Genomic DNA, 137203 nt, shown 5'->3' on the forward strand with positions numbered 1-137203 from the left:
TGCCTTTCTATGCTGCAAATGGTCATTGCCAGTTCATGTTGATCTTCTCATCAATCAACACGCCAAAGTCCTTCTTCTCAGGGCTACTCTCCATCCATTCTCCACCCAGCCTGTAGCTGTGCTTGGCATTACACTGACCCATGTGCAGGAACTTGCACTTGGCCCTGCTAAACTTCTTGCGGTCTGCATGGGCCCACCTCTCAAGCCTCTCAAGGTCCCTCTGGGTTACATCCCTTCCCTACAGCATGTCAACAGCACCACACAGCTTGGCGTCTTCATCAGACTTGCTGAGGGGGCACTCAATGGTTCCCACAATGGGAGATGAACCTGGGATGCATGGATGAAAACCAGGAATCCTGAGTGTCCTGTCTCCACCGAGGGATGCTCTAGTGAGAGATCCCCTCCCCAAAGGGGCTCCCTCTCTCCGTCCAACACTCACCTCTGATCCAGATATGGGTCTCGGCACTGCCCAGGAGCAGAAAGGCAGGGCTGGGGCTGCTGAGGGAGCCTGGGAACACATCTCCCCTCTACCTTTACAAGCTGACCTCAGGGAAACTGGGGAGATTCATATCAGCTGGCGGCTTCCTCAGGAGTCTGATGAAGTAAGGCATGAGCTGGAGGGTCTGCTCAGTGCCTGGGATGCTCCCAGAGCAAGACAGGGAGAGTCACAAGGTCTGCATTTCTCTGACAGGCAGCAGCCCCTCACCCAAGACACTGCTCCCACCCACAGGTGAGTGATTGCTTGTGAACCCTTCCCACCAAGTCCTTCCTCCTTAATGTGCCTTGTCCACATTGTGACCCTCCTCTCTTCCAGAGCAAGCCATGCCCCTCTGGGTATGGATCCTGACCTCTGCCTTCACCCTGCTCCTTCTGACATCCATTCCCATCATCACACCAAGATTTGAGAGATGGACTCATGGTGCTAGCAGGGCCAGACAGCCTTGAGACATTCCTGTCCCCATTGCCCTCTGAGGGCACTGCCTTAGAATCTCTGCTGTGCTCACGACTCTTCAACACAAGCAAAGCATCAGCCACACCACGCTCAGGCACCCAGTTGAGATCAGGCCAGTTATGCTAGCATGCTCAAAAGGATGTCCTCACATTGCTCTGATTTCTTTTGCTCAGCCTCTGCTCTCTCCGCAGACAAAAGCCGGCTGAATCTTGTACCCTCCCTGGTGCCTTTGTCCCCTGCAGGTGCCCCTCCTGCTCACACAAAGCACTGTCTCTATTGCCAGGTCAGTCCCTGTAGCTCAGGAACACAGCCATGCTCTCCAGGTCCTGAGTCATTCCAGTGCTTCCCATCACCCGGGGTGCTTCCAACAGCCAAAAGCAGTACCCTGGGCACCAGCCAGCTGGGTACACTGCCCCTTGTAGAGGGACCTTGCTCATCAGAGAGTCTCTGGGAGGTAACAGGATTTGTTTGTAGATCTGGCTCCAACCATGCAAAGCAGGGTGGGGGACAAGGAGCAGGAGGGCTTTGCAGAGAGGATGCTGCCCACAAGGGACAGGCAGACGAGGGTTTTGCTCCGCTGTCTGAGTGTACAGAAATGAAAACAGGAGCTCTGCAGGCACAGCATCCGCAGTGGGGGCTGAGGCAGGGCCCCCACTCGTCACAGCCTCTCGTGGTGGGAAAGGCACTGCTAGCCACAGAAATGCTACAGGAGCAGTCCCAGCTGCGCTGACAGCCACGGCACAGGCAGCTCTTGAACCGCTGCCCCCACCTCAGAGGACAGCAGACGCTTAGAGGAGACGGTGTTCCTGCAGCACCCCAAAAAATGCTGGGGCAGGTGGGATGTGCCAGGCTGTCTCCTTCTCGCCCTGCCTTCCTCCTGCTGCTGCTCGGTGAGTTGGGGGATTTCTTGGCCTTGGGGCTGAGTGCTGGAGGGCTGCCGAGCGCGGCAGGACAGGACACGTCCTGGGCACGGCGGAGGATGGGGAAAGGGTGTGTGGAGCAGCCGTGCAGCAACGAGGGGCAGAGTTGCTTTGATGAGGGGAGGAAGGCGATTGCTTCCTCCAGCTACGGCACAGCTCTGAGCAAAAGGTGTCTTTTTACAAAAACTCTAAATGGGTTGGTGTCACAGAATGAGATTGGGCAACTGCTAGAGTGCTTTATGGAGCCAGGGACATCCATCTGCAACAACAATCCCACCCAAACTGGACTTGGGTTGGCGTGAATTTTGGAGACCAAGGAGATGCAGGATGGAAAGATGGGTGGGAAAGTGAGACCAGCAAGGACTCAGCAGTGGGGACCCACCAAGGGGCATTTGGGTCAACCAGGTCACTGTCTCTCTAAACAAAACCCTCTCTGCCCCACGGTGCAGGTGCCAGTGTGACCGCCCAAGACATCTGCAGCTTCCCAGGTGATGGTGACTCCAGGGACGTGGGACAGAAAGGCAGGTGTGCAGGGCGTGGAAAAGACATAGAGGAGTTTTGCTCCCTGCTACTCTCCCATACCTGATCCAGAATATTGTGCACGCTTGCTTCTGGCATCACTACATCACTATCTTCCTTCCAGGTCACCTCCCAGCTCCTTATCTGAACCTCAACATACGTTCTGCTCAACCTGGCGACACAGTTCAGGCCTGGTGCTCCATACAGAAGGGATCACCTGCTACCAGAATCGTCTTCTGCAAGGATGGGGTGGAAGAGTACAGCCTGGAAGCCCAACAGGGTCAGCTGAACTACTTTGTGCTGCTGAATGTCACCCTGGGCAGCGCAGGGATCTACAGGTGTGGATACCAGCACAGGACTGAGAGCAACTGGGTGAGGAGCTCTGCCCTCAGTGCTCCCCGGCGCCTGGCTGTCAGAGGTGAGACGTGGGTGTGGGGTACACGCAGGCAAAGCTCTGAGCCCAGTTGGAGCTGCGGATCCTTCTGTGCTCCATGGAGTGTCCCCAGACGATGAGGATGCTCGGGGTCAGGGTGCAGTTCCACCCAGCCTTTGACACGGGGGCAACACCTCCCAGTCACGGCAGAGCATCCTGCTCCTCTCCTGCCCCCAACATCACAGAAAGGCAGAGTGGTGGTGCCAGATGTAATCCAGAGCCACAGCTCTGACATGCATTGATTTAGTTATCATGATGGTTGATAGGTGGTGGATCAGGGGGACCCAGAGTTCTTTACTCTGTGCAGTACCTGGGAGAGATGGCGATTCTCAATCTGACCCTTTCTCCTCCCAGGCAAAGAGTCCAGATCCCAGGCAGCACCATTGACCACAGGTGAGTGATTCCCTCCCTGCACACCCAGTGTCCCCCAGGAGCAAGTCAAGCCCTCCAAAAGGGACCCCACAAATCCCAGTTGAGGATGAGGACACATCCCTGTGCCCCAGTTCACTGGGGAACTCCTCCCAGTCACGGCAGAGCATCCTGCTCCTCTCCTGACACCAACATCAAAGAAAGGCAGAGTGGTGGTGCCAGATCTCGTCCAGAGCCACAGCTCTGCACTGCATTATTTATCACACTAGTTCATAGATGGTGAATCAGAGAGTCCCCACAGTTTCTTAGTCTCTGCAGTACCCAGGAGAGCTGGACACTCTCACCCTGTCCCTTTCTCCTCCCAGCCACAGAGTCCAGACACCAGGCAGCACCATCGACCACAGGTGAGTGATTCCCTCCCTGCACTCCCCATGTCCCCCTTAACCTCAGGCTGAAGCATGCCGGGATGCTGGCACCAGGACATGGGGAGGTTCATCACCTGGCGTCTGGCCTGGCCCTAAGGTCCTGCTCTCTGCTTCTCCCCATAACTCCTCCTCTTTCCCAACAACTTCTCTCCCCACTAGGTCCCCATCACCAGATCAACAACTTCCACATAGGCATCATGCTGGGAGTGGCAGCTGTCTCCATCCTCCTCCTTGCTGCCACCAGCTACTGTGCTGTGAAGAAAGGTGAGTGATTTGGGGAAACTGAGGGTAAAACAGACCTGAAACCCAGAGGCAAGTTCAAATGACCCATGCCTGTTTATGATGGTCGGCTCCTTACCCCCTGTTTCAGGGGAAGCTGAGCCTCGCAGGCCTTTCCTTTATCAGCTGGGGGAAGCAAAGGTGCTGTGATGGGGAACACTGCGATGGCCAAATGCACCCCTGCCCCAGGCAGACATTTGCTCCCAGCCCTCTGCACTCCCAGCCCTCCCTCCCCGAGCTGGCCTGAGTGGAGCAAGAACTGCTCCTCCACACTTGGGCTCTCCACAGATGCTGAGAGCTTGGGAGAAACCACTCTGGGCAACGGGATTCACGCTTGCATAGGCTGGGCTCTAAAACAAGTCCTCTGAGTGAGGTGTGGGGGTTCAGGCCATCATCTTCATTGTGCAGCCCAGAGCATGGAAAGCCAGGGCTGTGCAGTACCTCTGCCTCCCCACCTCTCCCTTTCTTTGCCTTGCAGGGGCCTGCAGAGACCGATGCCAAAGGTGAGCAGCAATCCCTCCTGGCTGCGGGGCTGGCGGGTGATGGAGACAGGGGCATCCTGGGCTCCCTGAGGTGGTCCTTGGCCAGGGGCAGCATGGTCTGTGTCCGTGGGTGGCTTTGCCCAGGGTGGAGGCAGGGAGAATCAGAACTTACCCTGGGCTTGCTCCACCCATTGACACCATGCAAGAAAGCATCATCCATGGGAATGACGCAAATGGCTCCATCACAGCCTGGACACAGATCCCAAAACTCTTTCCCCCCTTCTCTCCAGGCAGCAGCATGTTCCCAGCCATGAGGAGACCGTCTACAACGAAATACAGTGTGAGTACCACCTCCTCCCTTCACGTGAGCCATGGACCCCTCTGTCTCTGGGGAGACCCTTCGTGTGGGCTGGCTGCCCTCCAGCACCACCAGCAACCCTGTGCTCATAGACTGGTCATGCCGCAGTCTCAGTAGCTGCACAGAGATGCTGGGACATGCCCCAAACCCACTTTCCACCCTCTCAAAGTCACAAATCTCCCTACCACCCGTGTGCCTCGCACTATTTGCGGGGTGACTTTAGTTTCACACGTTCGCACAGAGCAGATGATAGAGGTTTGCTGGTTGCGCAAAGAGAGAAAATGCTATGGGGTGGGGAAAAAAAACAACCAAACCTCAGCATGCCTGCTGAGGGCTAACAGTGTGGGTTTTGCCCCCCCAACAGACTCCACCATCGCCCACGTTGGACGCAACAGGGTGAGTTGTGGCACAGCTTTGATGCCAAACCAGGGAGCAGGGCCCCCGGGGACGCAATGTGCTGGTTGGGGTCTGCACCAGTGGCTTGGGATGGGGAGTCCCACGGGGTTGTTCCCAACAAGAACCCATCCCGTACTCTTAGAGAAAATCATATTTCTTTCTGTGTCCCACTGCCCATTTCTGCTTCAAACCATGACACTGCAACAACAACAACAAGCTATTGTCTCCACCCTGAAATTAGCTTTTTTCTCTCTGTCTTCTCCAATCACTCTTCCTCATCATGAGAATTCCAGTCCTTTGCTGCTGCTGTCAAAATGTAAGGTTTACTCTCACAAGCTAGAAAAATGGTTCACGCCTAAATCCCTTAGGTAACATTTTTGGTCTCTCCTAGGGGGAAAATAAAAAGCCTTGGAGAACAACAACACAGGGGAAATAAGGGGCCACCTAGAAATACAATACTGTCCCAAAACTGCTATTATTTTTGCTAATTTGTTCTCAGCCTGCTTATCCAGAGCGCACAGCTCCTTTCTGCGCTCCTGTAGCCCAGGGACAGCTGCTTATGCAGGGCTCAAAGCCCACAGGTGAAATAACATGGTTTAATTCTCCCTCTAAAGCCTCGCGTGCAAGAGATGAACACCACCACAACGTATGCCACGCTGAGCCACTCACGCAGCCAGCCCAGATAGCGCTCCAGCATGGCAAGTGCACAGGGAGGCTTGCCCACCTTGGCCTCTTCTCTCTGGCAGAGAGCTCCCGTGCTGGTAAAATGGGGCTGGGGTCTCCAGGTTGGGCTTCCTTGGGCTTTGCTGTCACGGGCAGGGCGCCGTGTGGGGAGCCTTGGTGATGCTGCCCCAGCTCCTCAGCTGACCATCTTCTCCACCTTTCCCTTCCCAACCCCATTTCCACTCACCACGCAGATCGGGTTTGACAGGCAGCCTTGCAGGCTGACAGCAAGTTTCTCCCCATCAACATGAACCTGCCATGTGCCATCTCTATTGCTTCTCTTCCCCAGTTCTTGCTGGGGAATTGCCAGCACTCAGCTTGGGACAGCAACACCTACCCACAAGCCCTTTCCATGACAACATCTCCACACCAAACCCATCCACCGTGCCCAGCTCTTTCCACACACATCATCAATGTCTTCTGCATGACTTTCACCAAAACTACATCTTTGACTTGCACATATCTTTACAATCTATGATGTATAAATATATTCCATAGATTGTAAAGCTCTACGGGAGTACCGGAATTGAAGACATCTCCATCCCACTATGTCAAGTGTCACATGTGTATACATAAACTGTGTTATACAACCACAAGTGTGCTCTTCTATCTCCATGCACATATCTCGATACGGTTAGATAGATATGCGCTGATGTGCTCACACGTCTCTGTTAAGAGCTATGTGCAACGACGATGTGGGTTTTGCACCAATGAAGAATAAACTTCTAAGAATTTGTATCACCCATTGTACCTCTGTCTTATACGGTCCCTTAAGAAATGAGATTGAGCCATAGAAATACAAACGGATGACTAGAAAGCTGTGAAGGCATACTAGAGATACACAGGGATAGAAAGGGCAGCTGTCTCTTCTCTGAGCTCAGCTGAGATGGCTGCCACACCCCAACGATCACCAGCTGCTAGCTACAGGTTTGCATTAATGCTGAAACTTTAGCTGGGAAGAACTTTGCAGCTTTCCAAGCCAAATGGGATTTGACGTCCCCATGGGAGTCGTGTGTTTCTCTTACAACCCCTGCAGACAGACAGACAGACAGACAGATGGGAGAAGGCAACAGCAGCTCTTTTCGCTTTGGGGTACCACGTCATGCTTTTAGATACACCTCATAGATCTTCCATGCTTTCCACATTTGTCACTCTTCCTCTCTCTCAGAGAACTTGTGTGGACACCGCCCCTGCCCACACAACATGATCTTCACAGTGAAGGGAGCCAAGTGTTGTAGTGGAGAGAGGTCTTGGGGTCTTTTGTGGTCTTTTGACAGCCATATCATGGTCATGGGAAAATCCTAGCTTCATAGAGTTTTAGGATCCAGGATCCTGCCCCAAAACACAATCATCATGCAGGGGAGGGAAAGCCAGCAAGCATCCATGTGAATTCCCTGTCTTGTGTTGGGTGACTCAGAAGCTGCCTGCATCACTTCTCGCTTTCTCCTAAGTTGGCGTACAGGGAAGCTTTGGAGCAGTTTGATCTGGAGACCTTCAAAAGACAAAAGACAACAGCCTCACCCTCCTGCTACCCACCACAGCCACAGACCCTTGGAATGAGCTGGCACCATGGAAGGAGGACAATGACAACCACAGCAGAGCCATTCAAAATCCCAGCCTCATGGGGGTTGGCCTTTGTGCTCCTGCAAAAAAACAGGACGTCTTGGACCCAAGAAGAGTTTGCACAGCCTGAAAGCCTCTGCAGGAGCTGAACTCGCCTCAACTCTGCCCAGTCGGTCAGTGGGTACATCTACAGGGAGAACCTGAGTTAGTGTCAACCATCAGTAGGATGACATCCAAAAAAGCTTTGGAAGGGAAGAGCGCCACGATTCGAGAGTAGATATCAGGATGGCATTGGGACTATTTATTGAGAATAAAATTTATTGAAATTTAATGTATTGGGAACACAAATCTGGAAATAGCCATTTCAGCACTGTTCCTTAAAAAGCAAGCCAGAGGCGGACAAGAGCAAGCAGAGACCTCTTCCACAGCACCAAGGAACATCAGGCCAAGCAGAGCTATTGAATGCAAGGCTCCAGCAAACAGCCCGGGCTGCTTCTGCAGGACACGGAGCACTGCAGGCACAACAAATCCTGCTGAGGCATCCCTCACCAACAGAGAAGCCCAAGGGGGTGGTACGGGTGACAGATGCAGCGTTCTGCCTTCCCAAACCTGTGCTTGGCCCCTGCCTTGGAAATTTGCAGCTGCTGCTGCACTTTTCTATTCTACTTCAAGCCCAGCTCAACCCCAGCAAAGCATCATGGGGACAGACGTCTGTCTGCAGGAGCAGTTGGGTTGATATTGGTCACCAGGGAGGAAATCTCATTGCTAAATATAAGAGCCACAGCCGCGTGCACTAAGGAGTGGTCTGGTCAAGTGGTTGCATGGTTGACTTCTGAGCATGCAGAGCGAGCAGGAGGTGAATACCTTGCTGCTGAGACAGCAGACGCAGGAAAGGGAGGGCTTTTTTTAGAGCAAGGTTGCTCGAGACCCAGCACAGCGGCACAGAGGAGCAGTGGCTGGGCTGAGCTGAGATGGTGCTGAGCCTGGCTGAGTGTGTCCTTCACAAGGGGATGCACCATCCTCTAAGGGAAGGTCCCGAGAGACTGGGCTCAAGACCCCTTCGAAAGCCAGGAGCGTCCTCTGCACTCGCCTTTCTGCCTCTCGTTTCCTTCCTGACCCCTCTCATTTGGACAAGGGCTAATAAATTTTTATGTGTCTTCTCCTAGGCAGACACACATGCCAATGTGCAATGCGCAGATAAGAATCTGACATAGGAAGGGCACGTTGCGGTCTCTACACGTCCAGCATTGCTGCTGCTCATCTCCATGAGCTCAGAAAGTCTATCCCTCTGCCTAAAGCCTTCCCTCCTCCATGCAGACACTCAGGCTGCCACCATGGTCCTCCTCCATCACCTTGACTTGTGCTTCATTCCATCCCATAATCATGCCCCATCATGCCATCCCATATTCATGCTGCCTACATTGCAACAGAAGCAACGGGATGTAAGGCTCCTTTTTTCCCATTTTATTTTTACTGAATTACTGCTCATGTTGTCTACTGAACACCCAGAGACATGCTCTTGTGGGACACGTTAGCGAGGAGGGAGAATGGACACTATAAGGCTGCTATAAGGTCTCTCCGGAAACTTCTCTTCTCCAGGCTGAACAATCCCAACTCTCTCAGCCTGTCTTCACAGGAGAGCTGCTCCAGACCCCTGCTCATGTTTGTGGCCCTCCCCTGGACTTGCTCCAACAACTCCAAGTCTCTCTTGTACTGTGGACCCCAGAGCTGGATGCAGTACTCCAGGTGGGGTCCAACAGGTCAGAGTAGAGGGGCAGAATCCCCTCCCTCGACCTGCTGGTCACGCTGCTTTTCATGCAGCCCAGGACACAGTTGCCTTTCTATGCTGCAAATGGTCATTGCCAGTTCATGTTGATCTTCTCATCAATCAACACCCCCAAGGCCTTCTCCTCAGGGCTACTCTCCATCCATTCTCCACCCAGCCTGTAGCTGTGCTTGGCATTGCGCTGACCCATGTACAGGAACATGCACTTGGCCTTGCTGAACTTCACGCGGTCTGCATCGGCCCATCTCTCAAGCTTCTCAAGGTCCCCCTCGATGCCATCCCTTCCCTACAGCGTGTCAACTGCCCCACACAGCTTGGTGTCTTCATCAGACTTGCTGAGGGTGCTCTCAACGGTTCCCACAATGGGAGATGAACCTGGGACCCTGTGAGAAACTGGACTGAAAGAACTTTTGTCTCAAAGATCGCTTTGCTCAAGCGGGAAACCCCTTCAGCTACTGAGTGCGATAAGGGCAATTGCCGGGTCGTAAGGACGATTGCCGGGTCATAAGGACGATTGCCGGGTCGTCGAGACTTTCAACCTTCGAAAAACGCCTTGCGGGATCACACGCCACGGCGTCAGATAACAGTCGTGTGAAGAATGGGGCTGGAACTGTGTGTGCGCATGTGCAGGAATGTGGAAACCGTGTCGTACGTGCCATCGTGAAGACCACCACAAGTATAAAAGGGGACCGCCAAGATGAGGATGGCGCGCCTTCGCCCACTGCCACAGAGCAAGGGATTTGGACTCTCTCGAGACGGACCTCATAGACGCTGTGGACCCGCCTCTTCATCCACCGTCGCAGAACAAGAGATTTGGACCCCTTTCTCCCCCACCGAGGCACTGTGGACTCGTGGCGGTGACTATTCTTGCGATTCTATCCCGGAGCCTTGCTTGGTATTCTGCCTTTCTTTTCTGCCCTGTCCTATCGCTCTTATCGGTTACCTTTACCTTATCTTTTTTTCCTCTTTTCATAATAAAAACTGTTTCTGGTATATGGCATTTGACCTCGTTTGTGTCTTAATCTCACTCGTGGGACCGTATTGAAACCTCCCCGATATTGGATTGGGACAGACCCGTGGGTGAAAACCAGGAACCCTGAGTGTCTTGTCTCCACCAAGGGATGCTCGAGTGAGAGATCCCCTCCCCAAAGGGGTCCCCTTCTCCCTCCAACACCCACCTCTCATCCAGATATGGGTGTCGGCACTGCCCAGGAGCAGAAGGGCAGGGCTGGGGCTGCTGAGGGAGCCTGGGAACACATCTCCCCTCTACCTTTACAAGCTGACCTCAGGGAAACTGGGGAGATTCATATCAGCTGGGGGCTTCCTCAGGAGTCTGAAGAAGACAGGCATGAGCTGGAGGGTCTGCTCAGTGTCTGGGATGGTCCCAGGCAAGACAGGGAGAGTCACAAGGTCTGCATTACTCTGAAAAGCAGCAGCCTCTCACCCAAGAGCCTGTTCCCCCCCAGAGGTGAATGATGCCTTGTGACCCCTTCCCACCAAATTCTTCCTCCTTAATGTCCCTTCTCCACGTTGGGGTCAGGCCAGTTATGCTAGCATGCCCAAAAGCAAGTCCTCACATTGCTCTGATTTCTTTTGCTCAGCCCCTGCTCTCTCCTCAGACAAAAGCCAGCTGAATCTTGTACCTTCCCTGGTGCCTTTGTCCCCTGCAGGTGCCCCTCCTGCTCACACAAAGCACTATCTCTGTTGCCAGGTCAGTCCCTGTAGCTCAGGAACACAGCCATGCTCTCCAGGTCCTGAGTCATTCCAGTGCTTCCCATCACCCGGGGTGCTTCCAACAGCCAAAGGCAGTACCCTGGGCACCAGCCAGCTGGGTACACTGCCCCTTGTAGAGGGACCTTGCTCATCAGAGAGTCTCTGGGAGGTAACAGGATTTGTTTGTAGATCTGGCTCCAACCATGCAAAGCAGGGTGGGGGACAAGGAGCAGGAGGGCTTTGCAGAGAGGATGCTGCCCACAAGGGACAGGCAGACGTGGGTTTTGCTCCGCTGTCTGAGTGTACAGAAATGAAAACAGGAGCTCTGCAGGCACAGCATCCGCAGTGGGGGCTGAGGCAGGGCCCCCACTCGTCACAGCCTCTCGTGGTGGGAAAGGCACTGCTAGCCACAGAAATGCTACAGGAGCAGTCCCAGCTGCGCTGACAGCCACGGCACAGGCAGCTCTTGAACCGCTGCCCCCACCTCAGAGGACAGCAGACGCTTAGAGGAGACGGTGTTCCTGCAGCACCCCAAAAAATGCTGGGGCAGGTGGGATGTGCCAGGCTGTCTCCTTCTCGCCCTGCCTTCCTCCTGCTGCTGCTCGGTGAGTTGGGGGATTTCTTGGCCTTGGGGCTGAGTGCTGGAGGGCTGCCGAGCGCGGCAGGACAGGACACGTCCTGGGCACGGCGGAGGATGGGGAAAGGGTGTGTGGAGCAGCCGTGCAGCAACGAGGGGCAGAGTTGCTTTGATGAAGGGAGGAAGGCGATTGCTTCCTCCAGCTACGGCACAGCTCTGAGCAAAAGGTGTCTTTTTACAAAAACTCTAAATGGGTTGGTGTCACAGAATGAGATTGGGCAACTGCTAGAGTGCTTTATGGAGCCAGGGACATCCATCTGCAACAACAATCCCACCCAAACTGGACTTGGGTTGGCGTGAATTTTGGAGACCAAGGAGATGCAGGATGGAAAGATGGGTGGGAAAGTGAGACCAGCAAGGACTCAGCAGTGGGGACCCACCAAGGGGCATTTGGGTCAACCAGGTCACTGTCTCTCTAAACAAAACCCTCTCTGCCCCACGGTGCAGGTGCCAGTGTGACCGCCCAAGACATCTGCAGCTTCCCAGGTGATGGTGACTCCAGGGACGTGGGACAGAAAGGCAGGTGTGCAGGGCGTGGTAAAGACATAGAGGAGTTTTGCTCCCTGCTACTCTCCCATACCTGATCCAGAATATTGTGCACGCTTGCTTCTGGCATCACTACATCACTATCTTCCTTCCAGGTCACCTCCCAGCTCCTCATCTGAACCTCAACATACGTTCTGCTCAACCTGGCGACACAGTTCAGGCCTGGTGCTCCATACAGAAGGGATCTCCTGCTACCAGAATTGTCTTCTGCAAGGACGGGGTGGAAGAGTACAGCCTGGAAGCCCAACAGGGTCAGCTGAACTACTTTGTGCTGCTGAATGTCACCCTGGGCAGCGCAGGGATATACAGGTGTGGATACCAGCACAGGACTGAGAGCAACTGGGTGAGGAGCTCTGCCCTCAGTGCTCCCCGGCGCCTGGCTGTCAGAGGTGAGACGTGGGTGTGGGGTACACGCAGGCAAAGCTCTGAGCCCAGTTGGAGCTGGGGACCCTTCTGTGCTCCATGGAGTGTCCCCAGACGGTGAGGATGCTCGGGGTCAGGGTGCCGTTCCACCCAGCCTTTGACACGGGGGCAACACCTCCCAGTCACGGCAGAGCATCCTGCTCCTCTCCTGCCCCCAACATCACAGAAAGGGAGGGTGGTGGTGCCAGATGTAATCCAGAGCCACAGCTCTGACATGCATTGATTTAGTTATCATGATGGTTGATAGGTGGTGGATCAGGGGGACCCAGAATTCTTTACTCTGTGCAGTACCTGGGAGAGATGGCGATTCTCAATCTGACCCTTTCTCCTCCCAGGCAAAGAGTCCAGATCCCAGGCAGCACCATTGACCACAGGTGAGTGATTCCCTCCCTGCACACCCAGTGTCCCCCAGGAGCAAGTCAAGCCCTCCAAAAGGGACCCCACAAATCCCAGTTGAGGATGAGGACACATCCCTGTGCCCCAGTTCACTGGGGAACTCCTCCCAGTCACGGCAGAGCATCCTGCTCCTCTCCTGACACCAACATCACAGAAAGGCAGAGTGGTGGTGCCAGATCTCGTCCAGAGCCACAGCTCTGCACTGCATTATTTATCACACTAGTTCATAGATGGTGAATCAGAGAGTCCCCACAGTTTCTTAGTCTCTGCAGTACCCAGGAGAGCTGGACACTCTCACCCTGTCCCTTTCTCCTCCCAGCCACAGAGTCCAGACACCAGGCAGCACCATCGACCACAGGTGAGTGATTCCCTCCCTGCACTCCCAGTGTCCCCCTTAACCTCAGGCTGAAGCATGCCGGGATGCTGGCACCAGGACATGGGGAGGTTCATCACCTGGCGTCTGGCCTGGCCCTAAGGTCCTGCTCTCTGCTTCTCCCCATGACTCCTCCTCTTTCCCAACAACTTCTCTCCCCAATAGGTCCCCATCACCAGATCAACAACTTCCACATAGGCATCATGCTGGGAGTGGCAGCTGTCTCCATCCTCCTCCTTGCTGCAGCCAGCTACTGTGCTGTGAAGAAAGGTGAGCGATTTAGGGAAACTGAGGGTAAAACAGACCTGAAACCCAGAGGCAAGTTCAAATGACCCATGCCTGTTTATGATGGTCGGCTCCTTACCCCCTGTTTCAGGGGAAGCTGAGCCTCGCAGGCCTTTCCTTTATCAGCTGGGGGAAGAAAAGGTGCTGTGATGGGGAAGACTGTGATGGCCAAATGCACCCCTGCCCCAGGCAGACATTTGCTCCCAGCCCTCTGCACTCCCAGCCCTCCCTACCCGAGCTGGCCTGAGTGGAGCAAGACCTGCTCCTCCACACTTGGGCTGTCCACAGATGCTGAGAGCTTGGGAGAAACCACTCTGGGCAACGGGATTCACGCTTGCATAGGCTGGGCTCTAAAACAAGTCCTCTGAGTGAGGTGTGGAGGTTCAGGCCATCATCTTCATTGTGCAGCCCAGAGCATGGAAAGCCAGGGCTGTGCAGTACCTCTGCCTCCCCACCTCTCCCTTTCTTTGCCTTGCAGGGGCCTGCAGAGGCCGATGCCAAAGGTGAGCAGCAATCCCTCCTGGCTGCGGGGCTGGCGGGTGATGGAGACAGGGGCATCCTGGGCTCCCTGAGGTGGTCCTTGGCCAGGGGCAGCATGGTCTGTGTCCGTGGGTGGCTTTGCCCAGGGTGGAGGCAGGGAGAATCAGAACTTACCCTGGGCTTGCTCCACCCATTGACACCATGCAAGAAAGCATCATCCATGGGAATGACGCAAATGGCTCCATCACAGCCTGGACACAGATCCCAAAACTCTTTCCCCCCTTCTCTCCAGGCAGCAGCATGTTCCCAGCCATGAGGAGACCGTCTACAACGAAATACAGTGTGAGTACCACCTCCTCCCTTCACGTGAGCCATGGACCCCTCTGTCTCTGGGGAGACCCTTCGTGTGGGCTGGCTGCCCTCCAGCACCACCAGCAACCCTGTGCTCATAGACTGGTCATGCCGCAGTCTCAGTAGCTGCACAGAGATGCTGGGACATGCCCCAAACCCACTTTCCACCCTCTCAAAGTCACAAATCTCCCTACCACCCGTGTGCCTCGCACTATTTGCAGGGTGACTTTAGTTTCACACGTTCGCACAGAGCAGATGATAGAGGTTTGCTGGTTGCGCAAAGAGAGAAAATGCTATGGGGTGGGGAAAAAAAACAACCAAACCTCAGCATGCCTGCTGAGGGCTAACAGTGTGGGTTTTGCCCCCCCAACAGACTCCACCATCGCCCACGTTGGACGCAACAGGGTGAGTTGTGGCACAGCTTTGATGCCAAACCAGGGAGCAGGGCCCCCGGGGACGCAATGTGCTGGTTGGGGTCTGCACCAGTGGCTTGGGATGGGGAGTCCCACGGGGTTGTTCCCAACAAGAACCCATCCCGTACTCTTAGAGAAAATCATATTTCTTTCTGTGTCCCACTGCCCATTTCTGCTTCAAACCATGACACTGCAACAACAACAACAAGCTATTGTCTCCACCCTGAAATTAGCTTTTTTCTCTCTGTCTTCTCCAATCACTCTTCCTCATCATGAGAATTCCAGTCCTTTGCTGCTGCTGTCAAAATGTAAGGTTTACTCTCACAAGCTAGAAAAATCGTTCACGCCTAAATCCCTTAGGTAACATTTTTGGTCTCTCCTAGGGGGAAAATAAAAAGCCTTGGAGAACAACAACACAGGGGAAATAAGGGGCCACCTAGAAATACAATACTGTCCCAAAACTGCTATTATTTTTGCTAATTTGTTCTCAGCCTGCTTATCCAGAGCGCACAGCTCCTTTCTGCGCTCCTGTAGCCCAGGGACAGCTGCTTATGCAGGGCTCAAAGCCCACAGGTGAAATAACATGGTTTAATTCTCCCTCTAAAGCCTCGCGTGCAAGAGATGAACACCACCACAACGTATGCCACGCTGAGCCACTCGCAGCCAGCCCAGATAGCGCTCCAGCATGGCAAGTGCACAGGGAGGCTTGCCCACCTTGGTCTCTTCTCTCTGGCAGAGAGCTCCCGTGCTGGTAAAATGGGGCTGGGGTCTCCAGGTTGGGCTTCCTTGGGCTTTGCTGTCACGGGCAGGGCGCTGTGTGGGGAGCCTTGGTGATGCTGCCCCAGCTCCTCAGCTGACCATCTTCTCCACCTTTCCCTTCCCAACCCCATTTCCACTCACCACGCAGATCGGGTTTGACAGGCAGCCTTGCAGGCTGACAGCAAGTTTCTCCCCATCAACATGAACCTGCCATGTGCCATCTCTATTGCTTCTCTTCCCCAGTTCTTGCTGGGGAATTGCCAGCACTCAGCTTGGGACAGCAACACCTACCCACAAGCCCTTTCCATGACAACATCTCCACACCAAACCCATCCACCGTGCCCAGCTCTTTCCACACACATCATCAATGTCTTCTGCATGACTTTCACCAAAACTACATCTTTGACTTGCACATATCTTTACAATCTATGATGTATAAATATATTCCATAGATTGTAAAGCTCTACGGGAGTACCGGAATTGAAGACATCTCCATCCCACTATGTCAAGTGTCACATGTGTATACATAAACTGTGTTATACAACCACAAGTGTGCTCTTCTATCTCCATGCACATATCTCGATACGGTTAGATAGATATGCGCTGATGTGCTCACACGTCTCTGTTAAGAGCTATGTGCAACGACGATGTGGGTTTTGCACCAATGAAGAATAAACTTCTAAGAATTTGTATCACCCATTGTACCTCTGTCTTATACGGTCCCTTAAGAAATGAGATTGAGCCATAGAAATACAAACGGATGACTAGAAAGCTGTGAAGGCATACTAGAGATACACAGGGATAGAATGGGCAGCTGTCTCTTCCCTGAGCTCAGCTGAGATGGCTGCCACACCCCAACGATCACCAGCTGCTAGCTACAGGTTTGCATTAATGCTGAAACTTTAGCTGGGAAGAACTTTGCAGCTTTCCAAGCCAAATGGGATTTGACGTCCCCATGGGAGTCGTGTGTTTCTCTTACAACCCCTGCAGACAGACAGACAGACAGACAGATGGGAGAAGGCAACAGCAGCTCTTTTCGCTTTGGGGTACCACGTCATGCTTTTAGATACACCTCATAGATCTTCCATGCTTTCCACATTTGTCACTCTTCCTCTCTCTCAGAGAACTTGTGTGGACACCGCCCCTGCCCACACAACATGATCTTCACAGTGAAGGGAGCCAAGTGTTGTAGTGGAGAGAGGTCTTGGGGTCTTTTGTGGTCTTTTGACAGCCATATCATGGTCATGGGAAAATCCTAGCTTCATAGAGTTTTAGGATCCAGGATCCTGCCCCAAAACACAATCATCATGCAGGGGAGGGAAAGCCAGCAAGCATCCATGTGAATTCCCTGTCTTGTGTTGGGTGACTCAGAAGCTGCCTGCATCACTTCTCGCTTTCTCCTAAGTTGCGGTACAGGGAAGCTTTGGAGCAGTTTGATCTGGAGACCTTCAAAGACAAAAGACAACAGCCTCACCCTCCTGCTACCCACCACAGCCACAGACCCTTGGAATGAGCTGGCACCATGGAAGGAGGACAATGACAACCACAGCAGAGCCATTCAAAATCCCAGCCTCATGGGGGTTGGCCTTTGTGCTCCTGCAAAAAACAGGACGTCTTGGACTCAAGACTCACCTCAGCTCTGCCCAGTCTGCAGCGTGTACATCTGCAGGGAGAACCTGACTTAGTGTCAACCATCAGCGGGATGACATCCAAAAAAAGCTTTCGAAGGGAAGAGCGCCAGGATTCAAGAGCAGATATCAGGATGGGATTGGGACCATTTATTGAGAATAAAATTGATTGAGATTTAATTTATTGGAGTTTATCGGAAATAGCAATTTCAGCACTGTTAAACAAAAAGAGGCAAGAGGTGGAGAAGAGCAAGCGGAGACCTCTTCCACAGATCCAAAGCCCCAAGGAACATCAGGCCAAGCAGAGCTATTGCACGCAAGGCTCCAGCAAACAGCCCAGGCTGCCTCTATAGGGCAGGAAGTTCTGCAGATACAAGAAATCCTGCTGAGGCATCCCTCACCAGCAGAGAAGCCCAAGGGAATGGTACAGGTGAGAGATCCAGCCACCTTCACCTGCATCTCATCCACACAGGGTGTCCACAGTAACATGGTTATTGACATGCATTGATTTGGGTGCTGGAATTCCAAATCTTCCTAGGCTGTGCTGAAAATGCCTTCCTAAATGGGTTGGAAAGGTTCAGCCTGTTGTCCTTATCAGCCACTCCACAACACAGCCAACTAAGGCGCCATAGCTATGCAAAGAGATGATCCGTTTTCCAACACACCAGCCCTCTTTCCTCACATACCTGTTCTTGACCCCTGGTTGGAAATTTGCAGCTGCTGCTGCTGCTCTTTTCAATTCTGCTTCAAGCCCAGCTCAGCCCCAGCAAAGCATCATGGGGACAGACGTCTGTCTGGAGGAGCAGTTGGGTTGATACTGGGGACCGGGAAGGAAATCTCATTTGGAAATATAAGAGCCACAGCTGCAAGCGCCAAGGAGTGCTCTGGCCAAGCAGTCGCATGGTTGACTTCTGAGCATGCAGAGCGAGCAGGAGACGAATACATCACTGCTGACAGAGTAGACACGGGAAAGGGAGGGCAAGGTCACTCAAGGCCCAGCAGCTGCTCTGACGGTCAGTGACAGGGCTGGCTGAGATGGTGCTGGGCCTGGCTGAGTGTGTCCTTCACGGTAGGATCCAATGTCCTTTAAGGGGAAGTCCCGAGACTCCAGGCTCCTGAAGACCCCTTGAAAAGCCAGGATCATCCCCCTGCAATCACCTTTCTGCTTCTCATTTCCTTCTCTACCCCTCTCATTTGGAAGAGGGCTCCCAAATTTCCAGGTGTCTTCTCCTAGGTAGACACACGTGCCCGTGTGCAATGCACAGCTAAAAGCCTGGTATATCAAAGGCCCATTGAGACTGAACAGATTGTCTCTGCACACATAGAATCCTAGAATCTTTAAGACTGGGAAAGACCTCTAAGATCATCAAGTCCAACTGTCGACCCAACACCACCATGTCTACTAAACCATGTCCCAAAGTGCCACGTCTACACGTTTTTTGAACACTTCCAGGGATGGTGACTCCACCACCTCTCTGGGCAGCCTGGTCCAATGTCTGACCACTCTTTCGGTGCAGAAATTTTTCCTAATATCTAATCTAAACCTCCCCTGATGCAACTGGAGACCATTTCCTCTTGTCCTTTTGCTAGTTACTTGGGACAAGAGACCAACACCCACCTCACCGCAACCTCCTTTGAGGTAATTGTAGAGAGTGATCAGGTCTCCCCTCAGCCTCCTCTTCTCCAGGCTAAACAACCCCCGTTCCCACGGCCCCTCCTCATCAGACCTGTTTTTTTGGACCCTTCACCAGCTTCGTTGCCCTTCTCTGGACACGCTCCAGCACCTCAATGTCCTTCTTGTACTGAGGGGCCCAAAACTGAACACAGTATCATAATAATATCTAATATTATACATCTATAATATATAAGATAACAACAACAGTTCTTAGAATATGCAAAAGGGCTGATACACAATGCAGTTTCTCACCCAACAACCATGTAACTCAGACCGCATATTCAGACCCATCCTGAAACCACACCGTCCTCATGCCACACATCCTGGAGCCGCGCTGCCCCTCCCCTACTAGCGCCCTTTTATGCCGAGCATGACGTCATATGGTATGGAATACCCCTTTGGCTAGTTTGGGTCGCTTGTCCTGGCTGTGTACCCTCCCAGCTTCTGGTAAACATTAACTCTATCCTAGCCAAACCCAGGACACATGTCTCAGTCTGGCAGTTCTGGCTTCAGCATCCTCAGCAGCACACCGTCTAAGCAAAGTAGTAATGCCCCCCATCTCACCTTGTCCTCCAACAGCAGGTAGCTAAACAGTGCAGAAACCCTGTCTGCTCTTCTTTTGACTTTTTGGCAGATTTCTGTCCCAAGAGAGTGCTTATGTGCTCTGCATGCTCAAGAGACCTCAACTACAGAAGTGGGGATGGGGCCCAGCCAGAGACGTGCAAGCATCAGCACTTCCCTCAAAGGAAACATCTGTGTGTCCAACAAAGAGCCCCTCTTTCCATTTGGGCTTTAGGTAAAAAGCATGCCCTGTTCAATCAGTGGTCCTCGGTTTTGTGCCAGGTTCCCAATTTTGGTCATTCTGGCAAATAACATGGGAGTAGAAGTGCTGGGGAAATGCAGCTAAAGCATGAGCTTGGGCTATGCTGGCTCTCTCTCAAATGTTTTCACTGGAAAGTCTGTGGTCTCTGATCCTGCAGGAACGAGGTTGACAACTGAGCAGTGAGCAACTTCCAAAGGTTGATGCCTCCATCCACATATCTTGGAACTCCACTTAAGCTTCAGGAGCTCCATTTAGGCTCCAGGACCTCCATTTAAGGTCAAGCTGGGGCCTTGTATCCCTGTCTGACCTATGTTATAGGTGTGTTGGTCTCAAGCTCCTTTACAGCCATGTCCGGGCTAGGCCATGGGTCCCATTCATCGTCGCCCATGGACTGTCCCTGTAAAAAACAGGTGGGGAAGCTCACCATCCCTCCACCATCCCGTAGGACTTCAGGAACATGAATAATTTTGAAAGAACAGCAGCAGCCTCCAAATTCCTGGCACGCAACAAAGGGAGCAGAGCTCCACTGGGGTGGAAAAACCACAGTGGGACTGAGTTTCAAATTCGGAACCCAGAGGCCAAGCGTGCATGGTGCTGCTTACTGCTCATTCCCTATTCCCCTCTTTTGAGCAACAGGTCAGACTTGCTTTTTTGCTTCAAGAAAGCTGGCTACCACACCTCCCAGAAAGCTGATTCACTTGACGATAAACAGAGCATCCTAATTTATGCGATCACCCTTTGACGGTCATGTAGACACTGACACTTGACTTGTGCTCATTCAGTTTTATTGCAATTAGGCACTCGCTACTTTCTTGCAAGCAGGAATGGCACAAACCAGCACAATGTTGAGGAAGCACCAGCTCACTTTTCTTCAGCCCTTTAAGACCTGAAGATGTTTCTTCCATCTTTGCTTACTTCTTCCCTGCTTTATGCAAAGGTAAAGCCTGGGTAGTCGAGACTGTCTAGCTAACAGGATAGAACTACCAGTTTTGAGTACAGATATAGCAAAATTGGGACCAGAAACTCAACGCCGGGGTGAAGAGAGAGAGGTAGAAGAGCAAAAAAATTAGGGCCAAGATAATAAGGTGACTGATGGTACCCATCAGCTTGATGACCCTAGCTGGAGTGGGACAATAAACCCAACTTCCTCTTCTGACTACACCAAAAAAGCCAGACCTGCTTCAGCGGTCTGGAGGACTGAGGTGGGAGCAGGGTGAGTGCTTTCCCTCACCAAGCCCAGGATGGACAGATTGAGCATCCTGGTGTTACCACGTCGGCAACTGTTCTGGCTCAACAGTAGCTGCCCACCTCTTCAGCACAAAGTGTTACTTGGTAGAGTCAGTTCTGCAGTGGTCATGTCAATGCGAGAGGCGAGAGGCACACTTTGTTCATCTGTGTGTTGTCTCGCTGCCCATGTATCTCTAACAGCAGACTCTATAACTTGCTGTATTTTTTTCGCTATTTTTCTTAAATCTACATTTTTCCAGAAATTTGTATCAACACGTTGGAGAGAAGGTTTCACTTTCTGCTCCATTATCTGCTCTGCACCCTCTTTCTTCATTTCCTCAATATGTTTCCTTGCTTCTTCCTGTAACAGGCTCTCCAGCTCCTCTCTCTGATGTTCTTCATAGTTACAGCAGAACCAGAACGGGTACACATGGTACAGGCCATAAAGAGTGACGACAAAAACAAGAATGAACAACCCTGCAATCTGGAAGAAAAGAAAAGATTAAAACTAATGAAGTCGCTGGACTCTACGTGCCTAAAAATTTTGCACCTGAGTGACAGGAGTACTTTACCATATTAGTAACCTTGCTTTAGCCACATAGTTCCTCCTATAAAGCACGTTCCTTGCTCCTGCCATGGCTAGATGACAACTGATGGTAAGAGATATACTCACTGAAACAGGGAATATCAGTCTCTCTCTCTCAAACAATACCTTATCTTATTTCCTATTTTCACAAATCTTGCTTTAAGAACCAGATGCAAAACACCTATGTAAACTTCCAGAATAACCATGGAGTAAGATGTTCAAAGTTCAGGTTTCAGCCTCACATAGAACACGCTAACTATACGCTTGTATTGATACACGTTAATTAAAAACAGAAACAGGGAGGGCAAAAAAAGAAAAGGAATGCAAACATAGTAAACGTATCAAATAGAAATCACACTTGCAACTTAACACTTCATTCTCCAGATGAAATGGTTTCCATATTGCTCTATGTTCCAGATTCTTCTCACACACAAAATAGGTGATATTAAAATACCTAAACTCCTAGATTCCTAGCAATCTTACCTGAGAGATTATGTAGAATTCACTGGGTAATTCTGCTGCTCTGCTTTGGTTTGCCTTTTCATTGTCGTTTCCTTCATTTGTTGAAAACACACAGTCAATATATCTGCCATCGCACAGTAGGATCACACACCAAATCAGAGGAGGTAGAAGTGCCTTAAAAATTATCTCACTCTTCTGGCAGCACGAGCATTTCCCAATGCAGCGAGCCCAGGGAATGCAGGCAGGGTGGGAGGTCAAGCTCAGGAAAAATGTAATGAATGCTGGACAGAAAAAGTAGGACGCAACATACAGTTTCTGTAATGCCTTCTTCTGAGGACATTTAAATTCAATCTCCATTATTTCTTCGACCACAATCAGAATTATGGAATAAAGTGTTACAGACAACACATTATAATGATTTCTCCATAAAGTCAAGAATTGCTTTCTAACTTGCATTTTGTTCCGTCGTCAATACTTCACCAACTCAGCAGACTAAGGAAGTCTTCTGTGCCTCTATATCCGTAAGGCCCAGACAGAGGAGAAAATACTCCGCCCCCAAGACAGAAGCTTTGTGGGGGGAGCCTCACAAAATCACAAACAAAAAGGAGATGCAACAAATCCTAGGCTTGCTGGTATTCTGGAGGAAACATATTCCGGATTTTTCTATCACAGCTCGTCCCCTGTACGATTTAACGTGCAAAAAAAGCTACCTGGGATTGGACTCCTATTCATGAGGAAGCCCTGAAATAACTAGTGTTTGAAGCAGGAACATACCAAGCTTTGAGTCCAATACACCCGGCAGATGCGCTCCAAATTGAATGGGGCTTTGCAATTCATGGGGCGTCTATACACATGCGGCAGCGTGCACCGGAGGGTCTGACCCGCCCCATTGCATTTTATTCACGCAGCTTTAAAGATGCAGAAAAGTGATACTCGGTCTGGGAAAAGGGTCTTTTTGTGGTCAGTCTAGCCTTGCAGGAGGCTGAAAGACTTATACGGGAACAATCCATAATCCTGCAAGCGCCCTTTAAGGTCCTAAAACCCATACTGGCAGGCATCCCACCCCCTGTGGGAGTTGCCCAACGGGAAATGGGAAACGGTCAGGAAGTGGTACGCCCAGCTGGAGCGTTACAGTCAGGCTTAGCCAGTGGAGGAGGGAGCAGCCAAGATGCTTCAAATACAGGAAAAATCATCCACTCTCTCAGATGAGGAAACCCCTTCTTCCTACATAAAGGAAGCCCCCTCATTTAAATCCCACCTGAAAATGTGGGGTTTACTGATGCCTCTTCAAGGAGGGAGGGGAAAGTATGGAAATACTGAGCAGTTGCTGTACACATTGATTCTGGGGAGCAAGTTGTAAGAGAAGGAGAAGGGAACACTCAGGTGGGAGAACTGATAGCAATTTGGAGTGTGGTAATGAGAGAGACAGGCAGGATGGAACCCGTACCCCTCTACACTGATTCTTGTGCCGTATTCAAGGGATGCACCGAGTGGCTCTCCTTTTGGGAACAAAAGCAGTGGGAAGTAAACCGGGTGCCCGTATGGCAAAGGAAAAAAATGGGAGGAGGTATTAAATGTGGCCAAGCAAAAGCCCATATTGGTGAGGTGGGTAGCCGCCCACCAAGGGGGAGATCACCCAGCCATGTTCTGAGCAATCAGGTGGACTCACCCACCTGGCTGTGCTGGCAGAAGAGTTAGAAGAGGAGAAATGAGAACACTTACTGGAGTGGCTACATGTGAAACGTGGTCACTCGGGAGTCAAAGATCTTCTTAAGGAGGCTGGGAGCAGAGGATGGCCTGTTACCCGAAAACTCTGTAGCACAGTAATTTCTGTCTGCGGCCTATGCCGTACTAGGCTAGAAAAACACCCTTTACAAGATCCTCCACTCCATCTGAGGGATGGGAAAGGACTATGGGAAACCCGGCAGATTGATTACATTGGGCCTTTCAAGAAATCAGAAGGGAAACAATATGTGCTTGTTGGGGTGGAAATAATATCAGGACTTGGTCATGACAAAGTAGTAGCATGGGCGACTGGAGAAAATACAGTAAAAAAGTTAAAGTTGTGGTTTAGCTTTTTACCTAAACCTAAATCGATTCAATCGGACAACGGCAGCCACTTTACTGCCGGGGTGGTCCAGGAGTGGGCAAAAACTGAGGGAACCCAGTGGACGTTCCATACCCCCTACTATCCCCAAGCTAACGGGATAGATAGTAGAAAGGACCAATGGACTGCTAAAACGCATCCTGAGGTCTCACGACCCTGCGTGGTCCGCAAGACTCCCAGATGCCATTGCCAGAGTAAATGGTCAGTGGGGGATAAATGGATGCCCTAAACTTACTGCTTCCTGTCCAACACCCCCCTCCTTGCTCCCTGGAAAGAGGGAGAGAAAGGACCCTGTAAAACCCTTACGCTATCCAGGACAACCCGTTCTGGTGGACCTCCCAACAGCGAGGGAGGTGCCTCTGACCCTTAAAACTCCACTGAACACCTATTCATGGGTGGCTGCTGATGCCCATGGAAAGGAACACAAGATTAATACCAGATGGATTGTCCCATCCTTTTAACCACCGATTTGAAAGAATCAGGATCTTTTCCTTTGTTCTTTCTTACAGGTATAAGGATCGGAAACATCCTCTACCTCAGAAAGTTGAAGCTGATGCTGTTTTTGGGAATTTCTACTTGTAATCTGTGTTATAGAGAGATACATAGCCAAACCATGATTGTCAATTCTGCTCAATACCGACAATTGTGGGTCTGGTCCTATGTTCTTTGTCTCTCCCTATGTGTTATAGGGATCACAAGCCAAAATACCCCAAATCTAGCTTGGAAATTAGTTCAAGGTTTTGTCAGAATGGAGGGTTACCAAAATAAAGGTCTGTGTCTTACTTTACCTAGATCAGCTGAAGAAGGCTTAAGGGTTTTTATGTCACCTGTAAATCAGTCGTTTATCTTTAATGTGACTAATGCCATGTCTGTAACATTCCTGTCACCCACCTGGACCATCAAGAATAACATCACAGAAAGGGAGGGTGGTGGCGCCAGATGTAATCCAGAGCCACAGCTCTGACATGCATTGATTTAGTTATCACGACGGTTGATAGGTGGTGGATCGGGGGGCCCCTCAGTTCCTTAGTCTGTGCAGTACCTGGGAGAGATGGCGATTCTCACCCTGTCCCGTTCTCCTCCCAGCCACAGAGTCCAGCTCCCAGGCAGCACCATCGACCACAGGTGAGTGATTCCCTCCCTGCACACCCCGTGTCCCCCTTAACATCAGGCTGAAGCATGCCGGGATGCTGGCACCAGGACATGGGGAGGTTCATCACCTGGTGTCTGGCCTGGCCCTAAGGTCCTGCTCTCTGCTTCTCCCATATGACTCCTCCTCTTTCCCAACAACTTCTCTCCCCAATAGGTCCACAACACCATATCCCCACTTACACACAGGCATCGGGCTGGGAGTGGCAGCTGTCTCCATCCTCCTCCTTGCTGCAGCCAGCTACTGTGCTGTGAAGAAAGGTGAGCGATTTAGGGAAACAGAGGGTAAAACAGACCTGAAACCCAGAGGCAAGTTCAAATGACCCATGCCTGTTTATGATGGTCAGCTCCTTACCCCCTGTTTCAGGGGAAGCTGAGCCTCGCAGGCCTTTCCTTTATCAGCTGGGGGGAGCAAAGGTGCTGTGATGGGGAACACTGTGATGGCCAAATGCACCCCTGCCCCAGGCAGACATTTGCTCCCAGCCCTCTGCACTCCCAGCCCTCCCTACCCGAGCTGGCCTGAGTGGAGCAAGAACTGCTCCTCCACACTTGGGCTGTCCACAGATGCTGAGAGCTTGAGAGAAACCACTCTGGGCAACGGGATTCACGCTTGCATAGGCTGGGCTCTAAAACAACTCCTCTGAGTGAGGTGTGGGGGTTCAGCCCAGCATCTTCATTGTGCAGCCCAGAGCATGGAAAGCCAGGGCTGTGCAGTACCTCTGCCTCCCCACCCCTCCCTTTCTTAGCCTTACAGGGGCCTGCAGAGACCGATGCCAAAGGTGAGCAGCAATCCCTCCTGGCTGCGGGGCTGGCGGGTGATGGAGACAGGGGCATCCTGGGCTCCCTGAGGTGGTCCTTGGCCAGGGGCAGCATGGTCTGTGTCCGTGGGTGGCTTTGCCCAGGGTGGAGGCAGGGAGAATCAGAACTTACCCTGGGCTTGCTCCATCCATTGACACGATGCAAGAAAGCATCATCCATGGGAATGACGCAAATGCTTCCATCACAGCCTGGACACAGATCCCAAAACTCCTTCCCCCCTTCTCTCCAGGCAGCAGCATGTTCCCAGCCATGAGGCGACCGTCTACAATGAAATACAGTGTGAGTACCACCTCCTCCCTTCACGTGAGCCATGGACCCCTCTGTCTCTGGGGAGACCCTTCGTGTGGGCTGGCTGCCCTCCAGCACAACCAGCAACCCTGTGCTCATAGACAGGCCATGCCGCAGTCTCAGTAGCTGCACAGAGATGCTGGGACTTGCCACAAACCTACTTTCCACCCTCTCAAAGTCACAAATCTCCCTACCACCCGTGTGCCTCGCACTATTTGCGGGGTGACTTTAGTTTCACACTTTCGCACAGAGCAGATGATAGAGGTTTGCTGGATGCGCAAAGAGAGAAAATGCTATGGGGTGGGGGAAAAAAGCAACCAAACCTCAGCATGCCTGCTGAGGGCTAACAGTGTGGGTTTTGCCCCCCAACAGACTCCACCATCGCCCACGTTGGACGCAACAGGGTGAGTTGTGGCACAGCTTTGATGCCAAACCAGGGAGCAGGGCCCACAGGGACGCAATGTGCTGGTTGGGGTCTGCACCAGTGGCTTGGGATGGGGAGTCCCACGGGGTTGTTCCCAACAAGAACCCATCCCGTACTCTTAGAGAAAATCATATTTCTTTCTGTGTCCCACTGCCCATTTCTGCTTCAAACCATGACACTGCAACAACAACAAGCTATTGTCTCCACCCTGAAATTAGCTTTTTTCTCTCTGTCTTCTCCAAACACTTTTCCTCATCATGAGAATTGCAGTTCTTTGCTGCTGCTGTCAAAATGTAAGGTTTACTCTCACAAGCTAGAAAAATGGTTCACGCCTAAATCCCTTAGGTAACATTTTACATCTTTTCAAGGCAAAAAATAAAAACCTTTGGGACAACAACAAAGAGGAAATAAGGGCCACCTAGAAAGACAGTACTGCCCCAAATCTGCCAGTATTTTTTCTAATTTGTTCTCAACCTGCTTATCCAAAGTGCACAGCTCCCTTCTGCTCTCCTGTAGCCAGGGACAGATGCATATGCAGGGCTCAAAGACCACAGATGAAATAACATGAAATAACACGCATATGCTCGTCTATCTTCACGCACATATCTAGATGCAAGTACACAGATACATATGCACTGATGTGCTCACACGTCTCTGTTAAGAGCTATGTGCAATGGTGACGTGGGTTTTCTCCAATGAAGAATAAACATCTAAGAATTTGTATCACCCATTGCACCTTTCTCTTATACAATCCCTTCAGGAATGGGACTGAGCTATAGAAATTAAAAGGGATGGTTGTACAGATATGAAGGGAGGGTAATGATACACACAGATAGAAAGGGGAGCTGTCTCTTGATGCCTCAACTCTGCCCAGTCTGTCAGTGCGGAGAGAACCTGAGTTAGTGTTAACCAGCAGCAGGATGACATCCAAAACAGGTTTGGAAAGGAGGAGCACCAGGTTTCAAGAGCAGATATTGGATGGTATTGGCACCTTTTATCAAGAATAAAATTTACTGAGATTTAATGTATTGGGAATATAAATTTGGAAACAGCCATTTCAGCACTGTTCCTCAAAAGCAAGACAGAGGTGGAGAAGAGCAAGGGGAGACCTCTTCCACAGGTCCAAAGTCCCAAGGAACATCAGGCCAAATCATCTTAGGCTCTGAGAATATGCCTTCCTAAATCGGGTGGAAAGATTCATCATCCAGTCCAGAACACAGCCAACTAAAGCCATAGCTATGCAAAGAGGTGGTCCAGTTTCCAGCCTGCCAGCCCTCTGCCCTTTCACACCTGTGCTTGGCCCCTACCTTGGAAATTTGCAGCTGCTGCTGCTCTTTTCAATTCTGCTTCAAGCCCAGCTCAACCCCAGCAAAGCATCATGGGGACAGACGTCTGTCTGGAGGAGCAGTTGGGTTGATACTGGGGACCGGGAAGGAAATCTCATTTGGAAATATAAGAGCCACAGCTGCAAGCGCCAAGGAGTGCTCTGGCCAAGCAGTCGCATGGTTGACTTCTGAGCATGCAGAGCGAGCAGGAGACGAATACATCACTGCTGACAGAGTAGACACGGGAAAGGGAGGGCAAGGTCGCTCAAGGCCCAGCAGCTGCTCTGATGGTCAGTGACAGGGCTGGCTGAGACGGTGCTGGGCCTGGCTGAGTGTGTCCTTCACGGTAGGATCCAATGTCCTTTAAGGGGAAGTCCCGAGACGCCAGGCTCCTGAAGACCCCTTGAAAAGCCAGGATCATCCCCCTGCAATCACCTTTCTGCTTCTCATTTCCTTCTCTACCCCTCTCATTTGGAAGAGGGCTCCCAAATTTCCAGGTGTCTTCTCCTAGGTAGACACACGTGCCCGTGTGCAATGCACAGCTAAAAGCCTGGTATATCAAAGGCCCATTGAGACTGAACAGATTGTCTCTGCACATATAGAATCCTAGAATCTTTAAGACTGGGAAAGACCTCTAAGATCATCAAGTCCAACTGTCGACCCAACACCACCATGTCTACTAAACCATGTCCCAAAGTGCCACGTCTACACGTTTTTTGAACACCTCCAGGGATGGTGACTCCACCGCCTCTCTGGGCAGCCTGGTCCAATGTCTGACCACTCTTTCGGTGAAGAAATTTTTCCTAATATCTAATCTAAACCTCCCCTGACGCAACTGGAGACCATTTCCTCTTGTCCTTTTGCTAGTTACTTGGGACAAGAGACCAACACCCACCTCACCGCAACCTCCTTTGAGGTAATTGTAGAGAGTGATCAGGTCTCCCCTCAGCCTCCTCTTCTCCAGGCTAAACAACCCCCGTTCCCACGGCCCCTCCTCATCAGACCTGTTTTTTGGACCCTTCACCAGCTTCGTTGCCCTTCTCTGGACACGCTCCAGCACCTCAATGTCCTTCTTGTACTGAGGGGCCCAGAACTGAACACAGTATCATAATAATATCTAATATTATACATCTATAATATATAAGATAACAACAACAGTTCTTAGAATATGCAAAAGGGCTGATACACAATGCAGTTTCTCACCCAACAACCATGTAACTCAGACCGCATATTCAGACCCATCCTGAAACCACACCGTCCTCATGCCACACATCCTGGAGCCGCTGCCCCTCCCTACTAGCGCCCTTTTATGCCGAGCATGACGTCATATGGTATGGAATACCCCTTTGGCTAGTTTGGGTCGCTTGTCCTGGCTGTGTACCCTCCCAGCTTCTGGTAAACATTAACTCTATCCTAGCCAAACCCAGGACACATGTCTCAGTCTGGCAGTTCTGGCTTCAGCATCCTCAGCAGCACACCGTCTAAGCAAAGTAGTAATGCCCCCCATCTCACCTTGTCCTCCAACAGCAGGTAGCTAAACAGTGCAGAAACCCTGTCTGCTCTTCTTTTGACTTTTTGGCAGATTTCTGTCCCAAGAGAGTGCTTATGTGCTCTGCATGCTCAAGAGACCTCAACTACAGAAGTGGGGATGGGGCCCAGCCAGACGTGCAAGCATCAGCACTTCCCTCAAAGGAAACATCTGTGTGTCCAACAAAGAGCCCTCTTTCCATTTGGGCTTTAGGTAAAAAGCATGCCCTGTTCAATCAGTGGTCCTCGGTTTTGTGCCAGGTTCCCAATTTTGGTCATTCTGGCAAATAACATGGGAGTAGAAGTGCTGGGGAAATGCAGCTAAAGCATGAGCTTGGGCTATGCTGGCTCTCTCTCAAATGTTTTCACTGGAAAGTCTGTGGTCTCTGATCCTGCAGGAACGAGGTTGACAACTGAGCAGTGAGCAACTTCCAAAGGTTGATGCCTCCATCCACATATCTTGGAACTCCACTTAAGCTTCAGGAGCTCCATTTAGGCTCCAGGACCTCCATTTAAGGTCAAGCTGGGGCCTTGTATCCCTGTCTGACCTATGTTATAGGTGTGTTGGTCTCAAGCTCCTTTACAGCCATGTCCGGGCTAGGCCATGTGGTCCCATTCATCGTCGCCCATGGACTGTCCCTGTAAAAAACAGGTGGGGAAGCTCACCATCCCTCCACCGTCCCGTAGGACTTCAGGAACATGAATAAATTTTGAAAGAACAGCAGCAGCCTCCAAATTCCTGGCACGCAACAAAGGGAGCAGAGCTCCGCTGGGGTGGAAAAAACCACAGTGGGACTGAGTTTCAAATTCAGAACCCAGAGGCCAAGCGTGCATGGTGCTGCTTACTGCTCATTCCCTATTCCCCCTCTTTTGAGCAACAGGTCAGACTTGCTTTTTTGCTTCAAGAAAGCTGGATACCAACACCTCCCAGAAAGCTGATTCACTTGATGATAAACAGAGCATCCTAATTTAAGCGATCACCCTTTGACGGTCATGGTAGACACTGACACTTGACTTGTGCTCATTCAGTTTTATTGCAATTAGGCACTCGCTACTTTCTTGCAAGCAGGAATGGCACAAACCAGCACAATGTTGAGGAAGCACCAGCTGACTTTTCTTCAGCCCTTTAAGACCTGAAGATGTTTCTTCCATCTTTGCTTACCTCTTCCCTGCTTTATGCAAAGGTAAAGCCTGGGTAGTCGAGACTGTCTAGCTAACAGGATAGAACTACCAGTTTTGAGTACAGATATAGCAAAATTGGGACCAGAAACTCAACGCCGGGGTGAAGAGAGAGAGGTAGAAGAGCAAAAAATTAGGGCCAAGATAATAAGGTGACTGATGGTAGCCATCAGCTTGATGACCCTAGCTGGAGTGGGACAATAAACCCCAACTTCCTCTTCTGACTACACCAAAAAAGCCAGACCCTGCTTCAGCGGTCTGGAGGACTGAGGTGGGAGCAGGGTGAGTGCTTTCCCTCACCAAGCCCAGGATGGACTGATTGAGCATCCTGGTGTTACCACGTCGGCAACTGTTCTGGCCCAACAGTAGCTGCCCACCTCTTCAGCACAAAGTGTTACTTGATAGAGTCAGTTCTGCGGTGGTCATGTCAAATGCGAGAGGCGAGAGGCACACTTTGTTCATCTGTTTGTGTCTCGCTGCCCATGTATCTCTAACAGCAGACTCTATAACTTGCTGTATTTTTTTTGCTGTTTTTCTTAAATCTACATTTTTTCCAGGAATTTGTATCAACACGCTGGAGAGAAGGTTTCACTTTTCTGTTCCATTATCTGCTCTACACCCTCTTTCTTCATTTCCTCAATATGTTTCCTTGCTTCTTCCTGTAACAGGCTCTCCAGCTCCTCTCTCTGATGTCCTTCATAGTTACAGCAGAACCAGAACGGGTACACATGGTATAGGCCATAAAGAGTGACGACAAAAACAAGAATGAACAACCCTGCAATCTGGAAGAAAAGAAAAGATTAAACTAATGAAGTCACTGGACTCTACGTGCCTAAAAATATTTTGCACCTGAGTGACAGGAGTACTTTACCATATTAGTAACCTTGCTTTAGCCACATAGTTCTTCCTATAAAACACGTTCCTTGCTCCTGCCATGGCTAGATGACAACTGATGGTAAGAGATATACTCACGGAAACAGGGAATATCAGTCTCTCTCTCTCTCAAACAATACCTTATCTTATTTCTTATTTTCACAAATCTTGCTTTAAGAACCAGATGCAAAACACCTATGTAAACTTCCAGAATAACCATGGAGTAAGATGTTCAAAGTTCAGGTTTCAGCCTCACATAGAACACGCTAATTATATGCTTGTATTGATACACGTTAATTAAAAACAGAAACAGGGAGGGCAAAAAAAGAAAAAGGAATGCAAACATAGTAAACGTATCAAATAGAAATCACACTTGCAACTTAACACTTCATTCTCCAGATGAAATGGTTTCCATATTGCTCTATGTTCCAGATTCTTCTCACACACAAAATAGGTGATATTAAAATACCTAAACTCCTAGATTCCTAGCAATCTTACCTGAGAGATTATGTAGAATTCACTGGGTAATTCTGCTGCTCTGCTTTGGTTTGCCTTTTCATTGTCGTTTCCTTCATTTGTTGAAAACACACAGTCAATATATCTGCATCGCACAGTAGGATCACACACCAAATCAGAGGAGGTAGAAGTGCCTTAAAAATTATCTCACTCTTCCGGCAGCACGAGCATTTCCCAATGCAGCGAGCCAGGGAATGCAGGCAGGGTGGGAGGTCAAGCTCAGGAAAAATGTAATGAATGCTGGACAGAAAAAGTAGGACGCAACATACAGTTTCTGTAATGCCTTCTTCTGAGGACATTTAAATTCAATCTCCATTATTTCTTCGACCACAATCAGAATTATGGAATAAAGTGTTACAGACAACACATTATAATGATTTCTCCATAAAGTCAAGAATTGCTTTCTAACTTGCATTTTGTTCTGTCGTCAATACTTCACCAACTCAGCAGACTAAGGAAGTCTTCTGTGCCTCTATATCACACCACTTGTCATCTACACTTTCTATCACCATGTCTGCAAATGATTAAACAGCAGAGAGGAAGTGAAAATTAAAGCACACACAGTAATTGGGTACACATACAGATACAATCTGACTTTGCAGATTTTGAAACTTGTGGTTTCAGATGTCACGTAGTCTGTACAGAATGTAAGGAAAATTTTTGGTAGCTTTTTACCATGAGGGTGATCAAATATTACAACACGCTGAGTAAATTCCATCCTTGGAAGAGTTCAAAGCTCAAGCATCCCCATCTAACTAGACCTGCTTTGATCTGGACATTGGGCTAGAGGACATCCAGCAATGAGAGATGCCTAGAGAAAGAAAAATAAAGCCATGGTGTGTTGATATAGATTGAGGTGGTTAACCCAGGATGTAAAACAGAGGGTGGGAGCAAGGACAGGTAGGCTGGGAGGAATAGACACAAATTGTCCGAGCAACCAGGGATCAGGTTAGGAAAGCCAGAGACCTCACAGAATTAAATCTGGCCAGGGATGTCAAGGACAACAAGAAAAGTTTCTATAGGTACGTCAGTTATGAAAGGAAGACGAGGAACATGTGAGTCCCCTCCAGACTGAAATGGGAGACCTGATTACCCAGGATATGGAGGAGGCTGAGCTACTAAATAAATTTTTTGCCTCAGTCTTCACTGGCAAGTGCTCAAACCACACTGCCCAGGTTACAGAAGGCAAAGGGACTGGGAGAATGAAGAACCACCCACTGCAGGAGAAGATCTGGTTCTGGAATATTTATGGAACTTGAAGGTGCACAAGTCCGTAGGACCTAATGAGATACATCCACGGGTCTTGAGGGAACTGGCGAATGAAGTGGCCAGGCCACTCTCCATCATATTTGAGAAGTCCTGGCAGTCCAGCAAAGTTCCCACTGACTGGAAAAGGGGAAATATAACCCCCATTTTTAAGAAGGGTAAAAAGAAAGATCCAGGGAACTACAGGCCGGTCAGTCTCACCTCTGTGCCCAGCAAGATCATGGAGCAGACCCTCCTGGAGACTATGCTCAGGCACATGGAAAATAAGGAGGTGCTTGGTGGCAGCCAATACAGCTTCGCTAGGGGCAAATCGTGCCTGACAAATTTGGTGGCCTTCTATGATGGGGTCACAGCATTGGTGGACAAGGGAAGAGCAACTTATGTCATCTACCTGGACTCGTGCAAGGCATTTGACACTGTCCCGCACGACATCCTTGTCTCTAAATTGGAGAGACATGGATTCAATGGACGGACCACTCAGTGGATAAGGAATTTGCTGGACAGTCACACTCAAAGAGTTGTCAACGGCTCAATGTCCAAGTGGAAACCAGCATTCCTCAGGGGTCGGTACTGGGACCAGCATGGTTTAACATCTTTGTCAGCAACATGGACAGTGGGATCGAGTGCACCCTCAGCAAGTTTGTTGATGACACCAAGCTGTGTGGTGTGGTTGACACACTGGAGGGAAGGGATGCCATCCAGAGGGACCTTGAGAGGCTTGAGAGGTGGGCCTGTACGAACCACATGAAGTTCAACAAGGCCAAGTGCAAGGTCCTGCACATGGATTGGCACAATCCCAAGCACAACTACAGGCTGGGTGGAAAATGGATGGAGAGTAGCCCTGAGGAGAAGGACTTGGGGGTGTTGATTGATGAGAAAATCAACATGAGCCGGCAATGTGCATTTACAGCATAGAAAACCAACCATGTCCTGGGCTGCATCAAAAGCAGTGTGAGCAGCAGGTCAAGGGAGGGGATTCTGCCCCTCTACTCCGCTCTGGTGAGACCCCACCTGGAGTACTGCATCCAGCTCTGGGGTCCCCAGTACAAGAAGGACATGGAGCAGTTGGAGTGAGTCCAAAGGAGGGCCATGAAGTTGATGAGAGGGCTGGAGCACCTCTGCTATGAGGACAGGCTGAGAGAGTGGGGATTGTTCAGCCTGGAGAAGAAAAGACTCCAGGGAAACCTAATTGCAGCCTTCCAGTACCTAGAAGGGGCCTACAAGAAATCTGGAGAGGGCCTGTTTATCAGGGAGTGTAGTGATAGGACAATGGGTAATGAGTTTAAACTAAAAGAGGGTAGATTTAGATGAGATATTAGAAAGAAACTCTTCACTGTGAGGGAAGTGAGGCAGTGGAACAGGTTGCCCAGAGGGGTTATGGAGGCCCCATCCCTGGCAGTGTTCAAGACCAGGTTGGATGGGGCTGTGGGCAACTTGGTCTAGTGGATGGTGTCCCTGCCCATGGCAGGGGGGTTGGAACTAGAAGATCTTTGAGGTCCCTTCCAATCCAAACCATTCTATGATTCTATGATAACAAAGCAGCACCACCCTCACCAAAACCTTCCCACGTAAACCCTATACAGACATACTGTATGACAGCCTGTACAGTCAAAGCAGAAGGGCATCTGCGGGTGGACATTCAGAGCAGCAAGCTAAAGAGGTGCTCTGAAGAATGTGTTGACCAACTCAGCCTTTCTCCCTTTGCAGACATCAGGGACTGTTCTCCAAAGGCTATGATGAGCCTTTGTGAAAGCCAGCTCAGAGCTCTGCAGGGATGTGTTTCCATGCTATAAAAGCCCTCTTTCCAAGCAAAAGATGTGAGCTGGCTGCGGAAGACTTTGCTTCACCAGCCCTTTCCACACAGCCACCTGGCACTTCTGATCCATCAGGGAAGCAATGATGAGCTGAAGTCAGAAGGCAGAAACAGGGACTGATCTGCTTGTTACAGAGGAGGAGGTCTGCTCAGTCTGCTCATGGCACATCTCATTACTGTGCTCTGCTCTTCATCTCTTTCTCTCTCTCTCCCTCTCCCGCTCATTTTCCCTGTGCTGTCTGCTTGTTGTCTCTTCTTGCTTTCTTTGCCAAGGGCCATGTTCAGAAGAAGCAGAAGGATGTGGTTGAATGGGTGGTGAATTAGAGGAACTCCTTGCCAAAGTGTGTGGCCATGTCCAGAAAGCTTTCCTCGTATTCAAGGGGAGCTTAGACCCGGGTTAGTAAGAAAGCTCCACCAAGGGTTATAAACAGAGAAATCACATCAGGGGCCCCATCAGAAGTCACAGACACTCAGCCCATGGCTAAACCATGGGTCTAACCCAAGTGGGTAGATATAAAAATGCCAGGCATGCTTTCGCATGATTAAATCAAGCTGTACTTCTTCAAACTACTGTTTCCTATTTTCCCATAGTCAGAAAGAAAAGAAAGAATATAGCCAACCCAAAGCACCCAACATTTTCAGGTGGGTATTTTTTCCCCTGAAAGCAGAGCAATAGTAACGGATTCCTAATGAGTAACAGTGAGTACATACAAAAAAGCAATAACATACCTTGAGAGAAATCCCTTCTCAATGCTATCTCTCCTGAGCTGAACTGGCTTTCACTGGTAGGGCAATGGTGCACTTAGATGCAGCCTTCAGTGTCATTGGACTTTACACAGTTCCAGGAAACAGGGCTCATAAAAAACGGTTGGGACTTTGACACTCGGCCTGGCAGTGACTGGCAGAAGAATCCTTTGCAGCCTGGGAAAGTCCTGTTCCAAGTACCGATCGTATCTGGGGATGAGATTTAGTGTTGTGTCCCTCTTTAAGGAATGCCTGCAGGTAACCTGAGGAAGAAAGGTTGCAGAACATACGTGATGTGTGCATGGAGGTATCATGAATTTGCTTCTGCTATTGATAACATACAAATGGCTCATAAACTGCGTAGCTTAGATCACTATGCACAATACAGTTGTACTTCCAGGAATGGATCACCCCACTTTTTCAAAGTTGGAGAGAAATTACTTTCTTGTCATGCTCTCTCATGCACTCTCTCTCTCTCTCTCATGTATTTAAAAGGAGCCCTGATAATGGGTTTAGACAAAATAGTTAATTTATGCAGGGCTATATATGCAACCCTAAACCAAAACCATTTTGAAGCATCGAGGGAAAAACAAAAAGTGCAGGGCAGGGCAAGGCAGAGCAGAGCAGAGGTCAGAAGAGAAAAGCAATGGACACGAAGACGAAGACGAAGACGGAGAGGAGAGGAGAGGAGACGAGACGAGACGAGACGAGAGGAACAGAGAGGAATCCATGTTGACTGTGCCTGATGATTGCATTGTCCTTTAAATGCCTTTCAATAGAACCCAGCATGATCTTCTCCCTAATTTTTCCAGGTCCTGAGTTTAGACTAACAGGCCCTAGTTCCTAGGTCTTCCCTTATGCCTTTCCTGTAAATTGGAATAATGTTGGCTACCTTCCAGTCAGCAGGAAGCTCCCCAGACTCCCAAGACCTTTGGCAGACAATCGAGAGGGGTTCTGCCATAGCATCCACTAGCTCATTCAGTCCTCTGAGGTGGATACTATCAAGCCCCATGGACTTATGAACATTCAGCTGATACAACTGGTCCCTTACAATTTCAGTGTCCACAAATGCAAGGTCACTGCTCCTGCAGTCGTTGTCCTCCAATTCAGAGGACTGGGCAGCCCAAGGTCTATCAGTATTATTAAAGACAGAGGCAAAAAAAGCATCGAATGCACCTGCTTTTTCCTCACCCCTATTTGTCAGGTGACCATCTTCAGCAAGTGTCAGTCCAATGTTTTCTTTAGACATCCTCTTGCTCTTAATGTACTTATAAAACCCTCTTCTGTTGTCTGGCACAACACTGGCCAGTTTCGACTCTAGTTCAGTTTTGCCTTTCATGTCTTCTCCCTGCATATACAAACTGCAACTCTGTAATCTTCATGGGAAGCCTGACCTTGCTTCCAGAGATCGTGCAATATATTTAATCGTCCACATATATAGCTTTCTAATACTACTTAGTGATGTAATAATTCAGGTGGCTTTGAATGGATTGATAAATCTGAAGAAAACATATTTTCAGCCATACCAGTGTCTTGTTTACTGAGAGTGAGATAGCATGGAAGCAGCTTTGAAAGGGAGTAGCCGTGATAAACCAAATTGTCTTGTTATTTTCACTTTTATTTTTGATTGTTAGTAAGGTTGTCAGTATGTTAGTTATCTCTCAGGGGGTTCACCACTCCAAAATATGTAATCCCATAGTAGGTGCACCAGTCACCCTGATTTCTTTTACAAGCACTCCTGGGCTGCAGTGCATCTCACTGTCAAGCAGATGTGGAATTTACTGACTAGAAACTCCCTTTGAGATTTTCCCCACAGGGCTTCCAGATATGATGCAGAGCTTGCAAGACACATGCTCCATTTCAGAGTGACACTAGTGGCACTAGATGCTTCTCCTCAGTTGAATGAATTTACCCCTAGGTCTATAGCCAGAGGCCAAGAAAAGTCTCCACTGCATCCAAAATGTCTCTAACCTGCACAACTGCACTTGCAACGGCAGTATGCACATCTTCTTGCCCTGCAACGGGAGCTTGGTGACCAGTTGAGTGTAAACTGAACTGCAGACATAGACATTCAGACAGATGAATCTGCAGGGAAGAATCACCTCCCTTGACATGCTGGCAACACTCTTACTAATGCATTGTAGAAAATATAGAAGCTTAGCTATAAGAAAACTTATGCTAACTAGAAAGCTGGCCTAGAACTGGTTCAAAGCCTATAATCATGGGAAAGGAGTTTGTAACCAAGGTAACAGGTAATGAAGCTAACTGACCATGGCAATGTACAATGCTGCTACATTCCATGTACAGTCCCTACCCAACCGGACAATGGGCCCAGGAATATTAATCTAATGAAGTAAGTTGTTACGGACAAGTGTATCCACAGCGAGGATACTGCGCATGCCTGCAAGAAGAGGGTCATCCAGCGGACACAGGTGCGAGACCACTGACGACCACCACAGACCCCTGAGGACCACCGACTCAAATCACTGAGCATGCGTGACAGGGAGGAGAATACGGAAATGGATTCCAAGAAATGATTATTATAGGACTGCCTTTTCTTGGAAAAATGATGAATATGTATGTTTTGATTCTATATAACCTGTGTGTTGGTGATCACCTGGCATGCATGTTTGGTGGAGCTGTTTTCCCCATGCATCCAGCGCTGCAATAAAGCAAACCTAGGGGAACTCATGTCTGGTAGATTTCTTTTACAGCAGCCCAGGATAACGGTAGCCTTCTTTGTCCCAGGGGCAAACTTCTGGCTCAATTCGGTGGGTCAACTTGGTGACAGCCAGGACCCCCAGGACCTTTTCTGCCAAGCTGTGGTCCAGCATGGGGTTGTTCCTCCCCATTGGCAGGTCTTTGCACTTCCCCTTGTTGAATTGCATGAGGTTCCTGTCAGCCCATTTCTCCAGCCTGTCAAGGTCCCTCTGGATGGAAGCATAACTCATGTCATGTACCAGTCAAACCTTCCAGTTTTGTATCTGTGGTGGGCTGAACTTGGCCAGCTGCCTGATGCCCACCCAGGTGCTCTCACTCCCCCTCCTCAACAAGGCAGGGAGAAGATAAGTTGAAAAGGTCAAGATAAAGACAAGTAGATCACTTACCAGTTATCATCATGGGCAAAACAGACTCAACTTTGGGAAAATTTATTTAATTTATTGCCAATTAAGATATATATTTGGATGTCAAGAAACAAAGACAAAATTAAAGCAATGCCTGCCCTCCACCACTGCCTTTCCCAGGCTCAACATCACCCTGTCATCCCCAAATCCTACCCCAGTCTCCCTGCTTCAGTGGCACAGGTGTTGTCAGGGGTCGTTAGCAGGTGTGCGGTACGCCAGTATACACACAGAGCAGGGGTATTTTATTTATTTCATGTCTCCGCAGAGATAGGAGCTAGGTGGTAATTCCACAGAGCTAGCATACTACACAGAATCTACAACATATAGAATCATAGAATGGTTTGGGTTGGAAGGGACCTCAAAGATCATCTAGTTCCAATGCCCCTGCTGCGGGCAGGGACACCCTCCACTAGACCATGTTGCCCAAAGCCTCATCCAACCTGGCCTTAAACACTTCCAGGAATGGGGCATCCACAACCTCTCTGGGCAACCTGTTCCACTCTAAAGAATTTCTTTCTAACATCTAATCTAAATCGACTCTCCTTCAGCTTAAACCCGTTCCCCCTTGTCATGTCACTACACTCCCTGATAAACAGCCCCTCACCATCTTTCCTGTAGGCCCCTTCAGAAACTGGTAAGCGGCAATTAGATCTCCCTGGAGTCTTCTCCTCTCCAGGCTGAACAACTCCAACTCTCTCAACCTGTCCTCACAGGAGAGGCTATATCTATCTTGTTACAGCATTTGAAAAACCCGCCTAAATTTATCCTAATTGTTTAGTAATTATCACATCATCTGCTATTGGTTAAACGTATTTAAATTAGCATGCTCCTTGAGGGTGTGTGGGGGGTAATTTGCACAGTCCTTTAATTGAGTCAGTGGTTGTGATTCCTCCCCCCGCCTCCCCCCACCACCTTTACCTTTCCCCCAGTTACAGCAGATTTTTGTTGACTTCTGGCTGCTTTGGCAATCACCCAGCTCTCCATTCCTTCTGGGGCAGGATGTTTCCTTTTTATCAGTCTTTTAGTTCCTCTTCAACGGTATAGTTGTTAGTAAAGCAATACAATATATTTAACCCTAAATTAGTCAGTGTCTAAGCATTAACCCAAACATATTTCTGTCCCTGTGAAGTGGTAAATACTACTTTATAGATATCAATGTTCTGCGGGCAGGGATGGTGTCTGCACAAGTTCTCTGAGATGGACAGAGACAAATGGGAAAGCATGGAAGATCTGTGAGCTGTAACAAAAATCATGAAGAGGCACCCAAAAAGAAAGGAGATGCTGTTGCCTTATCCCAGAAGAGGTGTTGTGTGAAATGCCCCCTCCAAACGGTTTTCTGTCTACAGGGGCTGTAACAGAAAGCTGGTGGATGGGGCTCGAATGGGGACATCAAAACCCAGCTGGCTTGGAAAGCTGCAAAGCTCATCCCAGCTAAAGCTTCAGCATTAATGCAAATCCACAGTCACCAACTGGTGATAATTTTGATGCAAGACCATGATCTTCACAAACACTGGTGGCCCCATGACTTTGCCTGGTATTGTAACACTCCAATGGCATGGGCCATTTTGGGTAAGATGAGGGCAACAAATGAGTTTTGGCTGGGATTTTGGCTTGGGAAGGAAAGCAGGGCCAAGATGAGCAAGGAGAGGCAGTAGCGGAGTGTGAACATGAATCTTTTAGGGTCTGGTAGACATCTCAGCTGAGCTCAGAGAAGAGACTGCTCCCCTTTCTATCCCTACGTATCTCTACCATCCCTTCATATCTCTACAGCCATCCCTTTGTATCTCTACGGCTGTCTTTGGGCAGCTCAGTCCCATTCCTGAAGGGACTGCATAAGAGAGAGGTGCAATGGGTGGTACAAATTCATAGATGTTTATTCTTCATTGGAGCAAAACCACATCATCATTGCACACAGCTATATTAACAGAGACGTGCGAGCACATCAGTGCATGTGTATCTGTGTAGCCATATCTAGATATGTGCATTGGTGCGTGTACATAGAAGAGCACACCCATAGTTGTATCACGCAGTTTATATATACACATGGGATACTTTACATAGTGGGATGGAGATGTCTTCACGTGAGATACTCACAGAGAGATTTACAGATGCACAGATTCACAGATTGGTAGGGTTTGGAAAAGACTACTGGAGATCATCTAGTCCAACCCCCCTGCTAAAGCAGGATCACCTAGAGCATGTTGCACAGGATTGCATCCAGGCAGGTTTTGAGTATCTCCAGAGAAGAAGACTCCACAACCGCTCTGGGCAGCCTGTTCCAGTGCTCAGTCACCATCAGAGTAAAAAGGGTTTTTCTCATGTTCAAATGGAACTTCCTGTGTTCCACTTTCTGCCCCTTGTCCTGTCACTGGGCACCACTGAGAAAATTCTAGATCCTTCCTCTAGACATCCACCCTTTAGATATTTATAAGTGTTGATCAGATCCCCTTTCAGTCTTCTCCAGGCTAAACAGACCCAGCTCTCTTGCAGCCCTTTGCTGGACTCTCTCCAGTAGTTCCTTGTCTTTCTTGAACTGAGGAGCCCAGATCCGGCACTTGGATCTGAATATGGAAAGATGGGCTCAGCCATTCTCAGATCAGCATTTTTCCAGGCTACATCTGCAGGGGCAGATGTCATCTTTGCAGCCCTCCGCTGGACTCTTTCCAGTAGTTCCTTGTCTTTCTGGAACTGGGGAGCCCAGAACTGGACACAGAACTCCAGATGTGGCCTCACCAGGGCAGAAGAGGGAGGGAGGAGAACCTCCCTCGACCTGCTGGCCACGCTCCTCTTAATACACCCCAGGACACCATTGGCCTTCTTGGCCACGAGGACACACTGCTGGTCATGGAGAGCTTCTTGTCCACCAGGACTCCCAGGTCCTTCTCTGCAGAGCTGCTTCCCAGCAGGTCAACCCCTAACCTGTACTGGTGCTTGGGGTTATTCCTCCCTAGGTGCAGGACCCTACACTTGCCCTTACTGAATTTCATATGGTTCCTCTCCATCCAACTCTCCAGCCTGTCCAGGTCTCGCTGAATGGCCGCGCAGCCTTCCCGTGTGTCATCCACTCCTCCCAGCAAAGTCAGGGACATGAATACAGGATTTAGGTCTGCTGAAAGGGAATGTGGAGCTGGTGGTCTGATCAAGCTGGTTATCTACTCCAAAAGTTGGTTTATGCACACCTTCTGGTGATAAAAGTGAACATTAGATAGGCCTGTGCACAGATCTTCCCGGAACGGGATGCAATACATGTCATTTGAAACAAGTCTTATCAATTAACCCAGCTCTCCACAAAAAAAAGTCCCCATGGACATGCCTCAAAGCCTGGCAGCCCCATCCCTGTCCCACAGACATGCCATACTCCGACTCACCCAACAGCAGCAAGGTGACAGTGGGTAGCTCTGGCATGAGCCCCCAACATGCCGTACCTTATGACACCTTCCCCATCCCTGGCCAGCTCAGGTTGGCAGGCTCTGCTTTCTGAGCAGCTGAGGAAATGGCAGAAGAAGTGTCCGTGCTGGGTTTTGCTGGACCTGGGAACAACCCACATGTGGCCAGAGGTGCCTTGCCACAAAGAGGACCCTGGAAGTCTCTTGGTGGTCCTCTGCTGACCCCTGATCACTGTATCGGGCCTTTCTCAGTGCCTCTCCCTGATCCTTCCCCTGGCTGGGGGTTGCTGAGCACCCCCAGGTCATCTTTAGCCATGGCAGCTGGGTGACTCACAGCAAGCAGCCTCTCCTGCTCTCTGAGTCTTGGCAAGACCCACGTCAGGGACCACCCATGGACCCAGTTTCCCCATGGGTCCTCTGTCACCCAGCACTTTACATCTCAGCCCAGAAATAGAGTGGACTCCTGGGTCTGGGAAGACCTAAATTGCTATGTTAAGAGGCTGGGAACTAAGAGGGCCGCAGACAAAAAGCATCTCCAAAAAGGTTTATTGGAAGTGGAGCCATTGGAGAGGAGGCATGATGGCCAAGTCAGGTTGGTGGAGTACGAGTATGATAGCAGCCTATGTGTCTGCGTCAAGGACGGATCGAGTTAGCCAGAGGGAAGTGATCTCTGGATCACATCTTCCTGTGGAGAAGAGGAGCAGTAGTGCTGGATGTGCAGAGACAATCTGTTAAGTCACAATGGGCCTGTGATATACCACGCTCTTAGCTGTGCACTGCACACGGGCATGTGTGTCCACCTAGGAGAAGACAGATGGAAATTTGGGAGCTTTTCTCCAAACAAGAGGGGTCAGGAAGGAAATGAGAGGCAGAATTGTGAGTGCAGGGGGACAGTCCTGGCTTTTCAAGGGATCTTCAGGAGCCTGGCCTCTTGGGACTTCCCTTAGAGAATAGTGGATGACATCATGGAGGATGGGCTCACTTGGGCTCAGCACCATCTCAGCCCAGCCCAGTCACTGCACCTTGGTGCAGCTACTGGACCACGAGTGACCTTGCTTGAAAAAGACCTCCATTTCCCACATCTACTCTCACAGCAGCAAGGTATTCACCTTGTGCTCACTCTGCACGCTCAGAAGTTGACCATGCGACCTCTAGACCAGACCACTCCTCTGTGAATGTGACAGTGGCTCTTATATTTAGAAATGAGATTTCCTTCCTGGTCCCCAAAATCAACCCAACCACTCCTCCAGAAAGATGTGTGTATCCATGATGCTTTGTTGGGTTTGATTTGGGCTTGAAGCAGAATTGAAAACAACAGCAAGAGCTCCCTGACCTGCAGCAGTACCCCAGGATGTTTTCTGGAGCCTTGCATGCCATTGCTCTGCTTGGACGCATGTTCCTTGTTGCTGTGGCTGTGTGGAAGAGGTCTCCCCTTGGTCTTCTCCATGTCTGGCTTGTTTTTGCGATGCAGGGTGCTGAAATGGCATCTGGCCACCCAAACTGACAGTGGCTTTTCTCACAGGCAAGGTTTTACTCCTCTGAGTCCACCCACTACCTGCATGCAGCTCCAAGATGAAGGCAGGAGGCATCACCTGCCACCCTGCCTCCAAGCCTCTCTTCATGAGGTTGGCTCCCACCCTCCTTCCCCCATTCCGACCTTCAAGCCATGCTGCCTTGTGCTTCCCAGCCCAGGTGTTCCGCTCCTGGCTGCACCCCACCCCTGGCCCTGAGCTCCCTGGTGCTCACCAAGGGCCCAGAGTTCAGCATCTGGAGTGTCACACTGGGGAGCAAATTTGTGCTCCCGAGCCAGTGACAGGAGATGTTGGTGTTGGAGGCTTGAGGCGCTGTGGGGGGAAGATAGAGCCTGTGGTGCATGCTGGGGGCTGCTGATGCCAAGACCCCATCCCCATCTGTCCCACAGTCGGACACCTCCAGTCCTGTCTCCGGGGTGAGGTTTTCAGCCCAGCATGCCTCTGCCCAGAATGGTAGGAGTTGGAAGGGACCTCTAGAGGACATCTAGTCCAACCCAGTGCTCCTTCACCCTCAAAGTAATCAAGTTTTGTGCCACATTCAGATGGAACTTGCTGTGTTCTAGTTTGTTCCCATTGCATCTGATCCGTCTGCGGACACTGCTGAAAATAGTCTGGCCCCATCCTCTAGACGCTTACCCTTTAGATATTTATCAGCGTTGATCAGATCCCCTCTCAGTCTTCTCCAGGCTAAACAGCCCCAGCTCTCTCAGCCTTTCCTCAGAAGAGAGATGCTCCAGTCCCCTCATCATCCTCGTAGCCCTTTGCTGGACTCTCTCCAGTAGTTTCCTGTCTGTCTGGAAGTGGGGAGCCCAGATCCAGCGCTTGGACCTGAGTGTGGAATGATGGGCTCAGCCATCCTCAGATCAGCACTTTTCCAGGCTATATGTGTGGGGGCAATGCCAGCAGGGAGGGAAACCCTCCGATCCCTTGGATCAGGGGATGGCAGCCCCCTCCTCAGCCAGGAGGAAGAAAGCCTTTCTGACTCTCCTGCCACAGGTCCTCTGCCCATATACGTGCCTCTGCACTGGTCATCTGTTGTGGTTTAACTCCAGCCGGCAACTAACCACCACACAGTCGCTCGCTCACTTCCCCCCTGGTGGGATGGTGGTGGAGAGAATTGGAAGAGTGAAAGTGAGAAAACTCCTGCGTTGAGATAAAGACAGTTTATTAGGAAAAGCAAAAGCCACGCACGCAAGCAAAGCAAACCAAGGAATTCATTCACTGCTTTCCATTGACAGGCAGGTGTTCAGCCGTCCCCAGGAAAGCAGGGCTCCAACGAGGAATGGTTCCTGGGGAAGACAAACGCCATCACTCCGAATGTCCCCTCCTTCCTTCCTCTTCCCCCAGCATTATATGCTGAGCATGATGTCATCTGGAATGGGATATCCCTTTGGTCAGTTGGGGTCAGCTGTCCTGACTGCATCCCCTCCCAACTTCCTGTGCACCCCTGGTGCGCTGGTGGGGTGGCATGAGAAGCAGAAAAGGCCTTGATGCTGTGTAAGCACTGCTCAGCAATGACAAAAGCATCCCTGAATTATCAGCACTGTTTCCATCACAGATCCAAACCACAGCCCCATGATAGTTACTGTGAAGAAAATTAACTCTCTCCCAGCCAAAACTAGCACATCGCATTAACAAGACGGCCGGTGCCCATGGAACTGCCCTTGGATGTTGACACCACCCCGGGTGATGGGAAGCAAAGGAGGGACGCAGGATGTGGAGGGCATGGCTGTCAGAGGCTGAAACTGTCCCCCTGTGCCCTCTGAGATGGTAGGGTTGGACCTAGGAATGGGGTCCCAGTCAGAATGGGTTTATGAAGGGCAGGTCCTGCTTCGTTAACCTGATCTCCTTCTATGACAAGGTGACACATTCAGTGGATGACAGAAAGAGTCTGGATGTTGCCTACCTGGACTTTAGTAAAGACTTGGACGTGATTTCTGACAGCATTCTCCTGGAGAAACTGGCTGCTCATGGCTTGGATGGGTGTACGCTTCACTGGGTAAAAAGTGGCTGGATGGCCAGGCCCAAAGAGTTGTGGTGAATGGAGATAAATCCAGTTGGTGGCCGGTCACTAGTGGTGTTCCCCAGGGATCAGTACTGGGGCCGGTTCTCTTTAATACCTTTGTCAATGATCTGGACAAGGGGATCGAGTGCGCCCTCAGTAACTTTGCAGATGACACCAAGTTGTGTGGGAGTGTTGATCTGCTTGAGGGTAGGAAGGCTCTGCAGAGGGATCTGGAGAGGCTGGATCAATGGGCCAAGGCCAGCTGTATGAGGTTGAAGAAGAATCAGTGATGGGTCCTGCACTTGGGTCACAACCACCCCAGGCAACGCTACAGGCTTGGGGATGAGTTGCTGGATAGCTGCCTGGCAGAAAAGGACCTGCGTGTGCTGGTCAACAGCCAACTGAATATGAGCTGGCAGTGTGCTCAGGTGGCCAAGAAGGTCAACAGCATCCTGGCTTGTATCAGGAACGGTGTGGCCAGCAGGAGTAGGGAAGTGATCGTTCCCCTGTACTCGGCACTGGTGAGGTTGCAACTCAGTACTGTGTTCAGTTTTGGGCCCCTCACTCCAAGAAAGACATTGAGGTGCTGGAGCATGTCCAAAGAAGGGCAATGAAGCTGGTGAAGGGTCTAGAGAACAGGTCTGATGAGAAGCAGCTGAGGGAACTGGGGTTGTTTATTGTGGAGAAAAGGAGGCTGAAGGGAGACCTGATCACTATCAGGTGAAAGGAGGTTGTAGCCAGGGGCTGTCAGTCTCTTGTCCCAAGTAACAAGCAATATGACAAGAGGAAATGGCTTCAAGTTCTGCCAGAGGAGGTTTAAACTGGATGTTCAGAAAAATTTCATCACCAAAAGAGTTATCAATCATTGCAACAGACTGCCCAGGGAAGTGGTTGAGTCACCACCCCGGAGGTATTTAAAATACATGTGGATGTGGTGCTTTGGGACATTGTTTAGTGCTTGGACTTGCCAGTGCTAGGTTAAAGGTTAGACTTGATGATCTTAAAGGTCTTTTCCAACCACAACAATTCTATGATGCTATGATGTTAAGAGGGCAGGAGCCAGGAGGTTCACCTGGAGAGATGGCATGTGTGCTAACCCCTTCGCTTCTCTTCACCAGTTCTTGTGGGGGGAATTGCCAAGACTCAGCTTGGGAGGGCAACACCTACCCACAAGCCCTCTCCATGACAACATCTCCACACCCAATCCGTCCACCATGCCCAGCTCTTTCCACACACATCATCAATGTCTTCTGCATGACTTTCACCAAAAGTACATCTATGACTTGCACATATCTTTACAATCTATGATGTATAAATACATTATATATATTGTAAATCTCTACAGGAGTACCTGAAGTGAAGACATCTCCATCCCACTATGTAAAGTGTCACATGTGTATACATAAACTACGTGATACAACTACGGGTGTGCTCTTTTCTCTACACGCACCAATGCACATATCTAGATATGGCTACACAGATACACATGCACTGATGTGCTCACATGTCTCTGTTAACAGCTGTGTGCAATGATGATGTGGTTTTGCTCCAATGAAGAATAAACATCTATGAATTTGTACCACCCATTGCACCTCTCTCTTATGCAGTCCCTTCAGGAATGGGACTGAGCTGCCCAAAGACAGCCGTAGAGATACAAAGGGATGGCTGTAGAGATATGAAGGGATGGTAGAGATACGTAGGGATAGAAAGGGGAGCAGTCTCTTCTCTGAGCTCAGCTGAGATGTCTACCAGACCCTAAAAGATTCATGTTCACACTCCGCTACTGCCTCTCCTTGCTCATCTTGGCCCTGCTTTCCTTCCCAAGCCAAAATCCCAGCCAAAACTCATTTGTTGCCCTCATCTTACCCAAAATGGCCCATGCCATTGGAGTGTTACAATACCAGGCAAAGTCATGGGGCCACCAGTGTTTGTGAAGATCATGGTCTTGCATCAAAATTATCACCAGTTGGTGACTGTGGATTTGCATTAATGCTGAAGCTTTAGCTGGGATGAGCTTTGCAGCTTTCCAAGCCAGCTGGGTTTTGATGTCCCCATTCGAGCCCCATCCACCAGCTTTCTGTTACAGCTCCTGGAGACAGTAACTGTTTGCGGGGGCATTTCACACAACACCTCTTCTGGGATAAGGCAACAGCATCTTCTTTCTCTTTGGTGTGCCTCTTCATGATTTTTGTTACAGCTCACAGATCTTCCATGCTTTCCCATTTGTCCTTGCTTGTCTCAGAGAACTTGTGTGGACACCATCCCTTCCCACACAACATGATCTTCACAACGAAGGGAGCACAGTGTTTCCAGTGGAGAGGGATCTTGGGGTCTTTTGCTGTCTTTTCACAGCTATATCATGGTCATGAGAAAATCCTAGCTTCACAGAGTTTGCATCCCAAGATCCTGCCCCAAAACACAAATCATTGTAGAGGGGAGGGAAAGCCAGCAAGCATCCATGTGAATTCCCTGTCTTGTGTTGGGTAACTCAGAAGCTGCTTGCATCACCTCTCGCTTTCTCCTAAGTTGGCGTAGAGTGAAGCTTCAGAATAGTTTGGTCTGGAGACCTTCAAAAGAGAAAAGACAGCAACCTCACCCTCCTGGTGCCCACCACAGCCACAGACCCTTGGACTGAGCTGGCACCATAGAAGGAGGACAATGACAGCCCCAGCAGAGCCATGGGAAAATCCCAGCCTCATGGGGGTTGGCCTTTGTCCTCCCCTAAAAATGGGATGTCTTGGAGCCAATCAGAGCTTACAGAGCCTGAAGGCCTCTGCAGGAGCTGAACTCTCCTCAGCTCTGCCCAATCCTTTAGTGTTGGCAGCTGTGGGGAGAAGGGAAGAGCCCCAGGTTTCAAGAGTAGATATCAGGATGGGATTCGGACTATTTATTAAGGAGATAATTTCTTTAGATGTAATTTTTGGGGAATAAAAAGAATATTTATTAACAACACTGAGAATGGTGCCAGCTCTGCATTACAAGGGAGGAGTGGAAGGGTGCAGGGGACTTTGCACTTACAGTAATTCCGGTTGTCAGCAGAAGAGTCCTCAGCACTACCAGCATCACAGAGCAGGCCAGAGAAAGCAGGTACAAAATATGCTTAGGTTCTACGGCCTCACTGTCATCCCACAGCGATGGAACCATTGGGGTCATTCCCATGGATGATGCTTTCTTGCATCGTGTCAATGGATGGAGCAAGCCCAGGGTAAGTTCTGATTCTCCCTGCCTCCACCCTGGGCAAAGCCACCCACGGACACAGACCATGCTGCCCCTGGCCAAGGACCACTTCAGGGAGCCCAGGATGCCCCCGTCTCCATCACCCGCCAGCCCCGCAGCCAGGAGGGATTGCTGCTCACCTTTGGCATCGGTCTCTGCAGGCCCCTGCAAGGCAAAGAAAGGGAGAGGTGGGGAGGCAGAGGTACTGCACAGCCCTGGCTTTCCATGCTCTGGGCTGCACAATGAAGATGCTGGCCTGAACCCCCACACCTCACTCAGAGGAGTTGTTTTAGAGCCCAGCCTATGCAAGCGTGAATCCCGTTGCCCAGAGTGGTTTCTCCCAAGCTCTCAGCATCTGTGGACAGCCCAAGTGTGGAGGAGCAGGTCTTGCTCCACTCAGGCCAGCTCGGGTAGGGAGGGCTGGGAGTGCAGAGGGCTGGGAGCAAATGTCTGCCTGGGACAGGGATGCATTTGGTCTCTCCCTCCCTACATTGGCATCCAAGTGCAATCAACCCGGAGGAAAAGTCTTCCCCATCACAGCATCTTTGCTCCCTCCGGGTGATAAAGGAAAGGCCCGAGAGACTCAGCTTCCCTTGAAACAGGGGTAAGGAGCCAGCAATGCTAAACCAGCATGGGTCAGACAGCAGCAGCCTCGCATCAGGCTGCAATTTTACCTCTAAGGTTTGCCCTCATTTTTCCCAAATTGCTCACCTTTCTTCACAGCGTAGTAGCTGGCTACAGACAGGAGGAGGAGGGGACAGCCACCACTCCCAGCATGATGCCTGTGGGGAAGGTGTGGAGGAGCCAGGGGTTGGTAGCTGTGGGGACAAAAGATGTTGGGGAAGAGGGAGAGTCATGGGGAGAGGAAGCAGAAAGCAGGAGATGCCCTTAGGAACAGGTCAGATGCCAGGTGATGAACCTCCCCATGTCCTGGTGCCAGCATCCCGGCATGCCTCAGCCTGATGTTAAGGGGGACATGGGGAGTGCAGGGAGGGAATCACTCACCTGTGGTCGATGGCGCTGCCTGGGATCTGGACTCTGTGGCTGGGAGGAGAAAGGGACAGGGTGAGAGTGTCCAGCTCTCCTGGGTACTGCAGAGACTAAGAAACTGTGGGGACCCCCTGTTTTCACCATCTAACAAGCAATGCAATAAATGCACGCATGGAAACACTGTCACTCTGGATTAGATGTGGCACCACCATTGTCCCATTTGCCTGTTGCTGGGGCAGGAGAGGAGCAGGATGCTCTGCCGTGACTGGGAGGAGTTGCCCTGGTGTCAAAGGCTGGGCTGAACTGCACCCTGACCCCGAGCATCCCAACCCTCTGGGGACACTCCATGGAGCACAGTGGGGTCCCCACTCTCAAATGAGTCTGTGAAGTCCCAGAACAGTACCTGCCTGTGCCCCACACCTACATCTCACCTGTGACAGTCAGGTGCCAGGCAGCACTGAAGGCTCTGCTCCTCACCCAGTTAATCTCATTCCTATGCTGGTATCCACACACGTACATCGCTGCGCTCCCCAGGGTGACATGACCTCATTGGGCTTTCAGGCTGAAGTCCTCCACCCCATCCTTGCAGAAGATGACAATTCGGGTATCAGGAGGCGGATGGTCAATGGAGCAGTGAAACAAAACCTGTTCCCCCTCCTGAGCACTGGAGATTTTCAAGAAGAGTTCAGGAACCCAGAAGTCATCTGGAGAGATGGCACAGGGATTCCCCAGGACACTATTACTGTTGTCAGGGATGCAAAACACCCTAAATCCCACCCCACCTCCACTCTCACACACCTCCCTTGTCCAGGCCATTCTGTACTCACCATCATGTGGGGAGCTGCAGATGTCCTGGGTGGTCATGATGGTGCCTGTGCAAGGAGGAAAGAGGGTTTTGGTTAGAGTGGCAGCAAGACGGCTCGCCCATGTGCCCCTGGCCAGGTCCCCACTGCTGAGTCCTTGCTGGGCAAACCACCTTTCCACCCATGCATCTCCATCCTGCATATCATCTGTCTTCAGGCTTGACACCACCCCAAGCCCAGTTTAGGTGGGATTGTTGCTCCAGATGGATGCCCCTGGCTCCCTAAAGCCCCATTTGCCACCTCCACTAAGTTTCATGCTTGACCTGACCCCCATTATAGGTATTCTGAAAATACGCCCTTTTCTCAGAGGTGTGCCGTAGCTGGAGGAAGCAATCATCTCCCTCCCCTCATCAAAGCAACTCTGCCCCTCATTGCTGCATGGCTGCTCCACACACCCTTTCCCCATCCTCCCCTGTGCCCAGGACGTGTCCTGTCCTGCCGCACTCGGCAGCCCTCCAGCACTGTCGCGTGAAAGGGTACAAGTCTGATGTGTGGCTGAGGGAGGTCCTCCCGTTGAGTCACAAGATTCAGAAAGGACCCCCTTGCTTTCTATACTCCTTCTCAGAGAGGAGTCTTGGTGCATCCAGTCTTAGTCCCAGACTTGGTCAATGGTTTATGTCTAAAGGGTTATGTGTGTAGCCACTTATCAGAGTCAACGTTTGCCTGTCAGAGCCCCACTAAGGACTTTCACTGAAACAGTTTCGCAAAGTTGAAAAGAAAAATATGTAATTTATTGAGGCGACAGATATAAAAGTTCAGAATTGCCGTTGATAAATGCACTTACTGCAACAATTTTGAGCTCAAGTTAATAGTTCAGCGCTTTTGTTAATGATAGTTTTCCCAGGATAACATCCGACATAATCAGAGGCGCAAGTCTTACCAAAGAAGCGTCCGTGCTTGGGGAGGAGAGCGGTCCAGGCCCGTGGACCCATCCAGATAGTTGGGAGTTCTTGTCCTCAGAAAAGAGGATTCTAAATGCCAGATTTATACTTTTGGTGAGGTGGGACTAAGTCAGGTATTGTGTGCTGATTGGCCCTTAACAAGGCTTGTCGTGCAGTTGATCGGGGCTGGGGGGGAAAGTGGCAGAGAACAAAGGCGTTCAGTACAGAGGAGCAGTGGTCTGTTTAGTTTTACCAAAGTAACCTTGAGCTGTGAAGGCTCCCCCTCACCCCAGGCGTCACTTAGTTGATTAAGGAGCAGACCCGTCAGGCGCCGCATCTTGTTAAGATGAACAAATTGCTCATCTCCTGCCCCTGTTCAGGTCCAGTGCTTATCAGTGCAAGATAAGCAAGTTGCTCAATCCCTGCTCTCGCCCAAGCTGGACTCCCCCAGGGCCCCTTCTGCTGGGTCATAAAGGCCCTGTATTTGGCACCAACAAGCCTGGACAAGTCCGGCATCCCACAAGCACTCAGCCCCAAGGCCAAGAAATCCCCCAACTCACCGAGTAGCAGCAGGAGGAAGGCAAGGCGAGAAGGAGACAGCCTGGCACATCCCACCTGCCCCAGCATTTTTTGGGGTGCTGCGGGAACACCGTCTCCTCTAAGCATCTGCTGTCCTCTGAGCTGGGGACAGCGGTTCGAGAGCTGCCTGTGCCGTGGCTGTCAGCGCAGCTGGGACTGCTCCTGTAGCATTTCTGTGGCTAGCAGTGCCTTTCCCACCACGAGAGGCTGTGACGAGTGGGGGCCCTGCCTCAGCCCCCACTGCGGATGCTGAGTCTGCAGTGACTCTGTTTTCATTTCCATACACTCAGACAGCAGAGCACGATGTCTCTTTGCCTTCGTGGGCAACATCCTCCCTGCAAAGTCCTCCTTCTCCCCCATCCTGTTTTGCATCGTTGGAGCCAGATCTACCCCATCTGCTCATGTGTGGGGCTCTGCACCATAGCTGGACGTCCCCAGGTCCCCATGAGGCCAGCAAAATCATCAGCCCCTCCTAAACCCTTTGTGCTCCTGGACCTGGAGTGACAGGAGGCGTTGGTGTGGGAGGCTTGAGACTCTGTGGTGGGAAGATTGAGCCTGTGGTGCATGCTGGGGGCTGCTGAAGCCAAGACCCCATCCCCATCCGTCCTGCAGCTGCTGGACACTGACAGTCCTGTCTCCTGGCTGAGGTTTTCAGGCCACACATGGGTGGGTGTGGGGTGCAGAGGGACCCTCAGTGGAGACAGAACACTCAACCAGGGGAAGGACACCAGCGCCATGCCATGCCTGCCTGCACACAACTCCATCCTCAGCAAAGCCACATGTTGCCAAGTGTCCTGTCCCTTCTGCCCACACCACCGTGCCATGTCTCACCTGTGGCAGCCAGGTACCAGGGAGCACTGAGGGCACAGCTCATCACCCACTTGCTCTTGTCCCTGTGTTGGTACCCACATGTGTACGTCCCCGCACTGCCCAGGGTGATGTTCAGAAACACCAAGTAGCTCAGCTGCCCCTGTTGGGCTTTCAGGATGTGTTCCTCCATCCCATCCTTGCCGAAGATGATACGGGTAGCTGTTGGCCCCGTCGCATTGAAACACCTGGCCAGAACTGTGTCACCAGTCTGAGCAGAAGGTAAAGTCGAGACTCTGATGAGGAGCCAGGAGGTCACCTGGTGAAGGCAGTGATGCAGGGATGTTACAGGCCAGCATTAGCGATGGCAGAATGGGTTTTTATTAGAGGAACAGCAATCTGGCTCATCCTGATACCCCTGCCCAGGTCCCCACTGCTGAGTCCTTGCTGGGTGAGAACCTTCATACTCGTGCACCTCCATCCCATATCTCGTTGGCCCCACATCCTCACCATGTCAGGCAAGGCATCTGTTCTGGACTCTCCCCAAATTCACCACATCTCTTTGGCCCTTTGTCTCCACCCTCTGCCCCACCTTAACCATTTCAGAGCTCTGCATCCTGGCAGTGAAGGGCCCTTAATGAATCACAGAATGGCCTGGGTTGGAAGGGGCATTAAAGAACATCTAGTTCACATCCCCCTGCCATGGGCAGGGACACCCTCCACTAGACCAGGTTGCCCAAAGCCCCATCTAATCTGGCCTTAAACCTTTCCATGAAGAGCCACCCAATGTCCCAAGTGCCACCTCTCTGCTCCGCTCGCAGAACACCGCAGGCAGAGAGCTTCTTTGCATCCAACATGACAGTTGCCCTCACCACAAGGAAAGGTAATTTTCATTTCAATTCAGGATGATAAAAATGACAAAGCTTTGTCCATCCTCTCACCCCATGAATATGTCCCTCAAGACTGTTTCTCTAATCCTCAACACAGAACATAGGATCATTTAAGTTGGAAAAGAGACTTAAGATCGAGTACAACTGTAAACCTAACACTGCCAAGTCCAACCACTAAACAATGCCCCAAAGCACCAAATCCACGTGTGTTTTAAATACCTCCAGGGGTGGTGACTCAACCACTTCCCTGGGCAGCCTCTTCCAATGAATGATAACTCTTTCAGTGAAGAAATTTTTCCTAATATCCAATCTAAACCTCCCTGGGCACAACTTGAGGCCATTTCCTCTTGTCCTATCGCTAGTTACTTGGGACAAGAGACCAACTTACACTTGGCTACAACCTGCTTTCTGGTAGTTGTAGAGGCCAATCAGGTCCCCCCTCAGCCTCCTTTTCTCCACAATAAACAACCCCAGTTCCCTCTGCCGCTCCTCATTAGACCTATTCTAGACCCTTCACCAGCTTCATTGCCCTTCTTTGGACATGCTCCAGCACCTCAATGTCTTTCTTGGAGTGAGGGGCCCAAAACTGAACACAGTACTCGAGGTACGGCCTCACCAGTGCCGAGTACAGGGGAACGATCACTTCCCTACTCCTGCTGGCCACACCGTTCCTGATACAAGCCAGGATGCTGTTGACCTTCTTGGCCACCTGAGCACACTGCCAGCTCATATTCAGTTGGCTGTTGACCAGCACACGCAGGTCCTTTTCTGCCAGGCAGCTATCCAGCAACTCATCCCCAAGCCTGTAGCGTTGCCTGGGGTGGTTGTGACCCAAGTGCAGGACCCATCACTGATTCTTCTTCAACCTCATACAGCTGGCCTTGGCCCATTGATCCAGCCTCTCCAGATCCCTCTGCAGAGCCTTCCTACCCTCAAGCAGATCAACACTCCCACACAACTTGGTGTCATCTGCAAAGTTACTGAGGGCGCACTCGATCCCCTTGTCCAGATCATTGACAAAGGTATTAAAGAGAACCGGCCCCAGTACTGATCCCTGGGGAACACCACTAGTGACCGGCCACCAACTGGATTTATCTCCATTCACCACAACTCTTTGGGCCTGGCCATCCAGCCACTTTTTACCCAGTGAAGCGTACACCCATCCAAGCCATGAGCAGCCAGTTTCTCCAGGAGAATGCTGTCGGAAATGTGTCAAAGGCTTTACTAGAGTCTAGGCAGACAACATGTACAGCCTCATCCACTAAATGTGTCACCTTGTCATAGAAGGAGATCAGGTTAACGAAGCAGGACCTGCCCTTCATAAACCCATGCTGACTGGGCGTGATCACCTGGTTGTCCTGTACGTGCCATGTGATTTCACTCAAAGTTATCTGCTCTGTAACCTTCCCTGGCACCAAGGTCAGACTCATAGACCTTTAGTTCCCCACATCCTCCTTCCAGCTCATCTTGTAGATGGGCATCACATTGGCTAACATCTAGTCAACTGGGACTTCCCGGTTAGCCAGGACTGCTGATAAATGATTAAAACTGGCTTGGTGAGCGGTAACTCAGTAAAAAGAAAACAGAAAAAAAGCAGCTGTACATCCCCCTTCTTCTCTTGCAATGTAGGAGACATGAATATGGGGTTTGGATGTGCTAAAAGGGAATGCGTTGTCAGTGGTCTTTTCAAGCTGCTTATCATAGAATCATAGAATGGTTTGGGTTGGAAGGGACCTTAAAGCCCATTTAGTTCCAACCCCCCTCTCCACTAGACCAGGTTGCCCACAGCCCCATCCAACCTGTCCTTAAACACCTCCAGGGATGGGATCTCCACAACCTCTATGGGCAACCTGCTCCAGTGCCTCACTTCCCTCACAGTAAAGAATTTCTTTCTAATATCTCATCTAAATCTACCCTCTTTTAGTTTAAACTCATTACCCATTGTCCTATCACTACACTCCCTGATAAACAGGCCCTCACCATCTTTCTTGTAGGCCCCTTTAGGTACTGGAAGGCTACAATTAGATGTCCCCGCAGCCTTCTCTTCTCCAGGCTGAACAATCCCCACTCTCTCAGCCTGTCCTCATAGCAGAGGTGCTCCAGCCCTCTCATCAACTTTGTGGCCCTCCTTTGGACTCGCTCCAACTGCTCCATGTCTTTCTTGCACTGCAGACCCCAGAGCTGGATGCAGTACTCCAGGTGGGGTCTCACCAGAGCGGAATAGAGGGGCAGAATCCCCTCCCTTGACCTGATGCTCACGCTGCTTTTGGCGCAGCCCAGGACACAGATGCCTTTCTATGCTGCAAACGCGCATTGCCAGCTCATGTTGAGCTTTTCGTCAATCAGCACCCCCAAGTCCTCCTCCTCAGGGCTACTCTCCACCCATTCTCCGCCCAGCCTGTAGTTGTGCTTGGGATTGCGCCGACCATATAAGGTGTTTTTTGCAGACTTTCTGGCCATAAAAACGAAAGTTTGATAGGCCTGTGCATGGATTTTCCTGGAATTGGATGCAATACACATGTTTTAAAACCTCTCTTATTTAACCCAACTCGCTGCGAAACCAAGTCCCCATGCCCCAAAGCCTGGAAGCCCCAGGGAGGGGTCAGGAAGGAAACGAGAGGCAGAAAGGTGAGTGCAGGGGATGCTCCTGGATTTTCAAGGGGTCTTCAGGAGCCCGGCTTCTTGGGACTTCCCCTTAGAGGACAGTGGATCCCACCGTGAAGGACAGGCAAAGCTGGGCCCAGCACCATCTTAGCTCAGCTCACAGCTCCTCACAGCAGCTGCTGGGCCTCGAGCTACCTTGCTCTAAAAGAAGCCCTCCCTTTCCTGCGTCTGCAGGACCAACCATGGGTCTTATATGTAGAAATGAGATTTCCTCCCAATATCAACCCAACCGCTCCTCCAGAAAGACGTCTGTCCCCATGATGCTTTGCTGGGGTTGAGCTGGGCTTGAAGCAGAACTGAAAAGTGCAGCAGCAGCTGTAAATTTCCAGCCAGGGGCCAAGAACAGGTGTGGGAAGGCAGAGGGCTGGCAGGCTGGAAACTGGACCATTTCTTTGCATAGCTATGGCCTTAGTTGGCTGTGTTCTGGACGGGATGATGAAGACAACAGGCTGAACCTTTTCATCACACTTAAGAAGGCATTTTCAGCACAGTCTAGGAGGGTTTGGAGTGCCAGCACCCAAATTAGCACATCTCAATCACCAAGCCCCTGTGGACACCATATATAGATGAGATGCATGTGAAGGTGGCTGTATCTTTCACCCGTACCATCTCCTTGGGCTTCCCTGCTGGTGAGGGATGCCTCAGCAGGATTTGTTGTGCCTGCAGAGCTCCGTGCCCTACAGAAGCAGCCCGGGCTGTTTGCTGGAGCCTTGCATTCAATAGCTCTGCTTGGCCTGATGTTCCTTGGGGCTTCGGATCTGTGGAAGAGGGCTCTGCTTGCTCCTCTCCACCTCTTGCCTGTTTTTTGATTGACAGTGCTGAAATCATGTCTAGCCAGCCAAACCAACAGTACCTTTTCTCACAAGCAAGGTTTTGCTCCTCTGAGTCTTCCCACTGCCCACATGCACCTCCAAGATGAAGGCAGGAGGCATTAGCTCAAGTCCTGCCTCCAAGCCTCTCTTCATGAGGTTGGGTCCCACCTTCCTTTCCCCTTTCCTGACCATGGAGTTTTTCTGCCTTGTGCCTTCTCACTTGACACCACCCCAAGCCTGTTTTGGGTGGCTCTGTGGTTCCAGGTGGGTGACCCTGGAAGCGCTGAACTTCTCCTAAATCTTGCATATTGATACAAAGCCAATTACGAGAGCACTGTGGGCCAAGGAAACCTGCTCCTCTTTGAAGATCAATCATTACCCCATTCTCTTCTTTTCTTCTCTCCACTATTTAGCCCCCTCAATCCAGGAGCCCTACTCCATCTTTTCCACCAATGCCCTAAGTGTCTGCACATCTCTGCTGCTAGCAAGGTGACAATTTACCCCACCCTTCCCACCTTCCTCCTGGATCTCTGTGTCCAACCTCCCACCCTGCTCCAGACTCACAGAGCATCCACAACAGGATGGTGGGGAAGTCAGGACAGGAGCTTTGACCCGCCCCCCAAAAATTGTCTCAAAGCAGCTTCATTCTTGTGCAAAAATCCTGCATCGCTAGTGGCAGGGCTGTCCTGTTAACCAAGTGTCCCCTTGCAAGGTAGGGCAGGGATTGATGGGGTCAACAGCATCCTCTGGAGAGAAAGATGGAGCCAGAGAGCAAACTGGACTTCAGGTGCCTGCACCGCACCAGGTTCCACCTTCCCAGCTCAGCCCCAAGCTGCAACCATCCCCAAACCCTTCCCTGAAAGAGGGATACTCCCCGCCCCTCAAAGCACTACAAGAGCACAGGGGCTTTCAGGTTGCATTGCTAAACCCTCCTCAAGCCCTGAGATGTTGGAGGTGCGTGACTCCTCAGCAAACCCCAGCCCATGGTGACGCTATTTCTAGAAGACAGACAAGCCCTGGCCTTTCTCCATTGGTTTTACTGGGTTTAAAAAAAAAAAAAGTTGTGGTAGGAAACAAGCCGTCCCTTCATAATGCAGCATTTGAGAGGGCTGTTCTGCACCCCCTCAAGCTCTCTCTCAAAATGGTTTGGGTGCACCTAGGGAAAATTAGCTTTAAAATGGTACTGGCTTATTGTTGTTTGCATTTTTCTTTCAAGCTGCCATGTTTTCCAAACACTCCAGAAATTTCTGACATGGTCTGTGCTCTGGGATGTACAACAGCTGTTTTCTGTTGTTTAAAGCCTCTTATTTTCATTTTCTCCCCACCTTTCCAAAGCTTACTCAAGGCTCTAAAAGATGCAGACCACCGGAAACCTTGCAGGAGCTCTGGGACCTCACTCCATGTTCTCCCCAATATCAAGCCTCAGCCCTCCCCAGATCATGTTTCACCCTTGGGTTACCAGAGAAGAGAAACATCAAAGACCAGGAAATACAAATATATATTTGAAAAGGAAACCGAAAGTGTGCACTGTGCAAAAGAAACGTGCAGGAGAGGAGAGAAAAGGGAGGAACGGGCTTATTTCTGTTGATTTTCCAGTGAGTGTGTTCCTTTGGCTCAGAGCTAAAGATGCTTCTCCTTGGTGGACATCATCTCTGTTCCTGCCCCACAGAGATGGTTTGACCCAACAAGGAACAACGGATCCCCACAAGGTGAATCCAGAATCCCTTGGAATGGAGCGCAGGGACTAAACCCAGTGATTGTGCAGAAATGGGGAGGATATACGGGGCTGGAAGGGTTTGGACTGAGAGAGGATGCGCACAGGACCATGTAGACCCATTTCCACCCATGCAAGCTCAGAGGAGATTGGACTGAAGACCTCTCTCCCATTGCACGTTGTGCAGATGGGGGCATTACAAGCCTCCTGCTAGCCAAGTCTCTGAGCTGCTGTCAGTGGAGCTTCAAGGTTGATTTAATCAGGCAAAGGTAGTGGAGCTCCACAGTTGTTTTTTTAGCAGGCAAAGGTATCTGGTAACTCTGGAGATTCCCTGGGCTTCTGTCACAAGCCCAGGGCATTTGAAACAGCTGCATCAGCAGCTGGGTTGTCTGTTAGTCCAGTGTCTGAGACACACATAAAAAAAGGAGAAATTAGGAAATGCTGTTCTTCCCAGTGATGTTGAAAGGATATTGCATATTTGTATTGCAATCTGTGAATGTTACAGGAACCTCGGGGCTGAGGCTGCAGAGAAAACTGGGGGGGGGGGGGGGGGGCAGTTTCACCCCAGGGATGCTGGAAACCTATTGGGGACAGCTGTGACCCACCCCGAGCTACCCAAAACAGGCACCCGCAAATGTGATGCAAAACACCATGATGAAGCAGCCTCTTGTGGGGTCCTTTTCAGGGTGGGGGAGGAAGGCACCAGGTGCTGCTGCATGGTTTGCAAGCCCATGTGCACGCACCCAATGCATCCATACCCATCCCGCCCATCTCATCCTCCTGCTCTCTCTTCCCCAAGAACATGCTGGGTCATTCCCCAGGGGATGCATCACGGGCAGGAAACCAGTCTCAGCTTCCTCTTCCCCTTCAGCTTGGTCCTGGGGAGCTCAGCGCTGCCTGCAGATGAGCATGATGACAAGGAGTTGGCTGGCTGAGGCTGCGGGGAGCCTGCTTTTGCTGGGCTGGCTGGCAGGTAGGTGGCTGGACAGGGTGTTTGGGGGCACTTTGGAGAGTCACACTGGGGGGCGCAGCACCATGGGATGACATGGGGTGGATTTTAAGAGGTCCCCTTGGGAAATCTCATAGAATCATAGAATAGTCTGGGTTGGAAAGGACCTCAAAGGTCATCTAGTTCCAACCACCCTTTTTTGGGGTTTTGTTTTTTTGGTTTTTTTTAACGTGGTGACAGAGGTTGCACAGTCCGCATAGTTCAGAGCATTCCCCCGTACCTCAGCCCATGCCAGGCAAACAACCCAAGTTTTAAACTCACTGGAAAATGCTTCCCTGTCAAAGTCACCAACCAGGTTTTCCTGCTCTGTTGTTGTGAATGCAGGAAGGCATGGCAGCTCCTGCTGACAGCAGGAATAAGTCTTGGCCTTAGGAGGAACTGCTTTTCTCAGAGCTGTCAGGAAGTCCTAGCGAAGGCATCAGCAGCATGGTGCCCTGGAAATGCCTAAGCCGAAAGGACACGCTGCTGCTCATGTGTTCAGACACTGCCAGTCCCTCACGGTGCAGGAGGTGCTGGGGGCTGAGTGTCTCAGGGACATCCGTAGGAGGGCAGGAAGGCTCTCACCAGCTGGAGCACAGCCTGTGGTGTCCTGCTGCACCCACACGCTGCTTTGTCACCTGGCTGAGTCTGGTTAGCAGCTATGGCATTAGCGTTAAAGGCATCTGTCTGGTTCATCTGGCACCCTCGTTGACAGCCTCCTCAGGGGGAATAAGGAATTAAGACACCTTGAAGCTTTGCTACGTTTCACTCAAAGGTGAAGCCCTACAAGATGCAAGTATCTGCTGGCAGGGCAGCCTGGGGAAGCTTCTCTCCGAGCTATGCTTGCTATATATGCCCTGGGGATGCCCAAAGGATTTCAGTCTCCCTCTGGCTCCTTTAATAAACATTATTTCCCATGGAAACAATTTAAAAGAAAAAATTGTGCAGTGCAGGCCTCAGTTTACTGGGGAGGAACACCACACTCAAAGGGAAAGAGAGCCCTGGGATGCACTCAACGTGCAGTGGATCCGGCTGGCTTGGTTGATCTCACTCTAGCCATAATCTACAAGAGATTTTTGCTCAGCTTGGAGGAAACTCTCCTCCCTGAAGCTCTGTTCGAGCTCCTTTCAGGACCAGCACTGGAAGAGCCTCTCTCCAGAGAGAATAAGTCGAAGGAGCAAGACAAGAGCCAAAATTAGGAGCTTCTGGAGTGATTTCTAAGTTGTCCAACAGTCTGAAACCACAGGATGGGCTTTATGGAGGGTTCTGAACATCCATTCTGCTGTGGCAGGTTGTGGACAACCCCTGGCCAGTGACTTACATTGACAACAGAGGACATAAGGAAGGTTGGCAGCTCCCACAGAGGGAATCGCATCCTTGCGTTAATCCATGAGCACAGGGTTGGTCCCTCTTGGGGTCCAAGGCATGGTGTGGATGTCCCTAGCTGGTAGAAAGGGACAAGGCATCGCCAAAATGCCCCTTTCACTCCCCACTGGTGACTTCTGACCTCCTTCATGCTGAGGTCCACAGGAAACTTTCCCCATCTTCTGCAAGCTTTCCCAAGGTTGCACATCCCGCCCCAAAGAGATGTCCCCTGCAAGATGTCCTCTTCTAGACTAGCAGATCATCTCAGACCAAGCCCTTCTGCTGCTCCACACAGGTGCTGGTGGGATGGAGCCAGAGACCTGCAGCTCCCCAGGTGAGTGCAGAAAAAAGGGATCATTGGAAAAACCCTCCTGGTTCACATTGTAACGTTGCTTAGGTCCATTGGATGGCGTCTCCTCATCCTGGGCTGTCCAAAAAGGCAGCCATGATCCTGGGGATGGTGTTTCCTTTCAAGGTAGAAGGCAAAGCAAAAGGAAAAAAAAAAAAAAAAGAAAGAAATCCACCATATATATGGGGAGGGGGTTGTAAGGTACGGCATCAAAGACATCAGTTTTGCTAGGGAGGATTTTGGTAGAGGAAGCTGCAATTTTTTTAATTTTATGATGGAGTGTGAATTAGCTTGAAATTAAAGAAAACAGAAACACTCCCTTTTGGAAATACCACAATGAAGTGCTTTCGTTGCCCCAGCTTTTACATATTTTGTCTGAGTCTTTTCTGAAATGCCCAGCTTGGATGGAAAAAATGGTTTTGGTCACTAGAAACAATATGCTTCACTATATCTACCCTCCTGTTTTTCTCCCACTGTGTTTACCTGTATCAGTGCTGACTCCTGAAATGAGCAGAGCTTTTCCTTTCCTATAGTCAAAGGATTTTCAGCCATCAGATCACTGAAAAAGAGGCTCTTCCAAGCTCTTCCTCCTTCTCCCCCCCTCTAATTTACTATTTCCACCAAAAAGCAGCTACAAGGTCAACACTGAGGTCAGAGCAATGAAAACCCATCGCTCATCAGTCCTCATCTCCACACCATCACACCACGACCACGTCTCTTTGCTCTTGCAGGTGACTTTCCCCCGCCAGCACTCTTCCCAAACATCTCCTCAGCTCATGAAGGCGACTTGATTCTTGCCCGGTGCCTTGTTTTTTCCCATATGCCCATCACTCACATCTTCTTCTGCAAGAATGGGGTGGAACTGGCCAACCACCCAGTGGGAAAGGCCAGTTCACATCCACGCTCGCCATCCAGCTCTCCGCAGAGAGCAGTGGCACATACTCCTGCAGATATCAACGGCAAAGCAGCCTTGGACAGGTCATGTTTTCAAGGCTGAGTGTCCCATGGCTCCTGACCATCGGAGGTGAGTGGACAAAGGCAAGGGGAGGTTATCCCTCACCCATACCAGGGACAGCCCTTGAGAAACCCCAGAAGTGGTTGCCCCTGCTTGCATGGATTCAAGGTCCCTGCAAGTGCCAACACAGCTGGGTCTTGACCAGCAAGACTAGTCCAGTGCAGGGATGCTCCTGGTTTACTCCAGGTCCTTACAGGGTCTACTCAGTTGGGTCTTGACCAGCATGACCAGTCCAGTGCACAGATGGTCCTGGTTAACCCCAGGTCCCTGCAGTACCAACACGGCTGGGTCTTGACCAGTAATACCAGTTCAGTAAAGGAATGCTCCCAGTTACCACCACCAGAGTATCCTAGGAGTAGCCACACACCACCCCAAAGCACCACTGCTTGGCCATGCTTTGGCAACCCCCACAACACGGGGAGGAGGGGACAGTTTTGAGGTTATCCTTTCTCCATGTTTGTTGTCCAGGTGGGAAGGATGACCCAAGGAACACCACCATTGCTGTCAGCCCAGAACTACCAGCTGAAGGTAAGCGTCCCTGGTTTTCTGGATAGAGTTTGGCCAAGTATCCTGGTTTCCAAGCTCTAAGCTGCCACCAGTGATGCTACCAGCTTCAGCTTGTCCAGACCCCACAAATGGAAATTCTCATTTTTCCTTCCCAGGGAGTACAGATAGACCTTTGTCACAAAACAGCTGAGATGATACATTCTGCAGTTCACTTCACCTTTCCATCACTCCCTGATGGGTGCTTGAGGCAAACCAGCTGAGGAAGGGACCAATATTCCCAAGCCCCTCCCACAGCCTGGAGGTCCCTGGGTTGAACATCTCCCAAGACCTGGAGATCCCTGGGTTGAGTACAAGCTGTCATGAGCTCTTATTGGGGGGGAAAGAAAAGTAAATATGGGGCTTCATGACGAGAAACATGGGGAACTTCTACCTCAGTGCTCTGGAGCTTCCTTCCCACCAACACAGAGGTAGCTCTGCAGGTTTTCTAGCATGACCAAAAATGAACCACACAGCCCAGGACATGGTGGGGATGGTCCAGGGCTTGGCTTTACCCACTTTGGCCCTGTGGAACCCGGTGCTCCTACTCACCACCATCTGCTTTCTTTCTCCCAGGGCTGGGAATCTCCATCAGACTGGCGTTTGTAGTCCTCTCCCTCCTGGGTCTGGCTTCGGGCATCCATCTCCTCCTGCAGATCGGTAAGGAAACCACCAGCCCTGTTGCATGGTGCCCATTTAACCGTGCTGTCAACTGAGGATTCACGGGTGTGCACACTAAAATCAAGCAAGTCTGCAAGATCAGGAGGCACTAAATGGACTTTGGGTCATCTGAGGAGGCTTTGGAAGCCCCCACCAAGGCACGGAGCTGTGTGCACCTCGTGGAGGCTCCTCTCTGCAGGGATGGTCCAACAAGACGTATTGACCCATCACTATGTCTTGCTTGCAGGAAAGCGAGTCCAGCTGGCCAGGTTGAAGATCTTCATGCCCCAGTAGAAGACCACAGCATTTCACAGATGCTGTGAAGGAAGAGACGTCCAGCAGCCCTTGCAGTTGGAGGACCTCTTGGCAGAGCAGAGAGATGCTCCAAGGTACTGGGGAGTCCATGGCAAGGACCACAATGAATTGTCAGTTCCCCATGGCTGTGGCAGGGAGGAACTGACCCAAGATGGTGTCCCTTGACCCAATGCCACCTGCACTGCATCTCCAACCACCAAAAGCAGCTCTCAGACAAAACATGCTGCCCGAGCCAGTGGCAGGTGAAGAGTTTGGCCAGCTGTGAACATCGTGGTGGCTCTTGGGCAGGAATTAATTAAAAAGGTCTTTCAATTAAAAAGGTATTTTGCCTCTGATTGTTGGCCATTTGTGTTGGTCTCTGAAGGTCTCATAGATGCTTAATTCTTCACCAAATGGAGGTAGGAGCCTGAGTCCCACTCGAGTCTTGGCTGTAAACGTCGCCTCGCATGGTTGGAGCCCATCAACGCATTGCTCAAAGGCACCTGTTGCCAGCAGTACCCAAGCATGGAAGAGGGTAAACGTGGTGAGTCTTCCCATCAGGAAGGCCCACCAAAGGCCCCATGTGATCCATCAGACATTCAAGAAGGACTAAGGGGTGAAGGGAAAGGGGAAAGGTTGTGTTTGGGCTTGTGTCACCCACCTCCTGTCTGGAGGGAGGGAGGCAGAGGGGGTGTCAGGTCGTTGGAGAGGGAGATGGAGACATGTCCACATGGCTTTGCCCGATCCCACCTCTCAGCTGCATCTAACCCTTCAGTCAGCAACAAAAAAGGCTTTGATTTGCACTTCAGAGCTCCCTCGCACCCTTCTTCCCCACAAAACCCAACAAATCTCATCCTGCCCTCACCACTAACCCACAGCCGCTGTGACCCCCATCCACCCCTGCTGCCCCAGGCCACCACATCACGGGGTTTTGGGTTTTTTTTTTCACTAGGTTTGGCTGCTGCTGCCACTTCCAACCACAAAGTAGAACAAATGAAAAAAAAAAAAAAAAAAAGCCCCAAGAAAAATCTGTTCACTCACAGGAAACCCCCAGAGGGCTGTACCTCACAGTGAAATGTGACACAGCTCATGGTAACCACCAACCTCTCATCAGATAACGTGGCACATGAAGAAGCCCAGAGCTGTTTTCTCCTCCTTCGCCGCACAGGAAGGAAAGCAGAACAAAAGAAAAGATATTAATTTTTTGCCCCAGAAGAGATCTGCCCCATTATTTGCAGTGCTTGGCTGGAGGTGGTCCAGCTACACAAGATTTTATCTCCAAAATGTACCCCTCTAGATGGAGGCATGGGCGGGCAGATGGATGGAGGGTGCAGAGATTGGTTGAGGTAGAAGAGAGATGACTCAGACTGGCATGATCACCATAGGAACAGAGGGAATGGAAATGGAGGGGTGGTCTAATAGATGGAGAGCTAGGTTAGATGTTTTGAACCCAACCTCCAGGTAGAAAATGTGGTCCAAGGCGCCGGAGAAGAGGATCGCCAATGGGAAGGTGTCTGTCCCCTGCACCAGGACCCCCAGGTGGATATCAGCTGGACGAACATCAAAAGTAAACCCAAGCTACAATTCATAGAATCATAGAATCACGGAATGGTTTGGGTTGAAAGGGACCTGAAAGATCATCTAGTTCCACCCTCCTGCCATGGGCAGGGACACCCTCCACTAGACCATGTTGCCCAAAGCCCCATCCAACCTGGCCTTGAACACTTCCAGGAATGGGGCATCCACAGCTTTTCTGGGCAGCCTGTTCCAGTGCCTCACCACCTTACAGTGAAGATTTTTTTTTCCTTACATCTAATCTAAATCTACCCTTTTTTAATTTAAAGCCATTCTCCCTTGTCCTGTCACTCCATACCCATGTAACCAGTCCCTCTCCAGCTCTCCTGTAGCCCCTTTAGGTACTGGAAGGTGCTCTAAAGTTTCTCTGGTGCCTTCTCCTCTCTAGGCTGAACAACCCCAATTGTCTCAGCCTGTCTCCATAGCAGAGGTGCTCCAGCCCTCTGATCCTTCATCCGCCAGTTCCTTCAGGACCTGTGGATGCATCTCATCAGGTCCCATGCATTTGTGCACCTTCAGGTTCCTTAGATATTCTTCGACCTCATCTTCTCCTACAGTGGGTGGTTCTTCATTCTCCCAGTCCCTGCCTTTGCCTTCTGTCACCTGGGCAGTGTGGGTAGGGCCCTTGCTGGTGAAGACTGAGGCAAAAAAAGTCATTGAGTACCTCAGCCTTCTCCATATCCTGGGTAACCAGGTCTGCTATTTCATTCCGGAGAGGGCCCACATTTTCCCTTTTATCGCTGACATACCTATAGAAGCTTTTCTTGTTGCCCTTGATGTCCCTGGCCAGATTTATTTCTATCAGGGCTTTGGCCTTCCTAACCTGATCCCTGGATTGCTCGGAAATTTTCTCTGTATTCCTCCCAGGCTACCCTGCCCTTGCTCCCACCCTCTGTAGGCTTCCTTTTTTGCATTTCAAATCAAAAGGAAGTACTTTCAGGAAAACAGGTTTCCATCAGGCATTGCATCCAAGCAAGCTCCCAAGCCCCAGGAGCAGCAAAGCCCACCCACAGGACCTTCAAACCACGCTCCCCTTCCTTACCACTCAACAGGGAGTCCTCTGAGCTGATAAAAAGGGGGATTAGGAGATAAAAGAAGCATCTTCCATCCTACCTGGGCTTCTTCCTCTCATATCTTAGGGCAACACAGAAGGAGTTTGGGTGCACAATTGCTTTGCTCAACCACTTATTGAGGGCAGCAGGTTCTCCATGACATTTACAGCAAAACAGGCAAGGTATGTCCATCCTTTCAGCTGATGCTGCCCAAGGCTAGTGGGTGGTGCCACCTTTGGATTCAGAGGAGGAACTATCTTGATTCTCCATGATTACTTTGATGACCAACTGTGCAGCATTGGACGTGGTGGCTGTGACCCGCATGTTGCCAGCAGAGACCACAGCAGCCTTCTGGCACACACTGAGCTTGACTCGGTGGAACGTGATACCCTCATCAGCGCTGGCAGGTTGACTAGTCGAGGAGGATCAGGTTAGAGAACATCTAAGCATACTCGACATCCACAAATCCATGGGCCCTGATGGGATGCACCCATGAGTGCTCAGGGAGCTGGCAGATGTTATTGCTAAGACGCTCTCAATCATCTTTGAGAGGTCCTGGAGAACAGGAGAGGTGCCTGAGGAATGGAGAAAAGCCAGTGTCACGCCAGTCTTCAAAAAGGGCAGGAAGGAGGACCCAGGAAACTACAGGACAGTCAGCCTCACCTCCATCCCTGGAAAGGTGATGGAACAGCTTATTCTGGGGGTTATCAATAAGCATGTGGAGGAAAAGAAGGTTATCAGGACTGGTCAACATGGATTCACCAAGGGGAAATCATGCCTGACCAACCTGATAGCCTTCTATGATGGCATGACTGGCTGGGTAGATGATGAGAGAGCAGTCTACCTTGACTTCAGCAAGGCTTTTGACACCATCTCTCATAACATCATCATAGGCAAGCTTAGGAAGTGTGGGTTGGATGAGTGGACAGTGAGGTGGGTAGAGAACTGGCTGAATGGCAGAGCCCAGAGGGTTGTGATAAGTGGTGCAGAGTCTAGTTGGAGGCCTGTAGCGAGTGGTGTGCCCCAAGGGTCAGTGCTTGGTCTGGTCCTATTCAACGTATTCATCAATGACCCGGACAGGGGACAGAGTGTACCCTCAGCAAATTTGCTGATGATACTAAACTGGGAGGAGTGACCGACACACGGGAAGGCTGCGCGGCCATTCAGCGAGACCTGGACAGGCTGGAGAGTTGGACAGAGAGGAACCATATGAAATTCAATAAGGGCAAGTGTAGGGTCCTGCACCTAGGGAGGAATAACCCCAAGCACCAGTACAGGTTAGGGGTTGACCTGCTGGGAAGCAGCTCTGCAGAGAAGGACCTGGGAGTCCTGGTGGACAAGAAGCTCTCCATGACCAGCAGTGTGTCCTCGTGGCCAAGAAGGCCAATTGGTGTCCTGGGGTGTATTAAGAGAAGCGTGGCCAGCAGGTCGAGGGAGGTTCTCCTCCCTCCCTCTTCTGCCCTGGTGAGGCCACATCTGGAGTTCTGTGTCCAGTTCTGGGCTCCCCAGTTCCAGAAAGACAAGGAACTACTGGAGAGAGTCCAGTGGAGGGCTACAAAGATGATGAGGGGACTGGAGCATCTCTCTTCTGAGGAAAGGCTGAGAGAGCTGGGGCTGTTTAGCCTGGAGAAGAGAAGACTGAGAGGGGATCTGATCAACACTTATAAATATCTAAAGGGTGGATGTCTAGAGGATGGGGCCAGACTCTTCTCTATGGCGCCCAGTGACAGGACAAGGGGCAATGGGCACAAACTGGAACACAGGAATTTCCATCTCAATATGAGGAAAAACTTGTTTACTTTGACAGTGATCGAGCACTGGGACAGACTGCCCAGAGAGCTTGTCTCATAGAATCATAAAATCATAGAATCATAGTCTCATAGAATCACAGAATATCCTGAGTTGGAAGGGACCCATAAGGATCATCAGTCCAACTCCTGGCTCCACACAGGACCAGCCAAATCAGAGCATATGACTGAGCGCGTTGTCCAGACACTTCTTGAACTCAGTCAAGCTCGGTGCTGTGACCACTTCCCTGGGGAGCCTGTTCCAGTGCCCGACCACCCTCTCAGTGAAGAACGTTTTCCTCATATCCAACCTAAACCTCCCCTGTCGCAGCTTCATGCCGTTCCCTCGGGTTCTACCACTGGTCACCAGAGGGAGGAGATCAGCGCCTGCCCCTTCACTTCCCCTCGTGAGGAAGTTGAGGTCTCCCCTGTCTCCTCTTCTCTAGGCTGAACAAACCAAGGGACTTCAGCCTCCCCTCATACGTCTTCCCCTCTAGACCCTTCACCATCTTTGCTGCCCTCCTTTGGACACTCTCCAATAGTTTTATGTCTTTTTTGTACTGTGGCACCCAAAACTGCATGCAGTACTCAAGGTGACGCCGCACCAGTGCAGCATAGAGGGAGACAATCACTTCCCTAGATTGTCTCCTTCTCTGGAGAGATTCAAAACCTGCCCGGACGCAATCCTGTGCAACCTGCTCTAGGTGATCCTGCTCTAGCAGGGGGGGGTTGGACTAGATGATCTCCAGAGGTCCCTTGCAACCCCTACCAACCTGTGAATTTGTGATTCTGTGATATTAAAGAGAACCCACCCTAGTACCGATCCCTGGGGAACACCACTTGTGACCAGCTGCCAACTGGATTTAACTCCATTGACCACAACTCTTTGGGCCCAGCCAGCCAGCCAGATTTTCACCCAGCAAAGAGTACACCTGATCAAGCCATGAGCAGCCATTTTCTCCAGGAGAATTCTGTGGGAAACGGTGTCAAAGGCTTTGTTGTATTGGGTCTGGCTGAGATGGAGTTAATTTTCCCCACAGCAGCCCTCACAGTGCTATGCTGTGTGTTGGTAGCGAGCAAGGTGTTGGTAACACACCAGTGGTTTGGCCATTCCTGAGCAGTGCCGGCACACATCAAGACTGTCTCTCCAACATTTCTCACCCCTTCACCAGTAGGCAAAATCTTGGGAGGGGACACAGCCAGGACAGCTGACCCAAACTGACCGAAGGGATATTCCATACCATACGACGTCTGCTCAGCAATAAAAGCTAAGAGAAAGGAGGAGGAAAGGGGGCATTTGCTATTTATGACATTCGTCTTCCAGAGCAACCACTACGCATACTGAAGCCCTGCTTCCCGGGAAGTGGCCAGACATCGCCTGCTGATGGGAAGTACAGAATAAATCTTTTGTTTTCCTTGGCTTCTGTGCATGACGTTATTAAACTGCCTTTATTGTGACATATGACTTTTTTTTCCATCTTATTTTCTTCCCCCGCCCCCCATCCTTCTGAGGAGTGGCTTGGTAGGCACCTGGTGTCCAGCCAAGGTCAACCCACCACATTTGTGCAAGGAGATCTCCATGGCTACCTTCATGTAGAAAATGTTGTAATTCAAGGGGTTGGAGAAGAGGATGGCCAGCGTGAAGGTATCCGCCTCGTACACCAGGACCCCTGTGCACACTGCCCCCCCCGAAAATGGATCACAGAGTTGGCAAATTAGGATCACGGGGCTGGGCAGTGTGGAGCTGAAGCTGCTGAAGCAGTAGCTCCTGGAAGGAGAGCACAGGTGAGGAGGAAACGGGATGGGGAGACCACTCAGGCTTATGAGGGAGGTGGTTCAACCACTGGGAGATGGTCCAACCACTGGGAGATGGTCCAACCTGGACCTTTCTGTCTGAATCCTGGGAGGGGGTCCCTCATGCAAAGGGTCTTCCACCCCCTGACCCCTCCTTGTGGTGTTACCTGGGGTTGTAGAAGGTAACATCTGGGTTTTGTTGGTGATCTGGCCCTCCGCACTCCACAAAAAAGATTTCCACATGAACTTCCCACTCACCTCCAGTGTCTTCTCCACAGCTCTGGGCAGCTCTCCGGTGGAAAGAAGGTGGTTTTTGGAGCAGAAAAATCAAGCTCCTGTTGAGAAAACAACTCTCTGAGAATGCCTGTATAAAGTCCTCCTTGGACTTGATGGTCCTTATGAGTCCATATCTCGAGATACTCAAAGTCCTTGCCCAGGCAGGGTGCACTTGTGTCAATATTACAACGTGACAGTGCTGGATCCAAGAGAAAGGAGCTATTTTGGGGCACCCGGTGCTACTCTTGCAATCGCAGGAGGAAAACTGCAAGAAAGGAGGACTCGTGTGTGTGGACATTAACAAATACTTGGGCAGGAGGTGAATATTAATGCAAATATTTATTTCCTGCCAGCCGGGCACCTTATCGCTGCTGCATCTCCTGGCATGGGCAATAAATGCCTCAAGATGTGCCAAGGTAAGTCCTCTTGCAGATGATGGGATGGTGGGGAGCAGGATCCTCTTCACGGTGGTTCTTCCTGGTGTTCAGCCTTGGCAAGGCCCTTTATGCATCACAAAGGAGATATTATAGGCCCATCGATCTTACTTCAGTCCCTGGGAAAGTTATGGAATGAATCCTCCTGGGGGCTATCACAAGCCAAACGAAGCACATGATTGGGAAAAGCCAGCACAGATTCACCAAGGGCAAATCGTGCTCGACAAACCCAACTGTCTTCTATGACCAAGCAACCTGTTTGGTTGACGTGGGGTGAGAGGTGGACATTGTCTACCCGGATTTCTTCAAGGCCTGTGAGACAGTTCCCCACAGCCTCCTCCTACAGAAACTGATGCGTTATGGTCTAGACAAGTGGTCCGCGCGGTGGGTGGGGAACTGGCGGACAGGCCGCACCCAGAGGGTGCTGGTAAATAGCTCTCCTTCGAACTGGTGACCTACAGGGCTGCCAGTTGATACTGGGCCCAATGCTGTTTAATATCCTCATAAGTGATCTGGATGATGGGATCAAGTGCACCCTGATGAAGTTTGCAGATGGCACCAAACTGAATGGGGAAGTAGACACTTCAGAAGGGAGAGCCACCCTGGATAGGCTGGAAGAGTAGGCTAACTAGAACCTTATGAAGTTCAACAGACAAATGGAAGGTCTTACACCTGGGAAAACATAATCCAGGAGTGCAGCACAGACTGGAATCTACCCGGCTGGAGAGCAGCTCTGTGGAAAAGGATCTGGGGGTCCTGGTGGACAACAAGCTCAATACGAGTGAACAGTGTGCTGCGGCAGCAAAGTAAGCCACAAGGATGCTGGGTTGCATCAATAAGGGCATCACCAGCGGAGATAAAGAAGTCATTATCCCGCTCTACTCAGCGCTTGTCAGGCCACACCTGGAATAGTGTGTTCAGTTTTGGACTCCGCTATACAAAGATGTGGACAGGCTGGAGAGAGTCCGGGAGGGCTACCAGGATGATCAAAGGGCTGGGAAGCCTGCCATATGAGGAAAGGCTGAGAGAACTGGGTTTGCTCAGCCTTGCCAAAAGAAGGCTTAGGGGAGACCTCATCACCATGGTCCAGTACTTAAAGGGTGGCTACAAAGAAGATTTTACAAGGAATCACATGGAAAAGACGAGGGGTAATGGGTGCAAGTTATTCCTGGGGAGATTCCAATTGGACGCAAGAGGAAAAATTTTCACAATGAGAACAATCGGTCATTGGAATAATCTCCCCAGGGAAGTGGTGGATTCCCCAACACTGGACACTTTTAAGATTTGGCTGGACTTGGTGCTGGGCCATCTTGTCTAGACCATGCTTTTGCCAAGAAAGGTTGGACAGATGATCCTTGAGGTCCCTTCCAGCCTGTATTCGATGATTCTATGATCCCCCGGAAAATTTGAGGGAGCAGGCTGGTGATAAAATCTCCCCCAGCTGGAAAAGCTCGGGTATCTCCAGGTACCTCCATGATGCTGCAAGAGTCTTCTCCACCCCTTAGGTAGAGCAAGGGCAGGCGGGTGCACAAGCTTGAGATCTGGTTGTGAGGTCCAAGCTTGGAGACCCCAAGCACATGGACAAAACCTCACCTTTCCCTCTCCAACCCAAGAAATAAGTTGAGTCCTGGGTGACTTTGCCCCAAAAGCCATCCGACCCCCAACCATCCATCCAGTACCCCCAGAGCCCAGTGGTGTGTTTCTTCACACAAGAGCAAAGTCACCACTCCTGCAGACGCGCACCAGGCTTTAAAACTCCATTAACAAATCCTCCCCGGTGGGCTGATGTACAAAACCAGGAATCAATAGGTCCATCGTTGCAAAAAAGAAGTCCTGACATGCCACACGCATCGCAGTAGCCCGGCCACAGCAGCACCGATAGATCCACGCCTGGTCCCACCGGCTTCACATACGGAAAAGCTCCCTGGGAAAATCGGCCCCGCAGGAGGGGATGGCAAAGAAAACTTGAGCAATTCTGAGGAGCTCCGAGTGGCTGCCCAGGCTGTGAGAGCTGCTGAAGAAACGCACCCATTTCTGGTGTGTCTGCAGGGTGCTGAAGTCGATGCCGCTCCCATAGTCCTTCAAGAAGGTGGTCAGGTGGCAGAACTGGTCAAAGCATTTGCCGTCATCCACCATGACCCCGTGGTCCGCCAGGTACTTGATGCACGCCTCCACCTCCGCCCACGTCGGTGGTGCCCGTAGCTGCATCCACTGGAAATGGGAAAGCTCCCCAAACGGCCCCATCCGAGCATCCAGGTAGTCGAGAAATGCCACGTAGAGGGTCTGGACATGGCGGCAGAAGGTGTCACACTCTCCAACCCTCCCGGCCACTTGCTGCTCCGCCAGCAGCTCCTTCACCTGCAGCGACATGAAGCCATGGGCTTTGCACTCCAGGAGGGTGCGGCGGATGGAGGAGAGGACGTCCAGCACCTCGCAGGGCGAGTTGTCCTCCCTCGCCAAGGTCCTGAGGTGCATGTCAAAGATGGCCACCTGCGAAGCCATGTGCTGCAGGTAGATCTCACTGAAGGCATCCTCAAAAAAGGTCCGGATAGCAAAGGGAGGGTGGCTGAGGGAGAGGAAGAAGGACTTCAAAGCTGGGAAGACTTGCAGCAAGCGGGTGATGGCCGGCAGCAGGAGCAACCAAGGCATCCTGGCATGGTGGAGCAGCCGCCGGTACTCCCTCTTGGCAAACTCCAAGAAGTCCTTGAGCGGTTCGGTGCAGACGGCGTAGACAGAGACATAGGTATAAATCTTCCAGATAAGGGACTGCAGGTCCACCTCCAGGCTGTCCGCCCCGTGCTGGATGCAGTTGCTGAGGAGGTGCACGGGGCAGTCGGTGGTGATGAAGACCCCTTCCAGCAGCTCCTGCAAGCCGGATGCCTCAGCCGGACCCTGGGTGCAGCACCCCAGCCCCCCCAGCATGGCGTTGGGGCTCTCGCCCACAACGGCCACGCACCGCTGCTGCAGCCCGTGACTCTCCAAGGCCTCCCACGCCAACATGGCGGCACTGGAGGCCAGTTCACCCTGCGGCGACTCCACACCGATCACCCTGCTCTGCATGCCGCCCTGCTTCCAGTCAAAATAGTGGATCCGGATGGTGAAGGGGGTCCCCGCCTCGCCGGCACCCAGGGCCACCCCGAAATAGGGAACGCCGTCCAGTGGGTCCACCCCACGGTCCAACGCGAAGGGAGCCAGCGTCTCGTCCGGCCTCGCTTCCATCTTGATTTGCAAGCCCACAACATCTAAGGCAGGGTCAGGTGTTTTGGGCAAGGTAGGTGAGCCAGCCAGGGGCTCACTGAACTCCTGGAGCACGTCGGCAGTGAAGCTCGACGAGGTTTCAGCGTCGGTTGCGGCGGCGGCATCAAAGGGCTGGCAGTCGGCTGGGACGAAGCAACCTGGCAGCTTGGCCGCCGAGGCATCCCCCATCAGGTTCTTCTGGTGTTTCATGGACTGGACGTGGGCCTCCAGGTCAAGAGAGCCCTTGTTGGCCACAGAGACGTAGGTGCCCTCCTGGCACACCAAGCACTCAGCCTCCCATCTCTCCCGACCTACGCGGAAGCAGGGGTACTTCGCCTGGAGCTCATCGGTGAATTTGCATTTCCGTTTTGGCATGGTACGGGGTAGACGGGGCTTTGCCTGGTGGCGGGGGCGGGAAACAGGGAAGAGGGAAAATTCGAACAATTTTTACGCCGTGCCAAGGATGCAAATCTGCTGCGGGAGCTTCTACCTGTCGCCCAGGTGAGGATGCTCGGATGCCCAGCAGCACCGCAAACGCACCCCGGATTCTGAAAAAGCCTGAAGATAAAGAGTCTGTCCTGCAAGAGCCATCCCCGAGCAGACACAGGGTGCGGGAAGCTGGGGGGAAATGGGGAGCGCAGCTCAGCACTCGTAATATTGCCCCCTAAATGGGGAGCGTGGCTGAGTGCTCACAATATTCCCCCCAAAAGGGGGAACGTGGCTCAGCACTTGTAATATTCCCCCCCAAAATGGGGAGCGTGGCTCAGCACTCACGATAGATCCCCAAAAATGGGGAGCACAGCAATATTCTCCCCGGAAAGAGGGAGCATGGCTCAGCGCATACGATAAAAGAAAAGAGAGGGAGAAAAAGAATGAAAATAGTGGAAAAAGAAGGAAAGAATGGGGGGGAAAGGTGGAAGGAAGGAGGAACAGAAGAAAAATAGGGGGAAAGAAGGAAGAAAGTGGGGAAAGAATGAATGAAGGGGGAAAAGAGGGAAAATAGGGGGAAATAAAGAAAATAGAGGGAAATGAAGAAAGGAAGGAAAAGGGGAAAGAATGAAAGAAGGGGAAAAGAACGAAAGATGGGGGAAATAAAGAAAACAGAGGGGAAGGAAGGAAGGAAGGAGGGAAGGAAGGGAGGGAGGAGGGAAGGAAGGAAGGAAGGGAGGAAGGGAGGAGGGAGGGCAGGAGGAGGGAGGAAGGGAGGAGGGAGGAAGGAGGAGGGAGGAAGGAAGGAAGGAAGGAGGGAGGGAGGGAGGAAGGGAGGGAGGAAGGGAGGGAGGGAGGGAGGAGGAAGGGAGGAAGGAGGAAGGGAGGAAGGAAGGAAGGGAGGAAGGAAGGGAGGAAGGAAGGGAGGAAGGAAGGAAGGGAGGGAGGAAGGGAGGGAGGGAAGGGGAGAGCACAGGGAAGGAGAGAGGGAGCGAGGGGGGAGGAAGCTGCCCCACGCACCTCTCCGGGCTCCCGGCGGTGGCGGGTGGGGCCCGATCCCGGTCCCTGTCCCCGTCCCGGTCCCGTCCCGGTCCCACGGGCCGCCCAAGCCCCCCCGGCTGCTGGCAGAGGCGCTGGGCCCTGCGGAACCCGGTTCCGGAGCCGCCAGCCCTGACCCAGGAAGCTCAACCCGCCGCGGGCACAGGGATGGGCGGGAGGGGGGGGAGCGATGGAACAGGCTGGCCTGGGCACCCAGGGGTGGGGGGGAGACACCCCGTGCAGCACCCAGGGGTGGGGGGGACACCCCCGTGCAGCACCCAGGGCATAACCATCCCTAAGTGCATCACCCAGCACCCGGGGGGGGGGGGGGGGGGGCACCCCCTCGTGTAGTACCGTGCACCCATGGTTTAACGCCCCCCCCCAAGTGCATCACCCAGCACCCAGGGGTGGGGGGGCACCCACCGTGCAACACCCAAGGGTGGGGGACACCCCAGTGCAGCACCCCAGTGCAGCACCCAGGGGTTGGGGGGCACCCACCGTGCAACACCCAGGGCATAAGCACCCCTAAGCGCATCACCCAGCAGCCGGGGGTGGGAGGTGGGGGGCACCCACCGTGCAGCACCCAGGGGTGGGGGGCACCCACTGTGCAGCGCTGTGCACCCAGGGCATAACCCCCCCCCCCCCGTGCAGCTCCCAGGGGTGGGGGGACACACACCCCTTATGCGGCACCCAGGGGTGGGGGGCACCCCCCGTGCAGCGCCGAGCACCCACGGCACAACCCCCCCCCCCCCCAGCACCCTGCGCTCCCCCTCCCCACGCGAGTGCTCGGAGGGGGCGTGCCCTGCTCCCCGGTCCCGCCCATTCGCCCTCTTTCGCCCATTGGCCCGCCGCGCTGTCACTCCCGCCCCCTGCCGCAGGGGAGGTGTTCCCACAGCTCCGGCTCGGGGGGAAGGCGGGGCTTCAGTGTGATTGACAGCATGTTAGCCCAATGGAGCCCTAGGCGGGGGTTTCCATCGTTGCCCCCCCCCCCCCCCCGTACGGCGGCCGAGAGGGGCCGGGGGGGGCAGAGGGCGAAGGGGGGGTGCGGGGGGGGGCATCAAGGTGGGTGCAGGGTGGGGGTGCCGAGGAGGCGTGCATGGAAATGGGGGGGTGCAACGGAAAGGGGGGGTGCAATGGGGAGGGTGTTCATGGGGTGCATAGGGCGGGGGTGCACTGGGGGGTGCACATTTTGGGGGTGCAATGGGGTGCACGGGGGGGGTGCACGGTTTGGGGTGCAATGGGGTGCACGGGGGGGGCACATTTTGGGGGTGCAGTGGGGTGCACGATGGGGGGGCACAGTTTCAGGGTGCCATGGGGTGCACGGGGCGGGGGGGGTGTGACATTTTGGGGGTGCAGTGGGGTGGGGGGGTGGGGGGGGTGACATTTTGGGGGTGCAGTGGGGTGCCCGGGAGGGGGTGGTGCACGGGTTGGGTGACACCTTGGGGGTGCAATGGGGTGCACAGGGCGGGGAGGGGGTGTGTGTGCATAGTTTGGGGGTGCAGTGGGGTGCAGGGGTGGGGTGCACATGGGGGGGTGTCAGCCTGCACAGGGCTGCCCAGCCCCCCTCCCCCCCATGGCCGACACCCCCAGGAGGTTGGTTTTTTTGGGGGGAGGGGGGTAACCCCACCCACCCCCCCCCCCGGGCTGCAGAGGGTTAAGGCCGGTCCCGGCGGTGACGGCACCGTGGGGGGGGGGGGGGGGGGGCACAGACACGGGGGGGGGTGGGAAAGGGGGGGGGGCCGGGGAGGGAGGGGGGGGGCGGCGGGGCCGGGCCCGGCCGCTCCGGCCCTTTGTGTCGGCGAGCGGGGAGCGGCGGGGCTGCGGCGCCGGGACTCCAGGTCTGGGGGGGGGTTGCAAGGGCGGGGGGGGGGGGCACGGGGCCGGTGGGGGGGCACGGTGCAATGGTCTGGGGGGGGGTTGCATTGGGGGGGGGGGGCTTTGCGGAGCTCCCGGAGCGTTTGCAAAGATTTTTGGGGGGGGGGGGGTGTATTGCATGGGCCTGGGGGGGGAGGTTGCGGTGGGGGGGGGGGGAGACGCGGGGGGGGGGTATTGGATGGTCCGGGGGGGCCGTAGGAGCTTCTGCAAAGGGAAGGGGGGTGCGGGGGGGGGTTTGGGGGAACACTGCAAGGCAGGGGAGGAGCTTTGCCGGGGGGGGGGGGGGGGCAAATGTGCCCGGAGCTTTTGCAAGGCTGGAGGAAGGGGGGGGGGGCACATTGCATGGTCCGGGGGGGCTTTGAAAGGCCGGGAGATGGGGGGGGGGGGGGGGGACGACATGTTGCAAGACCTGGGGGGGCTTTGTGAGGGCCTTGGGGGAATTTACAAGGCGGGGGGGGGGGGCCATATTACCTGCTGCTGGGGGCAGTTTGCAAAGCTGGGGGGGTCCGGGGGGGGGGGGGATATTGCAAGGAACCGGGGGCTTTGGGAGCTGGGGGATGGGGAGGGGATATTGGGGGGGGAGGGGGTAAGCTGGGGGGGGGGGGCACGTGGCATTGCAAGATTTGTGGGACTTTTGTAAGGCCGGGAGTCAGTTGGGGGGGGCACAACATGCGTTGCGGGGGGGGGGCTTTGCAAGAACCTGGGGGCTTTGGGGGGGGGGAGGGAGAGGTGGGGGAAGGGATATTGCGTGGTCCTGCATGGGGGGGGGGGTGTGGATTTGCAAAGCTGGGGGGGGCTGGGGAAGGATCTTTGCAAGGGGAGGGATTGGAGGGGGCACATCGCATGGGCTTGGGGGGCTCTGCAGGTTTGGGGGGGGGGGGCACATTGCATAGTCATCTGGGGGGGTTACAAAGCTGGGGGGAACCAGAGTGGGGGGGTCTTTGCAAAACCATTCCCTGCTCCCCCCCCCCCAGGCAAAGCCCACCTCACCAGCTGCTTTCCAAAGCCCCCCCCCGCATCGCACCCCCCCCCCAGGGAGAGGGGTTTTTTTTGCGGGGGGGGACGGGACACCCAGCAGCAACGGAGCCCGGCAGCATGGAGACCCCGACAGCGCGACCCCGCTGGCGGCTGCAACCGGAGGGGGGTCGCCGGTGTCCCCCGGCCCCTCGCCCCCCCTCGCCGTGCCCGGAGGAGGACACAGAGGGGTCCCCGACGTCCTCGGAGCGGGCGGCCGAGAGACGTCGCTGGCCGCGGGGGGAGTGGGCACGGCGGTTGGTGCCGGCGTTACACGGCGGCGGTGCCGGCACGGAGATGCGGCGGTTACGCTTCCGGCAATTCCGGTACCAGGAGGCATCGGGACCGCGAGACGTTTGCCGGCGGTTACGGGAGCTGTCGCAGGGTTGGTTACGGCCGGAGGTGAGGAGCAAGGAGCAGATCATGGAGCTGCTGGTGCTGGAGCAGTTCCTCAGCATCCTTCCCGAGGAAATCCAGAGCTGGGTCTGGGTGCGACACCCCGAATCCTGCGCCCAAGCCGTCGCCTTGGCCGAGAGCTTCCAGTTGGGACGGGGAGATCCCGATGGGATTTGGGAGCAGCAGGTGAGAGCGGCGGACGGATCCTGCGCCGGGTTGGGGTTTGCAAGGAGCTCCCACCCTCCTGTTCCCCAAAACTGGGCGCGACCCCTTCCTTTCCTGCATTGCTTCCCACGGGACACCCCAAAACTGACCGTGGGAGGATGGGAGGGATGGGGGTCCCGGGCACCCAACTCCCCGCTGCAGCCCCCGGGTGCCCCCTTTTTCCTTGGGTCCCACAGGTGACGGTGCGCGTGAAGGTGGAGGAGGTGGCCCCAGGGGACGCGGAGGACCCCGAAATGGTGGGGGACCCACCGAGCCCCCCGTCAGAGTCACCCCAGCTCCCCTCTGGGGAGGAGGTGGCCCAGGGCAAGGTCAAGTTTGTCCCCGAGGAAGAGGAGCAGTGCCTGCAGGAAACAGGTAATGGGGATGAAGGAAAGAGATCCTTCACACACACCCCCCAAAAAAAAGGGGGTGAAGAAGCTGCTGTGGGAGCCAGGGAGGCTTGGAGGTGGTGGGGTGTCTCCTGCGATGGGCTTGGCCCTGTGTGGTCATCCCCATGGATGCTCCCATGGTGTCATTGCTCTTTTTTTGGGGGCGGTTTTGTCACTCTGGGTGGAGGAGGAGTGAGAGCAAAGGTGGGGGGAAGGGCCAAAAATGAGGTCCTGGTGCTGGGAAACCTCCTGGGGTATTGAGAAAGAAGACAGACGTGACCCCAAGAAGGATCCAGATGGAGAGTCCCACAGTGGTGCCACCACGTGTCATCTTGAGCCCTGTTGCAGTGTGAGAAGAAAGGTCTCCTTGGGCTCCAAAGCCAAGCTGAAGTGAGAAGAAGGGCTGGAACGTGTATCTGATGTCCATGCCAGCATGGAAAGCTGGAAGACGGCCGTCTCTTTGAGTTCTGGAGAAGCTGGAGTAGATTGGAGGTCTTGGACTGAAGATCACGAGTGTCCATAGAGAGCTCTTGTCCTCTGGAAACCATGAGCCCCAAAATCTTGTTCCTCCAGCATCAGCTGCTGCTTCATGGCAATGCTTTCCAGGACTTCTGGTGTTTCGGGGATGATGGTTGGAGCATGGTGGGCTCCTAGTTCTCCCGCAGCCATCCTTGCCTGCCTGACCCAGCCGGGCTCCTCTGCTGAGGATGTGGCCTCATCTTCATCCCTGCCCCAGCATGGCCTGATGGCCATCCGTGGATTTGGGAGTTCACTCAATGGTGGGGGCTGGACCCTCCCCCGTTGATGGAGGAGATCGAGGGCGGTGGGGTCAGATGAGAAGGGTGGTGTCCTCCACTGACAACCAACTCATGAACCGTCTTCTTCCCCCCTCCAGCAGGTCCCACCACGGCGAGCAGAGACCCAGAGGCATCCGCTTTGCAACGGCAAGACCCCCCACACCCACCCAGCACTCTCCAGGGCATCCCGGTGGTTGGGACCCCCACCCGGAGAGGGACCCACCGGCGACAGATCCCACGGGATCCCACCACGTTCCCACAGCCCCTCACCCAAGGTCCACCCGGACCGGCAGAGGACACCAGGAGCCTGGAGAAGCCATGGGTGAAGCAGGAGCCGTCGGCGCAGGGAAAGGACCGTCCGTACCCCTGTGGCGAGTGCGGCAAGAGCTTCGGCCGGTTGACCCACCTGAAGACCCACCAGCGAACCCACACGGGGGTGAAGCCCTACGCCTGCGGGGCTTGCGGCAAGAGCTTCGGCCACCTCTCCACCCTCACCACTCACCAACGGCTTCACACGGGCGAGCGTCCCTACGCCTGCGGCTCCTGCGGCAAGACCTTCACCAACCCATCGGACCTCAACAAGCACCAACGGTCGCACACGGGTGAGCGACCCTACCCCTGCGCCGCCTGCGGCAAACGCTTCAGCCAACAGTCCAACCTCACCATGCACCAACGGAGCCACACCGAGGAGCGACCCTACCCCTGCGGCGCCTGCGGCAAGAGCTTCAAGTACTTGGCGGACCTGACGGTGCACGAGCGCTCGCACACGGGCGAGAGACCCTTCCCCTGTCCCCACTGCGGGAAGAGCTTCAGCAACAAGTCCTCCCTCGCCCGGCACACGCGTATCCACGCCCGGGCAGCCGCCAGGGACAAGTGATGGGGTTTGGTGGTGGGGAGGAGGAGGAGGGCTCATCCTGGTGGAGGAGGAGGTGATGATGGGGAACCACCACGGGGGACAGTTGAGGTTGGGTGGGTGAGGTGGACCTGGCGGACGCCCCAGATGGCCGGTGCTGGGTTCCTTGCCGGCCGGTGCCGCGCGGCTGCTGCAGATGGACTGGTTTGCCCGGAGGAGATGCAACGTGGATGGAGGAGGGGGACGATGAGCTGATGCCTGATGTCCCCTACAAGCCCAGTGGCTCCAGGACTCGGCTCCTTGGTCCCAGAGTTGTGACACAGATAGGGGTGAAGATGAGCTGGTGACTGATACCCACCATGAGCCTGGTGGCTCCAGGACATGTCTCCCTGGTCCCAGAGGAGATGTAACAGGGATGGTGGGATGATGATTGACGTCCCTCATGAGCCTGGCGGCTCCAGGACAGCGTCCCAAAAGAGATGTAACACGAGTGCGGATGAAGACGAACCGATGGTTGATGTCCCTCAAGAGCTTGGAGGCTCCCGGGTCCCTCACCCATCTCCTCTGGACACGTCCATCTTCCCTCCACCCTAACCCCACCCCGGGACGCCCCGTTTTCCCCTCCCGTTGCCTTTTTCCCCCCATTTTTGGTATTTATTCATGGCAGCCAGCGCTGTCCCCTCCCGCCATCGCGCGCATGTCCCCCACCCACCGGGCCTTACGTTTTCAGAGACCGACCTACCTCACCGGCTGCTCGCCCGCGTGCCCAGGGCTCGACACGGGTGCCGGGGTCACCCCCTCCTGCTGGGTTTGCCCCCCAATTTTTGCCTCCCCCCCCCCCCTTTTGCTGTAACGACAGATGTAGCCCCCTCTCCGCGCTGCTTCGTGGTGGTTTATTTTCTTCCTCGCGTTCCGATACGGGAGGTCGCAGGCAAAACGCGTCGCGGGGGCCGTTGGCGGCGACTGACTCGGCCGTCCAGCGACTGATTCACGCTGCAGCGCAGCGCGGCACGGAGAACGCAGTGCACCGTTTGCACGGCAGCCCTGCGCTTGCGGCGCGGCGGGACGTTTGCAACCCAGCGCGTCACGCCGCGGTGCAGCGCAGCGGTTGCAGCGAGCGCGTCACAGCAGTTGCAGCGCACCGCAGCGCTTCCTTCCAGTGCGTCGCAGCGGTTGCAGCAAGCGGGTTGCAGCGCAGCACAGCAGTCGCAGCAAGCGCACTGAGGCGCGCGCAGTGGTTGCAGCAAGCCATTGCAGCGCGTCGCAGCAGTTGCAGCGCGCGCAGTGGTTGCAGCAAGCCCATTGCAGCGCGGTCACAGCGCGTCGCAGCGGTTGCAGCGCGTCGCAGCGGTCGCAGCGCGTGGCAGCGCTTCCTTCCCGTGCGCTGCAGCGGCTGCAGCGCATCGCACGGCGCTTGCGGCGCATCGCACGCGTACACCCCCCACACACACACGCACACCACCACCCCCCACCCCCAGCCAATTTGGCGTCTTCCCCAAATCTCTGCCCCTCGGATCCCCCTGCAGCGTTCTGGGACCCCCCCACAACCTTCCAGCACCCCCAACCCCTCTGTGGCCCCCCAGGACCCCCCAAACTCCTCCGGACACCCCCTCCCCATCAGCGCCCGGTAGGCGGGGCGACAGCCCTACGCCTGCACCGATTGGTCGGTTCTGCTGTCACTCCCCGGGAAAGGGGGGGGGGTGGCGGCGATGTGAGGGGGGTGGTGACAACTTTGGTCCGTGTCACCCCGAGATGACACCACCACCATCAACCCCAGACGAGCGGTTGCCTTTCCAGCCCTTATTTGGTGGGTTGTTTTTTTTTTCCCTCCATTTTTCTTTTTTTTTTCCCCTTCCTCCTTGCCTTTTTTTCTTACTAAATCCCATTTTGGGAGCGTTCGAACAAAGGACGCAGCCAAATTTCTTTGCATCATCAGCATTTTTCCACAAAACGCGAGAAGGAAAGACGACGACGCAGGCGTCGCGGCTGGGAAATTGCGTCCGTCCAGCTGCAAGCTTTGGGGGGAAAAAAGGAAAAATAAGAGAAAACGCGGTTTTTCTGCATCCCGCACTGCTGCCATCCCGTTACGGGGAGAGAGGGAGGTTATTGGGGGGGGAAAAAATACAAAAGGCAGACTGCGAAAATTGCGTTTTTCTGTATTGCCTGGTGTTGCTGTGTCTTTTTGGGGAGAGACGGAGGTTATTTTGGAGAAAATAAAAAACGCAGGCTGAAGAAAAAAAAAATATCTACGTTTTTCTGCGTTCCACGTTGTGGCCATGTCATTTCAGGGAGGGGTGATGGTTACACCACGCAAACGGGAAACGCGGACGCTAAAATAAAGGCGTTTTTTGGCGTTCCAGGTTGCTGCCATCGCGTTTCAGGGTGAGATGGGGGTTATTTAGGGGAAAAAAAGCCAAAAAAAGCCCCCAAAAAGCCAAAAAAAAGCAGATTGCAAGAAGCAGATACACCGATTTTCCTCACCATCCCCTACACCCAGCATGGTGGGATGTCATCGATGGGTTGGCACTCCTTGACGCCAGCTCGGACGCCCACCACCACCCGGCTATGAGCCCACCCCGTCACGGCCACGCGGTGCGGTTGACCGTCGCCAAAATCGCGGGTCAGCTGCGCGGTGAAGGGGACGCGGATGTCCAGCCGGCGTCCCTCCAGGGCCACCGCGCACGTCGTCCAGGGCTGCAGCTCCTCTTCTACCACGCGGATGTGGACGACGTACTCGCTGGTGCTGGCTCCCCCCACCCAGGGGATGTTGGTGACGTTGGTGACGTCCCAGCCCGTCCCACTGAAGGTCAAGTGGGCGGCTTGCAACACCCCGTGGACGGTGGCGAAGACCCTCCGGTCCGTCCCCCAGTTGTGCTCCGTCTCGGTGACCTCCTCCAAGGTGACAGCTTTCCGCACCCGTTGACAACCCTCGTTCCTCACCGTGGTCTTCATCAGGGTGACGTCCTCCCCGCCTTCCACTGCCCTGCTCATGTTGTAGCGGACGTGGGAGATGGTGACGTCTGCCAGGCCCTTCTTGACCACCAAGACTTGGTACCACTTGTACCAAACCTCCTCACCATCCACCACCACAAAGGCAGCCCTCTGCTCTTTGGAGATCTTCCCCAAGCCGTAGCGGTTCCTCCCAACAAAGGTATCAAAGAACGGGCAGCCCGCCACGGCGTTTTCGGGCACGCTGCCGAAGGAGTCGTCCACCCAATCCAGCATCTCGAAGTTTCCCACGTTGACCAACACCTTGAAGTGGCGGGTGCTCCGCTCCCGTTCTCCATACGGGAAGAAGCAGAAGGGACCTCGGTCGGGGACGTAGGCACCGGTGTCGCAACCGAGCACCGAAGTGGAGCAGACGTACTCCATCCTCTTGGCGTAGTCGTTCCAGTTGGAGACGGCATCGTCGGGCAGCTTGCCTTCAAAAGTCACCCACTTCAGGTAGGAAGGTGTCTCCTCATCTCGCTTCCTCCGGGAAAAGCTCCGGCTGGCGGCTACGGGGAGGAAACGGGGGATTTTGGTGAAGTGAGACGCCTCCATCCTGTCCCACCATCTCAAAGCTGCCGGAGCAACGTCTTGCAGAGACGCTCCTCCTTGGGGAAGCTGCGCAACGCCCCACGCCTGTCCCAGCACAGATGGCCAAGAAAATGGTAAGTAAGGCATCTTGACCAATCCTTCTTAAATTTTGGGGGGACAAAATGGAGGGCAATCCTGCTAAAAATCAGAAGAGCGGAGACCTTCATGCGTTGGAGGACAGAGGGATGGATAAGACAAAGGTACTGGGTTTACGTGGCAAGGTTGTGGGTAGGGAGGGGGCTGCAGCGGTGACCTCTGTGACAAGTCATGTGGGGCAACCCTGCAGACACCAAGGTCGGTGAAGGAGAGCGAGAAGGTGCTCCAGGGACTGGAGAAGAGGTTTTCCCTACAGCCCGTGAAGAGCCCATGCTGGAGCAAGTTGAACTTGAAGGACTGCAGCCCATGGGATGGATCCACATTGGAGCAGGTTCATCCTGAAGGACTGCAGCCCATGGAGAACCCATGCTGGAGCAGGTTCACCCTGGTGGACTGCAGCAAGTGGTGAGGAGCAGGTTCATCCTGGAGGACTGCAGCCCGTGGAGAACCCATGCTTGAGCAGGTTGAACCTGAAGGACTACAACCCGTGGGAAGGATCCACACTGGAGCAGGTTCGTTCTGAAGGACTACAACTCATGGAGAGCCCACACTGAAGCAGGTTGAACCTGAAGGACTGCAGCAAGTGGTGAGGAGCAGGTTCATCCTGGAGGACTGCAGCCCATGGAGAACCCATGCTGCAGCAGGTTCATCCTGGAGGACTGCAGCTCGTGGAGAACCCAAGCTGGAGCAGGTTCATCCTGGAGGACTGCAGCCCATGGAGAACCCATGCTGGAGCAGGTTCATCCTGGAGGACTGCAGCCCGTGGAGAACCCATGCTGGAGCAGGTTCATCCTGGAGGACTGCAGCTCATGGAGAACCCATGCTGGAGCAGGTTCATCCTGGAGGACTGCAGCTCGTGGAGAACCCATGCTGGAGCAGGTTCATCCTGGAGGACTGCAGCTCATGGAGAACCCATGCTGGAGCAGGTTCATCCTGGAGGACTGCAGCTCGTGGAGAACCCATGCTGGAGCAGGTTCATCCTGGAGGACTGCAGCCCATGGAGAACCCATGCTGGAGCAGGTTCATCCTGGAGGACGGCAGCCCATGGGAAGGACCCCCACTGAAGCAGTTCGGGAAGGACTGGGTCCCACAGTTGTTACGAACTGACCACAGCCCCCATCCCTTCTCAGGGTGGGGAGAAGGCGGCAGAAGACTCAGGAGCGAAGCTGAGGTGTTTCTAGTTCTGTTTCTCGCCATCCTCCTCTGTTTCTAATTACCAATAAATTTAATTAATCTCCTCCAAGTCGCGTCTGTTTTCCCTACGATCTCCTTGCCTTTATCTCGACCCTCGACCATTTTCGTCTTATTTTCTCCCCGTTCCAGCCCAAGACGGGGAGAGAGCGGCCGGGTGGACATCAGCCAAGGTCAACCCACCAGAGAGCAAGACTCACCCGGAGGCTGCAGCGATCTCCGTCCCATCGCCCCCATCGCCGGCGTTTCGGCAGCTCCGTCAGCCCCGCCGCTTCCTCGGCTGAGGAAGAGGAGGGCGGCGATGAAGAGCAGCTGTGGGGAAGAGCAAGGGAAGTGTCAGCACCGAGCACCCGACGTCACTTTGTCCGTCTGATTTTTGGGGTGAAATCCCGCCCGGATGTACGGATGCAGTTTTAATTTTTAACCTGGCCGGGGGGGGTGGGGGGAAGGCTGGGAAATGCAGCACAGCATCCGCTCGTAACAACCCTTTTTTTTCAATTTTATTATATTTATTTTATTATTTTCATTAATTTCTTTAATAATTATTTTCTAGCAGCTAGGAAACATCCCTTTTTTTCCTCCCCGAAGCGGTTAAAAAGCCCCCAAACAACCCCAAACCGCGCCCCGCGAAGCGCCGTACCTCGCGTGTCACCATCCTGCCGGCCGCTGCGATTTAAATTTACATTTTTAATTAAGAAACGTCTTAATTCCGGCAGCCCCACGGCCACGTGTGTCCCCCCCCAACTCCCGACCCAGCAAACCGGCCCCACCGGTCCCATCTTTGCGTCCTGCGGGGCTCCCAAATCACCCAGCTCCACATTTTGGGGCTAAAACCAACCGTTTTGGGTTCCGCTGGATGTTTTACCCACGAGCCGCGGGCTCGATGTAAATCCCAACCGGCGTTCGCCCGCAGCTCGCTGCCCCGCGTTCCCTACCTCGCCTCCGCTCCCGCTTCCGACGTAAATTCCTTTTTTTTTTTTTTTTTTTTTTGGGGTGTTTTCCGTCTTTTTTGGGTCGTTTCTAGCCCAGAGCGGTGTTTTCCAGCCGAAAGGGAAAGGGCCAAAGTCTGAACGGGAAGAAAAGCGCACGTAAATGCAACAAAAAGGGGAAAAAAAAAAAAAAAAAAAGGAGAGGGAGGATGATTTTCGGTAATTAGACAATTTTTCTGCTTTTTTTGCAGAAATTCAGCATTGCTTTTTTTATTTGCAATCAGGAAAAACATGGTATTTACACCCAAAAAGCACCCGCAAGCTGCACGAAAAGCCCATCGTCAGGCGGCCGGGAGGTTTCGTGTATCCAAAGCAGTTCCTCTTAACCCAAAACTTCGCTAAAAATCAGTATTTCCGGGGAAAAAAAAAATAAATAAATCACATAAATCTCTATTTTACCCTGTGCTGGGAAAAAAAAAAAAATCCTTTTTTTAAAAATAATCTACATTTTCTGCTTCAAACCTGCAAATCAAAGCAAATTAAAGCCAATTCCCATCAGCCCCACATCTCAAGGACACAAAAATTAAAAAAAATCAGCCAACAGACCTAAAATCCGCACGAACGCTAAATTTGAGGATTCCCCCCCCCCAGAAAAAAAAAAAGAGAAGTTTTTACAGCGAGGACGCAACAGTTCGGGCAGTTTTTGCCTCCAAAACGGGTCGGTGGCTGCTGTAACCACGCGGGGCGTTTTTCTCATCTGCCCCAAAACGTCGGTTTTTTAGCACGGAAACGGGATGTCCGGTGGTTTGACGTCAAACCGAGTTTCGGTGGCGGCGGAGGGGGCGGGGGGAACGACCCCAAATCAGCCCCCCCCCCCCCCCCAGAGCCCGGGGTGGGAGGGGGGGACGGGGACGACACCCCAACTTCCCCCCCCCACCCCCCTTCCCAGTATCCAGAGCCCCAAACCAGTCCCCAAACTGGGGAGGAACCCCCCGCGCCTGGACCCCCCACCCAGGAAGGACCCAGGTGCCCCCGCCCCCCCCCCCCGACAGCGGCCACCAGTGATCCCCCCCCCTACGCCCCCGCCCCCCCCCCCCCAGTTCTCCCAGTCCCATACTGGGAGGCACTGGGTGCCCCCCCCTCCAAGGAAGCAGCCGGGGGGAGGCAGCAGGTACCAAGGGGTGGCCTTTATTGCCCCAATTTAACTGCCCCCGGGGGGGGGAAATACCCCCAAAAGGGGCAAATACCCCCGGGGGGGGAGTGCAAATACCCCAAGAGGGGGCAAATAATGCAAAGGAGGGGGGAAACACCCCAGGGGGGCAAATACCCCAGCGGGGGAACCCCAAGAGAGAGTCAATAACCCAGAAAAGGGGGGTAAATAACCCATGGGGGGGGCAAATAACCCACAGGGGGGTAAGTGACCCTGATAAAGGCGGAAAATACCCCTGGGGGGGTTTATCCCAGAAGGGGGGGGGGCAAATAAGCCAAGAGAGAGTCAATAACCCAGATAAAGGGGGAAAATACCCCCTGGGGGGGGTTACCTCAGAAGAGGGGAGCAAATAACCCACAGGGGGACAAATAACCCATGAGGGGCAGTCAAATAACTCACAGGAGGCAAATAATGGGGGGGGGGGATAAATAATCCAGATAAAGGGGGAAAATACCCCCGGGGAGGGGGGGTACCCCAGAAGAGAGAGGCAAATAACCCATAGGGGGGACAAATAACCCATTGGGGGGACAAATAACCCATGGGGGGGACAAATAACCCACGGGGGGGGGGGGGGAATGTCCCAGAAGGGGGGGCAAGTAGCCCCCAGGGAGAGCCGAGGTCCTGTAGTGTGTCTGAGAGCCCCCCTCGGCCCGGGGAGGGTCAAGGTCAGAGGTCAAGGGTCAGCCCTAGGGGCACGAGTCACCACGAGGTCACGCCGGGTCGCTGCTGGTCGAGGTTAAAGGTCACCGCAGGGGTCAAGGAGGTGACCGCAGGTCGCGAAGGGGTCGGAGGTCACCGGCGGGGAGGGGGAGGGGCAGTCGCGGGATCAAATGTTGTTGATGTCAATCCCTGGGGTCGTCGGGGTCCGGTGGGGGTCAGAGGTCGGAGGTCAGGGGTCAGTCCCGGCGCAGGTTCTTGAGCCGTTCCTCCAGGTCGGCGTCGGCGTCGGCCAGCGCAGCCGCGGCCTCCGGCGCCCGCCCCTCCCCCGCCGCCAGCGACCCCCCCGGCGGGGGCAGGGCTGGGGGCAAAGGGCAAAGGTCAGGGGGTCACCACCCGCCATCATCCCCCCGCCCCCCCAAAATACCCCCCAGGGCCCTGAAATACCCCCCCTGGCCCCCTGAGTACCTGCCCTGCCCCCCAAAATGCCCCCCCCGAACCCCAATTTCCACCCCCCGACCCCCAAAATCCCCCCCCCCATTCCCCAGTGTCCCCCAGGGCCCCTTAAATACCCGCAAACTGCCCCCCCAAACCTCCCCCCAGCCCCAAATTATCCCCTCCAGTCCCCCTAAAAATCCCCTCAGCCCTAAACTGCCCCCTCCAGCCCCCCCCCAAATCCCCTCCAGTCCCCCCAAAAATCCTCCCAGCCCTAAACTGCCTCTCCTGTCCCCCCCAAATCCTCCCCAACCCCTAATTTCCCCCTCCAGCCCCCCCCAAATCCCCCCCCCCCCCCCCACTCACTGGCCAGCTCGTCGGTGAGGTTCAGCCCCAGCTCATCCAGCACCTGCGACACCACCGCGTCGCTGCGGGGGACAAAGGGGTCAGAGGTCACGCTGGGTGTGTCGTGTGTCCCTCCCCCAACATCCCCTGACCCCCCCCCACGCGTCCCCCACCTCTCCTCCTCATCGTCTTCGTCCCCCATGGCGTCATCGATGGCGTCGTTCATCAGCTCCTCCTTCATGTCCATGATCTCCGCCTGCTTCTCGAACTCCATCATGATCTTCTGGATCTGGGGCAGCTTCAGCTGGGGGGGGGGGAACGACACGGGGACACGGTGCGTGGCACGCAGGGACACGGGGATGTCCCCGTGGCCACGTTGGGCAGTTTATGGTGGCTACCGCCTTGAGCGTGTCCATGGCCATCATCTCGGGTGATTTGTGGTGGCTCCGGTCTTGGGGACGTCCCCGTGCCCACCTTGAGTGGTTTCTGGTGGCCACAGCCTTGGGGGTCTACCCTGAGGCAGCTCGTGGTTGCCACAGTCTCATGGACATCTCCACGGCCACCCCCAAGCACTTCGTGGTGGCCACGGCCATAGGGAACCCCCCCCGAAGCAGCCTGGTGGTAGCCACGGTCTTGGGGACATCTTCACAAGCAGCCCAGGGCAACCTGTGGTGGCCACAGCCCCGGGGGTCTACCCTGAGGCAGCCTGTGGTGGCCACTGTCCTTGGGATGTCCTCACGGCCACCGCAGGGCAGCTCATAGTGGCCACAATCTCAAGGACATTCCCATGGCCACCCCGGGACAGGTAACGATGGCCACAGCCTTGGGGACATCCCCATGGAGCATCTCGCAGTGGCCACAGCCTTGGGGACATCCCCACGGGCACCCACCTGTCGGTTCATGGTGGCCATGGCCTTGGTGACACCCTTCATGGCCTGGGCCATGGAGTTGTTGGACTTGAGGGTCTGGATCTTGAGGGACACGGCCTGGACGTTGGCCCTCATGGTGATGAACTTCTTCACGTAGCGCCGCGTCCGCACCAGGTCCTTCGCCATAATCTTCACCGCGTCCTGAAGGCCAAGGCCGGGGGGAGAACATCGAGTGGCCACGAGGTCCCCCAAGAAGCCCAGGGGATCTCCAGGGACCCCTCTGTGTCCCTCAGGGCCCACCATGGTCCCCACCACCATCTCAATGGTCTCCTGGTCCCCTTGTACCCACTGTGGTCACTCGGGGACTTCCATGGTCACCCCCCCCAAGTCCCCACCATGTCCCCTGGTCCCACCACGGTCCCTGGTCTCCCCCTCAGCATTCGAGTCCCCTCCATGGTCCCTGGGTCACCACTGGTGTCCCCCAGTCCCACCACTGTCCCCCAAGTCCCTTCCATGTCCCCCCAGTCCCACCACACTCCCCTGGTCCCTCCCAAGCATCCCAGTCCCCTCCGTGACCCCACCAAGGCTCCAAGATCCCTCCGTGTCCCCTCGTCCCCAGCAAGTCCCCTTGTCCCCTCCGTGTCCCCTTGTCCCCACCACGCCCCCCTCCACGTCCTCACGTCCCCTCTGCGTTCTCCTGTCCTCACCACGGTCTCCTGGTCCTCACCACGGTCCCCTGGAACCTTCGGCATCCCTTGGGCCTCAGCAAGCGCCCTGGAGTGCTCCGTGTCCCCTCGTGTGCGTGTCCCCCCCATATTCTCCCATCCCCTCCGCGTCCCCTTGTGTCCCCCGGTGGCGTCCCCTCACCATCTGACCCTGCTTGGCCATCTTCTTGATGTCAACGATGATCTTCTTCTCCTGCGCCTCGAGCTTCTGGCGCTCGCGGTCGAGTTCCCGCATGGCGCGGGTCAGCGCCCGCTGGTTCTGCCGCAGCAGCTCCTCCGGCGTCTTCCGGCGCCCGAACAGCAGGTCCATGGTGACGGCGACGCCTGGGGACACGGATGGGGGGGTGGGGACAGGGACGTCGGAGACGAGGATGGGGCGTCCACGGGAGGGCAAGGACACGGGGGGGGGGGGGGGGCCAGGGACGGGGGGGGACACGGGGGGACATTGGGGAACATGGGGGGATGTGATGGGACATGGGGGGACACGGGGGACATGGGGGGATGTGATGGGACATGGGGGGACATGGGGGGACACAGGGGGACACGGACATGGGGGGACACGGGGGGACACGGACATGGGGGACATGGGGGGACATGGGGGGACACAGGGGGACATGGGGGGACATGGGGGGACACAGGGGGACACGGACATGGGGGGACACGGGGGGACACGGACATGGAGGACATGGGGGGACATGGGGGGACACAGGGGGACATGGGGGGACATGGGGGGATGTGATGGGACATGGAGGGGCACGGGGGGACATGAGGGGACATGGGGGGACATGAGGGGACATGGGGGGACATGAGGGGACATGAGGGGACATGGGGAGACACAGGGGGACACGGACATGGGGGGACACGGGGGACATGGGGGGATGTGATGGGACATGGGGGGACATGAGGGGACATGGGGGGACACGGGGACACGGACATGGGGGGACATGAGGGGACGTGGGGGGACACGGGGGACAGAGGGGGCAGGAAGAAGCGGGGGGGGGGGAGCAGGGGGGTACACGGGGGTGGGGACAGGGGAGGGGCAGATGGAGACACGGGGGGACACGGACACACGGACACCCCCGGACACGGACACCCACCCCCCCCCCCCGTGATGCCGCGTGGGGTCAGGCCCCGCGCTCCCCACTGCCCCCCCCCACCCCCCGCCGCCGATTTACCGCCAGGCCCCGCCCCGCTGCCCCCTGACCCCGCCCCTTCGCCATGGCAACAGGAAGCCCAGCCAATCGCCAGGCGAGGAGGACTCTCGCTCCCGCCCCCCTTCTTCTCTGTGGTCCGTCTCCGCCCAGAGTGTCCTCACGAGTCCTCCCGCCGCCCATCTCTATGGTGCAGGCCTAGAGCGTCCCTTCCCCCCCCCCCCCCGGGCCTTCTCTATGGTCTCGGGGGCCCCTCCCGCCCCCGGAGGACCCACGACTCTATGGTCTCCCCCCGGAGCCAATGGCCGCCCCTCCCCGGGAGTCCGCTCTAGCTCCCCTGGAGGTCCGGAGGGAACTCTCTATGGTCCTGTTCCTTTCTGTGGTATGTCACCCCGGTACCGGCCGCTCTGGCCCGCTCTTCTCTGTGGTACTACCGGTACCGGGCCCCTCTAGACCCCACCCTGGCTCTATGCCCCTCCCGGTACCGGGCTCCTCTGCCGCCCGGTCCTCCAACACACACACACACACACACACCCCCGTACCGGCCCCTCTAGCCCGCCCTGCTCGGCTCTATGACCCCCGGTACCGGCCCCTCTGCTCTCCCCCCCGCCCCGCTCTATGGTTACCCGGCACTGGGCCCCTCTAGCCCGCCCTGCTCGGCTCTATGACCCCCGGTACCGGCCCCTCTGCCCCCCCCGTCACTCTCTATGACCCCCGGTGGCCTCTCCCGCCCCTCACCTCGATCCTTCCGCGTCTCCCGGTCTCTCCCGCGCACTTCCGCAAACCTCGTGACGTCACCGGGAGGGAGCGCGGTCACGTGATAAGGGGTGGCTCCCTTGACGCCACGGCCCCGCCCACCCCGCGGTAAAAACCATCGAGAAGCGGCCAGAGCGGCCACTTCCGCTATGGGGGAGGGAGCATGGAGAGGGACGGCCAGAGCGGCACCTGAGGGAGTCAGGGCGCCCGCTGGCGGCGCGGGTGTGCTAGGGCGGACCCAGCAACGTACTGGGAGTGACTGGGATAAACCGGGAAGGACATCAGAACATACTGGGGTGGGGAACTGGGGGGGCACCGGGTGATGCCGCAGGGGGGGAAGGAAGCGTCACACATGGCACCAGCTGGAACATACTGGGGGGAACTGGGTTATACTGGGGCAATTGGGACAAGGAACTGGGGCGCTGGGGGGGGGGCAGAGAATGTACTGGGGGAACTGGGATGAGAAGGTTGGGATTTACTGGGGAGCACTGGGGGAAAACTGGAGCAGACTGGGGGCACTGGGAGGCACTGGGCTGTGGGGACTGGGACAACTGGGAGGCAGTGGAGGAGCAGGTACTGGGCATACTGGGAGCACTGGGACCAGCAGCTGAATATACTGGGAGCCCTGGGACAGGGAGCTGGGCGTACTGGGACAGGGAACTGGGCACACTGGGATTGGGAATTGGGTGTACTGGGAGCCATGGCCGGGGAACTGGGCACACTAGCTATACTGGGGTTAGGAACTGGGTATACTGGCATTGGGAACTGGGCACTCTGGGAACACTGTGATTAGGAACTGGTCATACTGGGAGGCATGGGGTGGGGAACTGGACACACTGGGATTAGGAAATGGGCATACTGCGTATACTGGGATTGGAAACTGGCCATACTGGGAGCCACACCGTGCTAACTGGGCATATGGGTATACTGGGACTGGGGACTGGCCATACTGGGACTGGCCATACTGGGACAGGGGACTGGCCATACTGGCATACTGGGACTGGGGGCTGGCCATACCAAGATTGGGGACTGGCCATGCTGGGCATACTGGGACTGGGGACTGATCATACTGGCCGTACTGGCCATACTGGGACAGGGAACTGGCTGTACTGGGATTGGGGACTGGCCATACTGGCCATACTGGGATTGCGGACTGGCTGTACTGGCCATACTGGGACTGGGGACTGGCCATACTGGGATTGCGGACTGGCCGTACTGGCTATAATGGGATTGTGGACTGGCCATACTGAGATTGCGGACTGGCCATACTGGGCATACTGGGACTGGGGACTGACCATACTGGCCATACTGGGATTGTGGACTGGCCGTACTGGCCATACTGGGACTGGGGACTGACCATACTGGCCATACTGGGATTGCGGACTGGCCGTACTGGCCATACTGGGACTGGGGACTGACCATACTGGGATTGGGGACTGGCCATACTGAGATTGCAGACTGGCCATACTGGCCATAATGGGATTGCGGACTGGCCATACTGGCCATACTGGGACTAGGGACTGACCATACTGGGATTGGGGACTGACCATACTGGCCATACTGAGATTGCGGACTGGCCATACTGGCCATAATGGGATTGCGGACTGGCCATACTGGGACTGGGGACTGACCATACTGGGATTGGGGACTGGCCATACTGAGATTGCAGACTGGCCATACTGGCCATACTGGGATTGTGGACTGGTTGTACTGGCCATAATGGGATTGTGGACTGGCCATACTGAGATTGCGGACTGGCCATACTGGGCATACTGGGACTGGGGACTGGCCGTACTGGCCATACTGGGATCGGGGACTGGCCATACTGGGACTGGGGACTGACCATACTGGCCATACTGGGATTGCGGACTGGCCATACTGGCCACACTGGCCACACCAACCCCCCCCCAGCTCAGGAAACCAACTATCCCAAACTACCCCACCCCCCCCATCCCAGTTCATCCCAGTTTACCCAGTAACCACCACCCCCCCCTCCTCCTCCAGGGGCCGACCAAGGGGGCGGGGCCGACCCCCCCATCCCCCCATCCCGCTCGCTGATTACATCACTCTTGCCGCTTACATCACGCTCGTTACCTCACTCGTTACGTCGCCCTTTAATCACCCGGCCAGAGCAGCGCTGGGGGGGGGGGGGGGGAGCAGAAGAAAAAAGGGGGGGGGGGGGCCCCCCCCCCCGCCCCCCCGAGGGGGCAATAAATAACGGGGGGGGGCGGGGGGACGGGGGGGAGGGGCGCACGGGGGGTGGGGGAGGGGCGGGGTGGGGGAGGGGTTACTTGAGGCAGCGCTCGAAGTAGGTGGCCCCCACGTACCCCCCCCGCAGCGAGCGCTGCACGTTCTGCTCGAAGAGGCGGCGGTTGCTCTGCAGCACCTCGGCCGCCTCCTTGTTCAGGGGGTCCTCGGGGTTCGGCTCCTGAGGGGGGGGGGGGTACCCCGTTATTGGGGGGGGGGGGAACCCCAGTACCAGCCCTGGACTTGTCAGCACCCTCCCCGCCCCCCCCCCCCCAATACCCCTGGCTGCACCCCAGGACCCCTCAGTGCCCCCCCCAAACCCCTCAGTGCCCCCCAACACCCCCAGGACCCCTCAGTGCCCCCCCCCAAACCCCTCAGTGCCCCCCAAATCCCCAGGACCCCTCAGTGCCCCCCCAAACCCCTCAGTGCCCCCCAACACCCCCAGGACCCCTCAGTGCCCCCCCAAACCCCTCGGTACCCCCCAGTACCCCCAGGACCCCTCAGTGCCCCCCCCAAACCCCTCAGTGCCCCCCCAAACCCCCAGGACCCCTCAGTGACCCCACCAAACCCCTCAGTGCCCCCCCAAACCCCCAGGACCCCTCAGTGCCCCCCCAAACCCCTCAGTGCCCCCCCAAACCCCCAGGACCCCTCAGTGACCCCCCCAAACCCCTCAGTGCCCCCCCAAACCCCCAGGACCCCTCAGTGACCCCCCCAAACCCCTCGGTGCCCCCCCTTTACTCCCTAAGGTCCCCCCAAGCCCCCCAACACCCCCCGGTGCTCACTGGGACACACCCCCCCCCCCCGCTGTCATCCCCCCCAACCCCACCCCGGGAACCCCCAAACACCCCCCTCCCCCCAGAGCACCCCAATACCCCCCTGGCATAAACTGACCCCCCCAATAACTACCCTGACACCCCCAAAACCCCCCAACACCCCCCCAGACCCCCTTGACACCCTGACACCCCCAAACCCCCCTGACACCCCCAAACACCCCCCAGACACACCCAGCCCCCCCTTGACACCCCCAAACCCCCCAGACACCCCCGACACTCCCAAACCCCCCAACACCCCCGACACCCCCCCAGACACCCCCAAAACCCCCCTTGACACCCCAGACACCCCCAAATCCCCCCTTGACACCCCCAAATCCCCCCCTTGACACCCCCTAAATCCCCCCAGACACCCCCTCGACACCCCCAAATCCCCCCTTGACACCCCCAAATCCCCCCCAGACACCCCTGACACCCCCAAACCCCCCCAGACCCCCCTGACACCCCCAAACCCCCCCTTGACACCCCCAAATCCCCCCTTGACACACCCAGCCCCCCCTTGACACCTCCAAACCCCCCCAGACACCCCCCTGACACCCCCAACCCCCCCTTGATACCCCCAGACACCCCTGACACCCCCAAACCCCCCCGAAACCCCCAACACCCCCAGACACCCCCTCGACACCCCCAACCCCCCCCAGACACCCCCAAACCCCCTCACCGCCCCCCCCCCCAGCAGTATCTGGGGTACAGGGGGTCCCCCCCCGGGGTCAGGGATGGTCTGAGGTGACCCCGAACCCCCCCCCCATGTCCCCACCAAGTGACCGAGCGTCACCGGGGGCCACCTCAGGGGCACCCAACATCAGCGGGTGGCCCCCGGGCCACCAGGTGCCACCTCGGGGTGTCTCAGGGCTACCAGGTACCCCCAGAAAACGTCCCAGGGCCACTGGGGGCCACCTTGGGGTCACCCAACATCACCGAGGACCACCAGGACACGTCCCAGGGCCACCCAGACGCCACCTTGGGGTGCGCCAGGGCCACCAAGTGCCCCAAGGAGATGTCCCAAAGTCACTGGGTGCCATCTCAGGGTGTCCCAACATCACCGAGGACCACCAGGACACGTCCCAGGACCACCGGGTGGCACCTCAGGTTGTCCCAAGGCCACCAGTTGGACCCAGGAGATGGCCCAAGGCCACTGGGGGCCACCTCAGGGTGTCACCCAACATCACCGAGGACCACCAGGACACGTCCCAGGACCACCGGGTGTCCCCAGGAGATGTCCCAAGGCCATCAAGTGCCCCCCCAAGGGCCACCCCGGAGCCAGGACGGGTGCCCCCCCACCCATAGGTGCGCGTACCCGACGGCACTCACCAGGAAGAGGTACTGCAGGCCGTAGATGATGGAGTTTATCGTCAGGACGGGCTTCCAGTCCTCTCTGGGGACAGAGCCGGGCGTCAGGGGGGGGACACTGGGGCCACCACAGAGGTGGCCGTGGCCACCACGAGGTGACCGGGGCCACCCCGTGCTCACGCTTGAGGTCCACGGGGCAACCGTTTGCCCCCTCGTCCCACCCCGCCGGATCTCTGGGGGCAGACGGGGACCCGGATCCAGCTGCGGCCAACCCCAGATGGGACTGTGGCCACCCCGGAGGTGGCAGTAGCCACCGTGGGCGCGGTGGTGGCCCACCTGAGGATGTTGAGGCAGACGTTGCCCTCCAGGTCGATGTTTGGGTGATAAACCATCGTCTCGCACTTCACCTTCGGCGGGTCGTGGGGGTAACCCTGGCCGACCTGGGGGACGGGAGCGGGCACAGCGTCACGGCTCGGCCCCCTCTGTGGCCACCGGCCATGTCTCGGTGGCCACCAGCCCCTACCCCAATCCGTAGGGTGGACATCTGGTTTCTAGTCGTGTCTTGGTGGCCGCTGGTCTCACAGTGGTGGCCACCTGCCCCCAATCCACAGTGGGGACACGTGGTCGCTTGTCGTGTCTTGAGTGGCCACGGGTCACGTCTTGGTGGCCACGTTTCTTGTCCCTACCTCAAACCATGCAACAGATGTGGCCAACGGTCACATCTCAGTGGTCACCAAACCCCAGATCTCACGGTCAGCACGCAGAGACGGTGGCCACCGAGTCACCCTACCCCACCTCCAACTTAAAGAGCGGACACATGGCCACTGGTCACGTCTTGGTGGCCACCAGTCCCTACCCGAAGCCACAGAGTGGACACTTGGCTGCTGGTCGCATCTTGGTGGCCACCAACCCCTAGTTCCAGTCCCAACCCACTTGGCGGTCACAAGTCATGGTTGGTCATCTTCTGGTGGCCACAGGACAGGTTTCAGTAGCCACCTGCCTCCTGTTCCCACCTGCAGCAGGAGCTCATGACTGTGGGTCCCACCCCGGTGGCCACAGGTCCCGCCTTGGTGGCCATTCACCCCACTGCTGCTACCCCCACCCCCTGGTGCAGCCAGGTAGCCACCAGTCCCATCTTAGTAGCCCCGGGATGGAAATTGGTGGCCAGGGAATTACAGAACTAACCTTAAAACTGAAGACAAATTTCCCTCCCTTGTAGAAGCCCTGTGGGAGAGACAGACGTCACCGGGGGGGGGGGACACAGGGGGGTGGGGACACCAGGGGGACCCCGAGGGACAAGCGGGGACAAAGAAGGTGACAGGGGAAGGACGGGGAAATGGGGGGGGGGGGGGCACAGGGGAACCCCAAGGGACACGAGGGTCTTCTGAGGGGACACGGGGGGACGGAGGGGAACGGGGGGACACTGCGGGGATGGGTGGGGACCCCAAAATTGGGGGGGGGGGCAGGGGGGAGCCAGGAGGACACACAGGGATGGGAGGTGACAAAGGGAACGGGAGGGGACAGGGTGGGACGTGGGGCGCTGGGGGGACCCAAGAGGGTGACGGGGGGGTGACACGAGGGGGGGGACACGGCGGGGGTGGGGGGACACCCCACCTCGTCGGGGCAGATGAGGAGGCGGAAGTGCAGCAGGTCGTCCTGGTCGGAGAAGTCGATCTCACACGTCTTGGGCAGGTTCAGCTCGTTGATGTCTGGGGGGGACACGGTGACACGGGGGGGACACGGTGACACAGGGGGGACACGGTGACACAGGGGGGACACGGGGCTACGCCTACCACAAGCCCAGCCCTCAAGTTGGGTCATCCCAGGCCCAGTGTGTCCTCCCCAGTACCCTCAACTGGGCTCTACTGGGACCGGTTGCCTTTATCTAGTGCGCTCCACCAACTGGGAGCTACTGGGAGCTGGTGGGAGCTGTATCGTTTACCCCCACCTGCATCCTCAGTGCGGCACTACTGGGACCAGTATCCCCCCGCCCCCACGGAGCCACACTGGGACTAGACCTCCTCCTCATGTGCTCCCCACTGGGGCCCTACTGGGACCAGTATGATCCCCCCACTGGGGCCCTACTTGGACCAGCCCATGCCCCCCCACTGTGGCCTTACTGGGACCAGTACATTCCCCCCACTGGGGCCCTACTGGGACAGCCGGTGCCCCCCCTGGGGCCTTACTGGGTCCAGCCCGTGCCCCCCACTGGGGCCTTACTGGGACCAGCCTGTGGCCCCCACCGGGGCCTTACTGGGACCAGTACGACCCCCTGCACTGGGGCCCTAGTGGGACCAGCCCATGCCCCCCCACTGCAGCCTTACTGGAACCAGTATGACCCCCCCACCAGGGCCTTACTGGAACCAGTATGACCCCTCCACTGGGGCTTTACCAAGACCAGTACCTTCCCCCACTGAGGCCTTACTGGGACCAGCCCACGCCCCCCACTGCAGCCTTACTGGGACCAGTACATTCCCCCCACTGGAGCCCTCCTGGGACCACTATGACCCCCCCCACCAGGGCCTTACCGGGACCAGTACGACCCTCCCACCGGGGCCTTACCGGGACCAGTATGACCCCCCCACTGGGGCCTTACTGGGACCAGTACCTTCCCCCCACCGGGGCCTCACCGGGCCCAGCCCGCGCCCCCCGGCTCAGGCCCCACCGGGCCCCGTTCCCCTCCCGTTGGGCCTCACCAGGCCCAGCCGCCCCCCCCCCCCCCCGCCCGCCCCGTCAGGACCCGGCCCCGGGCCCTTCCCCCGTGTCCGGTGAGCGCCGGGGGAAGGCGGGGCGGGAGCCACCGGGCCCCGGTCACCTTTCTGGATGCGGAGCTGAGCGGCCGAGGCCTTTTTGCTGGTGCCCTTAGTACCGCCCGCCGATTCCTCCTCCTTCTTCTGTTGCTTCAGCGAGAAGAGCTTGATCATCCTGCCGGGCCGAACCGGGCGGGGACCGGGGGGGCGGGGGCCGGGCCGGACCGGGCCCGGCGGTGGCGGGAGCCGGGCGGGGCCCCCCCCGGCGGGGAGGAGGGGGCGGGCGGCGGCGCAGGAGGCAGCGGGAGCCGGAGCGGGAAGCGGCGGCGGCTCTGAGGCGATGGGGAACGGGGAGAAGGGGAGGGGGGGGGGGGAAGAGAGAATCGGCGACGGCCGGCGCCGCTCGGCAACTTCCGGAAACGCTTCGGGGCTGTCCGGAAGGGGCTTCGGAGCTCTCCGGAAGGGGGAGGTGGGGGCTTCGGAACCCTTCGGGGCTTTCCGGAGAAGGCTCGGGCGGACGCCGAACGCACTTCGGCTTCTTCCGGAAGGAGAACGACTAGTTCCGGGGCCTTCCCACAGCGCTTCGGCTCTTTCCGGGAGAGCTTTCGGCTCTTTCCGGAAGAGCTTCGGGTTCTTCCGGAAAGGGGGGTGGGTTCGATGCGTTCCGCCCCGCCTCGGGTCTCTCCGGAAAGCACCGAGTGCTGCCGAGCTCTTCCCCGAGCAGCGTCGGCTCTTTCCGGAAGTGTCGCGGGTTCGGCTCTTTCCGGAGAGGGGCGTCGGGTTTCTCGGAAAGGAGAGCAGGCTGGCTGCCTTCGGCTACCGTTCGGAGGGCGTTCGGCTCCTTTCGGAAAGGCTTCGGTTCTTTCCGGAACACCTCGGCCCTTTCCGACAGCGCCCTTTCCTCCCCGCTCCCTTCGTATCTCACCGGAAAGCGTCGGCTATTTCCGGAAGTCTCCCCGCACACCACCCCCCCACCCCCCCCAAACTCGGTTCTTTCCGGAAGGCTTCGGCACTTTCCGGATGGCTTCGACACTTTCACCAGCCAATCCTGCGCAGGGGGAAGGAGCTTAAAGCAGCGGCCCAGCCTCGCAGTACGGTGCCAGAGGGAGGGCGGGCCTTCACGTTCCCCCAGTGGGCGCCGCCATCTTTAATGAGGGTACTCCTGCTACCCCGTACACGGGCGAGGGGCACGGAATGAGGGGCCCTACTGGGACCAGTTCCCCCTCCCAGAACTCCAGCAGGGCCATACTGGGACCAGTCCCTTCCCCTCCCAGTGCTACTACGTCCCCCAGTATAGCCAGCACCAACCCTCCCAGCTCCAGCACCAGTTTAGCTTCACCTCCCTCCCCCCATCCTCAAGGCAGGGCAGGGGGAGCCCCAAAATGGAGGAGGAGGATGAGGAGGCCGAGACAATGGCTTTATTTCTCCGACAGACATAGAACAGGGACACCCCCATGGGGGGGACGGGGACAGGGACACCCCCACATCCCTCCGTGCGGCCTGTAGGGTGACCGGTGCGGGGTGATGCCCCCCACCCCCACCCCCCCCCCCAACAAAACTAAAAGGGGATCAGGGGGCCAGGGGGCCGGCGGGGGGGGCCGGGGAGCCTTCGGCCTCATCCAGAGGGATGACGGGCTCGAGGAGGAGGGCGGAGGAGAACTTGCGGTCGCCGAAGGCGGCGCTGAGCCGGGCCTCGAAGAACCGCTGCAGGCCCAGGATGGACTGAACATCCGCCTTGTCCTGGGGCAGGGGGGGGGTGCAACAAAAACAGGGGTGAGGGGGGCAAATCCCCCCCCCCCCCCAGCCCCCCCAAAAACCCACCCCGGGGACACCCCGCACCTCGGTGAGGCGATTGAACTGTCGGATCATCCTCCAGACGTCCCGGGCGAACTCCTCGGGGCAGCGGTAGTGGGGGGTGAGCTTCTCCTGCAGCTTGGCGCGGATGAGGGTCAGGTCGATGGCGTCGTGGCCGTCCTGGGGAAGGGGGACGGGCGGTGAGGGGATCCCCTGGAGGCAAAGGGTGGGGGGGACATACACACAAAGGGATCCCCCCCCCCCACTCCGGGACGAGGGGGATCCCCCATCCTGGAACGCCGCGGGACTCACCGGGGAGCTGGAGAGGCGGTGGAGGGGACGGCAGGGTTCGTGGCAGAGCAGCTCCAGCAGCACGTACTCACATTTCTGCGGGGATTTAACAGGGATCCCTCGATCCCTCCGCGCACCGGCGGATCCCCCCCCCCATCCCGGTACGTACCTGCTGGTCCAGGGGGGAGAGTTTGTGGGGGAGCCCCTCCCCAAAGGTGAGGTCCTCGCTGGGGGGGGGCAGCTCCTGGCACAGCAGACACCTCCACTCGGGGCTGTGGGATCGGATGAGGGGATCGGGTTGGGGGATCCGGTGGGTCCCTTGCCCTCCCGGCTTGACCCCTTTGTGGCGTGGGGAAAGCCTCCGGGATTTGGGGTCCAGAGATCCCAAAGGATCCAGGTCCGGGATCAAGGGGGTGGGGGTAGCGGATCCCCCAAGGTTTTGGATCCGCAGGGGGATTCCCACACAGATCAGGGCCAGGCAGCCAAGGGATCCGTGACAGAGATCCCTGAGCGGGTCACGGCTCTTCCCAAGGATCAGGGCAGTAGATCCCCGAGGGATCCGGGTCGCTGTGTAGGTCCCCAGGAGGACCAAGGACCTACAGACGATCCAGGAGGGTCGGGGATGGAAGAGTAGAGCCCCACAGGGCTCGGATCTCCAGGATTTGGGATCAACGGGGAGATCCCAGTGCAGATGAGGGCCAGGAGATCCCAGAGGATCCGGGCTTGAGAGATGGATCCCTCCATGGATGGCAGGGAGCAGAACCCCAGGGCTCTGGGGTCAACAGCTGGACCAGGATCGAGACTGGATCCCCAGGGATCCCAAGGGGGTCCCCGTGGGGATCTGAGAGCTGGCCTGGTCCATGGGGATGGAAGATCCCAAGGATCCAGTAGCAACCAAGGACCAGGAAACCCAGGTGGCAGCAACTCCCTCAGAGGAGGGATCAGCGGATCCCAAAAGATGCCGACAGATCCCAAGGGAGAGACGTGGACGAGGGTCAAGCAGCTCCCAAGGACCTCTGGGGTGGGGAAGGGGACAGATCCCAAAGGCCAGCGATCGCTCAAGGAATCTACTGGCACCAGAGGTTCCCCCCCACGAAGGAATCAGGAGGGGCGGCAGCAATTCCAGCCCCATCCTGGGTAGATCCCACAGGAGATGAGTAAATCCCGCAAGAGATCAGCGGAGCCCAGACATCTGGCGGCGCCAGGTGATCCCCGAAGATCCAGGGAGCAGCAGATCCCCGGGGATCCTCCCCACGGCCACGATACAACGGGGATCCCGGGGGGAACAGCAGATCCCAGGGGATCAAGCAGTGCCAGAGGAGCAGCAAGCCTCGGGGACGAGAGATCAGCGGATCCCAGGGACGTAGGGGGAACCCGGGGAGGTGACAAGGGCCAGCAGATCCCAGGCCGGCGGGTGGATCCCAGGGGATCGGGCCTACCTGGGGACCTCCTGGAGGGCGGGGAGGTGACAATCGAGGTGGTAGCAGCGCTCACAACGGTCGCACATCACCACGGCACCGGCCTGGCAGCAGACGCGGCAACAGGAGACCCCAGGGCCGGGGGGGGCTCCAGGGGGAGTAGATCCCAACCCCGAGGAGGATCTGGGGGGTCCCGGCACCCCGGGGTGCTCAGGAAGGAGCCCCACCGGTTTGGTGTCCTGCGCATCGCCGATGGCCACCTCCTGCTGCTCCTCCTGCGAGGAGGGAGAGTGGGGTGAGACAGACGGACGGGGAGGGAGGGGGGGGGACACGGACGGAGAGACACCCACCTTGACAGCGAGGGGGGCGGGGGGCCAAGGATGCGCCCCCCGTTCGATGACGATGAGGCTGAAGTCCTCGGCCGAGGTGCCGGGGAAGACGCGGAAGACGGGGGGCTGCGCCGCCCCTGACAGATCCAGGTCCAGTCGCTCCAGGCTGACCCGCGGCACTTTGCGGAGGAGGGTGCTCACCGGGCCCCCGGGGGGGCGGTTCCTGGGGGGGGGGGGGGGCGGCACAGGAGGGGTCAGGATTTTGCAGGGAGCCCCCCCCCCCCCCAACCCTCCTTGGGTAGAGTTCCTTGGGGTTCGGGGTGCTGGCAGACCCTGGTCCTTTCAGGACGGGGGTGCAAACAGGGCCCCAGCCACCCCCCAGCACGGGGAGGGGGGGGGGGCAGGAACAGGGTGACAAGGGATATGGGGGGGGGGGGGTCCCTGTCACCCCCCCCAGCCCAGAGGACAAGGGGGGGACCCCAGGAACAGAGCGACAGGGACCCCGAGGTGACAAGGGACTGGATCGGGGGGTGGGGGGGGGCTCGCAGCAGCTCTCAGACAGGGGTGACATGGGTCAGGGGAGCGTCGGGTACAGGGTGACAAGGGACATGGGGGTCCCGGTCACCGGTGGGTACCGGGGGACAAGGGACGGGGTTACCCCAGGCCTGGGGCTCCATCTTCCGCCCCCTCAACTCGCTGTCAGAGTGGAGGTGCTTTAATTCCATCCCCCCCCCCAACCCCGAGCCCTCGTCATTACCGCTTAACGAGCAGCTTCTTAATGAACTTCTCCTCCTCCACAGGAGGATTAACGTGTTTTCTCCTGTATAACAAGGTAGTCAGGGCACCTTGGGGGTCCCCAGGCAGCCCCCCAAACCCCCAAAAAGTGGGTTCTTCCCAGCTGGGAGACCTCCTGGGATGGAGCCCCCCGCTACCCAGGGATGATGATGGGGACACGGCGGCCCTGTCCCCTGTCCCCCCTACCTGGGTACGGAGCAACAGGGGACACGGGGGGAACTGCGGACACCTCTGGGTGTGAGGGGACAAGGGGGGAGAACCCCAAGTATGGGGTGAGAGGGTGTCCCTGCCACCCCCTGGACACAGGGTGACGAGGGACAGGGTCCCCGGGGTGGGGTGACGAGGAAAAGAGGTGACAAGGGGCAGCTGCTGTCTACACCAACCCTGGACACGCTGTGACAGGGGTCCCTGGACACAGGACCAACTATTTGGGGGGGGGTTCAAAGCCACCCCCCCGCCCCCCGCCAAGGCACAGGGTGACAAGGGACAGGAGGTTCCGCCGCACTCACCTCTTCACTCCTGCGACAGCAGCTTCGGGGGGGCCGTTGGCTGCTGAGAGAAACCCGCATCAGGGGCCTTCCTCCCCCCCTTCACCCTCCTCCCTCGCCCCCCCCCCCCCCCCCGCCACATCACCCCCACACTCACCGAGCTCTACGCCCGCAGCAGCGTCCCCAGGGCCCTCAGCCGTCTGCGGGTAAAGGTGGGGGGGGGACAGGTCAGGGCAACCCAACCCCTCGGCCCCCAGGGGAAACTGAGGCAGGGTGGGCATCCCCAGCTCCCCCCCACCGCTCTGTGGGACGCCGGGGGGCCCCTGCCCCTCCTCAGCCCCGATTTGGGGGCCCACCGGGGGCTGCAGGAGGGGGCCGGGGGCGTATTGCCCTTTGCTCACCACCGTGGCTTGCAGGGGGCCCTGGAGAAGAGAGATTGGGGGGGGTGTCCATTACCAGGGGGGCACCCAAGGGTGCAGGACCCCCCAAAAAAACAAAACCGCACCTCCCCCCCCCCGCCAGTACCTGCGAGGCACCCACAGCAGGGCTGGGGCCACGGGGGCTGGCGGCCGGCAGCTGGGGGCTGAGGGACGGCGGAGGGAGGCTCCGCTCCGAGACGATGGTGCCTGCGAGGGGGCGAGGGGTGTCAGAGGGGGGGCCAGGGGTGTTGTGGGGGGCCAGGGGGGTCCCCAGGGACGTCCCCTCCCCGGGGACTCACCAAAGCTCTCAGCGCTCTTGGTCCAGGCGTTGAGGTCCCACTGGAACTTCATGTCACCCTGCGGCTCCACGGGGTCCACCATCATCTTGAGGGCGTGGTGGAGCTGGAAGGAGATCTGGGGAGGCAGGGGGACAACAGGGGGGTACGTCACAACGCAGGGACCTCAGGGGGGATGCGTGTGACAGCATCCTGGGGGTAGCTGTCATGACGTGGGGAGCCCAAGGGGACACGGGGCAGCATCCCAGAGACACCGATCGTATGGTGGGGACCCCGAGGGGACACGGGGCAGCACCCCAGGGACACTTGTCACATCGTGGGGACCCCGAGGGGACACGTGGCAGCACCCTGATGCACCCACCGTGCCACAGGGACCCCGAGGGGACCCACCACAGCACCCATCACACCACGGGGACCGCAGCAGGACCCACTGCAGGAGTCACGATGCCGAGGGGAACCGATGTGACACCCACCACGTCCCAGGGACACTGAGGGGACCTGCTGAGGACACCCCTGCGGCAGGGAGAACACCTGGGACCCCCGGGGGACCCAGCAGGTCCCAGGGACCCCACTGCGGCACCCTGGGGACGCAGGTGGGGAAGGCAGGAGGGGACATGGGGCACCCTGGGGAGGCTGAGGGGGAGCTGGGGACAAAGAACCCCACAGGAGACCATCTCCTGACCCCGCTTTGCCCCACGTCCCCCACCAAAACACGGGGGACAGAGGAAAACAGACGCCAGGACGCAGCGCAGCCCTGGGCTTGGCTTCGCTCTCCGGCACCCGCTTCCCCGCTGGTCCCCGAGAGCACAGTCAGACCAACGGTCCCCAAGTACCCAGCCCGGGGGGTTCCCCACCCAAGGTGAGGGGTTCAGGGGGGTCCACGAGGGGGTTTGGGCCCCTCGGCAGCTCACCAACTTCTTGGAGAGCAGCAGAGCGGTGCTGTTGTCGCTCTCCAGGGCCCAGGAAGCGAAGCGGAGGATGTGCTCCTGGTGTCGTTGCAGCTTGGTCATGGCCCAGTGCTGCCGCTCCAGCTTCTCCTGCTGCCCCTCCGCCACCCTCTGCGAGGAGGAGGAAGAGGAGGAAGAGGACAACAAAGCCACCTCAGGACAGAGGGACGGTGACAGGGGGAGGCGTTTTTGGCGCCGCGTCCTCCCCGCTCCGGCTCACCTGGGCGTCGTTCACCAGCACCTTGCCGCGCTTGTTGAGCTCCTTCATGATTTGGAGGATGGCCATCTTCACGTCCACCTGCACCCGTTTCTGCACGTCCGTCACCTGGCGCATGCTGCGTGCGGAGAACGGGAGGGGTGAGGGGGGTAAATACCCCCGTCAGGGGCAGATAATTCCCCACCACCACCCCGGGGCAGGGGGGTTACGTACAAGCTGCACACTTCCTTGGTGGAACGCTGCAGGCTGGCGTGTTTGTCACCCAGGCGCTTCACCAGCGTCGCCAGCATCTTGCGCTGGTTCCTCACCGCGTCCTCCAGGAACTGGTACCTGGGGGGGGGGGGGGGAAGGGGGTCGCGAGGGGGCTGGGAGCCCCAAAAATGCCCCAATTGGTGCAGCCCCCCTCCATGGGGGGCGCCCAAAATAGCCCCCCCCCCCCCCCCCCCCCCAGAGACCCCTTGACTCCTGGAACCACTGGAGAAGGAAACCAACTTGATTGAGTTAACCCGCTCGATACTTAGCTAACTTCCTCGTTAACCTGTTAGCCATTAACAATCAAATTAATTTGGGTTAAGGAGGTGGCCAAGCTAACAAACTAATTAAGTTAAAGTTTTGTGGCTGATGAGTCATTTACTTTAACTGAAATACGTCTTATGCATCAAAAGTGCTTTTAATATAATGAATCAATCAGGTAAGTAATTTAATTAGATACCTGCTCCAGTAATTAACCGGATTAGTTATCGATTCAAACAGGAAATTTAACCAGTCAGAGCAAAACCAGCCTACTTTAAAAAAAACAATTAAAAATCAAGCTAATTGACATAACTGAGGAGCTAATTAAATTGATTTTTCATGACTAGCAAATTAGATATCTCCAATTCCTTAAAACCAAAACACAATTTAAGCTCCTCAAACCAACCACTCTGCTAATTAACAAAGTAACTAATCAGATAACACATCTATTTGGTCAAAACCAAAAATTAAGCAAAATTAACACCCTACTCAGTCAACTAATAACCAATGAGCTTTACTTTTTAAAATCAATAACTAACCGAGGAGACTAAGTAGCCTGCAGGCTAACTTCAGTTCTTTTACAAAAACGAGTTAATCGGTTTAATGAGTTATCTCCCTTCTTAGATACTAATTAAAAACACATTTAAGGTGCTGTGGGGCCTTGCTGATAAGGCGCACAGGCGACTTTTCAGTTGAGAAATAAATTTGTTCGGTTATCTGACTTGCCCCAACTCGCTGTTTTTAAGGGATACCGAGCAGGATAACCGATTCAAAGGGTAATTAGCCGTGAAAAGTCAATTTTTATTAAATTAATTACTGCCGGTGCCCACTCACTGGTGGTCCTTGTGCACGTTGAGCTGGCAGTCACGGCAGGTGAGCGTGTCGCACGTGTTGCAGAACAGCACCAGCGGCTCGTGCTTGTGCACGGAGCAGTACACGGCGCGCTCCCCCTCCTTCGCCTTGCTGCTGCCTGCGGGAAACGCGGTGTGACATCACCGTGATGTCACCGTGACATCAACAGCACCCAGTGGGACCCGCCGACAGAGTAAGCGTCCCTGTGGGACGGGCACGACCGCTGCAGCGGCATCTCCAAACGTCCCCGGGGATTCACCGGCCACATGGTCACCGCTTCGGAAAGGACGGTGACGGTGCAGTGACAAGGACGGTGACAGCGTGGTGACAAGGACGGACCTGTGGCCCGGACCGTGTGGTCCTTGGTGTACTTGACCCGCTGGTGGGCCTCCACGCAGGTCTCACAGAGCGGCTCCGAGCACTCCACGCAGTAGCTGGTGGCCGGAGCGTTGTCCTCGCAGCTGGTGCAGCACTGGGGAACAAAAAGACACAAGGTGGAGGCACCAGGGAGCTTGCTTCACCCTAATTAACCGTTAATTAAGGATTAACAATGCGTTACCTGACTGGATCCCTGGCTGGTGGCGGCTGTCTCGGCTCCGCTGTCCCTCAAGAAGTAGTTCTCCACCACATCCTTCAGGTGACATTGGTGTTTGCAGATGGGGCAGTCGACCACTGTGGGGAGGGGGAAGACGGACGTCATGGGGGGCCTAGGATCACCCCAAACCCCAGCCGCCACCATTTGTCACTAGAGAGTCCCCTCATGGACTCGCACAGTGCCTCATTCCTGCTGAAAACGTGGCGGCTCGTTAGTGAGACGGGCCACTAACCCACTCCAGCAGAGAAAGAAGAAACCAGAAGATCCTGACATGCAGACCTTGGAAACCTTCAAAACTGCAACCCCACTATGGCCCCAGGGCTGTCCCTGATGTCATCGCAGAGGGGACAGCGCCTCAGGGGGGTCCCTGCTCCCAAAGCAGGTCCAGCATCAACCCAGGTCACCTATGACTTTTTCCAGCCAAACCGCCGGAGATAAGGAAGTTTCTCCCAATATCCATTGTGAACCTCCACGGCCACAGTTTCTCACTCGGATCTGTCATCCACCTTCGCAGCAGCCGCTGATTTACCCTTCCTCCTCCTCGCCTCAGGAGGCAGCGCAGCGACGGTTGAGATGCCATCTCCCGAGAGGATGTGGCGCTTTTGATCTCTCCAGAAACCTCCCCGTTGAGGTGGAGGGGTGCGACAAGGAGCCGTGATGCAGGCAACCGCCAGCAATGGGGTCAGTGTCGTCGTCCCCCCCACCCCACTCCGGGGTGGGACAACCCAATGGCGGGAAGGACCCAGTGGGGTCAGAGCAGCCATAGGGTGGTTGGGGGATGCCCAGTATGATGGGGGGGGGGGGAGGAGACCACCGAGCACAAGAGGCTTGGGGAGACCCCAGGGACCGCTCCACATCCAAAGCCCCACACGATGATCCACTCAGGGAACCCCTGGAGAAGCCGAGGGCATCAACAACCCTCCAGCCGCTTCACCCACGGGTCCACTGGCACCCCTCAGCTCGGCTCCGATCCCACACCACCCTCTTCACACCCTCACAGGCGCCCAGGCCCACCCCAGTCCCTCTTCACACCCTCACAGGGCTGTTTGTGCCACCTCTACCTGTCCGTACGCCCTTCCCAGCCTTGCACACACACACACACACACACACGCGGCTCCCGGTCCCGTCGGTCCAGCTTGGCACCACCCTCCCACCCCTCAGCGGCCTCACACGACCCTCCCCGACCACGGTCCCCGCTTTAGCTGGGCCTCACACGGCCCTTCCCTCCCAGCCCCCCCTGCCCATTGCAGGGCTCCGTCGCCCCCCGGTTAACACGCCTAACCCCGTTAAGACGCCCTCACCCCCCCACTGAGGTGCCCCAGCCGCCCCTCGTCTCACCTGGCCCATCCGGGGCGGGGGCTGCAGCGGAGCCCGGAGGGACCCGCAGGCATTCCCGGCAGACCGAGTGAAGGCAAGGCAGCAGCCGCGGTTCCCGCTCGGCTCTAAGCCGCTCCCTGCAGACGCCGCAACGTTCCAACAGGTCCAAAGAATCCGGTCGCTTCGCGGCGACGCCTCCGGCCTCCACCACCGGACCCGACATGGCGGCCGCTCCCCCCCTCAGCCCCCTCACCGGAGAGCTCACGAACCCTCGCCGGCTGCGCGCGCAGGACCCTCCCCCTCCTCCGAGAGCAGCCAATCAGCGCCCGCTGTGCGCCGAGGGGGCGGGTCCGAGGCGAGACTGACAGAGAGGGAAGGCAATGGGAGACGTAGGTGAGTGGGGAAGGCGGGACGGCAGCGAGAGAGGGGCGGGAAGGAGCCACCGGCACGTGAGTGGCGTAGGGGGCGGAGTTAAAGGGGGACGGACCAATCAGCTCACTCAGAGAGTGGGGTACACACTTTATTAAGCCAATAGACATCTTCAGATCGCGGACTGATAGCTCATGGATCCAATCCGCTTCTTCCAAGCGCCCCACCCCCAGGGTGGGAGGGCGAATGTGGTCTAGAAGCCGAAAGAGCGGGCAGGCGCTGGACCAACCAGCGGTCGAATCACCTCAGGGAAAGCCGTGACTTTTAAGATGGACGTTGCGATCAGCCAATCGACATCCACACTCTTCGGGAAGGCGGGGGCAGAAACTTTGATCGACAGCTCAACAACCCAATCACCTTTGCAAATACCTCAGGATTCCCCCCCCCCGAGCCGATCCGGAGTCACTCTGGTTCGGCCGCGGTGGGCGAGGGGCCGCCGGGGAGGGAAGGGGGCTCCGGCTCAGCGGGGTCTGCCCGGGGCAAAGGGGTCTCAGGGCAAGACTGGGATGGGGGATGGACGCAGGTATTGATGGCAGCCTGGGGCTGGGCCTGGGTGCGGGCCCAGAGCAGGACATGGGTCTGGCCTTGGGCTAGTCCTGGGCTTGGGTGTGGGTACAGGCCTGGGGCAAGGCCTGGACATCAGCTTGGGCCAGGGCCCAGCCCTGAGCGCGGTTGTGCCCGAAATCACCACTCTGAGTCCGAGCTATCCCTCAACCATGCCAGGACCAGCCTGGACAGGCCTAATTGAGCTCCCTCAGCCCCCTGTCCTGCCCTGGCCACCCCACCCAACACTGCCCCCCCCCCCCCCGCCCCGTGCTACCTACAAGCCTCCCGCACTTCTCTCCACCCACCCATCTCGTTCTGCCCGATGTTTTTGCTTCTCAGTCTGTTTAAGGCCTGATTTCATCTACAGAGGAGAAGCCTGAGAGACTCCAAAGGGGCTTCAAGGTCCCCAGAGCCATGTGCAAGTGAGTAAAAACACCTTAAAATACTTAACCTCACCGCCAGAGAGGATGATTTAAAGCTGACACTGAAAGTTGCTGGGGCGGGGGGGTGTACAGGTGTTTGGGGGCCCCAGGGTGGTGGACTGGGGGCACACTGAGGCTTCCCTCACTACCCATTGGGGTAAATGTCTCCCACCCCCCACCTCCCAAAAGCACCCAAATTTTGGCCTGTTTAATGACCTGCCAGTAGGATTGGGGGGAGCCCCAAAAACCGGGGAGGAACACCAGTTTGGGTGCTTCTCGCCTCCCCTACTCCCAGTCTGGGGAGTCCCCCCTGGCCAACCCCCTGTTGCCATTTTTGGGGGGAGGTCTATTCCCCTCCCCCATTCCCAGTTTGGGGGGGGTCCCCAATTCCCCATTCCCAGTTAGAGTGATTTTATCCTGTCACCCATTCCCAGTTGGGGGCCAGTAGGGATTCCCATTCCCAGTTTGCAGGTTTATCTCCCTCCTTTATTCCCAGTTTGGGGGGGGGGGGGTGTGCATACACATCCCCTCCCTCATTCCCAGTTTGAGGGGGGTTTCCTCTCCCCCATTCCCAGTTTAGGAAGGGTTTCCCCCTCCCCCACTCCCCATTTGGCGGGGGGTGGGGGGGGTGGGTCCCGGTTCACACACACCTCCTCTGTTCCCAGTTTGGGGGCCTCTCTCCCAGTTTGGGTGCTCCCTGCCTGTCCCCCATTCCCAGTCCTTGGAGGGAGGGTTCTCCCCCTCCCCACCCCGCCATGGGGGCCTAGTGGGGGCCTCCCAGGTGTCCCCGTGGCCTGTGTCACCCGTGGGTGTCCCCACCCTGCACCAGTGGGGATGTGGCACCCAACTGGGGGACACCTATGGGTGCTGAGCCACCGCGTCACCTCCTGCCCTGGGGTGGGGACACCCTCGTGGGTGTCCTCGGCATGGTGACACCCCTCCTAGGTGTCCCCAGGGTGGTGGCACATCCCAGGGAGAGGGGACAGCCCCCCGGGGTGTCCCAGAGGCGCTGGCACCCACGTAGGGTGGGGGACACCCACGACAGGGCCCTAGTACCGACCCCGGGGGGGGCGGGGCCCCCCGGTACCGCCCCTCCGATACCGCCCGTCCTCCACCCCGTTCGTCCCCTCGCTGCCGCCCCAGTCCCCGTCCCCCTCGGCTCCCCCCGGTTCCCCCCCCGCCGGGCTCGCCCGGTCCCTCCCCGGTTCCCCCGCGGTGCCTCCTGCCGCCCCCCGTTCCCTCCGGCGCGGCCAGGGTGCCCCCGCCACTCCCGCCTCCCCTTTTCCGCCGCTGCCTCCAGCTCGGCCCGACCCGGGGCCGGGACCGCCCGAGGTACTGGGAGTGGGGGCAGGGGGGGGCACTGGGAGCATGGGGTGGGACTGGGAACGCTGAGGGGGTACTGGGAGCGCTGGTGAAGGCTGGTGGGGTGGACACCGGGGGGCAACAGCGGGTTATTGGGAGTGCTGGGGGGGGTACTGGGAGCACTGGGGGACAGAACTGGGAGCACTGGGAAGGAACTGGGAACACTAAAGTGATACTGGGAGCGCTGGGAAGGTTGGTGGGGTGGACACTGGGGGGCACCAGGGGGTTACTGGGAGTGGTGGGGGGCAGAACTGGGAGCACGGGAGAGGCCAGCGAGGGGGTTACTGGGATCGCTGGGTGTTACTGGGAGCACTGCAGGAGGATTACCGGGAGCACTAGCAGCCCCAGGGCAGAGTCACTGGGAGCACTGGGAAGGTTGGCTGGGGGAAAGCGGGAGTACTGGGATGTTACTGGGAGCACTTGGGAGGCACTGGGGGTTATTTAGAACACTGAGGGGAGTCACTGGGAGCACTGGGAAGGTTACTGGGAGTACAGAGACGGCACTGGGGGTTACTGGGAGGGCCCCAGGGGGCACTGGGAGCACTGGCTGACGGTGGTGTCCCTGCAGGTGCCATGTTCCTGGCTGAGGGCACCTGGGCGCTGGTAGCCCCAGGACAGCGGCCCCCCCACGTCCCCCCTGGTGAGCACCCCTGTCCCCCCAGGTCCCCCTGGGTCCCCCCAGGTCCCCTCGGGTCCCCCCATGTCTCCCCATGTCTCCCCACATCCTCGCAAGTCCCCTCCTGTCCCCTCCATGTCCACAGGTCCCTCCATGTCCCCTGCAGGTCCTCAGGTCCCCCTCATGGTCCCCCTGTGTCCCTCAGTGTCCCCCCATGTCACACCCGGTGTCCCGCCACATTGCACTGTGTCCTCTGTGTCCCCATGTCTCCCACGTGTTCCTCCATGTGTCACCCATGTCATGCCACATGTCCCTCCACGTCCCCGTGTCACTCCCAATGTCCCCCATGTCCCTTCATGTCTCCCCCCATGTCCCCATGTCACTCCAAATGTCCCCCACCTCTCTCCATGTGTCCCCCATGTCACTCTGGGTGTGTCTCCATATCCTCACGTCACTCTGAACGTGCCCCATATCACTCCACGTGTCCCCCATGTCACACTGTATGTCCCTCCATGTCCCCATGTCACTCCAAATGTCCCCCATGTCCCTCCACGTGTCCCCAATGTCACATCGCATGTCCCCCTGTGTTGCCGTGTCACTCCATATCTCCCCATGTCACTCTGCATGTGTGTCCCTGTGTCACTTCAAATGTCCCCATCTCCGTGTGTCCCCCCACATCCGCACATCACACTGCACGTCTCCAAGGTCACACCGCATGTCACACCGCACCTCTCACGTCACACCGCGTGTCCCGCTTGTCACACTGTGTGTTCCTCTGTGTGTCCCCCATGTCCCTTCGCGTGTCCCCCACATGGCACTGTGTGTCCCTCCGCGTGTCCCCCATGTCCCTTTGCGTGTCCCCAGCATCGCCACACCCCGTCCCCCCTTCACTCTCCTCTCTCTCCACAGCCCCCAGCCCCACTGACCCTCCACGACCACCCCCGGTGCCGACGCCACCCGTCCGCGACGCCACCTGCCACCAACGTGGCGTCCCCACGTCCCCGCCGGCGTCAGAGGGCCACCACTGCAGTGACTGCGGTAAGACCTTCGGTGCCCGCTCCCGGCTGGCGGTGCACCGACGGGTGCACACTGGCGAGCGGCCCTTTGCCTGCACCCACTGCGGCAAATGCTTCAGCCAGAGCTCGGCGCTGGGCCTGCACCGGCGTCTGCACACCGGCGAGCGGCCGCACACCTGTGCCGACTGCGGCAAAGCCTTCGCCGTGCCCTCGCACCTGGCGGTGCACCGGCGGGTGCACACCGGCGAGCGACCCTTCGCCTGCAGCCACTGCGGTAAACGCTTCAGCCAAAGCTCGGCGCTGGCGCTGCACCGGCGCAGTCACACCGGCGAGCGGCCCCACGCCTGCACCGAGTGCGGCCGGGCCTTCGCCGTTGCCTCCCACCTGGCCGCTCACCGCCGCATCCACACCGGCGAGAAGCCGTTCCCCTGCCCGCGCTGCGGCAAGCGCTTCCGCCAGCGCTCCGGCCTCGTCACCCACCAGCGGGGACACAAGTAGCCCTCGTAGACACTGAAACGGGTGCTGGGTGTCACTGAATCCACCACCAGGAACCCCAAAGAATCCCAAAATACGGACATCGGGAATCCTCTTAACTCTGCTGGTCACCATGGGGACCTCGGGGAGCCACCACCAGCACTCCAGCCTCATCGCCCACCTGCAGGGACACGAATCGCCTTGGGGACCCCCCCCGAATCAGCTCCAGACACCCTGCTCCTGCTCTGGACCCCCCCAGATTCAGCTCTGGACACCCCCTGGGACCGGGACACCCCCCAGTACCCTTAACTCTGCCCCTCGGGGCCCCTCTGCAGCTCTGGGGGGACACAGGGGTGGGGTCCCAAATGGGGCAAAAACCTGCCGTAACGGGGAAAACTGGCCCCCACCCCAAAATATAATGCAGGGCCCTGCCTTGGGCGGGGAGTCGGGGCAGGGCGGCGTGCGGAGAGTGTCCTGGGGCAGAGTTAATTTTCTTCCTAGTAGCTGGTATAGTGCCGTGTTTTGGATTTGGGATGAGAATAATGTTGATGTCACACTGATGTTTTAGTTGTTGCCAATTTACGTCAAATTGAGGACTTTGCGGCTTCTCGTACTCCCCGTCCCACCGCGGGGGAGTGAGCGAGCAGCTCCGTGGGGCTCAGTTACCATCCGGGCTAAACCACGACAGTCCTTTTTGGTGCCCAATGATGGGCTCGAAGGGTTGAGATAACGACAGATCTGACCAGGGCACGTTAAAACAAATTCGTTATAAGCATTAATTATATTAGTTTAATAGTCGCTGGTCACAATGCTGATTTATTTGCTGTCGGCGTTGTTGTGGTCGTGCCTGGAGTTGTGTTCTGTCACACCTCACGTACTGTGTACGTTCCCTGTTGTGCTGTTTATCATCTCTGGGGCCTGGATCAAGGTTATGCTTTTGCTGTACTGTGTAACACCGGCTTATAATATGACATCGTCACTGGTCATGAGACTAATCTGGTGTTTGTACTCAGCATTGCCTTCATCTCCGTATTTTGGGAGCTCTCGTTTGGAAACTATTATTAATTACTCTATTTTTTCTCCTTGGAGAGCCAATCTGTGGGGGAGACAAGGGAGGACACTTCTCCCCCTCCTTCACCTTCTCCGTCTCCTTCAGGTCAGTTACAACAGCTCTCGAGAACGTTGAACACCTTTGTGATGTTCCTATTGCAAAACCTCATCGATCTTGTTAAACAACTGTGTAAAAATATCACCCGGAGATCTGCCCCGAGGTTGGATGGTTAGGAGTGGCAGGAGGTGTGGGACAGCGTGGGCAAACGCCTGGCGCGGTGGGTGCCTCCAGTGGTTTGGAACAAGTTATCAGAATCCGGCAAAACTAGTGAAAGATTTGGGAAAAGGACGCTGTCAGCCTGGCAATTCCAGAGACACACAAATCACTGACAACCGAACAACGGGCACCGTGGCTACTCCAACCCCCGCCGGCAGGCACCACGGCTACTCCAACCCTCTTGACAGGCACCACAGCTACTCCAGCCCCGCTGACAAGCACTGCGGCTCCTCCAACCCTGTTTACAGGCACTATGGCTACTCCAGCCCTGCGACAGGCACCACGGCTACTCCAACCTCGCTGATGGCACCGCAGCTACTCCAGCCCACAACAGGCACTGCAGCTGAACCAGAGAACCAACCCATGCCGGAATCAGTCGCCCCTATACACACAAGGAAATATTGGATGCAAAAGTCGGCTCGTTTAGTAAGGGATGAAGAAGCATGGCCATCCCGAGAGCAGGAGGAAGAAGAGGCAGAACCAGAAAACCAGATGGTGACCACTCGATCCCTGTCCCTGCGTGAGCTGTGAGATACGTGAAAAAATTTCAGGCGTTGTCCAGGTGAGCGCGTCATTACCTGGCTGCTCTGATGCTGAGATAACGAAGCCAGTAGCCTGGAATTAGAGAGTAGGGAAGCCAGGCAGCTGGGATCCCTGTCTAGGGAAGAGGGCATGGACAAGGTGGTTGGAAAAGGGACACAAGCCCTCAGCCTCTGGAGGAGACTTCTGTCAGGTGTGAGGGAAAGGTATCACATCAGTGAAGATGTTGTATGTTGTCCAGGCAAGTGGACCACCACGAAGAGAGATGTTCCTCCCTGCGGGGCTGTGTCTCAGCTGTAGAGGAACTGTCCCGGCAGTTCCAGCAATTCAGAGAGGATCTGCCCTACTCCCCACCTGTACGGAGCAGTATCGGCTATTAGGAGGAAGCGTTCCTCTGCTCAAGAGAGAGCACATAGAGGGTACACACCACGGGCCACCCTCTGGTTTTACCTGTGTGACCACGGAGAGGACGTGTCATGGTTTAACTGGTAACGAAGCCCCACACAGCCGCTTGCTCACTCCTCGATGGGATGGTGGAGAGAATTGGAAGAGTAAAAGGGAGAAAACTCCTGGGTTGAGATAAAGACAGTTTATTAGGTAAAGCAAAAGCCACGCACGCAAGCAAAGCAAACCAAGGAATTCATTCACTGCTTTCCGTCAGCAGGCAAGTGTTCAGCCGTCCCCAGGAAAGCAGGGCTCCAACGAGGAATGGTTCCTTGGAAAGACAAACGCCATCACTCCGAATATCCCCCCCTTCCTTCTTCTTCCCCCAGCATTATATGCTGAGCATGATGTCATCTGGAATGGGATATCCCTTTGGTCAGTTGGGGTCAGCTGTCCTGACTGCGTCCCCTCCCAACTTCTTGTGCACCCCCAGCTACTCGCTGGTGGGGTGGTGTGAGAAGCAGAAAAGGCCTTGATGCTGTGTAAGCACTGCTCAGCAATGACAAAAACATCCCTGAATTATCAACACTGTTTGCAGCACAAATCACAAACCACAGCCCCATACAGGCTACTGTGAAGAAAATTAACCCTGTCCCAGCCAAAACCAGCACAACATGAGGAAGTGGGATGGAAAATCTCCCTCGACCCCAGAGGCATGGCTACATGGAAAAACAATCACAAAAGGGGATTCTTCCAGGAAAAATGCCGTTCCGGTTCCCAGCGGGCAGTTCCCCCGACTGAGTGGAAGGGCTGATCAAACTTCTGATCGTAATGAAGGGATTTTTGATTTGTATTCACAAGAAGTGAGTAACAAATACAATGACCAGGAATTACGGAAGTGATTGCGGACTGGCCAGAAGGCAAAGATTTCGGAATGTCGCCAGGAAGCGACACGCCCTGAAGAGACCCCCCACCGTATGATAAACTAACAGAAAAATGAGAAGCCATACGCCCTGTTCACTGATGGATCCTGCTTCATTGTGGGGAAGCATCGGACACGACGAGTCTGAGAACTGCTGAAGGAGAAGGTGAATTAAGTCATTTTTGAGGTGAAAGCCATCCAGTTGGTTCTTGACGTTGCTGAAGCAGAACAGCGGCCCATGCTCTACCTCTGCACTGACCGGATGGTGGCCAGTGCCCAGCGGGGTGGTCACGGCAACGGAAGCAGAGCCGTCAAGGAAGGGATGCAACATATAGATGGGCTCCTGATCGAGGGGTGGACTTGGCCATTGGCCCTGTCGCACAGGTCATCCGTGAGTGACGTTAACAACCATCGAGTCGAGGTCCTCCGAGTGGCGCAGAGCGGCCCCTAAAGGTACCCCCGAGCGCTTCCGGTGGCGCACGGCGGAGGTGGCGGTTCCGCGGCGGTTCGGTGAGGTGGGGACACACACACCACGTGGCACCCCGGGAAGGGCACCCCGGGACCGGCCCGGATCCTCCCCCGGTGCCACCCCTGTCCCTAAGTCCCGGGTCCCCCTCGGTGTGTGTCCCCGGTGCCCTTCCCACGTCCGGTGCCCCCTCCCAGGCTCCCCCCGTTCCTTGACTCCCCCCAGGGAGCCCCTGATACCGCCCCACCACGCTCACTCCTTTTGGGGTTCCCCCCCTCCCGGTCCGGAGGCCCCTCACGTCCCCCCTTCACCCTCGGTGCCCCCCCAAGATCCCCTTTGTCCCACCTCTGTCGTCCCCCCCCCCAGCACATCCAGGGCTCCCCCAGTCTCTCCAGCCCCGGCAGACGGTCCCCCTCCCACCCCCCCGTTCCCACCCCAGATGCCTGGGTCCTCTTTTGGGGGAGCAGGTGCTGACCTCCCCCACCCCACATCTCTCCCCCCACCCTGCGTCTCCCCGAAGGCCATGGAGCAGACAAAGGAGCCACCCAGCGACTGGGACAGGGATGGGGGGACGGTACCCGGCACCCACAGAGGTGAGCCCAGCTGGGGAGGGGGTACAAGGGGCACTGCAAAGCGTTATGAGACAGCAGAGGGGTCCAATGCTGACCAAAGCAGGTCTGTCTCATCCAGGTTCCTCATGGCTTCTCCCAGTGAAGTCTGAGGACCTCCAAGGATGGAAACCCAGCTCCATCCCACCAGGGTGGGCAGACACACAGGACCTCTGAGGGGTCCTTGCTCTAACCCCACCCCAACCCAGGTCACGTTCCTCCTGACCATCCACAAATTAGATCTGGGTCTGAGAGGGCACCATGTGGCTTGGGAAGCAATTTGGGAGATTCGAGGCAGGGGGGGCAATGAGGGAGATCAAGGCGTGATTTGTGAGCTCAGGGGTGATTTGGGAATTCTAGGGATCAATTTTGGATGCTGGAGGCAATTAAGAAGCTCAGGGAGGGCAATTAGGGATCCTATGGTGACATTCATCTCCATGTCCCCACAGGCACTGTGAAGTCCTCAGAGATGGACACCCCTGAGAGCCTGGCGACGCTGCCCCCATCACCCAGCCTGGGCTGCACCTGGGAGCTGCCCCCCACGCCTCCCCCAGATACCTTGAAACCCTACAAGTGCACCGAGTGCGGCAAGGCCTTTGGGCAGAGCTCGCACCTGATGCGGCACTTTGGCACCCACACGGGCGAGAAGCCCTACAAGTGCGGCGCCTGCGCCAAGAGCTTCACCCAGAACTGCAACCTCCTGCAGCACCAGCGCACCCACACCGGTGAGAAACCCTATGAATGCAACGCTTGCGGCAAATGTTTCAGCTGGAGTTCCAACCTCCGTCGGCACCGCCGTCTCCACAGCGGCCAGAAGCCCTTCCAGTGCGGCCAGTGCGACAAACGCTTCGTCGAGAGCACCCATCTGCTCGACCACCAGCGCACCCACACCGGTGAGAAGCCCTACCGCTGCCCCAACTGCCCCAAGACCTTCGGCCGCAGCTCCAACCTCGCTCGCCACCGCCGCCTCCACGTAGCTGAGCCAGGGCCCGATCCAGCCCTGGCGATGCACCAGGGGCTCTGAGGGGCTCCCCAAGGAGATGGGAGGAGGTGGTAGAGCAGATGATGGTGCTTCTGTGGTGACCATGGGGATGTGGTTTGACTTGCTGGTGCTCATCGTCAATAAAAGGATTCATGGAGGATCCATACCATGGTCAATGGCTGCTACAACCCTTCTGAGGTGGCCGTGGGGATGCGGTTTGGCCCTGTTGGTGCCCATTGTCAATACAGAGACTTCAGGAAGATCCATGATGTAGCCAGTGATAATTACAGCTGTTCTGTGATGGCTGCGTGCACGTGGGTTGGCCCTATCGGCACCCATCATCAACACAAAGACTTCAGTAGGAACCGTGACATGGCCAGTGGCTGCTACAGCCCTTCTGTGGTGGCCACAGGGACGTAGTTTGGCCCACTGGCACTCATCGTCAACGTAAACGGCTTGGGGACGTGGCCAATGACTCTATGACCCTTCTGTGGTGGGAATGGGGACGTGGTTTGGCTCCATCAACGCCCATCGTTGGCTTGTGGGGAACCTATGTAGGCAAAAAGCCACGGGACTGGGGAAAAACACGAACACAAAGACTTAGGGAGGACTCAGGATGTGGCCAACGGCTACCTCAGTCACTCTGTGGTAGCCACGGGGGTGTGGTTTGGCCTTTTTGTTGCCCATCACCAATGCAAACACTTGGGAAGGGTTCATGACGTGGCCAATGTCTACCATGACCCTTCCGTGGTGGCCACATGCCCAGGGTTGGCACCCACCATTCAGTAGGTGAGATGTCACGTGGGCAAGCAGTGAGGAGGGGGAGAACTTTTAGGTAAAAAACCCGCAATAACGGCACTAAAATGGTCCTTAAAACCCGCGTGTTGATTTTCACCACCTGCCGGCGCCATCAAGTCTGTTTAACCGCCCCCACCACCGCGGTTTGGGGGGACGGAAGCCATGTCGCTGGGAGGGGACAAGCGGGATGGACCCCATCTCCCTCCGTCTCTCCATCCAGGGCATCAAATCCATGGCTGGGCTGGGGTTAAAGTCCTCCAGGTTTCACCCCAGGGTGCTGAGACAGCCCTGGGGACTCATCCATGGGCATGGGGTTGCCCCAAAGCCCAACCCCCGAGGCAGTTCAGGGGTGACAGAGATCCCTCCCCGGGGGCACCCTCATGCCGTGTGAGCTGGGCCGGCACCCGCAGCCTCGGCGCCTGGCCACGTTGCCAGCCCGGCTTCAGGTGGCGGCGGCCCCGGCGGTGGGCCCGGTGGTGGCACGGGGTGGGTGGCAGCAGCATGGCGCTCGAGGAGGGTGCGGTGGGAGAAGCCCTTGGTGCAGAGGCGGCACTGGAAGCGCTCAGGGCGGTGGGTGCGCATGTGGACGTTGAGGGAGCTCTTCTGGGTGAAGCGTTTGCAGCAGACGCCGCACTGGAAGGCACGGACGCCCGTGTGGGTCACCATGTGCTTCAGCAGGTAGTCACGGAGTGAGAAGGAGCGCCAGCAGATGGAGCACTGGTGGGGCTTCTCGCCTACAGAAAGACAACCATGGGTCAACATGGATCAATACAGGTCGACATGGATCAGTGTGGGTCAACATGGATCAACACAGAACAACACAGGTTGATGGATCGACATGGAGCAACGCAGGTTGACGGGTCAACATGGATCAATACGGGTCAATGTGGATCAACAGGGGTCAACATGAATCATAGAATCTTTAAGGTTGGAAAAGTCCATCAAGTCCAACCGTCGACCCAACACCACCATGTCTACTAAACCATGTCCCAAAGTGCCACGTCTACACGTTTTCTGAACACCTCCAGGGATGGTGACTCCAACCACCTCTCTGGGCAGCCTGGTCCAATGTCTGACCACTCTTTCAGTGAAGAAATTTTTCCTAATATCTAATCTAAACCTCCCCTGACGCAACTTGAGACCATTTCCTCTTGTCCTTTTGCTAGTTACTTGGGAGAAGAGACCAACACCCACCTCACCGCAACCTCCTTTGAGGTAATTGTAGAGAGTGATCAGGTCTCCCCTCAGCCTCCTCTTCTCCAGGCTAAACAACCCCCGTTCCCACGGCTGCTTCTCATCAGACTTGTGCTCCAGTGCCTTGACCAGCTTCATTTCCCTTCTCTGGACACGCTCCAGCACCTCAAGGTCCTTCTTGGAGTGAGGGGCCCAAAACTGAACACAGTACTTGAGTTGCAACCTCACCAGTGCAGAGTACAGGGGAACGATCACTTCCCTACTCCTGCTGGCCACACCGTTCCTGATACAAGCCAGGATGCTGTTGGCCTTCTTGGCCACCTGGGCACACTTTTGGCTCATATTCAGTTGGCTGTTGACCAACACCCACAGGTCCTTTTCCGCCAGGCAAATTTCCAACCACTCTGCCCCAAGCCTGCAGCGTTGCCTGGGGTTGTGGTGACCCAAGTGCAGGACCCAGCACTTGGCCTTGTTCAACCTCATAGAGTTGGCCTTGGCCCATCGATTCAGCCTCTCCAGATCCCTCTGCAGAGCCTTCCTACCCTCAAGCAGATCAACACTCCCACCCAATTTGGTGTCATCTGCAAAGTTACTGAGGGTGCACTCGATCCCCTTGTCCAGATCCTTGATAAAGATGTTAAACAAGACTGGCCCCAAGACTGGACGCTGGGGAACACCGCTTGTGACCGGCCACCAACTGGATTTAACTCCGTTCACCACAACTCTCTGGGCTCGGCCTTCCAGCCAGTTTTTCACCCAGCGAAGAGTGCACCTACCCAAGCCATGAGCCACCAGGTTCTCTAGGAGAATGCTGTGGGAGACCATATCAAAGGCTTTACTAAAGTCCAGGTAGATAACATCCACAGCCTTTCCCTCATCCACTAGGCAGGTCACCTGGTCATAGAAGGAGATCAGGTTAGTCAGGCAGGACCTGCCTTTCATGAACCCGTGCTGGCTGAGCCTGATCCCCTGGTTGTCCTGCACCTGCCTGGTGAGCGCACTCAAGATGAACCGCTCCATAATCTTCCCTGGTACCGAGGTCAGGCTGACAGGCCTGTAGTTCCCCAGATCCTCCTTCCAGCCCTTCTTGTAGATGGGCGTCACATTGACAAGCCTCCAGTCGCCTGGGACCTCCCCTGTTAACCAGGACTGTTGATAAATGATGGAGAGTGGCTTGGCAAGCTCCTCCACCAGCTCCCTCAGAACTCTCGGGTGGATCCCATCCGGCCAAATAGACTTGTGAGTTTCCAGCTTCCATAGCAGGTCATGAACTGCTTCCTCCTGGACCATGGGAGGTCTATTCTGCTCTCCGTCCCTGTCTTCCAGCTCAGGGGGCTGAATGCCCTGAGGACAACTGCTCTGACTATTACTGAGGCAGAGAAGGCATTAAGTACCTCAGCCTTTGCCCCATCCTTGGTGGCCATGTTCCCCAGCATCCAATAAAGGATGGAGATTCTCCTTGGCTCTCTTGTTGTTGATGTATTTGTAGAAACATTTCCTGTCATCCCTTCCAACGCTGGCCAGACTGAGGTCTAGCTGGGCTTTGGCCTTTCTAATTTTCTCTCTGCATGACCTAACAAGACCCCCATATTCTTCTTGAGTTGCCTGCCCCTTCTGACTCTCCTTTTTTTCCTGAGTCCCAGCCAAAGCTCCCTGGGTCTTCCCCACCCGTTTGTCTTACGGCACATGGGGACGGCTTGCTCCTGTGCCTTTAAGACATCCTTCTTGAATAATGCCCAGCCTCCCTGGACCCCTTTACCCTTCAGGACTGTCTCCCAAGGGACACTCCTCAACCCGTATCCTGAGCAGGCCAAAGTCTACCCTCCGAAAGTCCATGGTAGTGGTTTTGCTGATCCCTCTCCTTACTTCACTGTGAATCAAAAACTATTGTTTCATGGTCGCTAAGCTCAAGACAGCCTCCGGCCACCACATCTCCCACCAGTCCTTCTCTGTTTGTGAACAGGAGGTCGAGCAAGACACCTCCCCTGGTAGGCTCACTTACCAGCTGTGGCAGGAAGTTCTCTTCCACACACTCCAGGAACCTCCTAGACTGTTTCCTCTAACATGGATCAATACAGGTTGACAGGGTCAAGATGGATCAATACGGGTCAACATGGATCAATAGGGGTCAACATGGATCACTGCAGGTCAACATGGATCAATAGGGGTCAACATGGATCACTGCAGGTCAACATGGATCAATAGGGGTCAACATGGATCACTGCAGGTCAACATGGATCAATACGGGTCAACATGGAGCAACATGGGGCAACACAAGTTAATGGGTCAATGTGGGTCAACATAGGTCAACATGGATCAGCACAGGTACACACAGAGTAACATGGGTCAACATGAGTCAACATAGATCAACACAAGTCAATGGATCAACATGGGTCAAAAGGGAGTGACGTGCATCGATGAGGGTCAACGCAGGGAACATGGAGGGACATGACTGAACATAGATCAACATAGGTCAACACAGACCAACATGGATCAACGTGGATCCACAGGTGAACATGGATTAACATGGATCAGCATAGGTCACATTGGGCCAACAGACCAATGTGGGTCAAAATGGAGCTACACAGAGCGACACGGGTCAACACATCAATACAGGTCAACATGGAGCAACGCAGATCAACACAAGTCAACATGGAGCAACACAGATCAACATGGGTCACCAGATTAACAAAGCAAGGCAGATCAACATGAGTTAACACAGATTGGCATGGGTCAACAGTAATCAACACGGGTCAAAATGGGTCAACACAGGTCAACATGGGTCAACACAGGTCAACACTGGATCAGCATGGGTCAACACAATGATACGGGACATCATGGATCAACACAGGTCTACGTGGGTCAAAATGGAGCAACGCAGAGTGACATGGGTCAGCACAGATAAACAGGGTCAACGTGGATCAACACGGGTCAACATGGGTCAAAACTGGTCAGCACAGGTCAACACGGGTCAACACGAGGCAATGCAGATCAACGCGGGTCAACACAGACTGACATGGGTCACCACATAGTGACACAGGTCAACATGAGTCCACACCATGACACTGATCAACATGGAGCAAGGCACGTCAGCTGGATCACCACCAAGCAACATGTGTCAACATGGACTGACATGGAGCACCACAGGTCAACACAGGTCAGCGTGGGGGAACAGAGATTGGTATGGGTCAACGTAGGTCAACATGGGTGAACACAGGTCAACACTGATCACGTGGAGCAACACGTGTCAACATGGATCAACACAGAGCAACACGGGCCAACCCGTGGGTCACCACATAGTGACATGGGTCAACACAGAGTGACACAGGTCAACATGGATTGACATGGGAGTGACATGGGTCAACACAGGTCAACATGGACCCCCGTGACGTCCCTGTCGCCATCCCTCCATGTCCCCCCACGGCACCATCTCCATTGCCCCATGTCCTTGTCCCCCCAGCATCTCCCCACCTTCCCCCTCCCTCCCCGTCCCCATCGCGTCCCTCACAAGGGACCAGCTCCGGCTCCACGGCCCCCCCGGGGAGCTGGTTGAGCCCCATGTCCCCCCCCGCCCGGTGTCCCCACCGTGTCCCCCGCACCGTGTCCCCTCACCGGAGTGGATGAACATGTGTTTGGTGTAGTTCTTGCGGGAGCTGAAGGTCTTCTGGCAGTGGCCGCACTGGTAGGAAGGCTCGGTGCAACGCGATGGGCCAGGCTGGGGCACCTCGGGGGTCGGTGGGACGCACGCCCCGCTCAGCCCCCCCTCCGTGCCCCCCTCGTAGAGCGACGGCGGCGGCACCGGTGGCGGCGCAGGCGGCGCGAAGCCAAAACCGTTGCCCCCCACCTTGGCCCCAAACGCCGGCGCCCGGCCTGGTGCCTCCAGGCTGCAGTCGGGCCCGAACTTGCCCCCGTCCTCGCCGGGCCACGGAGGCAGGAAGGCGTCGGCAAAGACCTCGGCAGCTCCGAAAAACGGGGGGTCCTCGGCGGCGAAGGGCGGGGGGATGAAGCCTTCCTCACCGGCGCCGCCGGCGCCTCCTCCTTCTTCCTCCTCCTCCTCCTCTTCCTCCTCTTTGACCGGCAGTTGAAGCCGCAGCGGTTGACGTTGCTTTCGGCTGTGGCAGCTCGGCGCAGGATCGGCCGGACCGAAACGGACGTCGTGGTCTGACAACGGCGGCGGCGGCGGCAGAGATTTGTGGCAGGGTTCGGCAGGTGCCGCGGCGGCTTCGGGACGGGGCGGGCGGGAGGGGGGCAGCACCTTGGGACCGCGGCTTTGGGAGATGATTTGGGTGCATTCGTCGATGACCGTCTTGATCTGGAGGATGGAGGCGGCGGTGAGGATCTGCAGAGCTTCCGACTGGGCCACCACCAAACAACCGCTGTACATGAACTCCACCAGCTGTCTCACCGCCCCGCTGGGGACAACGGGTGGCACCTCGATGGCCGAGTGACCCAACAGAAGCTTGTCGTGGAAGAAGGGGCTGCCGGCAGCCAGGACGCAACGATGAGCTCGTAGGGTGGCTTCACGGATACGAACCGTCACGTCGCAGAAGTGACCGCCCAAGCGTTGCCCGTTGAGGGTCTCCAGCAACGAACGGCTGAAGTTCTGGAGGTGGATGTAGTGAACCGCCTCCGCCATGGCCGCGGGGACGGGCGCCGGTGGGGACCGGGGTCCTCGGCGAGGTCTGGAGATACCTGAAGGAAGAACAACAGGCTTTGGGGATGTCATATGGGGTGTCACCAGGGACTGGGGACATCAACGTGGTGTGGAGAAGCCATCACGACTTCACCAGGGGCTGGGGACACCTTATGGGATGTCACCAGGGCTGAGGACATCAAGGTGGCGTGGAGACGCCACCAAGACGTCACTAGGATCTGGGGACATCAACATGGTGTGGAGATGCCACCAGGGCATGGCCGGGGGGTGGGGACACCTTCTGTGATGTCACCCGAGGTGTGGAGAAGACACCACGATGTCACCAGGCTCTGGGGACACCTTATGTGATGTCACCCGAGGTGTGGAGAAGACACCATGACGTCACCAGGCTCTGGGGACACCTTATGTGATGTCACCAGGAGCTGGGGACATCAACGAGGTGTGGAGAAGACACCACGACGTCACCAGGCTCTGGGGACACCTTATGTGATGTCACCAGGAGCTGGGGACATCAACGAGGTGTGGAGAAGACACCACGACGTCACCAGGCTCTGGGGACACCTTCTGTGATGTCACCCGAGGTGTGGAGAAGACACCATGACGTCAACAGGCTCTGGGGACACTTATGTGATGTCACCAGGAGCTGGGGACATCAACGAGGTGTGGAGAAGACACCATGACGTCACCAGGCTCTGGGGACACCTTCTGTGATGTCACCAGGAGCTGGGGACCTTGACAGGGTGTGGGACACCCTGCGGGACGTCACGGGGTGCTGGGGACAGCGCTGATGACATCACGGCGGCTTGAGGTACACCTTACAGGGCGTCACCAGGGGGCCGGGGACACCTCCAGGGAACGTCACCGGGGTGTGACGACACGCCGCGGACATCCCCCCCCCCCCCCCCCCCCCCCCCTTTCCAGGGCCTCACGCGCCAGGGGGCGGGGCGGGGGGGGCGGGGCCGCACTCACCTCCGCGCGCGCCGGAACCGCCGCCGGCCCCGACACCCGGAAGCGCCTTCGCCGCCGCTTTTGGCAGCTCCGCGCGTCACTTCCGGGGCCGCCCGCTCGGAGGGGCCGGAGCGGAAGTGAGCGGAGACCATAGAGAGGGGATGGCGGCGCGGTCCTCCCACACCCCCCCCGCACCATAGAGACGGGGCCGGAGCGGTCACTCCCCCCCCCCCCCCCCCCCCCCCCCGCGGGGGCCTGTGGGGTATCGGCGGGGATCTCTGCGGGGCCGCGGGCCCCTACAGACCCCCATGGGGCAGAGACCCCCATAGGGACCCCCATAGGGCAGGGATCCCACACAGACCCCCATAAAATCCCCCCTGGACTGGGATCCCCCATAGACCCCCATAAGGATCCCCCATAGACCCCCATAGGGACCCCCATAGGGCAGGGATCCCCCATAGACCCCCATAAGGATCCCCCATAGACCCCCATAGGGACCCCCATAGGGCAGGGATCCCCCACAGACCCCATAGAATCCCCCCTGGACTGGGATCCCCCATAGACCCCCATAAGGATCCCCCATAGACCCCCATAGGGACCCCCATAGGGCAGGGATCCCCCATAGACCCCCATAAGGATCCCCCATAGACCCCCATAGGGACCCCCATAGGGCAGGGATCCCCCACAGACCCCCATAGAATCCCCCCTGGACTGGGATCCCCCATAGACCCCCATAAGGATCCCCCATAGACCCCCATAGGGACCCCCATAGGGCAGGGATCCCCCACAGACCCCCATAGAATCCCTCCTGGACTGGGATCCCCCATAGACCCCCATAAGGATCCCCCATAGACCCCCATAGGACAGGGATCCCCCATAAAGACACCCATAGTGCTACAATACCCTATAGACCCCATAGGAAGCCCTGTAGGGTTGGGACCCCCTATAGACCTCCATAAGGACCCCTGTGGTATATGAATGCCTATAGACCCCCATAGGGACTCCCATAGGACTGGGTTCCCCTATAGAGCTCCACAGCTCTCAGCAGGTCCATGATCCCCTATAGGCTCCCATAGCTACCCTATAAGGCTGCAGTGCCCTATAGACTCCCACTGAGCCCTGATCCTCTGTAGGCTCCCAGAAGGACTTCCATAGGGTCACGGTCCTCTATAGACCCACAGAGGGGTCTCCACAGGGGCTGGGATCCCCTAAGACCCCTATAGATCATGGGTGCCTTATAGAACCCCATGGGGTTCCCTGTAGGTCTGAGATCACCTATGCAGTCCCATCGGGATCCCTGTGGAGCTTGGTCATCCTATAGACCTGCATGGACACCTTCCTGCCCTATAGACACCACCCCCTCCTGTATCCCCTATAGGGATCCCCCTATAGACCCCCATACAGCTGTGAGTCCCTCCAGACCCCTACAGATCCTGGGCATCTCTATAGGTGCCAGATGCCCTGTAGATCCCCATAGGGATCCCCACAGGGCCTGGACCCTCTGTAGTCCCCTATAGGGCCTCGATCACTTATAGATCCCTGTGTTTATCCACACAGGGTCAGGGTCCCCTATAGACATCCCCCTAGGGATCCCTATAGGGATCTCTGTGGGCTCAGGGATCCCCTACATGGTATATAGGGGCCATAGGGCCAAGCTGGCCCCTATAGCACCCCTGTAGGGGCGGTTGGTCTGCTGGTGATGTCACAGCTGGCTGGGAGGGTGGTGGCACCTCCTGGTCTGCCCCTGATGTCGCTTCATGCCCTGCGTCCGGCAGTGACATCACTTCTTCATCCAGCGATGACATCACTGCTCGGAATGGGTCTGTCACGCATCCTGGTAAGCTGATGATGTCATTTCCTGGGCCCTTGGTGACATCAGAGATGGCTCTGTTAGGCATAATCATCGTACTCTGTGAGTGATGTCACTTCTTGCCTACTGATGATGTCACTTCCTGGCCCTGGCATGACCTGACTTCTCATGTTGATTCCCTTCTGTCTCTGACATCATTCATTGCCCCCATGATGACATCACGACTGTGCCAGAGCTCCACCCTCTGCAACCCAATCCTTGTGGCTGTCCCATGTGGTGGGGTGATGTTGGCTGATGATGACCCGAGTTGACCCGTGTTGACTCGTGTTGACCTGTGTTGGCCCGTGTTGGCCCATGGCAACCTGTGTCACTCCACGTTGACCCATGTCTGTCTGTATTGACCCATGTTTCTTGACCCGTGTTGGCCCATGTTGGCCCATGCTGCCCCATGTCACTCTGTGTTGACCCATGTTTCTTGACCTGTGCTGGCCCATGTGTTGACCCACATTGATCCATGTTGATCTATGTTGACCCATGTCACTCTGTCTTGCTCCATTTTGACCCATGTTGTCCCATGTAGACCTGTGCTGATCCATGTTGACCCATGTCAATCTGTGGTGACTCATGTTGATGCAGTGTTGAACCTTGTTGACCCATGTTGACCCATGTAGACCTGTACTGATCCATGTTGAGCCATGTTGAGGCATGTTGAGCCATGTTGAGCCATGTCACTCTGTGGTGGCTCATGTTGATGCAGTGTTGAACCTCGTTGACCCATGTTGACCAATGTTGACCCATGTCACTCTGTGGTGGCTCATGTTGATGCAGTGTTGAACCTTGTTGACCCATGTTGACCCATGTAGACCTGTACTGATCCATGTTGACCCATGCCACTCTGTGGTGCTCCATTTTGACCCATATAAACCTGTGTTCATCCGTGTTGACCCGTGTCAATCTGTGTTGGCTCATGCTGATGCGGTGCTGAACCTTGTTGACCCATGTCAACTCATATTGACCCATGTCACTCTGGGGTGGCTCACGTTGATGCGGTGTTGAACCTTGTTAACCCTTTGTGGTGGGTTGACCCTGGCTGGAGGCCAGGTGCCCACCACAGCCACTCTATCACTCCCCTCCTTAGCTGGACAGGGGAGAGAAAATATAACGAAAGGCTGGTGGGTCGAGATAAGGACAGGGAGAGATTGATCACTGATGACCGTCATGGGCAAACCAGACTCAGCTTAGGAAAAATTCATCTAATTACCCAGAAACCAAAGTAACGAGAAATAAACCCAAATCTTAGAACCCCTCCCCACCCACCCCTCCCTTCTTCCTGGGCCCAACTTCACTCCCCACCCCTGCCGCTCCCTCCTCCTCAGGGGAGGACTCCTCACACTCCTCCTTGCTCCAGCGTGGGGTCGCTCTCATGGGAGACAGTTCTCCATGAACTTCTCCTACGTGAGTCCTTCCCACGGGCTACAGTCCTTCATGAACTGCTCCAGCGTGGGTCTCTCCCATGGGGTGCAGACCTTCAGGAGCAAACTGCTCCAGCGTGGGTCCCCCACGGGGTCACAAGTCCTGCCAGCAAACCTGCTCTGGCGTGGGCTCCTCTCTCCACGGGTCCACAGGTCCTGCCAGGAGCTTGCTCCAGCGTGGGCTTCCCACGGGGTCACAGCCTCCTTCAGGTGCCTCCACCTGCTCCGGTGTGGGGTCCTCCACGGGCTGCAGGTGGAATCTCTACACCCCCTCATCCTCCTTCCATGGGCTGCAGGGGGACAGCCTGCTTCACCATGGTCTTCACCATGGGCTGCAGGGGGATCTCTGCTCCGGTGCCTGGAGCACCTCCTGCCCCTCCTTCTGCACTGACCTTGGTGTCTGCAGAGTTTTCTTACATCTTCTCACTCCTCTCTCTGGCTGCAAAAGCTGCCGCTACTTTTTTTTTTCTCCCCTTAACTCTGTTATCCCAGAGGCGCTACCACCATCACTGATGGACTTGGCCTTGGCCAGCGGTGTGGGTCCGTCTTGGAGCCGGCTGGCATTGGCTCTGTCAGACACAGGGGAAGCTTCTAGCAGCTTCTCCTGGAAGCCACCCCTGTAGCCCCCCCCACTACCAAAACCTTGCCACCCAAACCCAAAACACCTATGTTGACCCATGTTGCTCTGTACTGATCCATGTTGACCCATGTTGACCCATGTCACGCTGTGGTGCTCCATTTTGACCCATATAGACCTGTGTTCATCCGTGTTGACCCGTGTCAATCTGTGTTGACCCATGTTGATCCAGTGTTAATATGTGTTGACCCATGTTTTTTGACCCGTGTTGGCCCGTGTCAGCCCGTGTCACTCCATGTTGACACACATCAGTCTGTATTGACCCATGTTGATCTGTGTTTGTTGACCCTCATTGACCCACATTGATCCATGTTGATCCGTGTTGACCTGTGTTGACCTGCGCTGATCCCTGCTGACCCGTCTTGCTGTCGATCTTCCTTGAGCTGACTTGACCCCCACTGCTCTGGATTGACCCGTGTTGACCCGTGCTGATGTCTGCTGGTCCATGTTGTTGACCTGTGTTGATCCATGCTGATCTGTGTTGACCGACGTCACACTCTGTTCCTCCATTTTGACCCGTGTAGACCTGTGTTGACCCGCGTTGATCCCCCTTGACCCGTTTTGACCTGTGTTGACTCATGGCCATCTGTGTTGACCCATGTCACCCTGTGTTTCTCCATTTTGACCCATGCTGACGTCACTCCGTACAGATTACCTCAGGGACAGCCATTTGTATGACACAATGACCCCCCTGCTGCAGCTGTGTACCCACCAGGAAGGTCCCCTGACGCCCATGGGCGTGTTGGTCAGTCACAGGCTCCCGGCGGTGACGTCACTTCCACCACACTCTCCTCTCCCTGTGATGCCATCACCGTGACATCACGGCTGCTCCCACAGCCTCATCCACCCCCCTTGGCCCTTCCCTGCCTGGGCTTTCCTTCCCGCTACGGCATCGCAGCTGGCACCGTGATGTCGCAGGTGGTGGTATGACATCGCCGTCATTCCCACCATCCAGGGAATATCCCAACACCTACTTCCTTTCGGGGGGTACCCAGATCCCTGGGGAGGTGCCCGGATTCCTGGGTGCTCTGGGGAGGTGCCCGGACTCCCAAATCCCTCCGGCAAGGGCGGGTGGTGATGCCCAAGGGTTGAGGTTGGTGGAGCTGAATTGATCTCCTTGGACATCTGGGTGCCCGGAGGGATGGGCGGGTAGAGCCTGAGGGGAGGAGGTGCCCGGACGCCTCCGTCCTCCCGTGCCCACGGCGTGGGTGGCACAGGGACTTCCCACGGTCCCGGGTTCGGCATCGCAGGGACGGACTCACGACAGGTGAGGGGACCCCCCTCCGCCCCCGACATCTGAGTCCTGCTGGGGGCACCCAGGGGTCCAGGCTGCCGCTGCTTGGGGGGTGCAGGGGGGGGGTGTGTTATTGTAGGGTCTCCCCAGGATCTCTGTTCTTCCAGCCCCCCCCCCCAGTTTGTACCATGGCAGATGAGGGTGATGGGGGACAACGTGGCCCCACCAGGCTGGTGCAGGTGAGGGGCACCCAGGGGTTGGGGGGGACCCAGGTGTCGGGGGGGGCACCCAGCTGTCTGCGGGAGGGACCGAGGTGTTGGGGGGGGGACGCGGGTGTTGGGGGGGATCTGGGTGTTGGGGGGGACCCAGGTGTCCAGGGGGGACCCAGGTGTTGGGGGGAGGACCCAGGTTTTGGGGGGAACCCAGGTGTCTGGGGGGACACACACCCAGGTGTTGGGGGGACCCAGCTATCCAGGGGGCCCCATGTTTTAGGGGGGACCCAAATGTTGCGGGGGGGACCCAGGCATCCAGGGAAGCCTCAACCCGCCCTGGGGGCACCCCGGGGTCTGGGGCGGGGGTGGGGTGGGGGGTAGGATCCAAACATTTGGGCCCCCCCCCCCACCCAGGGGACCCAGGCATCTGCGCTCCCCACCCCCTCCCCGACTTACCCAGGGGACCCCAGGCCTCCGCGAGCCCCTCGCCGGCCCCCCGGGCCCCGGGCCAGAGCCTGGCGGGAATTAGGGCACGGGGCGGGGGAGGGAAACCCAGGGAGCCCTCCCCTCCCCCCACCGTGGGAAGGCACCCGGGCTCTGTCCCCTGTCCCCGCCCCCCCCCCCCCCCGCCTCCAAGGGGCTCCAAGGGACCCCCCGGTCCCTGTGTTCCCCCCCCCCAGGCAGAGCACAGGCGGGAGCTGGAGGAGGAGCTTCGTGACCTCAGCAACCAGGTGGGCGGGGCCTTGAGGGGTGGGGCGTGGCCAGCACCTGTCAGTCACAGGCTAGCACATTGTCCCAATGGACGGGGCGTGGGGGCTGTCCGTCACCCGGGTGGGTGGGACATAGGGGTGTCCATCACCCTGGTGGGCAGGGCAAGGGGATGTCCGTCACCCTGGTGGGTGGGACATAGGGGTGTCCATCACCCGGGTGGGTGGGACATAGGGGTGTCCGTCACCCGGGTGGGTGGGACATAGGGGTGTCCATCACCCGGGTGGGTGGGACATAGGGGTGTCCGTCACCCGGGTGGGTGGGGCATGGGGGTGTCCATCACCCTGGTGGGCGGGGCAAAGGGGTGTCCATCACCCTTGTGGGCGGGGCATGAGGGTGTCCATCGCCCTGGTGGGCAGGGCAAAGGGGTGTCCATCACCCTTGTGGGCGGGGCAAAGGGGTGTCCATCACCCTTGTGGGCGGGGCATGGGGGTGTCCATTGCCCTGGTGGGTGGGGCATGGGGGTGTCCATCACCCTGGTGGGCGGGGCAAAGGGGTGTCCATCACCCTTGTGGGCGGGGCAAAGGGGTGTCCATCGCCCTGGTGGGTGGGGCATGGGGGTGTCCATCACCCTGGTGGGTGGGGCAAGGCGTGTCCATCACCCTGGTGGGCGGGACATGGGGGTGCCCATCGCCCTCGAGGTAGGATTGGAACCGTCCATCACCATGGGGGGGTGGAGCGCGGGGCTGTCAGTCATCCTTGGGGAGGGGCCTGGGAGCTGTCCATCACCTGGAGGCGGGGCCCGAGAGCTGTCACTCACAGCCTGTTCCCACCCCCGGCAGGTGGCAGCGCTGGGGCGGAGCCTGGCGGCAGAGCGGGGGCGGAGCCTGGCAGCGGGCGGGGCCCTGCGGGCACTGGAGATAGCGGTGGGCGGAGCCCAGGCCCGAGTGGGCGGAGCCTGTCGGGCACGAGACCGGGCCTATGAGCGCCTGCGCCAGCAGCAGGTGGGCGGGGCTGGGCCTGAGGGGGGCGTGGCTGTGGTGGAATCTGAGGGGCGTGGTCAGAGGGGGAGTGGCCTAGAAAGAAGGCGGGAACTTAGGAGAGTGGGTGGGGCATGAAGGGGTGGGCGGGGCTTTGGATCTGTGGGGGCGGGGTCTGTGGCACTGTCCTGACACGGCCCCGCCTCCAGGGGGCGGGGCATCTGCTGTGGGCGGAGCTGGAGGCCGCACGTGCAGCGCGGGCAGGGGCGGAGCTCCGGGCGCAGGAGGCGGAGTCACAGCGTCGCGTCAGGGAGGCGGAGCTGGAGCGGCTGCGGCAGGTGGGCGGGGCTAAGGCCGGGGTGGGCGGGGCTAAAGGGTGAGGGGTGTGGCTAAGCTACCTCGGGGGCGGGGCTATGAGAGAATGGGGTGGGGCTAAATGCATTGGCGGGGCTACGGAACAGAGGGGCGGGGCTATATGAGCATGGGGGCGGGGCTACGGGAGTGGGTCTGGGGGTGCTGTGGTGTGGTGGGCGGGGCTTCCCGGGGGGCGTGTCCATGCTGGCCCCGCCCCCAGGCGGTAGCGGCAGCCCAGCGTGCCCGGCGGCAGGCGGAGCAGGAGCGCGATGACGTGGCTGCCCGCGTGCCACGCCCACCCAGCCCCACGTGAGTGCCCGCCCCTCCCCGGCCACGCCCACAAAGCTCTCTATACGTCCTCTATAGGGCACCCTCATGGCCTGTCCCCTATAGAACCCATGGCCTGTCCCTATAGCCCCGAGTGTGTCCCCTATAGCCCCTACAGTGTCCCCTCTATAGGGCCCATGGCACAGCCCCCACAGTGTGTCCCCTATAGCCCCCATGGTATGTCCCCTATAGCCCCCACAGTGTGTCCCCTATAGCCCCCATAGCATGTCCCCTATAGCCCCCCGGTGCATCCCCTATAGCCCCCACGGTGTGTCCCCTATAGCCCCCTGGTGCATCCCCTATAGCCCCCAAGGTGTGTCCCCTATAGCCCCCCAGTGCATCCCCTATAGCCCCCATGGTATGTCCCCTATAGCCCCCACAGTGTGTCCACTATAGCCCCCATAGCATGTCCCCTATAGCCCCCCGGTGCATCCCCTATAGCCCCCAAGGTGTGTCCCCTATAGCCCCCACGGTGTGTCCACTATAGCCCCTCAGTGCATCCCCTATAGCCCCCATGGTATGTCCCCTATAGCCCCCACAGTGTGTCCCCTATAGCCCCCATAGCATGTCCCCTATAGCCCCCCGGTGCATCCCCTATAGCCCCCATGGT

The 137203-nt window shown here is 56.0% G+C and overlaps 9 protein-coding genes and 3 long non-coding RNA genes across 21 annotated transcripts in view; 3 read left to right on the plus strand and 9 right to left on the minus strand.

Annotated features, from left to right (window-relative positions):
• Positions 1-16703: 16703 nt before the first annotated feature.
• On the minus strand, positions 16704-50100 carry LOC142599010 (uncharacterized). Of its 2 annotated transcripts, none has more exons than XR_012832783.1 (5): positions 49988-50100; positions 49417-49441; positions 49079-49113; positions 48569-48627; positions 16704-16967 (listed from the first exon to the last, which is right to left on the minus strand). It is a non-coding gene; the product is annotated as an uncharacterized LOC142599010 (long non-coding RNA). The 2 variants fall into 2 exon arrangements; XR_012832784.1 differs by having other exon boundaries at positions 48569-48943.
• A 352-nt stretch (positions 50101-50452) lies between these two features.
• On the minus strand, positions 50453-71365 carry LOC142599011 (uncharacterized). Its single transcript, XR_012832785.1, has 4 exons — positions 71157-71365; positions 67308-67892; positions 51094-51138; positions 50453-50970 (listed from the first exon to the last, which is right to left on the minus strand). It is a non-coding gene; the product is annotated as an uncharacterized LOC142599011 (long non-coding RNA).
• LOC142599012 (uncharacterized) lies at positions 60631-64410 on the minus strand. The gene is made up of 2 exons (XR_012832786.1): positions 64289-64410; positions 60631-62296 (listed from the first exon to the last, which is right to left on the minus strand). It is a non-coding gene; the product is annotated as an uncharacterized LOC142599012 (long non-coding RNA).
• A 1609-nt stretch (positions 71366-72974) lies between the features above and the next one.
• LOC142599000 (uncharacterized) lies at positions 72975-76463 on the minus strand. Its single transcript, XM_075738521.1, has 2 exons — positions 76295-76463; positions 72975-75244 (listed from the first exon to the last, which is right to left on the minus strand). The coding sequence occupies exon 2, from the start codon at positions 75218-75220 to the stop codon at positions 73514-73516; it is 1707 nt and encodes a 568-aa protein (XP_075594636.1). The 5' UTR covers positions 75221-75244; positions 76295-76463; the 3' UTR covers positions 72975-73513.
• Positions 76464-78064: 1601 nt separating this feature from the next.
• On the plus strand, positions 78065-82712 carry LOC142599001 (zinc finger and SCAN domain-containing protein 26-like). 2 transcript variants are annotated; one of them, XM_075738525.1, is made up of 4 exons: positions 78065-78150; positions 79162-79783; positions 79999-80176; positions 81089-82712. In XM_075738525.1, exons 2-4 carry the CDS (start codon positions 79283-79285, stop codon positions 81862-81864), a joined length of 1455 nt encoding a protein of 484 aa, XP_075594640.1. In that variant the 5' UTR covers positions 78065-78150; positions 79162-79282; the 3' UTR covers positions 81865-82712. The 2 variants fall into 2 exon arrangements, with proteins under 2 accessions (XP_075594640.1, XP_075594639.1); XM_075738524.1 differs by lacking the exon at positions 78065-78150 and having other exon boundaries at positions 79207-79783; positions 81086-82548.
• Positions 82713-83976: 1264 nt separating this feature from the next.
• LOC104641865 (natterin-4) lies at positions 83977-87686 on the minus strand. Its single transcript, XM_075738529.1, has 3 exons — positions 87347-87686; positions 86907-87018; positions 83977-85337 (listed from the first exon to the last, which is right to left on the minus strand). Exons 1-3 carry the CDS (start codon positions 87359-87361, stop codon positions 84328-84330), a joined length of 1137 nt encoding a protein of 378 aa, XP_075594644.1. The 5' UTR covers positions 87362-87686; the 3' UTR covers positions 83977-84327.
• A 1116-nt stretch (positions 87687-88802) lies between these two features.
• CHMP2A (charged multivesicular body protein 2A) lies at positions 88803-93911 on the minus strand. Of its 2 annotated transcripts, XR_012832778.1 has the most exons (7): positions 93766-93911; positions 92019-92200; positions 91173-91352; positions 90456-90586; positions 90304-90365; positions 89219-89863; positions 88803-89058 (listed from the first exon to the last, which is right to left on the minus strand). XR_012832778.1 is itself a non-coding variant. In XM_075738538.1 (6 exons), exons 2-6 carry the CDS (start codon positions 92184-92186, stop codon positions 89742-89744), a joined length of 663 nt encoding a protein of 220 aa, XP_075594653.1. In that variant the 5' UTR covers positions 92187-92200; positions 93766-93911; the 3' UTR covers positions 88803-89741. The 2 variants fall into 2 exon arrangements, 1 of the variants encoding a protein (XP_075594653.1); XM_075738538.1 differs by having other exon boundaries at positions 88803-89863.
• Positions 93912-96006: 2095 nt separating this feature from the next.
• On the minus strand, positions 96007-101716 carry UBE2M (ubiquitin conjugating enzyme E2 M). 2 transcript variants are annotated; one of them, XM_075738532.1, is made up of 7 exons: positions 100966-101716; positions 99765-99859; positions 99336-99374; positions 98674-98832; positions 98487-98590; positions 98172-98235; positions 96007-96211 (listed from the first exon to the last, which is right to left on the minus strand). In XM_075738532.1, the coding sequence occupies exons 1-7, from the start codon at positions 101072-101074 to the stop codon at positions 96071-96073; spliced, it is 711 nt and encodes a 236-aa protein (XP_075594647.1). In that variant the 5' UTR covers positions 101075-101716; the 3' UTR covers positions 96007-96070. The 2 variants fall into 2 exon arrangements, with proteins under 2 accessions (XP_075594647.1, XP_075594648.1); XM_075738533.1 differs by lacking the exon at positions 98674-98832 and having other exon boundaries at positions 96016-96211; positions 100966-101710.
• A 587-nt stretch (positions 101717-102303) lies between these two features.
• Positions 102304-111465, minus strand: TRIM28 (tripartite motif containing 28). 5 transcript variants are annotated; one of them, XM_075738518.1, is made up of 18 exons: positions 111193-111464; positions 109819-109931; positions 109599-109731; positions 109242-109377; positions 108108-108224; positions 107898-108012; positions 107642-107788; positions 106734-106848; positions 106541-106641; positions 106173-106437; positions 106037-106076; positions 105490-105552; positions 104754-104955; positions 104425-104678; positions 103155-103257; positions 103007-103081; positions 102740-102874; positions 102304-102640 (listed from the first exon to the last, which is right to left on the minus strand). In XM_075738518.1, exons 1-18 carry the CDS (start codon positions 111392-111394, stop codon positions 102470-102472), a joined length of 2487 nt encoding a protein of 828 aa, XP_075594633.1. In that variant the 5' UTR covers positions 111395-111464; the 3' UTR covers positions 102304-102469. The 5 variants fall into 5 exon arrangements, with proteins under 5 accessions (XP_075594633.1, XP_075594632.1, XP_075594631.1 ...); XM_075738517.1 differs by having other exon boundaries at positions 106037-106079; XM_075738516.1 differs by having other exon boundaries at positions 104425-104955; positions 106037-106079; positions 111193-111465.
• A 1164-nt stretch (positions 111466-112629) lies between these two features.
• LOC104641254 (uncharacterized) lies at positions 112630-121420 on the plus strand. Its single transcript, XM_075738508.1, has 6 exons — positions 112630-113900; positions 114499-114570; positions 115456-116059; positions 119069-119150; positions 119812-120268; positions 120733-121420. The coding sequence occupies exons 1-6, from the start codon at positions 113429-113431 to the stop codon at positions 121305-121307; spliced, it is 2262 nt and encodes a 753-aa protein (XP_075594623.1). The 5' UTR covers positions 112630-113428; the 3' UTR covers positions 121308-121420.
• A 709-nt stretch (positions 121421-122129) lies between these two features.
• On the minus strand, positions 122130-128976 carry ZBTB45 (zinc finger and BTB domain containing 45). Its single transcript, XM_075738526.1, has 3 exons — positions 128881-128976; positions 126870-127949; positions 122130-122797 (listed from the first exon to the last, which is right to left on the minus strand). Exons 2-3 carry the CDS (start codon positions 127891-127893, stop codon positions 122442-122444), a joined length of 1380 nt encoding a protein of 459 aa, XP_075594641.1. The 5' UTR covers positions 127894-127949; positions 128881-128976; the 3' UTR covers positions 122130-122441.
• A 5171-nt stretch (positions 128977-134147) lies between these two features.
• The window catches only part of LOC142599003 (uncharacterized), a 10464-nt gene continuing 7408 nt past the window's right edge, over positions 134148-137203 (plus strand). Inside the window, exons 1-5 of one of the 2 annotated variants that reach the window (XM_075738527.1) lie at positions 134148-134251; positions 134905-134955; positions 135775-135936; positions 136122-136250; positions 136487-136575. In XM_075738527.1, coding sequence (XP_075594642.1) covers positions 134201-134251; positions 134905-134955; positions 135775-135936; positions 136122-136250; positions 136487-136575 — 482 coding nt within the window. In that variant the 5' untranslated portion in view covers positions 134148-134200. The remainder of the gene's footprint in view (positions 134252-134904; positions 134956-135774; positions 135937-136121; positions 136251-136486; positions 136576-137203) is intronic. The other variant, XM_075738528.1, reaches the window with a different exon arrangement.

Source organism: Balearica regulorum, chromosome 33 (assembly GCF_011004875.1).
Source record: "Balearica regulorum gibbericeps isolate bBalReg1 chromosome 33, bBalReg1.pri, whole genome shotgun sequence".
In the NCBI taxonomy this organism is placed as follows: Eukaryota; Metazoa; Chordata; class Aves; order Gruiformes; family Gruidae; genus Balearica; species Balearica regulorum.

Excerpts from the sequence above, each read along its gene's own strand:
- LOC142599000 (XM_075738521.1), bottom strand. The coding sequence starts at position 75,220 with ATGCCAAAACGGAAATGCAAATTCACCGATGAGCTCCAGGCGAAGTAC.
- LOC142599001 (XM_075738524.1), top strand. The coding sequence starts at position 79,283 with ATGGAGACCCCGACAGCGCGACCCCGCTGGCGGCTGCAACCGGAGGGG. Across the intron at positions 79,784-79,998 it reads ATGGGATTTGGGAGCAGCAG|GTGACGGTGCGCGTGAAGGT; the intron begins GTGAGAGCGGCG and ends TGGGTCCCACAG. Across the intron at positions 80,177-81,085 it reads GCAGTGCCTGCAGGAAACAG|CAGGTCCCACCACGGCGAGC; the intron begins GTAATGGGGATG and ends TCCCCCCTCCAG.
- LOC104641865 (XM_075738529.1), bottom strand. Across the intron at positions 85,338-86,906 it reads GAGATCGCTGCAGCCTCCGG|CCGCCAGCCGGAGCTTTTCC; the intron begins GTGAGTCTTGCT and ends TCCTCCCCGTAG.
- CHMP2A (XM_075738538.1), bottom strand. The coding sequence starts at position 92,186 with ATGGACCTGCTGTTCGGGCGCCGGAAGACGCCGGAGGAGCTGCTGCGG. Across the intron at positions 91,353-92,018 it reads TGGCCAAGCAGGGTCAGATG|GACGCGGTGAAGATTATGGC; the intron begins GTGAGGGGACGC and ends CTTGGCCTTCAG. Across the intron at positions 90,366-90,455 it reads GAAGACGATGAGGAGGAGAG|CGACGCGGTGGTGTCGCAGG; the intron begins GTGGGGGACGCG and ends TGTCCCCCGCAG.
- UBE2M (XM_075738532.1), bottom strand. The coding sequence starts at position 101,074 with ATGATCAAGCTCTTCTCGCTGAAGCAACAGAAGAAGGAGGAGGAATCG. Across the intron at positions 99,375-99,764 it reads TCCTCATCTGCCCCGACGAG|GGCTTCTACAAGGGAGGGAA; the intron begins GTGGGGTGTCCC and ends TCTCTCCCACAG. Across the intron at positions 98,591-98,673 it reads TGTCCACCCTACGGATTGGG|GTCGGCCAGGGTTACCCCCA; the intron begins GTAGGGGCTGGT and ends CCCGTCCCCCAG.
- TRIM28 (XM_075738516.1), bottom strand. The coding sequence starts at position 111,394 with ATGTCGGGTCCGGTGGTGGAGGCCGGAGGCGTCGCCGCGAAGCGACCG. Across the intron at positions 109,378-109,598 it reads CCACACGGTCCGGGCCACAG|GCAGCAGCAAGGCGAAGGAG; the intron begins GTCCGTCCTTGT and ends CGTTTCCCGCAG. Across the intron at positions 103,258-104,424 it reads GCCCTCCAGGAGGTCCCCAG|CCCCGAGTGGAGGTGTCTGC; the intron begins GTAGGCCCGATC and ends CCGATCCCACAG.
- LOC104641254 (XM_075738508.1), top strand. The coding sequence starts at position 113,429 with ATGGGTGCTGAGCCACCGCGTCACCTCCTGCCCTGGGGTGGGGACACC. Across the intron at positions 113,901-114,498 it reads CGGGGCCGGGACCGCCCGAG|GTGCCATGTTCCTGGCTGAG; the intron begins GTACTGGGAGTG and ends GTGTCCCTGCAG. Across the intron at positions 116,060-119,068 it reads CACCAGCGGGGACACAAGTA|CGGGCAGTTCCCCCGACTGA; the intron begins GCCCTCGTAGAC and ends TCCGGTTCCCAG.
- ZBTB45 (XM_075738526.1), bottom strand. The coding sequence starts at position 127,893 with ATGGCGGAGGCGGTTCACTACATCCACCTCCAGAACTTCAGCCGTTCG. Across the intron at positions 122,798-126,869 it reads ACACATGTTCATCCACTCCG|GCGAGAAGCCCCACCAGTGC; the intron begins GTGAGGGGACAC and ends GTCTTTCTGTAG.